General features: G+C 45.4%; 1 protein-coding gene and 1 pseudogene across 2 annotated transcripts; both read left to right on the top strand.

Moving 5' to 3' along the window:
* The first annotated feature begins 30,059 nt into the window (after window positions 1-30,059).
* LOC141571391 (U6 spliceosomal RNA) lies at window positions 30,060-30,158 on the top strand (annotated as a pseudogene).
* Window positions 30,159-59,347: 29,189 nt separating this feature from the next.
* Window positions 59,348-108,444, top strand: B4GALT1 (beta-1,4-galactosyltransferase 1). Of its 2 annotated transcripts, XM_019734236.3 has the most exons (6): window positions 59,384-59,969; window positions 84,976-85,211; window positions 100,001-100,188; window positions 102,944-103,066; window positions 105,194-105,298; window positions 105,510-108,444. In XM_019734236.3, the coding sequence occupies exons 1-6, from the start codon at window positions 59,558-59,560 to the stop codon at window positions 105,640-105,642; spliced, it is 1,197 nt and encodes a 398-aa protein (XP_019589795.2). In that variant the 5' UTR covers window positions 59,384-59,557; the 3' UTR covers window positions 105,643-108,444. The 2 variants fall into 2 exon arrangements, with proteins under 2 accessions (XP_074186744.1, XP_019589795.2); XM_074330643.2 differs by lacking the exon at window positions 102,944-103,066 and having other exon boundaries at window positions 59,348-59,969.
* The last annotated feature ends 13,452 nt before the right edge of the window (window positions 108,445-121,896 follow it).

The raw sequence follows: 121,896 nt of genomic DNA on the forward strand, positions 1-121,896 counted from the left end.
CACCCTGCCATTCAATGGAGCACCTACTCTTGGGCACCAGTCATTGCACCAGGTCCTGGCACCACAGAGATGAGTGAGAAACAGACCCCTAAGCTCCAGGAGCTTATAGCTCATAAGTGGCAGGGAAGTGGAATGGACACATGGACACTTAAGCAGGTTTTTATAAAATGCTGTGGTTAGAGCAGTGATAGAAACAGTGAGAGAGATATTCATGGGCCACTCACTCAATATGTCCAAAAGCCAACTTCCCATCTCCTCCCCACCCAGAGATGCCCTATCTCCCAGTGCTGCCCAGGTGCCCCAAGCAGACTTGGACATCACCCCACACTTCTCCCTTACCTCTACATTCAGGGAATCAGGTCTTTCTGATTTCACCTCCTCCGCATTGCCTCCTCTGCATTTCCTCAATCATTGCTCTCATTTGGCCTCCGTGACCTTTTGCCTTCATTACTCATTATCTCCCTGCCTAAGAACTCACCACCTCCAATTCATCCTCCACTCTGCTTCCAGAGCAATCTTTCTGAAATGCCAAAATGATCACATGATCCCTCTGCTTAATGTTATTCAGTTATTATTGGTGAATTCAATTAAAATTATTCAATCTCTATTGACTCAAGGATGAAAAACAAACTCCATGGCATGGTGTCATGCAGGGTGTCAGGCGGGGTCTCAGTTCCCGCTCCCCACATAAGAACGCGGGACATGGTGAGGCCAAAAAGGAACACCCACGGAACCATAGATACGGGAGTCATACCGCTATAGTCTCGCTGGCGGCTGCGTTGGAGACACAGGAGGCAGGAGCCACACTATCCGCAACCTGCCATCCGCTTCTCTGCCAACCAACCAACCCCACTTGCTCGCTGCAATCCACCCTGCTAACTGCAATCCACCGTGCTAACTGCAACCCATGCTTGCTAGCTCAGCCACCATCCTCTGGTAGCATAGCCATGGTAGTTATATTAGTGGCCAAAGGCTCACTGGTTACAGCTGACGGTCAACTAGCCACAGCTGATGGCCATCCAATCACAGTTGATGGCCATTTACTATCCAAGTGAGCACCTTTCCACGTGAGGCTGAGAGCCTGGAAACTGCACTTCTGACTCTGTCCCCACACATGGCATACACATTCCTCCATGACTGGGTCTTTGCTGGCCTCTCTAATTTCATCTCTGGACACGTAGCTGTCCATTCCATCAGACGGAACCACCCACTAGTCTTTTATGCCTCCCTGCCTTTGCCCACGCTGCACCCTCTGCCAGGCATGCCCCTCTACCACCTCCCTTGGGTGCTTTTCCTGGGACCTCAGCCCTTCCCAGTGTGGTCCCCTCATCTGTACAGACATTTATCCCAGCAGCACCTGCAATGTTCCACATCTTTTTCTTGCTTATGTGAATATCTTTCATATTTCCTTAGAGAGAGGAGTGAGAGGACATTTGATCCACCTCATATCCCCAGTGCCCTACACAGAGCCTGGCACATGTAACTATATGACTACATCTAGAACTGAATGCAACTTCAGGAGAGCAAGGAGCCCAACTCCAGATTCTCCGTCAGCTGGACGTGAGGGTGTCAGAGAGCTCTGAGGTCTAGGCTGGGCTTCAGTTGGCCCAGTAGGTCCAGCCACTGATTACCTTATGCTTTGTCCATATGGCAACAGAGGTGACACTCTATTCAAAGGACCACCTTTTTCTAGCTGGGCCCATCCGGCTGGGCCTCCAAGCATCCAGCATTTCCTCCAAGACCTAGGTATGGTACTTCCCTCCAAAAGCCATCCCAAGCCTCTCTACAGAGCTCACAGACAGCAGCTTCAGTACCTGACTTTTCTCTTGGTGCGTGGAATCTTGGTTTGATCACCAAGGGGAATTTTTAGGCTATTCGTCACCCTGTGAGTGACCTGGGGTCACAAGAGACCTGGTGTTCTGGAACCATGTACCATCCAAGCAGTTCCATTCACAGGCATAGCTCAGAGCTCCAGTCCTCTGAGCTTCCATATGAAAGAGCTTAACAAAGGCTCATGAGACCCTCTTTCTCCCCTCCCAGAGCTCTGGTGGTCTTTAGAAAGAAGACCATAGGTTATTGTGGTCAGGCTCAGTGTAACACCACCTCAGACCACTATTAATTCTGAGAGGGTCCATGGGTTGCAAACAACAAAAACAGAGTTTTGCCAGCTTAAGCAGACTAGGAATTTTCCAGAAGTGTATATAGTTGTCTTAGGTTGGATTCACTCAAGAGCAGACACTGAGATACTAAATCCCAAGTGATTTTCTGGGTAGTGATCCCAGGAAGCACTGGCAGGGGAATGAGGATAAGTGAGGCAGGGAAGGGAAAGGAACCAATAGGGTGCATCACTGAGGTTACCATTGTGGGAAACCAGGCGTCAGTCCCACTAGGAGTGGCGGGGACACTGTGTGGAACACACTTCAGCTATGCCCACTGAGGGGTGAGGGAGCTGGGATATATATCCTCCAACTCCCATCAGCCACTGACTGAGGGCTGCTGGAGGGTGGACCTTAACTCCCTGGCGCTACTGACCTGCTTTTCTCGTGTCCCTGGACACCCAGAGAAAGCCCTTAGTCAAAGGATCGCAGGAATGGCGGCTGGAAGTACAGGTAAGCCCAGGAATGGTGAGTGCCAAGGAGATGTGTGTGGGGCACTGACCATGCCTGCTACCAAAGCTGCACAGAAAATTAGATGGAAATCTGAACAGCTAGGCCCAAGAAAAAACTGGGGCCCCCAAACCTATCTGCAGTCATATGTCCACCTCCTGACCAGGGAAGGTGAGACAGTTTGTGCACAGTCCCACAAACATTGTATTCCATGGAGGACAATAGATCTCCAAAGCATACCTGGGATCCTGTTACCAGAAGAAGGGCGAATGTTGCTGGTCAGACAAAAGCCACAGATGTCACTAAACCCTCCCCGTATGCTAATCTTTCACCTGGAGGATGAATTCACCCACAGGAGACCAGGGTTTGTGAGGCTGAACCCATGAAGTTGCCTGGATCCAGGCACTACACAGAATAACAGTTCCGAGGCTCATGTGGGTTAGCTAGAGTGCTGAGTGCTGGTTCTCCTCTGGCCTGTGCAGTGCCTTAGGGGCGAGTGAGGAAGCAGCGGTGCCATCAGAGCCTGTTGTCTGGAGTCTGGAGGCTTTGCCTGTGCAACCTCTGTCATGTCCTTTCACCTCGGAGCCTCAGGTCCTCATATACGATCAGGGCTACCGTGTGTGGTTGTGTGGAATGTGCTCATCTCTGGGGGTGCCGTTCACATCATACATCATTGGTGCTGCAGTGTGCAGTGAATTGGAGTGGGGGCAAGTAAGGTATCCAACATCCTTAATGGCAACCTCCACAGGTCATGCAACATGCCCACAGGATCTCCCTGGTGCTGGGAGCACCAGGGCTTTGTTCCCAATCTCCCTCTCCCATGTGTCTCTTTGGAGGCTGCATTCAGTCCCAGATGTATTCGCATAGTCTCCTGCTGTTGGACAGGTTTATTCCTCTCAGTCAGATTGCAGAAGATTACTTCATCCCAACTTTGTGGACTAAAAATACTGAAGGGGCTTCTCTCTTCTCTCCATAACCTCCTTCAGTGCACCAAAACCCAAGAGAAGACTCTGATTGGACTGGATAAATCATGTGCTCATCTCTTGGACCAATCAATGTGGTCAGGGGATTGGGCCTTGATAATTGGCCAGGCTAGGGTCACATGCACCCTGTGGTTGCGGAAGCAGCAGGATAAAGTGATTAGTGATTGTTTGGTCTGGAAAAAGACAGGACCTAAGAGCCCCAAAGGCTAAAGTCCTCAGTGCTGGTCTTGGGAGTCCTGGAAATTTTCTCCTTCATGCGACCCTCCCCTCCGTGTTCAGTGTACCCATGGTGGTACACACCTTCTGGAGGCAGTGTTCTCACTTCCAGCCAGGAGCTGTCAGCAGCCCATGGGCATTGGTCCAGACAGGTAAGGGAGGGTCTGGTTCTCAGGCTCAAAGGCACTTGATTAATATTTACTATGCCTCAGTGTTGACAGGTGAGGCCTCAGACTTTGTCTGATCCTCCACGGTGATTGTCTCCTGCCAAGCTCTGCAAGCCACCAAAAGACCCCAGCTGTATGTCGGGTATGTGGTCTGGGCCAGTCCTGCCCACAGCCTCCTGCCCACCTCTTCCTTCCCAGTCTAGAGGAGGGGTCCTCAGACGCTCACCAGGATGTCCTCCTTGATGCAAAGCATCAAGTTTCCTCTTTGGAAACTCCTTTATGGAAACTTTCCTCTTTGGAAAAAGGAAGGCAAGTTTCCTCTTTTATAAAGGGAGATAACAATACCTATTTGACAGGATGAAGGGGATAATTTTGTTAAGCGCTGTAACCAAGCTTCTGGCACACAGAGCACTTCCTCATGGTCACTATCATGCTTTGTGGACCTGGTTTGGAGGAGGAGGGGAGCTGTAGGGAGTCTGATCTTCCACCAGACTCACTTCACACAAGTCACAAATCCTCCCCAGCAATGACACCTCCTGCAGAACCTGAGAAATGTCCCCAGGTGGCAGGAGCTTCTCACTTTCCATGCCAGAGGTTTCCACCATCAACGGAGGCCAAACCCCTGGACCATCAGATACTGAAACTGGAGGGCAACCTGCGCCACTCAGCCAATATACTGACACAGGAGTGGGGCTATAGGGTAAGTGTTTATTGTCAGAGCACCAATGGTCTGAGTAGGCAGCAGGTTAACACCTTCAAAAAACTGCCTTAACATTCTCATCTCGGCTTGGTGTATTTAAGGGAAAATCTGGGCGTTCCTCCTGCTACTAGTGATGGCTCCAGGGATGTGCCTGGAGCCTTCCCTCTAGCAACGCAGCTCTCCTGTGGCTGGCATCAGCAACCCAGGAATAATGATGGGAGTAGCCAGGAAAGAATGCTAGACCATAGAGATTGTGATCAGTAAGCCTAAGGGTATTAGTCTAAGTTTCTGGGTAATTTTTTAAAGCAGGGAACTGGGACAGTGGACATTCCAAGCTCAAGCCGCAGAGGGATGACCTATTGTTAGACTATAGGTCAAGGAAAGGTGAGGCCTGGAGGTTGCGAGGCCTCTACTAAAGGTCCATAGGGTCTCCAGGTTTACTGGGCTTTGTTCCCTGATTTTCCTCCCTTGCTGTCTTGTGAGTCTCCCAGACCTAGGAGCTTAGATATCTATTCAATCCTGCCCCCTTTTGGCCTCCTTGGACCAGGCATGGTATTATGGAGCAGACATTGCTAGCTTCCCACAGAGCCTTCTGGTTCCCTGAAGAGCTGGAACAGATGACTCTGAAGGCTTGTCACTCCACATCACTGGGGATTGGTATGGGAAAACTATGCAGTTTGACCACTTAGGCCAGAAGAAATGGTTGTCATATGTTGGCAGTTTATTACTATCTGCTCCAAGCTTGTGCTAAAAACTTTACATGTATTTTTTTTTTAACTTTTTTAAATTGGGGAATATTGGGGAACAGTGTGTTTTTTCCAGGATGGCAAGTCATTGCTTTTTTTCAATCTAGTTGTGAGGAACGCAGCTCAGCTCCAAATCAAGTCATTTTTTCAATCTAGTTATGGAGGGCGGAGTTCACTGGCCCATGTGAGAATCGAACCGGCAATGTTATTGTTAAAAGCTTGGGCTCTGCACTCTAACCAACTGAGCCATCCGGCCTCCCCAACTTTACATATATTAAAATAAAATAACATAAAATGAAACATTTACATGTATTATATAATCTTCACATACAAAAAAAATGGTAGGACTATCATTACATCCATTTTACAGATGAGAGTAAGGCTCAGGAAAATTAAATGGCATGTTCAAAATCTCAAGGCTTGTAAGCAGCAAAGCTGGCATTCAATTTTTTTGACTTTAATCTTATGATTAGACCAGATTTCTCCACCCACTTGAGATTCTGGTTTCAAATGTATACACCCAGCAGCCCATCTTTGGTCAAGTAACTGAAATGGCAGGGGCAGAAGGAAATGCACAATTTGAAGTGAGTCTTCTGGAAAATCCCTGTGGTCCAGTCTTGGCAAGAAGTCTCCAAAATCTCCAGGTATGGAGCACAGGTAGAGGGAACCTTCTTGCAGTTGGGCCTGGCTGAGGTCCAGAGGTCCCTGCAAATAGGGCTTCTCCAGAAGGTGATCAATCCAGGGGTCCAGGCAGGAGAAGGGAGGCACTGCCACACATGCTCTGCAGCACGGATAGGTTCAGTATTCATGACCCACGTGATCCCCATTGACGTCTTCCCAGACATGACCTCCTGCAGCACCTATGGCCAGGCTAAGGTTAGACACTGAGAACACAAAAGCCTGTCTCTCCCTGCCCCCTGCAAATTGCACACTCTCCCCAACATTTACCTGGCACCTGTATTGTATCAGGTACTGTTCTAAGCCCTTTCCATATATTAACTCATTTAATTTTTATGAAAACTCTATGAAATAAGTACAAGTATCCCCATTTTACAGATGAGGCAATTGCGGTACCGAGCAGTGTCTTGACCTTGGTCACACAGCTGGGACTGGGGGCAGGTAGCCTGTCTCCAGAGGGCAAGGAGCTGTAGAGGCCTTTGGGAGTTTGCCCAAGCAGAGGTGGAGAGATGAGTTGCTTCTAATGCTCTGAGCCATGGTGTAAGGACAGCTGAGGCCTCAGGGATGGTACCTCTCCCTCTCCAGTCAATTTCTCCTGCCTGGAACTGAAGGCCACCCCTTCCCTTGCTGCCCTCCCTCTGACTGAGTGTGATCAGGCCATGGAGTCTCTTGTCTCCCTCTTCCTTCCTGGCTTTGGAGAGTGGTCCTTGGACCCTTACCAGGAGCTTCTCCTCCTCATATGTCCAGCCCTAGGGTCTTCTGCCACCCTTTTCTCTCTGGGATGCTATGCCTGTCAAGGATCCAGCGTTGCTCCAAGGAGAGGAGGAACTGAGGGAAGGGTGAGTGTAACTTAGAGAAAGATCACTGATTTAGGAATAAGGCAGAACTGAGCTTGAATCCTGATTGGCCACTCACTAGCTATGGTAGGCAGAATAATGCCCCCCCCCCAAAGATATTCACCTCTGAATCCCCAAACTCTGTGAATATGTTACCTTGCATGGCAAAAGGGACTTTGGAGATATGATTAAGTTAGGATCTTGATATGGGGATGTTATCATATTATCGTGGATTGTTAGGGTGGGCCCAAAGTAATCACAAGTGTCCTTATAAGAGGGAGGCAGCAGAGCCAGAATCAGTGAAAGAGATGAGACAATGAAAGCAGAGGTCAGAGTGATGCAAGGCCACGAGCCAGGGAATGCAGGAAGCCCCTAGAACCTAGAAAAGGCGAGGAACAGACTCTCCACCTAGATAGAGCCTCCAGGAACAGAGCCCTGCTGACCCATTTCAGACTTCTGACCTCCAAAACTGTAAGATGATAATTGTATTGTTTTAAGCCTCTAAGTTTGTGGTCATTTGTCACAGCAGCTGTAGGAAACTAATCCACTAGTTATGTGACCTTGAGCAAGTTCCTCAGCCCCGGAAGCCCAAGCTTCCTCACCTGTGAAATGGAATAATAAAACCTACCTTACAGGATTGTTGTGAGTATGAGAAAAAGTAATTATTAAAAGCCTGTTTCATGATTAAACTTAATAAATGGTGCTGTTATGGAAAGGAGGAAGAGAGAGAAGAGAAGCAGACAGAGGAAGAGGAGAGGAGGGAAAGTGGATGGCAAAGGTACAGCAGACCCCCATTCTGGGCAGTCCCAGGTACACATGGTTCCCTGAAAACCTGCTTAGCTCTACCCTGGACCCATCATCCGGATTTCATTTGTTTTGTCTTCAGGATACTCTAATCTTCCTTAGAAGGGTCACGGGGCAAACTGCTAATATACCCTTCTGAAAGTTTTGCCTCTTGAATGAGTAACTAAGATGTCTTAGTCCATTCAGGCTGCTGTAACAAAAATACCATAGACTGGATAACAACAAACTTATTTCTTATAGTTTCAGAGGCTGGGAAGTCCAAGATAAAGGCACTGGCAGATTCAGTGTCTGGTGAGGGCCTACTTCCTAGCTCACAGATGACCGTCTTTTCTCTGTGCCCTCACATTCTAGAAGGGATAAGGGAGCTCTCTGGGGTCTCTTTTGTAAGGGCACTAATCCCATCCATGAGGGTTCTGCTCTCATGACCTAACCACTCCCCAAAGGCCCCAACACATTGGGGATTAGGTTTCAACGTATGAATTTGGGAGGGGACACAAACATTCAGTCTATAGCATGAAGTAAAGAAGTTACATATATTGGCCAGTGCCAATATATGTTTCTGGCCCCATCAGTGGTCCTACCGAACGGATGGAAAACATCCTGTTTGTCTTCTGACTTCTCAGTTTTCCGGGTTTGAACAACTGTGCAAATGTGAGACTGTGCACAACATACCGATGTGCTTGTGTGTCTGTGTGACAGCCGGCAGCCTCCAGGTTCTCCACGTCTCCCACATTTGGCTCTTAGCCTTGTAGTTAAAAGCTTCCCCCTGCAACCTGCACCTTGCCCCCACAATGAGTGTAAAATGATATCTCATTTTGGTTTTAATTTCCATCTTCCTAAAGACTAATTATGTTAGACACTTTTTCATGTGCATTTTGGCTATTTGCATACCTTCAAGTTTCTGTTTAAGTCTTTTTGCTCATTTACACAAATTTGGTTTTTCATCTTTCATCTTTTTATTATTGATATAAATTCACTGCTGGCAGATGTGTAGAATGATACAACTGCTTTGGAGAATTATTTTGGCAGTTTCTTAAAAAATAACAAACACATCTACTCTATGATCCAGCAATTCCACCCAAGATGAATAAAAACGTGTGTCCACACAAAGGCTTATACATAAATATTCATAGCAGTGTTATTTGTAATAGCCAAAAAGTGGAAACAACCCAAATGTCCATCAACTGGTGAATAGATAGATGAACTCTGAAACATCCATACATGCTGATTACTCAGCAATAAAAATGAATTATTGATATGTGCTACATGGATGAATCTCAAAAACATTGTGATTCTCAAAAGGAGGCAAACTCAAAAGAGTACATACTGTATAATTCCGTGTGTATGAAGTTGTACAGTAGGCAAAGTTTTTATTTGACAGAAACAAACCAGTGATTGCTTCTAAAGTAGGGTGTGGGGGACTTTCCTGGAAAGGGCAGGAGGGAACTTTCTGGAGTAATGGAAATGTTCCATATATTGTTTAGAGTGATGATTACACTGATTTATACAATTTTCAAAATTCATCAAATTAAACATTTAAGATCTGTATATTTCATAGCACGTAAATTATATCTCATTTTAAAAACTGAATTTAAAAACACTTCAATTTTAAATTGCTACCACCAGGTGGCAGTGGTACCTAATACCCAAGAGACTAAAGTTTGCAAAGTGTTCTTGAAAGCATGAGGCTTTGTTTTGTGGGCATGTATTTTTAATTTCAATCAATAATATTATGCTGGAGGTCTCTTTCTGTTCCTTACTCTTCCCCCACCCCTTTCAGCATTGTGTTTTAAAGACCTATTTACATTGCTCTGTGGATATCTAGTTCATTGCTCCTTACAGTAATAGAATATTCCAGTGATGAGTGCCTTATTGGGTCCAGTTCTCCAACCAGCACAAATAACTTTAGATAAAATACCTTCTTACATGTCTCTTTATGGACCTGTGTGAAAACTTCTCTAATTATATAACCAGGAGCGGGATCCTTCCCACCTTATTCATAATATTTACTTATACTTTTAAAATCCCCTTTTACTTAATAAATTTCTTCCAAATTCCTTGTGCTAAAACAGCTGCATCTAAGCAATATCTGAAACTTTTAAATTAAAGGAAATGCTTGCTGTGAGTCCTTTCACTTTCTGTCACCTTGCAAAACATGTAGTTATTTATAATGTGATTTAAATTTACAAAATAGTATTGTTGACTAAGATTTGGGCCTTCACATTGATAATCATGAATTTTATTCTACTTTATAAATTTCTCCCAATTCTTTGTGGTAAAACAGCTAAATGTAAGCAAAATCCTAACTTTTAAATTAAAGGTGATGTTTTAGAACACCTATTCAGGCAAACTTTCTCAACAGTGGCACTATTGGCATTGGGCTCCATTATAGGGGGCTGTCCTGTGCATTATTGGGTGTTAAACAGCAGCCGTGGCTATTCCACACTAGATGCCAGTGATATTCCTCCTCCTCAGCTGTGACAACCAAAAATGTCTCCAGATATTGTCAAATGTCCATTGAGGGGGACAAAATTGCCTCCAGCTGAGAACCCCTGTTTTTTTTTGTTGTTTTGTTTTTTTTAATTAAAGTTGATTGGGGTGACAATAGTTAGTAAAGTTACATAGATTTCAGGGTGTACAATTCTGTATTACATCATGTATAACTCACATTGTGTGTTCACCACCCAGAGTCAGTTCTCCTTCCATCACCACATATTTGAGAGAACCACTGTTTTAAGGTAAAGGAATTCTGGGATTCACTTGGGGTCTTTTACTGGACTCTTCCTCTCTTTGTCAGTTTATTTCAACCCTAATCTTAGCTACAGACTTGCATTTTGTGGTCCTTTTAAAAACATTCTCTCACCACCACCACCACCACCACCTCCTTTCCTGCTTCTGAGCTGGAATAAAGCTCTTCCTGGAGATACTTTCTGGAGATCCTTAGCCTTGTAGTGGACTGAGCACCAAGCCGCCATCCAGGTTTTCTTCTCTCTAGGTTTCCTGGCCTCCCTCTCTCAGCCCCTACAATGCATCAGAGGAGGAAGAGGGAGTCAAAATTCTCCTTGTGTCCCCCTCCCTGAGGTATCCAGAAGAGCTGGGAGAGCCCCATTGTAGCTGATAAGGTCTTAAAAGTCGCATGATTCAGTCTGCAAGGGGAATAGGAAAGGGATCTCTCTTTTAAGTTCATATCCTCTTTTCTCTCTTTTTAGTTCTCACAGCTCTTCTCCCTCTAGATCTCCTTTGTAACTTCATTTTTATTTACAATTCTTCGATGAACATCCAGAGTGATGGCTGCCCCTATATTCCTTAGCACACTAGCAGTGTAAGAACCTTCTCAGGAAAGTTCTTCGTAGGCAAATCAGTGAGGGCAATGCTGCCTACTGGATCCCTCTTTTGGACCCTGGCAATGACCATTATTTCTTAAAGCTTTTGAGAAGCTCTTCAGTCATTTATTTCCCAGATTAAGTGACTACAGAACCCTTTCTACCCCTCCCACCATCATTTAACAAATATCTATTAACATGCCCCAGAACTGGTGTCCCTGTAAGGAATAGAATATATGAAGGTCTGCCTGGGAACATTTGGGGATGTAAACTCTCACAGTGGCTGGGGTACGTGCTTGGCCTTGGAAGGATTGGCTACCCTCCCAAGGACCAAGAAAATATTTACAGGATGTGGAGCCTGGCCTTCACCTTGGCGCAGGTGAGCCGAGCTCCGATACATCTGATCTCGTACTAAGTACTGGCCCCGGCTCCTAGCCAGATCCGAGACCAGTTCCTTGTGTTGTTAACACGTATGCTTATTGGCTCCTTGCCGCTGTTGTTAGTGAAGTCCTCAAAACCCCAGAAAGCTGAGGCAGGCTCAGCAGTAGTTGTTGTTTCCTGGCCACCTAGGTTGCTGCTCAAGATATTCCGCCCGTGTTGATGACTTGACTGGGATTTTACCTACGCTGATGAAGGGCCGGTGCTGTGTCTGCGCATGATGTTTGGTCCTGCTGATGAAAGGTCGTGGGCCCTGGTGGTATGATGAATCGCTGCCTTGCTTGTTAGTGGTATAATGATATATCCCCCTAATCTCTGTCTTACTTTCACTTTGTAATAAAACTCTTTAACACCTTCATCCCGGCTTGTGGTGGTGTGTCTTGCGTATCGGGCCTTGAAATTAAGTCTGTGCACAGCAATCGATCATACTTATCGATACAAATTGGCGTCACGAACAGGATACGCACGACCACCGAAACAAGGCCCCTGTTTAAAAAGAAAAGTGAGGTGACTTGTGTACCTTGCGATGTTCCTGGAGGGAAGATCCTCAGTTTGCTTCGCTGGCTAAGGAACGGGCAATAGGGATGGTTTGAGTGAAAATTGGGACGGAAAATTACAGACTGCCGACACCCCTCGGTTGCTCCAAGTGTTGAGGACTGTTCCTATAGAAAAAGGGGGGGAATCGGTTTCTGTGGCAAGGCGAGGTGGATTCTGCTTACTGCTTATCGCCGCATGTGTCAACGTGTTAATACCTTAATTGAAGAAAAATGTAATCTGGAAAAAGAGAATACTGATTTACAAGGCATGATGGCCATGCTACAATGTCAAAACTATATTCTAGGTAATCAAGCCTGTGGCTATCAAACGGTAGCTGAGAAAGCTGCTATATGGTGTGCTCAATACAAATATAAAAAAAGGAGAGGTAGAGAGGTAAAGTGCATGCAGTAATTGCCTCGGCCAAGGCTGATTGGGAACCTGATAAATGGGACGGAGATATTTGGGATGATACTGATGATGAGGTAGATTGGGGAGACTTGGAGGAGGAAGCCAGGAAATATGATGAGGAAAAACATCCCCCAGCTTTACAGGTGAAGCCTCTGCAGCGTAGACAGGAGTGGATCTCCAATGAATGGACAAAGGGACTTTTTAGTAATTAATGAAGACTTCTCCCAACAAGAAATTAATGATATCTTATCCAAATTTTCCCAAAAATCAGGAGAGAAATTGCTTGACTGGATGATTAGAATTGCTGATACTGGGGCAGGCGGTATTAGTATAGATAGTGTGGATGCCCCCCGCTTTATTACTATCTCTACCAACCCCTTTGTTCAGACAACCATCCGTGATCACCAACACGTGGAAGGTGCAATGACCACTTTATTAGCGCTAGCGGCCCGCGGATGTACAGCCCAATATGCTACTGATACTTCCTGGCCAGTTGAAACACGGCCCTGGTACACCATAGGGATGGCATGCACCGTCTGAAGGGGGAGGCAATGAAAACTGCAATCATGCTAGGACAGGCCAATCACTATCTGACAGGCCCCATAACCGCCTACCATCCCAACCTAATTGTACGGACTGCCCCTCCTGCTTACAAGCACATAATGATGACTGCTATTAGCAGAAACTAGGCAACCAGTTGAGCAAATTTTAGAAAAGATGTCAGAAGTAGGAGATATGGGAGAATGGAATAACGAAAAGCAAAATGCCACTGACAATAGGGGAAAGTCCAATAATTTTGGTGGACCCAGTAACAGCAATCGGGTCCCCCAGAAAGAAATGTTTCAAGCCTTATTAAAGGCTGGAATGAGCCTGGACAAATTGGATGGCATTCCTACTAAAGATATGTGCCAGCTGTACAAGGACAAAGTAAAGCGACCCAACCGGGTAGAAGTCCAAAAGACTGAGACTGAACCCATTCCTCATATGGTTCCTTCCCCCTCTGTCCCACCTGCTGGAATCTATCCCTTTGAGGATTTATGCAAATTTGAATCAGATGGAGGCCAAGCTTCGGGTATCCCACAAATTAAGGAAATACACCGATGGGATCACCTGCATATACAAATAACACTACATTGGAAAAATGGGTCCACTACAGTGGCTAATGCACTTGTGGATACTGGAGCGGAAGCCTCTTTAATTTATGGGAACCCAGCCAAATTTAAAGGAACCCCGATTACTATTTCAGGTCTTGGTGGCCATGAAATTCCAGCTAAACAAATTAAGGTGATAATGAGCATTGGTGATTTGCCCCACCGAGAATATTCGGTGGTAATAGTCCCCATTCCTGAGTATATAATTGGCATTGATATTTTAAGGGGAATGTCCCTTAAACTACAAGATGGGACTTATCACTTTGCAATCAGAGCTTTGCAAATGTATTCTGCTATAGTAGACAAATTACTCGTTGACCCCATTCATCTCCCTGGGCCCACAAAGATTATCACGAGCAAACAATATCGTATCCCGGGTGGACATAATGAAATAACTCAAACTATTAAAGACTATGTTAATGCTGGTGTAATAATTCCAACTACTTCAGCTTGGAACAATCCAATCTGGCCAGTAAGGAAGTCAGATGGGTCTTGGAGAATGACAGTAGATTATAGGAAGCTGAACAAAGTCACGCCCCCACTGACTGTTGCCGTACCGGATACTATCACTTTAATTGAGCGTATTCAGTTTCATCCGGTACTTGGTATGCTGTTATTGATCTGGCTAATTCTTTCTTTACTATTCCCATTGATCCATCCCAATGGGAACAATTTGCCTTCAGCTGGCAGAGGCGTCAATTTACCTTTACTAGGTTGCCCGAAGGCTACAAACATAGCCCTACCATTTGCCAACTAGTTGCTGAACATTTGGATGAATGCGACATTCTCCACCCCTCAGTTTTAATTACTCATTATATAGATGATATCCTAATCCAAGCTTCCAACGAAGATTCTGTAAGATATTGTTTAGAACAAATTGTAGAACATTTGAAAAAGAAAGGTTGGGAAATTAACCCCAACAAAATCTAGGGGCCAGCCCAGGAAGTCAAGTTCTTAGGAATACGTTGGAATTTTGGGCATAGGACCGTCCTTCCAAAAGCCCGGCAGAAAATTTTAGACTTTGCAACACCCCAGAATAAGAAGGAGGCTCAAAAATTTATAGGCCTGTTTGCCTATTGGAGAAAGCATATTCCTCATTTAGGTCAGATTTTACAACCTCTGTATAGAGTTACTGGGGAAAAATATGAATTTGACTGGGGAGCTGAGCAGGATAAGGCATTTGAAGCAGCAAAAGCTGCAATCCAAGCAGCCTTAGATCTCTGGCCAATAAGAGAGGGACCCTTAGAATTAATGGTTACTGTGGATGCTGGGGATGCTAACTGGAGCTTATGGCAAAAGCAGGATGCCAAACAGGTCCCTCTAGGGTTTTGGGCCCGAAAATTACCAGAGGCTGGACAGAGTTATACTCCCTTTGAACAACAGTTACTCGCGGCTTACTGGGCACTAACTGAAACTGAACAGTTAACAGTGGGACATGAGGTGGCCTTACTACCCCGAATTCCTATCATGCAGTGGATTATGAATGACCCAGTGTCCCCTAAGATTGGACATGCCCAAGAGGCCAGTATTATTAAATGGAAATGGTGTATACAAAATAGAGCCAAAACAGGCCTAGCTGGAATATTATCTCTACATGAGTTAGTTATTGAAGCCCCAATTACCAATGATGATTTCCAACCAATAGCCATTGAAAGAACTGAATCTCCTGTAGTATATAACCATGGATGTAATTCCCTTTCTGCCGAACAAAAGAGACATGCCTGGTTTACTGATGGCTCTGCCAAATATATCGGCAATACTCGGTACTGGAAGGCTGTAGCCTATAATCCTGTCACCAAAATGGTGTTAGAGACTAGTGGAGAAGGGAAAAGTAGTCAATTTGCTGAGCTGCAAGCCACTTCTCAAGCTATGAACTTTGAAAAGGATGGACAGTGCCACATTTTCACTGACTCTTGGGCTGTTGCCAAAGGTCTGGGCACCTGGATGCTTAGATGGGAAAAGGACCATTGGAAAATCTATGACAAGGATTTATGGGGTACTGATATATGGAAAGAAATTTGGGAGATTGCAAAACCCACTAACCTCTCTGTGTTTCATATAGATGCACATGCTAAGAAAACCTCGGTGGAACGTGAGTATAACGCTGATGTAGATCGCCTCACAGCAATTGCTGAAATAAAGTGTTCCACCCCTATAAGTAAAGAAACTCTGGCACTTGCTCGATGGATCCACCAAAACACAGGACATGCTGGTTCCGCTGCTATGCACAGTTGGGCACAGGACAGAGGGATAAGTGTTCCTATGTCTGATTTAAAGAGCACTAAGGAACAATGCCCCACTTGCCAATTGGATAAAGAACGCCCCTTACCAAAAATAGTCACTGGAGAATTTTTGCGGGGGCAGGCTCCAGCTCAAATTTGGCAAATTAATTATATTGGGCCCTTGCCCGCCTCGAAAGGGTGTCATTATATTTGTACCTGTGTATACACTTATTCGGGAGTTCTAATCGCCTGTGCATACAAGCGTGCCACGCGGCTTAATACAATTAAGACTCTTGATATTCTTACCCTATATTATGGAACACCTCTACAAATTCAAAGTGATAATGGGTCCCATTTTAAAGGTAAAGAGATTACTGACTATTGTGAGAAAAACAACATTGAGTGGATCTATCATATTCCCTATTATCCACAAGCAGCTGGCTTAATAGAATGCATGAATAGGTTGTTAAAAGAAAAATTACGCAAAATGGGCTCCATTGCTGGGCTCCATTCGTATTACAAGTGGAAAGATCATCTTTTTACAGCCCTGCAACAACTCAATAATCGCGCTCTCAGTACAGGAGGTACTCCCTTATCTAGAATGATGACTCCCAATTTGCAAATACGAAGATCCATACTTTCCCAACACTGCACTGTTGGGCAGTCCACCCCAATACCCAAGCCCCATATATGGGCACTACTGCATCTGCAGGGCATGATTTACATAATGTTGAAGAAATCTGGCTAGATCCTAATGCTAGCCAAACAGTCCCCACTGGAATTGGAATTCAAATTCCTAAGGGTTACTATGGTCAGATCGCTGCCAGATCCAGACTGGCACAGAAGGGAATCCAAATCATAGCTGGAGTCACTGATGCAGACTATGTGGGAGAAATAAAGATTTTATTGCATAATGTCTCAAAAGAAACCTTACACTTTCTCCCAGGCACCAGGATCGCTCAAATATTAATCATTCCATGTGCCTCCACTGACTTTTGGGAGAAGTTAGATACTCCTCCTAATACCACCACATGATAGGGAGGCTTTGGCTCAACAGATTATGTGGCTGGTACTAAAGTTTGGGCCAGAAAACACACCACTGACCCTCTTAGGGCCGGAGAGGTCATAGCCCACGGAGACAACAATGTAGTAGTTGTCATGTTCCCTGGGCAAGATCAACCTGAAATGTATCCAACTATTACCCAATTGTTTTTACGAAATTAGCTCCTGATTTATGGCAGCCTAGTCTAGACCTGTTTCCTGGTTGAAGCTTGGACCCTGGTATACCTGTGCAGCTCCTCAGTCATACAAGCGCAATCACATTCTATTGGAGATGGCGGAATAAAACTATCCCGTGCACACAAGATAACTACACCTGCAAAGAAAACCAACAATGTATTATAGCTAATGGAACTGTAAGAGCCACAAACCTCACTGGATGGATAGGAGACCACAACCCATATTGTTTTGCTTTCTCTGGACCTCCACCCATTAATATAACTATTACTGCACATGTAAATATATCATGTTGGCAACAAAATTCCACCGATTTTTACAAAAAACCGGGATTAAATTGGAAACAACCCCACGGATGGGTTAATATGACAACAGGCCACCCGGCTGCCTATAACCATACTTTTTCTATACAGACTTCTCAATTTATCCTTTGTAGTAATGCAACCCCAATTGAAAATCAAACCATATGGGGAGATTTTCTCTGGCTTTCTGTTGCTTGGCCTCAAAATAACATTCCCCAACTTGTACATGTACCCCGTACTTGTAGTAATGTTTCTGTTGCCGCTAGAAAACACCTAATCCATTTTAACATTTCATTTCCTGAGTTACCTGATTGTAACCGGTGCCGCCGAGCCTGGTATGATATCCTTCTGGGTGGCCTCAGTTCTGGATTTGGTATTGCCAATTCAATTAACCTAGAAGCCTTGACTAGCCGTCTTCGGCAGACTGGCTCAGATACAGCTGAGGCAGTCACCCTAAATACACAATGGTTACCGACTACTATTATACCCCATCCTAATACCTTAAAATATCAACAACAAATGCTACAAATTTTCAATACTACTAATACAGATACTTACATGGTATCTATATAACATTAGCAAGTTATTTAATTGGACTAGATGCTCCTTACAAATGTTATATACCTTAATCCAAAAAGAAGCACAGCGCATACTAACACAAGGAGACTCCTACACGTGGAGATCTATATTCCCCAAAGTATACTTGGATAACAAAGGTCAAGTCCAATGTTATATACACCTCTAGATAGTGTAGTGGCACTGTAACTTATTATATACCCATAATAACTAACCTGCAATGCTTTTTTCATGTTCTGTCCATTATCAAGGGTAATTATTTTTTACAGCCACGCATTGAAGGCACCCATATAGATAATAGTAGTACTTATCAGTTTACAGATTGTTAATCTACACATAAAGGCTTTGCATGTAATGGTTTATTTCGAATGACGGAACCCTGTTTACTTTCTCACTCTGTTAATCTATGTACTCTAACGATTTTTCCCATAGCCAGTTTCTCTGTCCTATATGAAATAGAACCACAGCATATATGCCTTACTATCTCTAATACTGCCGAACTAGCCGCCATGGGATTGCGCTCCCCTTTCTTGGGATGTCTGCAGCATCTCGAGTTGTTCCAATGGAATGGTGATATATTCTACTTAACGCTCGATCTAGAGGCTGATATATCCCTTACTTGGATCCCCCAGCGGCTACAGCCTCCTGCTACCTATATACACTTGTCCTTGGCTCGGGTATTACAGAACTCTCAACTCTTGCAAACCCACCTAGATTATAATGCCCAGTCCCTCGCTGAACATCGGATTATGACTACCATTGTCAGTAATAAACTGAATGGCCTCTCACATATTATAACCCAAGACTCCAATCATCATTGGTATAATTTTCTATTCACCAGCACAACCGCGCTTAAGTATTTTAATGCAATATTTTCTCTCCTATTAGTCATTGTGAGCATTTTACTGTTATTATGTATATGCAACTGTTGGATGTACTGTCACATACAAAAAGTACACACTGCATTCATGTTTCAAAACTGCTATGTAAACTATGCTTATGCCCCCACGCAGCCCTAGGGCCGAATTGTAAGGAACAGAATATATGAAGGTCTGCCTGGGAACATTTGGGGATGTAAACTCTCACAGTGGCTGGGGTATGTGCTTGGCCTTAGAAGGATTGGCTACCCTCCCAAGGACCAAGAAAATATTTACAGGATGTGGAGCCTGGCCTTCACCTTGGCGCAGGTGGATCGAACTCTGATACATCTAATCTCGTACCAAGGACTGGCCCTGGCTCCTAGCCAGATCCCAGCCCAGTTCCTTGTGTTGTTAACATGTATGCTTATTGGCTCCTTGCCGCTGTTGTTAATGAAGTCCTCAAAACCCCAGAAAGCCGAGGCAGGCACAGCAGCAGTTGTTGTTCCCCTGGCTGCCTTGGCTGCTGCAAGATATTCTGCCCGTATTGATGACTTTACTTGACTGGGATTTCGCCCACACTGATGAAGGGCCGGTGCTGTTTCTACGACTCTAATTGACTGGGCCCTGGTGGTATGATGAATTGCCTCCTTGCTTGTTAGTGGTATGATGACATATTCCCCTAATCTCTGTCTTGTCTTACTTTCACTTTGTAATAAAACTCTTTAACCCCTTCATCCCGGCTTGTGGTGGTGTGTCTTGCGTATCGGGCCTTGAAATGAAGTCTGTGCACAGCAATCGGTAATACTTATCGATACAGTCCCAAGGAATACAGTTTAGGAAATGTTGTCTTAACTATTAACAACTTATATCTTTTGTAAATTGCCTTCAAAAGCCATTAATGTGTTCATTCATTTATTTAAAAAAAAAACAAAAAAACCTGGAGTATCCACCATGCTAGGTATTAGGGCTACAAAGATTATTTGTCCCAGAAGTCCCCAGACTAGCAGAGGGACAGCTGAGTCAGCATATATGCCAAGGTCTAAGCCAGGTGTTAAGGAAGCGATGGAACCCAGGGATTAGTTCTGACACTGGAGCTCTGATCGTCTTGACAGATCAGGCAATACCGCACCAAGCTTAGAATACAAGACTGGATCCCTTACATCATTTCACTATCAGGAGCTTGTTAGGAAGGCAGAATCTCAGGATTCACTTTAGAACTACCAAGTCAGAACCTGCACTTTAACAAGATCCCAAGGTGACCTTCAAGTGAATTACTATTTAAGAAGCACTACCTTAAAATGGGCATATTTTCTGACAAGAATGTAAACAGAACCAAAATGCATTCCTGTGTGGTGTCTTTGCCAAAGGCTGACCTGGTGTCCTCCAGGCCAGGCTAGGCAGAAAGAATAGGAAGGGAAGACTGGTAGAAGCAACAAGTGTCTTCTCTCCTCTTGCAGCCCTCACCTAGCAATGACTGATTCACCAGGTAAGGCTGCAGGTATGTCATCTAGGAGCAAGGACAGGTAATGAGGTCATACCTGTGATCCTTCCTGCCTAGATGTTTGCCTGGGCATAATGGGTATGACTGGGAAAAAGGGAATGAGCTGGGTTCAGAGGGGAAAGTGATACTTCCCGTTACTCTCCCAAAGACACCATCTCTGCTCTGGACTGGGCAACTGACCAGCCATAGGGCCACCGGGCCCCGGGCTCAGGGTTCTGTATAGAGAACTGTGAGCTTCTTCCTCTTGATCCTCAACAGTGGTTGACAGAGGAAGTACAGGGAGGGTTCACGGCAGCCTGACCCATCAGGAAGCAAAGACATTCAGGGTGAGTGTACCTAGAGGCTGAACAGATGGTCCAGTTTTGCAGTCTCTTCCCCTCCCAACAGGCCATGCCCTGGGCACTGGTGGGGTGAGCTCTGCAGGCTACAGCAAGACTGCAGACAGGCTGGGCCACAGCTAGGGGCCTTGGTGAGGACCCAGGGAAAGTCCCTTCCCACACACTTGGCTTGTGATGGGTGGAGGGTGACTAGCCCAGGTGTGGGGTAACTATGAGAAAGGAAACCGCAACCTCAATAACCACAGTGAAGGAACAGAACATGCCACTCCAAAATATGCCCCTTTGTTACACAGTAGTCCCCCTTATCCGCGGTTTCACCTCACCTGGTTTCAGTTACCCATGGTCAACTGCCATCTGAAAATACTAAATGGGGAATTCCAGAAATAAACAATTCATAAGTGTTACATTATGTGCCATTCTGCTCTGTCCTGCCAGGTTGTGACTCATCCCTTTGTACAGTGTCTCTGCTCCCTGCTCGTTAATGACTTAGTGCCATCTCAGTTACCAGATCGACTATTGAGGCATTGCAGTGCTTGTGTTCAAGTAACCTTTCTTTACTTAGTAATGGCCCCAAAGCACAAGAGTAGTGATGCTGGAAGTTCATGTATGCCAACGAGAAGCCTTAATGTGCTTCCTTTAAGTGAAAAGGTGAGTACAGTACAATAAGATATTTTGAGAGACACCATATTCACATAACTTTTATTATAGTATATTGTTATAATTATTCTACTTTATTAGTTATTATTGATACTTTCTTTTTTTTTTAACTTTTATTCATTGAAGTGTGTTTTTCCAGGACCCATCAGCTCCAAGTCAAGTAGTTCTTTCAATCTAGTTGTGGAGGGTGCAGCTCACAGTGGCCCATGTGGGGATCGAACCGGCTACCTTGTTGTTAAGAGCACCACGTTTTAACCAACTGAACTATCCGGCCACCCCTAACTCTTTAACAAAATTTATTTTTTATTAGTTTCAGGCGTACAAAACAATGCAGTAGTTAGACATTTCGCTCCTCACAAAGTATTGTTACTCTTTACTGTGCCTAGTTTATAAGTTAAACTTTATCATAGTATGTACGCATAGGGAAAAACAGTATATATAAGGTTTGGTACTATGCATGGTTTCAGGCATCCACTGTGGATCTTGGAACATATTCCCTGAAGATAAAAGAGACTACTGTACAGATTCTTTTGAGCTGAAGGCACTTGGAAAACAGCAAATGCAGGGAGAGGTTTTCTCTGAGCTCCCTTTATGTGCCTAAAGAGAGATCCTCCAAAAGGAACTCATTTGTCATAGATCCTCTTCCCAGAGGTATCATTAACCAGGGAGATTACCCCCTACCACAGGAGAGAAGACCAGAAGTCAACATCAACCCCAGAAGACAAACTTTGTCACAAACGATCATACAGCCCATCCATTCTTTTAAGGGCCCATTCATCTCTCCTAAAAAATCATTTCCTCTCATCTAAGAGGCCTACATCCCCCTCTGCTTTCCCTATTAAGATGGTATTTAATTCTGAATTCTAAGCCACCTCAGGGACTCACTTGTTTTCCCCTGGGTATTTCCCATGTATACATAAGTTATACATGTGAATAAATTTCTGTTTGTTTTTCTTTAATTAATCTGTCTTTTATAACAGGGATCTTATCTAAGAACTCAGAAGGGAAAAGAGAAAATCATTTTTCCACCCCCACAACAACAAACCAAAACATCGAAATACCAACACTGTCAGCATATTTCCCTGCCTGATTACTTGCGACGAACCCCCAGCAGGGGACGCCTTCCAAGCCCTCAAGAGGGCTGGAACAGCTGAGGTGAGCATCCAAAGCCTGAATCTACCAGGATGAGGACTTCTTGCTATTCTACCCAAATACTCCAAAGGTAGGTCAGCAGCAATCAGGTAGACAGAGACAGGATAAGGAAGAAGGCATTTCAAGTGGAAAGAAGGGCCCAAGCAAAGGCCCAATGGCAGGACCACACTTACCTGGGCGCGAACAGGGACATCAACTTATATGGCTCCATCCAGACCTGATTAAGCTGGCCCTATTGTGTCTTCCACTCTCTCCAAGGACACCATTTATACCCTGTGCATGTCACTGGTGGTGGAGTCCTATGTTTGTTCCCCACAGACAAGGCTAGTACTGACTCAACTTGTTTTCTAGCAGCCCGGTACAAGTGTCCCAACCTAACCCTGACTGGAAGACTAAGAACTCCAAATATCTCCGCAGCAGGTGCTCAGGACAATTGAAATCACTGTAGCAACCTCATTCCTACAGGCAGCCCTCATCATCTCCTACTCTTTTCTGAAGGAAGAGTGAAAACTTGGAGAGTTGTTTGCTGAGGTTCCTGACTAACCAGGGCAAAGCATACCTGGGGGTGGATTCCTTGGCCGTGACTTACCAGGGTCAGTCTGGTTTGCTCCCGATAACATGAGCAGAGCATGATGTATGTGTTCTCTTTAAAAAAAAGTTCTGGCTATGAAAATAATTTATGCTCATTGTAGAAAAATTGGGAAATAAAAATATATATAAAGAAAAAAATCCTATCACCTGAAGGCAACCTCTTTGTACATTTTGGTGAATTCCTCACAAGTTTTCTTTTTTTCTATGCATATATATGTACATATTTAACATAACTGAGATCAAAATAACTGTAAGTTTCATGCCTTACTTTTCTACTTGGCAGTTGAGGAATAAAGAAATAAAAGGGAGTCACTACTGTCAAGCTGCTAAATTACTGGTTGAAGCATGAGGAAATGATTCTATTCTTGTTTTAACTAGCCTAGGAACTAAAACTTCGGAAATTCCTAGCCCTGTATCAATGCCTGGATATATATCAAACCTCCAGATAAACCTCTGGTAACCCCCTGAAGGACTAGGGAAAGAATGTTTGTGTATCCAGACTGCTTGACATCCATTATCCAGACTACCAGTCATCTAGAGGATTACCAGTTTGCACCAATCCCGAGGCTAAGAATGCAGGACTTTTTACTATGAGAACTCTTGGCTTTTTTTTTTTTCTTTTTTTTTTTCTGTGGTACACGCTGGGTATTGCTTGGTTGTGTTTCTGATTTGCAAACCCTAAGGCCCTTGAATAAATCTTTATTATTTACTTCTATCCAAATCCTTCAGATTCTTTTTCAGTTCATTCGATAGAGGTACTAGCTAGCCAGGAAGAAGTAAAGAGAACACTAAAGAGTTATAAGAATAGCAGTTATGAGCTGCAGCCACCCCGCTAGAGCTGAGTTAGAACATCCAAGGTAGAGCCCCCCAACCCACACCCCAGGGCTGAGATCCAGAGCTTGTTGGAGAGGGCATAGCTGTGGTTTACTGTATGGTACAGAAATCTCTTTGATGCTGCACTTGTAGAACTTGCTGGAAATCCATCCTCTAGGGTGCTTGTTTCACTGAAATTACTCCTCTACAAAACCACCTGTAGGAAGAATGCCAGGGGAAGCTGCTGGCGTTTAGATGATGCTGGCCACCATATACTGTTGGAGCTGGATACTAAAGAAGCCATCTGTCCTGCAAGAACTTGATGCAAAAGAAGTCACTTCCATTGCAGGAAAAGTCATCCAAGCTGAAGGAGCCAGGTGCCACATGCTACAGAGACCTGATGAGTGGATGGAGCATACCAAAATCAGGAAGGAAAATTCTTCCTACAATGAATCTTCAGTGTCCTCTACTGACAAAGTTTAACATCTATCAGCTGGCAAAAGAAAAAATTTTAGATGGTCCATTACATTTCTGCAGAGCAAACAATGAAGGTTCAGTTTTGAGCTGAGCGGCAATAGACTAATGACTAGCACAATTCCACGTCCATATGCTCAGAGAAGTGATGATGATTGGTCCAGCTGCTGGTACCGCTGGTATGGTCAGTCACCTGTGCTAAGAATGAAACTGCATTAATAAAAAGGGAAGCAGTGAGCATGGAAAAGCAGGTGCAAGAAAGCCAACTGGTCGTCAAGCATCCTCCACTCTCCAGGGGAGAGAAAAAAGCATGTCAGTCACTATAGAAATAGTCTCTCTTATAGATCAGGGATTTTCATCAAGCCTCACCATGGTTTGAAAAAGTATTCCTCAAGGCTACCATTTTCTTTTATTCAAATATGCAGCTCACCAAGCAACTTTCTGATTTTCCTTCCCATCCACCACAATGCTAGCTGGAAGACAAGTCTTGAGCAGCATATACACATATTCTGCTGTTTGGAAAGGGGTGTCATCCACTGTGGTCTAATAAATTGGCTTTGATGGCTACATCAGGCTTCAATGGTGTTGATGAGAGTAAATCTGTCATCAAGAGTCTGCTCTTATCTAGTGCAGTAAAAGGAAGACAGATTTTGGGGTGGCTGGATGGCTCAGTTGGTTAGAGCCTGACCAACAGGGTTGCCGGTTCGATTCCCACATGGGCCAGTGAGCTGCCCCCTCCACAACTAGATTGAAGACAACAACCTAGAGCTGATGGACCCTGGAGAAACACACTGTTCCCCAATATTCCCCAATTAAAATTTTGAAAAAGCCAGATTCTGACCCTGAGACACTGAGAACCAGGTTTTGGACTCAATCTCCTGAAAGATCTACTGCCTGCATGCTTGACATCACTGCTAGTACATTCCCCAAGGAAGAACCCTGCAGAACATATAATTGGGCATGGATAAATAGTATTCTGCAAGTGTCTAACTATTATAACAACCGTTCTCTAGTAGTTGCTACCCTTCAGGCTGTTTCCAGTCTTTCACTATTATATATAACACAGGGATGAACATCTTTGTGATTAGTAGTCTTTTAGCTGTTGTTTGGTTTGTTTTTGTATTTCAAGTGATTTCAAGTGTATTTCCTTAGGACAGATGATCAAAACTGGGACTGAATTAATGTCAAATCACATCCTCCTCTTTTGGGGGGTGGAAAAGCATGAAAATTTTAAAGACACTTGAGGTCTACTGTTCAATGTTTTCAGAAATGTTGTACTAATTACAGTCCCACTAGAGACCATTTCAGGACATCCTGACTCATACAGAGTATTATATTTAAAATAAGAGGTCAGACAATTAAGTTCGCAAACTTGTTGCAATGATGTTACTAACCTTTTTTGATAGCAAAGGGATTATTCATTATGAATTTGTACCAACTGGACAAACAGTTAACCAAGTTTACTATTTGGAAGTGCTGAAAAGGCTGCATGAAAAAGTTAGATGACTGGAACTTTTCGCTAATAATTCATGGCTCTTGCATCATGATAATGCAGCAGCTCACACAGCACTGTGAGGGAGATTTTAGCCAGTAAACAAATAACTGTATTGGAACACCCTCCCTACTCATTTGATCTGGTCCCCAATGACTTCTTTCTTTACCTGTAGATAAAGGAAATATTGAAAGGAAGACATTTTGATGACATTCAAGACATGAAGGGTAATATGACAACTCTGATGGCCATTCCAGAAAAAGAATAGCTTTGAAGGTGGACTAGGCCCTGGCGTCAGTGCATAGTTTCCCAAGGGGAGTACTTCAAGGTGACCATAGTGATATTCAGCAATGAGGTATGTAGCACTTTTTCTAGGATGAGTTCGCGAACTTAATCGTTAGACCTCGTGTGTGTGTGTGTGTGTGTGTGTGTGTGTGTGTGTGTAGTTTAAAATGTGTGTGTGTGCATGCATACATGTGAAATCTTGCTTTCTTTAGTTACTATTAGGGATAGATATTCATGCCAACACTTGTTAATCTCTTGTCTTCTTTTGAGAGTCATCTGTTCAGGTCCTTCACTACAGAGAAGTATTTTATTTCAATCTCTGGGGAATTTTGTGTCCTAGATTCTTCATTCTTCCCTCTTTTGGATAGAAAGGGGTTCTTCTCCTAACTCCATATCCTTTGGAAACTCCCCTTTGAATTCAAGTTCCTCTGGCATAGGAGGACTGGGCTTGGGTCGCTAAGAGCTTCAGTGAGACTGGAAACAAGTGTATGGAAGTATGAAACATGCAAAACTAGTTGAGCTTTTATCCCAGGATGAAGAGTCTTCAAAAGGAAGGAATTGGTCGGTATGTAGTTTTCTTTTTACTCTCCATTTTTAAACACTCTAGAGGGGCCCTGGATGTTTTTTATTATTATTATTTAATTCAAATTTAGTCTCTAAATAAACCATGCTCCTCTTAGGAGCCTAAGACACACATTTAGAGGAAACGTGCCATTTAAAGTGTTTTGAAGTCACGAGATATCTCCTCACCACCCTCTGAGCTGTGTGCCTTCCTTGGCTCAGGAATACGAGAAAAACTTTCTCTTCTTCCTTCCTCACTACTTTTCCCTTCTAAGACACACAGAGAGCATAACTTGCCCTGTGAAACTTGCACACAAGTGGTTAGTAGGTGGCAAACATAAGACAGTGGTACACACTAAGTAAGTGTGGCATGCATGGGAGTGCAAGAGGTGACAGCAATTCGTTCATGTGGGGAGTGCAGCTTAGCAATGGTAATCAAGAGAGCTTTGGAGAGGAGGGGCCATTCGTGGTCACCTTAAATGATGGACAGGGCTTGGAAATATAATAAAAGAATCAACTAAGTTTCTATCAGTTTCTACTCTTGTCTCACTGGTAGCATCATGAATCCTGATTCTTTGTGTTTTTGCCAGAGACAGTCACCCACCCATCTATCCACCTATGTATGCATGCATTCATCTGACATTTCATTCATTCATTAGTTCATTCTTGCAATGATTCCTCCATCTTTCCTTCCATTCTTACACTATTCACCAAGGCCCTACTCTGTGAAGAATGCTGAATGCACAAATATTAATAAGACAAGATTCTAGCTTTCAAGGAGCATGCTGATGAGTGGTTAGCTAGGCAATTTGAAAAATAGATAGTAGGACAGAGACTCAGATATGGTGCCCACCTGATCTGCAAGCTAGGTAGGAGAGGGCTCAACAAAGAAATAATGGATTCTACCAGCACTTCTTTCTGGGAGAAAGATGCCCCTCCGTCCTCTCTCTGAAGTCAGACAATTCAGTTCCTCCCTGTATGTCCCTGGCATCTTTCGAGCTGCTGCCCCAGTGCTGGAACTCAAAGCAAGTGAGTCCATCAGCAAGTAAGTCTGTGTTCAGGCCCTTTAAGAAGAATACCTGGGACTCCAGTTACTCTCTGTTTCAGCCACATCTCTGCTGGTTTTCACAGCCAGAAGACTTCTCTTCCTGGCACTGGAACCCTGGGCTGGGGAGCCTGGTGTGGGGCTGGGACCCTTTGCTCCTTCAGGGGGTATCTCTGCAGCTGAGATAATCCTCCCGATTTTTAAGAGCTATACATCGGTGTGTGTGTGTGAGACTAGCACATTCCGCATCTCCGCCCCTCCTACCAATCTCAAGGTAGCTTCTTCTTTATGTCCTTAGAGGTAGGACTTTGGTTCAGCTACACTTCAGGCAATTCTCAGTGATGGTTGTTTTGTAGTTGAATTGTAATTTTGATGAGGTCATGAGAGGAGGCAAGCACAGCATTCACCTACTCCACCATCTTGCCTGGATGATGTGTAATATGTTTTTGTGCACCTGGGAAGGCTGGATTGCAGGGGAGATATAAACAACTCTGGCCATTAGTTTGACCCTGTGATTGATTAATGGATGCCAACTAGACAAACACAGAATCTAAGAACACAATTAGATCATTAAAGGAGTTTAAGAAGCTGTCAGTCCAGTCTCTCCATTTTACAAATGAGGAAATTGATATTTATAGATGTAATATCATTTGTCCAAAATCCAATGAAGCTTATTAGCAGTGCTGCATGAAATAGAATTCCCAGGCACTACTCCCAACTCTGTGACTTCTCTGCTACATTCTGTTGACTTATGCTAATATGCATATTTACTTATGCAATTCCCTTCACCATTGCTTGAGAATGTAAAGCAGGGATTGTCAAACTTGTTCTGTAAAGTATCAGGTAAATAAATACGGTAAGCGCATGGTGGAAAGCTCATGAACTTAATTGTCTGTCCTTATCTTAGTGTTGCAGATCATACAGTCTCTGTCACAGCTACCGAACTCTTCCATTGCAGCACTAAAGCTGCTATAGACAATATATAAGCAAATGGGTTCCAATACAACTGTGTCTGTGTTCCAATACAACTTTATTTATGGACACTGGAAAAAAACATTTTTTAACAGCTAATAATACAGTGCAATAAGTACATCCTATAGAAGTTTGTTTAAAATACACCTGTATAAATGTTCCTTTCCCCCCAAAGGCCTTACTTGACAGCCGATTCTGAAATTTCTTTTTACTATTCTTTTTCATAATTTCCTTTTTCTTTTCCTTTAGCGTATTTATCACAATTTATTATTGTATACCTCAGACACCTATGGATTTTAGCACCTAGACCAGAGAAATTATGTCTGAATTGGAGAATACTTCAAGAGAAGCTGATATTTTCAAGGAAGCCTGGAGCTGGCATTCAGGGAGAGAACTGTATACCCACATAAGCCTGGATTAGCCTGGCCTTGGGAAGGATCAGTACATAGCTCTGTGTGAGGGTCCCCAGCAGAGAATGGCCTGAGGTGAGAACCGAGATGTAGGCAGGGGTCTTGAACACCAAGTTTCAAACTGGGAGGTAACTCAGCATGCCATTTCCCCTCCCTACAGCTGTCTTGACTGGCCTGAGTCAGACTTCTGAGGGCTCAATTCTCGCCTGCCTTCCTTCTTCCTCTTTCCCCTCCTCCGTCTTCTCTCATCTCCTCTCTTCCCCTGAGAGTGAGACGCCCAGGTTCCCAGGCCAACCTCCACCCCCCGCCCCCCGCCCCCATCCTGGTTTACCCACTGACGTCAGCTTGGCTGGCGGGGTGTGTCTGGTTTGCAACTCTGAGCCAGATCTGGCCTGCCCTTTCCGGCTTTGGGGGAACTCCCAGGATGCTGACGTGCTCAGAGGGAGCCGAGTGGACTCGGGCACACCTACCGGGGGCTCACCGGGGGCTCACCGGGGGCTTCCAGGGCTCTAGAGAAAGTCCCTTCCTCCGAGACATCTTGCTGGGGGGGGCGGGGGGGAAGGGAGCGGCTGTGTCAGCGCTATGGTTTCTTAGTCACTCAGTGCCACCCCTCCCAGGGGAACTGTCTCTAGACTGCGCCCCTCCAACCACACCGCTGACTCATAGTCGGACTGGTCTCGGGGTCTTCAAGTCAGTTGTGCCTGCAGGTGACAGAGAGTGATAGCAGCCTTAATAACAAATAGTTGATACTATTTATCTAGCACTTAGTGTGCTGGCACTATGAGTCACCTACACCATATAGTTCTCCACTTTATGTAACCCAACGCCCCTTTCTTATAATAAATATTTTTCAACACCACTTTTAACATTTATAGATAATATGATCAACCTACATCACAATTTCATAATATTAAACTGTAAAGTGCCACAATGCAAAGGGGGAAATAAAATAAATTTACAATACAAGCACATATATTTGGTGCTCTCTTAGGCAGCACATATACTAAAATTGGAATGATACAGAGAAGATTAGCATGGCCCCAGCACAAAGATAATTCATAAAGCATTCTACATATATCTTAAAAGTACACATATTTCAAAATAGAAATGTTTGGATAGACCCCCACTAGAAGATATAATAAAGCAGTCACATACTGTGAATATGCAAGTAGGAATACAACCTGATACAGATGTTACATTATTGGCGCAAATACTGCCAGCACTTGCCATTTGGTTATGATTTTCTACAGTGGTGAACTCTCCTGCTAAAGTTCCAAATAAAACAAGAGTCCAGTCTTCCCTTGATTGACATAGTGAGCCACTATCTTTATTTTTTTTTTGACCCTCCAGGTCGATTCTACCCCCTCTCTACCTGGCTCTTGGCCCTGGAAGCCTGACCTACCAACCATACTCCTGCCCTCTGATTTTCTGTTGTGTTTGGCTAATGAGAACCCTGGGAGGAGACGGAATGAGGGAGGAAAGAGAGATTGGAATACTTATTTTTCTGCCTACCTCCCTGGCTATATCCCTCAACCTAAGGTACTGCTGCTTACAAGGTGGCTATAGTAGAGGCTTCCCTTTCATTCAGGCCCCTGTTGGCAGAGAATGCTGGCTTTCATCCTAATAGCCATATCCCCACCTTCCTTACTCTTGTATCGGGGGCAGCAGTGTGCCTGGCTGATAAAACCACATTTCTTTACCTTCCTTACAGGTGGGGATAGCTAATGAGAAGTCCGTGGAATTGATTGGGTAGGGTTTTAAGGAAGCTGTTGTGGGGACTAAAAAAACAATACTTTCCCTCTGACCTTCTAAGTTCTTCTAGCTGGCCTAGAGATAGAGTAACAGGAGAAAATAAAATTTTAATACATGCACATGGGGAATTCACATAAGCATGAAAATTCCCAAAACAGTGAGACAACATTGGGTATATATGACATTTTGGACAAAGGAGAAAAGGAGGGAACAAGGTCTTAGATTTCAGAAGTGAGAAAGAGAGATTTACAGGTAGCTGAGGAAGCAGGGAGAACATAAGGCTGGCAAATTTTTTGCTAGGCAACCCAGAAACAATGAGACACAAGAGGGTGGGGGAGGGTCTAGTAAACAGGCCTCTGCCTGAAGCCCTCCCATTTACCATACTTAATTCAAAATAGGCTAAGGCAGTATCCTAAGACCCCCTTCCCGGAGCAGGCTCTTCCATCTGAATTTCTTAGGCAGGAAGCGGAGGGTCGAAAGGTTCTTTCTAAGTCTTTTGTTTCTTAATAAACAGCTTAAAATCAATATCGCAAAAGACAGCTTCAGGGTGACAAAACTGTCCCTTTCACTGTTTAAAGGGGTTAACTTAGCTACCAAGCACCCCTCTGCTCTTTTCCTCTATTCTTCCATCTTCATTTCTGTGCCATGAACTGAATAGGTGGAGCTCTAGCAGTTATCTTTCATCCATGAGGTGACCTTAAGGATTGAAGTTACGTGCTGAGGATGGCAGAGTAAAAGACAGAAGAATTCCAGCTTCCGCTCCTTGTAGAGTCCCCATATCAGCCTGGTCTGCCTGAGACAGTTTATCATGTGAGAGGAAAATAAGCCCCTATCTTATTTTAGGTCACTGTTATTTGGCTCTCTCTTACTAGTGGCTGAACAAAATTCTTCATTGGTGTAACCCTAAAAACCCTCTCATAATTCAGTTTCTCTCCACTTAATAGTTCCCAAGTCATTCATTCAAATAATCATTCAGTCACTACTCACTCAAACACTCTCTGATTAAAAAGAACTATCCTGGGGCCGGCCCGGTGGCTCAGGCGGTTAGAACTCCATGCTCCTAACTCCGAAGGCTGCCGGTTCGATTCCCACATGGCCCAGTGGGCTCTCAACCACAAGGTTGCCAGTTCAATTCCTTAACTCCCACAAGGGATGGTGGGCAGCGCCCCCTGCAACTAGCAACGGCAACTGGACCTGGAGCTGAGCTGCGCCCTCCACAACTAAGATTGAAAGGACAACAACTTGACTTGGAAAAAAGTCCTGGAAGTACACACTGTTCCCCAATAAAGTCCTGTTCCCCTTCCCCAATAAAATCTTTAAAAAAAAAAAAAAAAGCACTATCCCATAGTCATGCTTGGCTCAATAATGAGCATACGTTATGAGAAATGCATTGCTAGGTGATTTCATCATTGTGAGAACATCATAAAGTGCACTTCCACAAACGTAGATGGTATAGCCTACGACTCACTAGCTTATTACTCCTACAATCCTTTATAGCATGTTACTGTACAAAACAACATGAGATTAAATCAAATAATGCAATCAAAAGACAGAGTAAACAGAAGTATCAGGCTATTGTCCCAAGTAACAGGGCAAACTGGTTTACAGCTAACTTTTTAAAATAGAGATAAAAAACATAGTATAGTAAATACATAAACTACTAACAAAGTTGTTTATTATCATTATCAATTATTATGTACTATATATAATTGTACGTGCTATACTTTTATACAACTGGCAGCATAGTAGGTTTACTTACCTCAGCATTACTAGAAACACATGAGTAGTGCATTGTACTTTACGACAGCTACATCGTTAGGCAATAGGAATTTTCAGCTCTATCATAATCTTATGGAACCACCTTCATATATGTGGTCTGTCATTGACTGAAACGTCATTATGCAGCGTATGACTATTCTAGTCAGATGAGATTGTATATAAAAGGATGTTGTAAACACCAATGCATTAAACCCACATTAGATTGTGTTATTATTAATTTTATTAATGTTATGATTTGTTGTTACTCAAGTGTCATAGTAAAGGAGTTTTTAGTATGCAGTATGCAATTTGCTGGGGGGAAACTCCAGTTAAGTGGTGTTAACCTAAAAATAAAAAGTCAAAATGAGAGGCAAAAAGCGTTTATTTGGGATGAAAGAATCTCAAGACTGGAAGCACAGATTCAGGAAGAAACCCATGTAATGTTCTGATTACAGGCTGAGGGCAAGGGGATTTTATGAGAAAATGGTGGGAATAATTACATGAATAGAAGAAATTCCTACTGGTGCTGACAAGCTGAGTTATTCTTTAGCTAAACATGGTAGGTTCCTGATTCAATCTTCAGAGTCCATACTCAGCAGTTCTTGTGGTCAGGATGCCTGCTTTCCTGTTAGCTTCACAAAGTTGTTTGGAAGACAATGTTGGAGTGGCTCAGTTCAAAGATTCAAGGAGCAAGACATGCAAGACAGTTCCTCTGGAATGGCTGTTCTGCCTCCATTTTAAAATGGTTCCACTTATGTCAATTTTCACAGTGGTGTGAATTATTGAAACCCAGTGGTATTTTATGTTGTAAATAAAAGAAATAAAGGGTGACCTAGTGTGAGTGCTTCTCAAACTTTAATATGCACAGAGAAAAATTTGGGGGTCTTATTAAAATGCAGATTCAGACTCAGAGGGCCTGGGGCAGGGCCTGATGGTGTCTATTTCTAGCACGTTCCTGGGTGATGGTGCTGGTGTTGGACCTTTGAATAACATGGGCCTATGAGATCTTTCCAGGTGCTGGGGAAAGAAATGATGAAAGAGGAGAAAGGTAAGTTGAGAGCAGAGAGGAGAGAATTTCTGAAAATGGGAAACGAAGTTATTTAGAGGCTCTATTTTCAAGCAGGTTAGTAACTTAATTAATAAAAGCCAGGAAATGTGCATATGTTATTTCATCGGATTTTTACAACTTTATATAAGGGGAATCACAATCCTTATTTTACAGCTGAGAAAGTAAGTGGAAGCTCAGAGAAGTTAAGGGATGTATCCAAAGTCACACAGCAGGTCAGGGGCAGGGATAGGATTGGGACCAGGTTTTTCAGAGGCCAGAGCCCGTATTATTTTCTAACTACCCTGCTAAAATTCCAGAGTGAAGCTTACTCCTTTTTCTAAAATCTTCTCCCTCACCCAGGAAATGCTAGCCAGGGGAGGGGGACAGGCTACCCTAGGAAACCAGGCGTACCAGTATTTGCATCTGTTTGGCTCAACTCTTATCTATCCTAAAGGCTTTCTCTGGCTGCTAAGCTTTGTTTTCAAACACTAGGGTCTGGGAGCTGGAAGTGGGAGGGTCCTGGCGGATGTTTACAAGTTTTGTTGGATAGTTTCCACTTTGTAAGCCCAGTCTCCTCTCTGGAGGTTGCCATATTCCACAGGAGCAGGAGTTTAGCCTAAGAAGTGGGAGTCACAGGGGTGAGAGCAAACCCTGCTCGGGCTGTGACCTGGGACACGGGCTTCTGATGCCTGTGGTCTTTGAGGGACTACTGAAACCTTACAGTTTGGTCCAGCAATCGGCAATCTGGCAAGTGCCAGGCCCCAGTCAGGACCCTCTCTTCCTCCCAAGACAGGAGACAAATGGGGACTGTGTGTCCCCACAACGGGTCAGAGGCTCTGCGACAGGTTCCCACTGCCGGTGCAGATCCCCAGGGCTCTGGCCTACATCTGAGCCATTTCCTTCTCCAGTTTCTCACATGGGACTAGCCTTTGTCTAATTTCACCACCGCAGGGAGCTGGGGAGGGTTCCCTGCACAATAAATCTTTGATTGGGAAGGTGGTTTTATCATTTGAAAGGGTCATGTTAAAGAGTGAGAAGATGTAAATGACTAATGTGTGCAGGTAATAATGAAAAGGAAGGCCTCAGGGATAAGCCTGCAGTGGCAGCGCAGGGGTGAGGAGGTGCAGGTGGAGAGAATCACGGAGGCACATCAGGAATGCCAGTCTGAGGCCTGATTGCAGAAAAGTGTGAAAGAACGTCCCAGCGAGAAGAGAAACCAGGACACATAGTGTGGCTCCTCTCTTCTCCAGTGGACAAGCTGTGGTCCACTTTGACGTTAGCTCCACAGATGTGCCAAGGCTATTGGATGCTTTGCTTTCAGGCCTGGGGTCCAGCTACAGCAGCAACCCCAGAGGTGGGGAGTGAGGGGGCAGTGCCCTGAGGTACCCTAGTGTGTAGTGTCTGCAGGAGAAAAGATGTAACAGCATCTACTCTTGCTCAGCCAAAATCATCCTCCAGCCTTCACTTCTTCACAGGTGTTTCCTGTTCCCAGGCTCCCATCTCCCGTTGTTTCTGAGACAGCGTCAGCATTTCCAGGGCAGTGAAGGCCAAAGCCACCAGATGAGCTGCAACACTGAATGTGTTAGATATTCCAGATCACTCTCACTCTGGCTGGTCTGGTCCTAGAAACAGAGGAGAGCCAGGAAAACCCTCCCTGGAGCACATGGCCTCCACTTGTTCCCGGGCACCACTGCTTCAGGGCCATGCTACTCCTAATGGTTGACAACACTTGCTGCCTCCTCTTTCTCAATTACCATTCTCCCATCACTCTCCCACTAACTTCTGCCCTACCCCACCCCACTGAAACTGCTCCCACCACTGGCACTAAGAGTCTGGAGCTAAATCCAGGGACCTGTCCTCAGATGTTACCTTTTCTCTGAGCCATTTGTCTGTTTATTATAATCATTTATTCTCAAAAATCTCCATTCTAGGGGTTCTTAATGAGGGATCCACGATTCTCTAGACCAGGGGTGTCCAAACTTTTTTCAACGTTTTTCACCAAGGGCCATATGCGGTAAAATACACAAACAGCCGGGCCACTCACTCGAGGTGAAGTACGTATTGCCTCACCTGGTTTATTTAAGTAAACTAAATATATTTTTGGAATTTGTTGCGGGCCAATTAAAAATGGATTGCAGGCCGCAGTTGGCTCGCGGGCCGCAGTTTGGACACCCCTGCTGTAGACTGTCATCAGGAAGAAACACCATGCAATCTCTGAAAACTGTTACACAGTGTTGCACAAACATGCATTTTTCTAGGGAGGCTGGTCCAGGGAATTCATTGGCTTCTCCAAGGGATCTGCCAAAATGTTAAGAACCAGTACTCTTGAAATCTGTATTGGTGTAGATAAGGTTCTGCTGGGAGTGATCCAAGATAACAATGGTTGATTTATCTTTCAGGGATACAGCAGTAAGTCATCAGAGCTGGAGTGGTGGCTCTGACCTATGAAGTCCTCAGGGACTCAGCTCTTTCTAGCTCTGCTCTGCCAACATCAGGGTGTAGCCCTCAACCTCTGGAGCATCTCATGCTCCAGGCAGCATGTTGGAGGGAGGGACAAAGAAGGATGTAAAGGACATGCTCCTGCTGCCTCTCAAAGATTCCTGGGAGCTGCCATGTGACATTTCTACATCTATATTACTGGCCCAAACTTAATCACATAGTCACATCTATCTGCAGAAGAGGCTGGGAAACATCTTATTCTGGACAGTCATATGACCAGCTAAAACTTCTATTACCATGGATGAAGGGGAGAATTGATATTGGGGGACATCTATCAAGACCTGTCAGAGCTTCCATGATACCACCAATGGTGGATACTGGGGACTGGCTCACACAACATCCCTTTCCATTTCTTTCTATGGTATGGCTGAGAAGCCACACTTTCTAGACTCCCTTGCAGCTGGCATTGCAAATGTGATTTAGGATTTGTCTGTTAAATGAACTTACATGAGACTTGAACATGGAACTAAGTTAAGTGGGGAAAGGCAACAAGTGAGGCATCAATTTTGCTGGCGTGGATCATGGCAGACTGTTTTCATCATGGTCACCAGTTTTCTGGTTCAGCAGCTTCTTGTAGTAATAGTGGTGGTGTCTTCTTTCCTGATCATGATGGCAGAGGCATGGTGATTCTGAGGGCTTACAGTGATCTCTGGAAGCTCCATTTTAAGTCCACTTCTCCAGCTCTTTCAGCAACGTTGTAAACCAGAGCTTCCCAAACTGTCATATTCATATGAATGGCCTGATGATCTAGCTAAAGAGTAGATTCTCATTCCATAGATATGGAGTGAGATCTCAGATTCTGCATTTCTAACAAGCTCCAGGATAATGTCTGATAGTAGGATGAATTTTTGAGTAGCTTGGTCCAAAGGTGTCCTCCGCTAAGCTATACCTCATCATAAATTCCTTTCTGCTTTAACTACCCGATGATGGTGTGGGAACAGAGACAGGAGAGAAGTTTCCAGGCTCTCGGCCTCACATGGAAAGGTGCTCACTCGGGTAGTAAATGGCCATCAACTGTGATTGGATGGCCATCAGCTGTGGCTAGTTGGCCGTCAGCTGTAACCAGTGAGCCATTGGCCACTAATATAACTGCTGTGGCTACGCTAGCAGGAAAATGGGGGCTGGCAAGAAGCTGGTGGCTGAGCTAGCAAGCACAGATTGCAGTTAGCACGGCGGTTTGCAGTTAGCAATTGGGGCTGGTTGGCAGAGAGAAGTGGACGGCGGGTTGCGGATAGTGTGGCTCCTGCTTCCTGTGTCTCCAACCCAGCCGCTAGCGAGAGTATGGTGGTTAGACTCCCGTATCTATGGCTCCGTGGGTGTTCCTTTTTGGCCTCACCATGTCCTGCATTCTTATGTGGGGAGTGGGAGCTGAGACCCCGCCTAACACCCTGCATGACAGATGGTTTCTGACTGTCCTAATTTACTGACTGTTTCTTCCTTGTCTCTTTTAACGAAACTTCTTCCTGTGTTTGTCCTTTAATATTGGCGTATGCCAGAAATCAAGCTTACGATCCTTCTACAGACTCTTCTTGGATGATTTCCTCCAGTCTCTAGACTTCCATCACTATATATTTCTCAAATCCCCCAACTGTGTAGTCCAACCAGCTGCTTCTCCCTCCATCTTGGATTGTTTCCCACCCTTTCTTGCCACACTTTCCTTTTACATCATTCTTGAGGCTTCCGGTTTGCACCTCCATGGCAAGTATCAGTATATAATCCTTGCCTCAGGCTCTGTTTTCTAGGGAACTTGGGTTAGTACAGCCTTCAACAAACTCTTCCGCTCTTCTTTCATGGAATGTTACTATCTTCTGGAACTCGGGTTCCTAGAACACGCTTTGGAAATGCTGTGTTTGTCACCTTTCCCTGTATATCACAGGCACCTGAGATTAAGCATGTCCAAGACTGAAATCAGTCTGTTTTCCTTTATATCTGTTCCTTTTCTGGTCTGATCTGTCTTAGTGACTGGGACCACATTTGCCCATCACCCATGTTACCTATGGGTCATTCTTGACTCCTTCTTTTCCTCTTTCATCCAATCTGTCACCCCGCGTCCCCCTTTCTTCTGACTACTTAACAATTAGTCATTCTTAAAGAGGCAGTGGAGGTACCATCTTCTTACCCCATTTCCTTGGTCTGAATAATGTACTCTGTTGAGCTCACACAGGCCCCTGATATTCTCTCTCATAGCACCATACTTTATGGTAATAATTTTTTTTTCTTTTCTTTCTTTTAATGAATCTGTCTCCCCCACCACTTTTGGTGTTTTGTTCAATTCTTAATCTCCAGCACCTATGATAGAGAACTGATTAATTGATAGATGAGTGTGAATGAGACAGGTGGGAAAGAGAAAACTCAAATTTGTAATTTCCTCCTGGGGTAGGAAAAATAATTTCCCCTCGACCCTTCTGAGTTTTGGCTGAGATCTTTGTAATAATACACAGCTTAGCAAGAGAAAAACAAACAGAAGTTTATCAACCTTTTATCCTTCATGTGTACATGGGAGATACGCAGGGGAAAACGAGTAATTCCCTGAGGTGGCTTAGAATTCAATGTTAAATACCATTTTAATAGAGAAAAGGGAGGGAGGTAGAGACCATTTAGGGGAGAATAAATGATTTTTTTGGAAAGATAAATGGGCCCTTAGAAAAATAGATAGGAGATACAATAGTTTGTGACAAAGTTTGTCTGGGTGTGATCTCCAGTCTCCTCTCCTGTGATAAAAGTCAGTCTTCCTTGGTTGAAAACTCCCTGGGAGGGGATTTCAGACAATTGAATTCCTTTTAGAGGATCTATCTTTAGGCAGATAAAGGCAGTTCAGAGAAAAACCCTCCCTGCATTTGCTATTTTTCAAGTGCCTTCAGCTCAAAAGAATCAATATACCAAAGTGGCATGTTTTGGGGTGGTGTATCCTGAACTCCTGCAGTCATGTTTTGGGGTGACATATCCTGCTACCCCTCTGCCTCCACCTTAAGTAAAGAGGAAGTATTATGAGATGGTGAGAAATATGGGTTTGCTGTGCCCTGGGTTAAAGTGGCTGGAAATTATACTTTATAATCAGCTCCAAAGCACCATTCAAAGATTTTAGATAAATGTTCAAGAAGGACTACTGCCACACACTCCAGCACAGCCACAGGTGCCTGGCTTTTAAGGAGGCACTCACTCCCAGGGTCAGCCCTTACAGGGACCTAAGAGTGAGTGCCTCCTAAAATTCTGGGCACCTTACATGCCTCGCCCCTGTCCTGGCTCTACAGGACGTAAGCTGGGATTCCCACTGACTCTTGTTAAAAATCAGAAATTCATACTTGATATAAAATGAAGTTCCATTTAGGGAGTGTATTGGTTTCCTCATTTGCCATAGCAACATATCACAAGCGAGGTGGCTAAAAACAACAGAATTTATTGTCTCTCAGTTCTGGAAGCTAGAAGTCTGAAATCAAGATGTTGGCTGGGTTGATTCCCTCTGAGGACTCTGAGGGAGAATCTGTTCCATGCCTCCCTCCTAGTTTCCCATGAGAGCTGGGAACTGTGACATTCCTTGGCTTATAGATGCATCACTTCAGTCTCTGCCTCTATCTTTAAATGGCATTCTCCTTGTCTTTCTGGCTTAACGTGGGGTTAGCCATGACTAAAGAGTGAATAACAGAGTTGAAAGATCAAGTGGAGAAATTCTCTTGTAATTAAGTTCAAAAGAACAGGGTGAGAAGTATAAAAGAAAAGTTAGGAAGCATAGAGGGGCCTCGCACCAGCCCCACTTTGGAGAAGCTGTCTTTATAGAGGGCAATCGTTCTTAGACTTCCTTTTTGGTTGCTATTTTGAGAATTGAATACTTGTTCTAGATCCTCTTCCTAGAAAAAAGCGGTTAGAAATGTATGAGGATGGAATAAAATTGCTTGGTATTTCCTTTATGCTCAACATTCTGCAATTTCATCATAAATACACTAGGCATACGTCTTTTTTTGTTGTTTTTTTTTGTTGTTTTTTTTGTCTTGGTTTATTCTTCTTGGTGGTCAGGGGGCCATCTCCGTGTGAAAGCTTATGCCTTTTTACACCTGTAGGAAATATGCTATTACAATTGACCCTTGAACAACACATTGGATTGGAACTGCACGTGCCCACTTATAGGCGATTTTATTTTTCAATGAATATACTGTTGACCGTCCATATCCCCTGGTTTTGCATCTTCAGATTTAACCAACCGCGGTTCGAAAACAGTATTTTTTTATCTGAGGTTGGGAATCCACAGGTGCAGAGAGCCAACCGTATGCATTGCTTTACATACTATTTTATGTAAGGGACTTGAGCACCCTCGGATTTTGGTATTCGAGGGGGGTCCTGGAACCAGTTACCTGCGGATACTAAGAGACAAATAAGCTTTTGGGGAGTCAGTTATAGGCGGATTTTCAACTGTGTGGGGGGGTCAGCGTTCCTAACGCCCCACATTATTCAAGGTCAACTGCATTTTTTTATTTCACCCCCTCTAATCCCTCTGTTCTCTTATTCTGGATTCCTTTTAAATAAAACGGTAACACATGTGGATCCATCCTCTATGCTTCCTAACTTTTCTTTTATACTTCTCACCCTGTTATTTTGAACTTAATTACAAGAGAATTTCTCCACTTGATCTTTCAACTCTGTTATTCACTCTTTAGTCATATCTCTTTTGTGACTCAGCCCATTGAATTTTTATTTGGAAAACTAAGTTCTTAAATTTCCAAAATCTCCAGTTGATTATTTTTAATAGATGAAATATCCTTTCACATTTCTTGTGAAGATATTAATTACACTCAATCTAAAGTCTTCTTCTTTAGTACTTATTAATTCTGTTTCCTGGATGTCAGTTTTTTCTGATGGTGGATTTCAATGGCTCTGTTTCATAGTCCTGACTTTACTCAAATGTTTAGTTCTAGATATTTGTTCAACTTTTAATTGTGCCTTCTTGCTCTTCTCTGTTTTGTCAACTGGTCCTGTGTGTAGTAACTTTGTGGCATGAGTGGAATGTACTGGTTGGGTATAGATATGAGGGTGTATGTAAGGAAGAACACAGCCTGTCTTATCTTTTGGGTACAGCAATTCTCTTCCCTTCCTGGGCATTAGTTGTCGTCAGGGGAAAGCTTTGCCTCTGGCCCAAGAGCCCACACTCACTGGATTGGCCTGAGACAAATCCCTCCTACAGCTGGCTGCTTAGTATAAATGTGAGGAGAAGAAAGGGGATAACTTCATCAGATACTCCAAATGCAGTTTCCCAATTAAGCACCCCAAGGCATGGCCCAGGGGTCTCTTTTCCTCATATCCATTAACTCTGAAATTGGAGTTCTTTTTTAAACATTTCTGCTTTTGTCCCAGTCTTCTTGTGCATATATATTTTTTTATAAGTGTCAATCTTTTCTTTATTGTACGCCTTTGGTGTTAAACTTAGAATGGTCTTCCCTACTCCCCTCCATCCCAAAATTATGGTCATCTACTTTCTTCTTTTACTATTTTTATGATTTCATGTTTTACATTCAGATCTTTCAGCCATCTGGAATTTGTTCTAATGTCAGCCATGACTTAGAGCTTTAATTTAATTTTTTTCCTAATTTAATTTTTTTCTAATGGTGAGCCAGTTGTACCTACTATGCTTTCCATGTATGGGCTTTTAAAAGGCAGCTTAGGGGCGGATGGATGGCTCAGTTGGTTAGAGCGTGAGCTCTCAACAACAAGGTTGTCGGTTCAATTCCTGCATGGGATGGTGGGCTGTGCCCCCTGCAACTAAAGACTGAAAATGGCGGCTGGACTTGGAGCTGAGCTGCGCTCTCCACAACTAGATAGAAGGACAATAACTTGGAGCTGATGGGCCCTGGAGAAACACACTGTCCCCCAATACTCCCCAATTTAAAAAAAAGTGTGTTTTAAAAAATAAATAAATAAAATAAAATAAAAGGCAGCTTAGCCCTGTAGAGCTCCATAAAAGCCTATGAGTTAAGAATAGAAAAGCTAGGGCTATAACTCACTCAGATGCTCATCTCTGCTCCATTACTGCTTACTCTGCGACTCTGGCAGAGCTCAGTTCTCCTTAGGGAAAAAGTTCCAGCCAATGATGTAAGGCTGCGAGGGCTGAGGCAGTGAGGATTTGCAGAGAACGCCCTAGAGGAGGTTAATAGTTGCTGTGTCCCTGCCACTGTGTGTAACCGCTTCATGGGAAATAGTTGCTCAGCCTTGCAAGAAACTCCAGGGGCCCCAAGCTATACCCCTTAACTGTACTTTCTTTCTTTAACCCCCATGACCTTTCCCTACCACTCACCCAAAGTCCAGCTCATGCTGCTCCAGTGTGAAGCCTTCCTAATACACCCAGGTTGGCTTAGGTGCCCCTCCCCCTGGCCCCCAATGCATTTTGCACTGACCTCCAGTACAATCTTTGTAATTGTTTACTGTCATGTCTGTTGTGGATGAATAAATTAATTAAAAAATAAACTGAGTTATCAGTTATCTGCCAGGTACAGGGGGAAAAAAAAACAACTACCAATGGACGTGCAGTTGCTGCTGCCCCCGTAGACACGTTCATCTGCGATATTTTTTGAGACACAGGTGTTCATGGCCCCGTGGTTGGCAACATAGAATGGCTGTGACTTTGATCAGGCTGCCCGAAGCTGAGGAGTCTATTCTCTTTTGACCAAGTGTTAGGTCCCGGAGGTACCAGGAAAAGTCGACTTTTGTCTCTTTCCTCAGGGAGCTAACAACGTGGTGCATAAGTGTGTAGAGAGAATCTTGGAAGAAACTTGAGGAAAGGAAGAATCAGGGACATCAAGACGTTCAAAGAGAACAAGGAATGTAGATGAGTTGGAGAATGCTCCCCCGTCTATAAAATATGTGCACTAACAGCAAACCAGTATTTCCTGTATGCTGAATGTATGTGTGTCTCGAATCTCTTAACACACTTTATCTCATTTGATCCTCATGAAAACCAGGTGACATTATCAGTTCCATTTTGTAGTAGAGGAAACTGATGCTCAGGTTGGTGAAGCGATTTACCTACTGTCACAATTAGAAAGCCACAGTCAGAAGCCCAGGTAAGGAAGGAGTTACAGTAACTACAGAAAAGAGAAGGACCTAATCATTGGCCGTCTGTACTTCCCACCCCTTTCCCTCTACTTGGAACTACCAGCTGGAGTTAAACAGAATTTTCAGTTTTGTTCTTTGGGCCGTTTCTGTAGCAGTTTCCTCTGCCTGCACTGCCCTTCACAGCTCGTCACGTCTGATGAAATCTTGGCTTTCCTTTAAAACCCATCTCTAATGTCCTGGCCTTGGTAGGGCCTCTTCCTCCTCTTCTTCCCCTTCCTGTAGCCCTTTAGACAAGGGTCCAGCTGACACTTGATTCACACTCTGATGTACATATCTCCTCAAGGCCTGCCTTCCTCCAAGGCTGTTTGTCCTGAGGAGGGAGACACACTTGACCCTTTTGGTCTCTCCAGGGCCTAATACACGGCCTGGCACACGTGCTTGTTGAATGATGGCAGGAAGAAAACCAACATTTTTTGATCAAAGTCATTGTGTCAGTCTTGGAGCTTGTACTGTTCAGAATTTATCCCTCTGAATTCTCACCTGAAGATTATGTGAGACATAGCCAAGAATCATAAAAATGCTCATTCCTTTGACTTATCTTTTGCACTATATCCTTCGAAATTATCATTTTTTAAAAAACAAGTTATTTACAGGGGGGGTGGGACAAAAAAACACAAAACATAAGTTATTTACACTTTGAGAATTGACAGAGAACTTCTTAAAATACACATAATGCAAAATTTATCATCTCAACCATTTTCAAGTGTACAGCTCAGTAGTGTTTAGTATATTCATGTTGTTTGTGCAATAGGCAACATTTTCATCTTGCATTACCAAAAATTCTATACCCATTAAACAACAACTCCCATTTCCCACTTCTCCCAGTCCCTAGAAATAATAATTCCACTTTCTGTCTCTATTAAACTGACTATCTAGGTACCTCATATAAGTGAAATCATATGGTATTTGTCTTTTTGTAACTGGCTTATTTCACTTAGCATAATATTTTCATTGAAGTTTATTCACTTGTAGCATGTACCAGAATTTCTTGCCTTTTTAAGCCTGACTAATATTCCACTCAGCTGTCATTTTTTTTGGTTTTGTTTGCTTAATTTTCTACCTTTTTATTGCTTGTCAGTTTCTGATTTTGCTATTAATTCCTAGTTTAAATACATGGTAATTAGAGAATGTTATCTGTACTCATGCTACTTTTTGAAATGTATTGAGCTTTTGTTTGTTTTTGTGGTCTTGACAAATGTGGTCATTTGTTAATGATCCATGGGCACTTACAAAGAGTATATCCTAGGTTCTCAAGACAGATGGAGTTTGATGTCTTTTGATTTGATCTACCTTACTAATTTAACAAATCAATTCCTCTATATCCTTAGTTATTGTATGGTTTATTGATCAGTCATGGGCTAAGAGAGGTAAATTAAAATTTTCTACTATTACTGTCTTTCTGTCCATTTCGCCATATATTTCTTACTGTCTTTGCTTTATGAATTCTGGTGCTATATTATTTTGTGCATAAATATTTATGACAGATCTTTATTGTGGCTCTCGGCTCTTAACATTGTAACATTTTCTCCTGTGTTTTGCTTTCTGATTTTCTGTAAATTCAAGCATGTCTGATATTAATACTATAATGCTTGTTTTCATGTTGTTTGAATGCATATGTATTGCATTTGTTTTTGCTTTCTATTTTTTTCCTATTCTTTTACTTTCAGTCTTTCTGAGGAATATAATTTTAGATGTATCTCTTGCACATGGCACTAGTTGGGTTTTGTCTTGCACATGGCACTAGTTGAGTTTTATTTTGTGACTCCAGGAGCTGTTTCTAAAGAGTGAGATTACCAGGTCAAAGCTAGAGAAAGCTTTTATAGCTCTTGTATTTTACTGGTTGGACAACTTTATCCTGTCACCAGCCATTTAGAAGCAAACTATCTCCCCACCATTGCCAGATGGCTGTTACACTGCTGCTTTAATTTTTAATAAGTAAATATGGGACCTCACTGTTCATTTGCTTTACTTGGCTTTATCAAATTCTATGTTAAGTAAATAAAGGTGGAAGAAAGAAGAAGTCAAAATGAAACATTCCTTTTCAGATATCTCCGTGAGATTAAGATGGGTGGTGGCATTTCTTATTCCAGATTCACATGACATTGGACCAATCACCTACCACAGATTTCTCAGCTCAGCCCTTGGATCTTCCCAGGGGAAATTATCTAGGCTCCTTCCTCACAACCCTATACCTCGCTTTCTTTCCTACTGTAGTGAATAGGCAACATTACATAATAGGAAGATATAGGCTCTGGAGCTAGAATGAATGTATTTAAATTCCAGATCCATCTTTGCCATTTACTAGCTGTGTGATTTATGGCAATTACTTACCCTCTCTGTGCCTTAGTTTCCCCAAGGTTAATAATGATTTTAGAAGAGTAACACCTATTGGAGTTGCTGAGGGAAATAGTTAATTTATGCAAAGGACTCAGAAAAATTATTGCAGGTTCTACCTCTGGGAACTACTCGTTTTCCACTCCAACTATGAGGTTTTGGTGGAAGCTTTTTCCTTCTTACGTGACCCTGCTTCTTTAGCCACTGCATTTAGTCTTAGGCCAGAGGCAGGCTTCTGACACAAGCAGAGTCAATCAGAGTCCTTTCCTAGGATCTCTGAAATTGAACATGAGAAACGAAGCCTGCAGTATTTCTCTGGTAGGGACGCTCCCAAATGTGAGACCCAGGCTACTGGCAACCACGTTTCCAGCCTGTGGAGAGAAGCGGACATTAGAGAGGGAAAGAGTCTGACATTGTTGGAATCCTTGGTTCTGGCTGTCCTCTAATGCACCTTATGAGCCAGTAAATATCCCATTTTCCCTAAGCTCTCTTGCAACCAAAAAGGAGTTTTAATGCACCTCCTAAGTCAACTTAGGACAATATAGATCGTGAGGTTTCCTATCTGTCCACTTCTCTCTAAAAAAGCCAAGATCTCTTGTAAGCCCCTCCTAAGACACACACACACACACACACACACACACACACACACACACACACACACACACAGAGTCAGGGCAATTTCCAGCTTCTTGTGGTTCCTTCCCTGCCCATGCTGCCTCTACTTTTCCACACATACCAAAAGACAGCTGCATTGATGCCCAGTCCTAAGGAACTGTACTTGCTAAACAGGATGTTATCCCAGAAAGCTGTGGCCTTCTCTGTACACTCCTTGTCCTTTTTTTCACTGCCCTATTCAGTAACTTCACAAATATATAATGAGCACCTGCCAAGTACCATGTCAGGCCTGGGGCCCCAGAGAGGCAGCAAACAGTTTCTGCTGTCAAGGAACCCGCAGCTTGTGGGGCCATCGGGCTGTCAAAAGACAACTCCAAGAGAGACAGTGGGATGAGTGTTGAACAGATGTTATTACCAAGTGCTGCAGGAGCTCAGAGGAGGCTCCGTCACTGGTTGCCGGGGACAGCCGTCTGGCGGGCCTACCCGCCTCCAGTTTCTCTCCACCCAGGCCCCCCCCCCCCCCCACTGCTGCCAGAATGCCTTCCTTAACACAGCTCAGCTGCTCCACTGCCTCTGCCTCCGCAGGCTTCAGCCCACATTCCTTAGCCTGGCAAGATCCTAATCCAGATATTGCCTCAACCTACTTTCTCAACCACATTGTCCACTCTTCCCCATTCACAGGCCTTCCTCACACGTCTAACCAGCCCACTCCCTTCTGTCATACGCCTTCAGCATCTTCCAGTCTCTGTGCTTCTCACCGGGTTCCTCCTGTCTGCCATCCCTGCAACAGGTGTAGCAAAAATGCATTTCATCTCACACGTGCCTGCCCTCGTCGTCTGGCTGTGTTGCTGTGTAGAGAAGGATTCTGTGGACATACCTGGGCTCAGTAAAAGAGTAAAGGGATTAGGTAGCAAAACCTGCCATAGACACCAAATTGGGTATATGTTGGCTGGAAGGGGACAACACACTTGGGAGGCATTTGCAGACTTAGTTCCAGGTCCAGGTCTAATGTCACCCCTGCCCCCTATTGCCATGGAGATTTACTTGCACCTCCAAGTGAAATTAACCTTTCTTTTCTGAACTTTTATAACTTTCTCTCCATGCCTCTGTTAGAGCATAAATTGCTCCTACCTTTTTACGGGTACATCTTTTCTACTTGAGGAGACATATACCATCCAAAGGAGTATGGTACAAAACATGTTAACTTAATGGGTGGAACCATGTAGAACACCATTGCCATCCAGCAGGAAGGGTGTACAGCTACTGAAGAGCCTCAAGGGGCCTGTCCTGAGTTGCTATAGGCCTCTGCCCAGTGCAGACGTAGAGGATGGTATTATGGCCGTGTTCTCACTCCTGAATCCATTTCCTGTGTTGTTACTTCTGTCAGACCAGTGATTTGCTATCTTCTTGTGAGTCTGTGACCACTGAGGTGTGAGCTGCCTGCCTTTTGCATTCATTCTTTTACTCAGTAAACCATTACTGATGCCTCTTCCGTGGCCAATTCTGCGTTCACTGTTAGGGGCACAGGGATGATGTCCTACCTTCAATCCAATCACTGACTTGGGGAGAGTGAGATACCGGTGGAGGAAAGTCTGAGGCCTGAGTAATAGAAGACAAGAAGTGACATGGGCCCTACGAGAAAAGCAGGGTAAGTGCTGAGGGAGAACAGCAGAAGGCTTCTTGGGTGGGAGGTGGGGGAGTGGAGGTTATTGGCACACCCACAGTCACCATATTGCTTCTCCCTCTATACTCCTCAGCACATCATAATGCGACCTCATAAGCAGGTTGTCTGATTGCCACGGCTGCAAGCTCTGTCCTCCACAGTCCCAGGACTTATATAGATGGTGTCAGGAAACATTTAAACAGCCTCAGTACATTTTACCACCCAGACCCCACTCCACAAAAGCATGCAAACCTCAAGAGCCCAGCACTAATTATCCTCCAGACCTGGGACCCTCAGGCCACCCACTGCACTCCCTTGAATCTCCTTTGCTGCAGTTAGCACCTGGAACTCTGGGTCCAGGTAACCACCCAGGCTCCTGAGCTCCATGGGGCCCTAGTTTTCCTGTCCCCAGGTCTGGGCGACCACCGTGGGCATCTGTGATATGCCAAAATTACTATAGAGGCTCCAGAACTATTGGCAGATTCGCTAAGGCTGCTCCACTCCTGTGGGTTTCTGGTCCCACCACAGGCACTTCCCCCCTCTGCCCCTCCCCCGCTCCCACCCTCCCATCCCCCTCCCGCTCCCCACCCCACAAACAAGTTTAGGCTGCAGGCCCAGCTGCAGAGCTGTATAGCCCTGTTGGCAGGAGACGGGCTGGCTCCAGAGAGCTGGCTGAGGGGAATGCAGCAGATCACATTTCTTCAGCTCGTGCCAAATATTATTCAGATGTAGCTTTTCAGACAGACACAAATTGCTTATCCAATAAACACAGAAGAGCTAATCCCAGGACATTTATCAGAGTGGGGAAAGACAAGAGAAAGGGACAGTCACAGGAGGCCTTTAAGAGCTGGCCTGGTGTGGCTGGCCTAAGCGGAGGTGGTGAGATCTCTGTGCACTCCTGGGGTTTTCTCCTTAGAGGGCCTGAAACCCAGCACCGTGGCTTTGGGATTTGTTTTCATCGTGACACACAAAGCCTGTGTTGGTACATATACTTCCTGTAGTGAACAGCAAGGAAGAAATCTACATGGGCCAGGGAGCCTTTGTGGGCAGACACAGCTCACCTCCAGTTGTCAGTGGTCAGGGGAGAGCTGGCTGCAGGGACTTCGTAGCTTCTGTCACCATGCACACACAAATTCTCCTCAAGGAGTTCTATATTTGTTTGCAGAGTTCTCAGGAGACATCCCTCCAGGACTGGAATCTCTCACTTCTGGCTGACAGGTGTGAGAGCATGGCTGCTGAGAAAGCAGGTCGAGGCTGACCACATGGCAGAAGGCCAGAGACACGGGTTCTCTACCCACACCAGAGGTCTGGCTAAGCCACTGAGGTCTTTTGCCAGCCCTTTTCTTCTAGGCTCTTCTAATGGGCCCCATGAATTTTCCCTTTCAGGGACTCAGCCCAGAAATGAGAGAAAGCAGGCCTTGCTCTGAGGCACAGCCTTGGAGCCCAGGGAGAAGAGGGCCAAGTGAAGCCTCTGGAGACAGCCCGGGTCCTCCCATGGCCCTATGCCAGGCTCTGCCATGCCACTGGGACTCTGAAGTGTGCCCAGGGGGGAGGACGCCCTGTTGGCAGAGGCAGTGACTGGATCAGGGTAAGGGCATGAAAATAATTGCCAACCTTTACATGGTCAGGCACTATTCTCACAACAGCACGATAAGGTAGGTATACTATTATTGGCTCTACTTTTTGAGTGAGGTACTGAGAGGTTAGGTAACTCATCCAGGGTCACCCAATCAGTGAAAGGGAGGCTTCAGAATCTGTGCTCTTAATTTGACTCTGCCATACTTGCCTACAGGCCTGCGAGAGATGCCTTGGTTTCAGAAATTCCAGTTGTGTGGGAATCCTTAGGAGGGTTTGGAGGTGTGGAGGAACAGTGCTAAGGCAGGCATCATTGAGGCCCTGGAGGCCCTATAATTAGGACGACTAACTTTCCCAGTGTTTTTTCCAGAACTGAGAGGGTTTGTGGCCCATGGGACTTCCGTTTCAAAACTGGAACAGTCCTGGGCTAACAGGGATAAGTTGATCATCCGATCTGTAACCAAAAGGCTGCCAAGGACTTTAGGACCCACCTGCAGGCCCACCTCCTCACACCTCCCAGGATGGGGACTCCCGCAGGGGCAAGTGGCCTGCTGATTAGGAAGATGGGAACAATAACAATCAGCTGGCAGCAGCTCTTCCCAGACTCCTGGGAGAGGCAGACAGTAAAGTTAGGTGGCAATAGAGCAGGGACGCTGTGGCCCCTGAGCTTACTGGGAACAAGGTACCTTCTGGTGTGGCCAATCCTAACACAATCGGGAAGACTGAGGGAATTCTCAGGTGAGGACTGGCAGGCAGGTAGCAGCAGGAACCAGGTGGCCTCAAAGGAAGCCAGAGGGAGGGCCCAGCCTACTCTGATGGCAGGAAGGAAGTTTCTTTTCTGGTTCCTAAGACTTCATTCCTGTCAGGAATGGCATCTCCTCTACCCACCTGAAACCCAGACCCACACTGACCTACATTATTGGGCCCAGCAGCCCTTACCCTTCTCCCTCTCTGACTCTCCCCTACTTGTGTCTATTTGTCGGTTTCTTTCATTGTGAAGATCTGAAACACAGAGAAGCAACACCTGGAAGATTTCAGTATCAGGAGATTGGGTGTTGAGGCACAGATTCCAAGAAATACTGTATGCCTCAAGAGGGACAGAAAAGGGGGTAAGAAGCCCCAGGAACACAGGAAGTGCTCTGTCTTCATTTCTAGGTCTCCATCTCTGTGGTCTGTTCCATTCTCTCAGCGTATTGGCTTCTCTGTATATTGGCAGAAGGTGGAATGTTTATATAATTTCATTTCCAGCCACACCCAGGGACTGACTGACTGTCTTGAACCTCAAATCCAAACTCTCAGGAGAGACCATCTGATTGGGCCAGCTTGGGTCAGATGCTCATCCTTGGTCCAAATAGCTGGGGCTGATGGGTGGGGTCAAGCAGTACAAAAGTGGCTACAGATGACCCATCCCAGGGGGGCCAATTTTTTAGAAAAATGAGTCACCATGAACTGGCTAGGCACTGTCATTCTCTGTCACATAGATTTCCTGGAATTGACAGTTCCTGAACTGTGCCTTCTCTTCCCAGAGTTTATAAAATTTCTTTTGTGAATCCCTCAGTGCTCTCACACTGGAATACTGTAAAAATCAATTTGGGTAACTGTGGTCTGCTATTTAAAAGCCAGTTCTTAAGCCCCATGACCCATCACCTCTAAAAGACAGCACCCTGTCTTTTCTCCTCTGCATTAGGGTTTAGGGCCTGGTTACTTAAATTGATATCCACAGGTCACCACCATTGCTAGAACTGCAGATTTCCCCTGTCCCACCTATTCCAGCAGCACCTGCATTTTAACATCTCCCCAGGTGATTTTACCTTCAGTTTGGTAAGCACTGGACAGGGTTCTTAGATCTCTGACTAGATCGAAAATTCTGAGGGCAAGTACTCTATTTAGCAGTAATGGGGGGACTTAAAGCTCAGGATAGTGATTGAAGAGGATAAATTAATAACCTGGTATCTGAGCTTTGCTTTGAAATAATCCTGTAGGAGGTGGGGGGAAGTTGGGGGTATAGATGAAGCAAATGTGGGGTGATGGAAACATGGGGGTTCATTATACTATTCTCTATACTTTTGTGCATTTTTGAAGTTTTCCACAATAAAATAAAAAGAAAGGAATAATGGCGGAAGACATCATAAGAGATCATCTAGCTGCTCAAAATAAATTTGTTTCCTGGCCAAATGAAATAAATCCAAGGCACTAAAAGAACTTCCAAGTGAGATTGCTCAATCCCTGCCAGAGACTTTTGGAGGACATGTACAGAAGGAAGAAGCTTGAAACACTGGTCATATTTACTATTTAAATGGGCCTAATTAGTTTAAAATTTATCTTGTATAAGGAGAGTGAGAACAAATTTTTGAGGTATGCCAGGGGCCTGTTGGAATAACCCAAAGCCATTTCCAGGTTAAGAAAAAAATCTCCTTTTAAAACTTGAATCCTGGGAAGTTTGTCAAACACACTTGACGAAAAAAGATCATATATCTTTATGAAATAATATTAAATTATTCATTTATCCAAAGTGATGACAAAAGATATCAAAGACAAATATAGGTTACCTATGGTTAGCAAAACTAGTTCTTAGGATTGAGAAGATTGTTTTCTTAAGTAATCAAGGACCTGATAATATAAAACACAGAACTATTTTTTAAAAAACTTAGAGTCTTTGTTTTCTAGACAGAAAACTTTTCATAATAACTTATCTGGAGTAAAACAATAAATACAGGAAAAATTTTTACCTTTTTAAGAATGAAAAAGAGCCAAAGTCTAACTCTTTTGATATTTAAATTCAGGGTGACTGGTTAGCTCAGTTGGTTAGAGCGTGGTGCTGATAACACCAAGGTTTCTGGTTGAATCCCTGCTTGGGCCACTGTGAGCTATGCCCTCCTTAAAAAAAAAAAAAAAAGAAAGAAAAGGAAAAAGATATTTAAATTCATTTACTTAAATTTATTCCAATCTTATTCAGCTTAACCACATATAAAATTTCCTTTCTAATTATTCCTTTTCCACACAACTTCTACAGCTTTCTTCATCCCTCTTAGTTTGCCACCAGCATTAGGACAAACCACTTTCTTTTAATTCTCTTAAAAATGTACCTCCATATCTTATACCTTCTATTACCAAAAACACAATTTGTTTCCACCTTAATTAGAATTCTTAACCCTTAGAAACCTTAATTTCTAGTGACAACTGAAAAGTAAATAATCAGCATTCTTTAGATTGGCAAATTTATGAATACATTTCACAACATTTAGAAACATTTGCCTCTTTCATTGGCAAATATATTCACAATTTTTTTTTTTAGAAACATGCATTTTTAATAAAGTATAAGACATACTCATTAACAGATCAAATTTATCTTTTAGTTTCTCTGTACTAAGAAGCCCAAAGTAGGTAAACTTAGATTAGTCTAACAATTAATGTTTTAGAATTTCATGTTATTTGAGATATCAAGATACTCAATCATTTTTATCATTTAACTTAGTAAAACTAAAGTTTCAAGTTACAAAAGAATTTGGGAAACTGTGTTTAAGCATATATATATATATATATATATGTCATATAATGTTTAATTATTGAAAAAATTTATCTAAAAACTGATTTATTTATATCTATTTTTTAGTTCTTAAATCTATGAGATTTTAAAATCAATTATTACCCAAGCTATTTTCTTAACAAATTTTTTACAGAGATAACATGAACTTATTTTTGTAAACCCAGGTAAAACAAAAATATATTTAATGTTAATAACTCTTAAAGACATGTCTATTTAAACAAAACTTAACCAAGCTTTATGAATGGTAACCTGTTAAATGACTAGAGTGGTTTTTCTAGGCTTTGAGAAAGTAGCACTCGAAGCAAAGAACTTATCCCAACAGATTGTGGGCATATCTTATCCCGGGTATAGATGTTGCTAGAAACGGATGGCCAAGGTCACTGTGTAGGACCTAGACCCAGAGTTAGAGGCATTTTGTGAGGATGAGGGTAAAGAGGTAAGGAGGAAGCCAACCACTCTTTAGGTCAGGGGAGGAAGTCCAGCTGGGCATTCAGAACAGCGTTGATGGGGGTAGCATTCTGACAGGATTTATTTGTGTTGTGATAGATCAAAATTGGCCACATACTCTTTACCACATCTCTCATGAATAGATTAAGTCGATTTCCCCTCCTCTCGAACCTGGGCTGGCTCTGTGACTTGTTCTGACCAACAGACTCTAGCAAATGTGTCATTGGATAACTTCAAAGCCTTGATCTTAAGAATCTTCCACTAGTCACCCCAATAAATTTAATAAAATTAAAAAAAAAAAGAGAGAGAAAAAAAAAAAGAGAATCTTCCACTCCCTCCTACCTCTGCAATACTCCTTGGAATCCAGCTGCCATGCTGTAAGGGAGCCCAAGCAGCCACGTGGAAAGGCCCACATGGAGGAGAACTGAGACCTTTAGCTAACAATTTTAGCTAAGCTCCCAGCCAGCAACCAGTGACAAATTTCTACCATGTGAGCAAGACCATTTTTACCTTCCAGACATTCTATTACCCCAGCCAACACTACATGAAACAGAAAAACATCTGGTTCATGCACAGAATTTTAAGAAATAATTTGTTGTTTTAAGAAACTCATTTTGGGGTAGTTTTTTGAATACCAGGGGTTGGCAAACTTTTTTTGTAAAGATCAGATAGTTGTGGATGAAAAAAAACGGGGGGTTTCTATGAAAAGTAAACTCACAGGCTGATCTGATCATAAATTCCTAACTGGGCAGGTCATGGTGGCTAGTCATGCCCCAGGCATATAACTTTTTAGTAAAACATTTATCTTTGCCTTAAGCAAGCCCTGTCCATTGTTTCTGTGTATCTTGGTTCACACTTTTGAAATAAGCTATAACCACCTTCAAGAAAGCACATAATCTTAACTATCCTGTAATTCAATTACCCTCCTTGCTTTTTCCCATCTTTATGTAATCTTCCTTACATTCCCTCCTTAATTACAAATGCATAAAAGAAGCTGCAAAACTTATTCTCTGGAGCATTTGAGATCTTGTTCCCCAGCATACGTCATCAGTTTGGCTCTAATAAACTCATAAAAATTCTCTACAGGTTTGGACATTTCTTATGTCGACACAGTAAATATTTTTAGGTTTTGCAGGCAAGATGGTTTTGGTTGCACTACTCAATTCTGCCATGGTAGCGTGAAAACAAACACAGGTAACAAGTAAACCTATGAGTATGGCTAAGTTGTAATAAAAATTTCTTTACAAAAACAGATGGTGGGCTGGATTTGGCCCATGGAACCTATTTGCCAACCCCTGCAATAGGTAACTGAAACAGAAATTGGCACCTGGAAGTGGGGTGCTTTCATAACAAAAATCTAAACCATATAGCATTGACTTTGGAACCAGAAAGCTTGCAGAGTCCTGAAGAGTAGTAAGGAGATCCCAAATGCAGTAAGGAAATTAGAGGTTATTAGAGACCTAAATTGTATCCTGGCAACATGCAGTAACATGGATAGACAAAATGTATCCAATGAACTTGTGGTCTTGCTATGGAGATTTTCAGGCAGTATCTTCAAAGTTCCAAGTGACTCACTTTAGCTAAATTTAGAGGAACTACAGAGAGCCCAGGATAGTCTCTACAGCCAGCGAAAAATTAGTCAAAATAAATCAAAACCTAGAGGGAAAGATTAATTCCAGGATATTCCCGATAAAATATGGCCGAATACCCAATACCTTATGGATGCCCTCTTTAATCTGTTTGGGCTCCTCCTATGCCCTGTACTGAGCTGCTACCCTCCCCATCCTTCACCCCACCCCGTCCTCCTCATTTGGTTGAACTTTTACACACTGTCTATGTTGTTTGGACTCCTACCTTGCTCATCCCTACCTAGTAGTTTTTGGACTGAATTGTCCAGAAAAAGGAAGAGGAAGAAAGGAACTTGTTTTAGGGTTCATAGTTCCCTGAACCTGAGGAACCATACCTAGTCCTGATTCAGATGATGAGACCGATTCTGGACCTGGAGCCTGAGCCTGAAGTCGTAATGGGATGAGCCTTTGGGGGAATCTTTGGAGGAGATTAATGCATTTTACATGTGGGAGGATTATAGATTACTTGTGGCCACTGGGCAAACTACTGTAGATTAGAAAAGATGGCTACCAATTCTTTACTCCTTCCATCAAAAGGTGGGGTTTATTTCTACTCCCCTTGAAGCTGGACATCCCTGTAACTGTTTTAACTAAAATGCCCACACAAGTGATGTTTAAGGCTGGGCCTTAAGCAATCTACATCTTCCTGTTCTTGAAATGCTCTTTCTTGGAACACACCCTGCAGGTTGTGAGGAAACTCAAGCAGCCATGTAAGGGGCCTTTGTGGAGAGGTCCACGTGAAGAACGGCCAAGGCCACCGACCCACAACCCATTCTGACCCAGCCTCCAGCCAGCAGCAACTGCCAGTCATATGACTGAAGCCATTCTGGAACTTCCAACTGTGACAGTGCCCCACCTGACACCATGTGAAGCAGAAAAGCCCAGGCAACCTACACAATTGTCAAAAAAAATTGTTAGTTTTAAGACACTAAGTTTGGGGGTGGTGTGTTATGCAGCAATAGCTAATTCAAGTAACTGTACCATGTGCCAGGCAGTAGTCTGTGCCCTTTTGATCTACTAGGGTGAAACGTAAACTGACAGGAACAGATGAAGGCACTGTGAAAAGGCAGAGGAAATGCCACTAACCAGTTGAAGGCAGCCTGAGGGAGCAGCAGAGATCTGGGTGATTCTGGACAGACCAGCATGGTATGGGCCAACTACCAAATCTGGATCCCAACTTTTGGCCAGTCAGCATGGCAGGTTCCTCCTCCAACTATCTCTCATGATGAGGTTAATGTTTCACCTGACAAAGGCGAGCAGAAACAGCTGGAGAAAGTTGCCTTGGGTCTATCTCTCAAACACCAGTTCATGCTGACAGTTGGACACTGTTGTCCTGAAGGTTTCTCACCATCTGGACCTTTCTGAAGCAAGAAATTGACTGATTCTACGTATGTCTGGATGGGGTCTGGGGAGGCTGGTGTTCTTGACTCAGTGGACTCTGCATATTCCTGAGGAATAGAGCAGGAGGTTCCTTTTTCTCACTTCCTGGCCACAGGAAGGGTCCTGGGACAGGTCTATCACCCTTAACCTCCCCTCAATCTTTGTCTCCTGGCCATTATCTAGACATATGGAGGACACATCTCCATTTTTCCCTCCCTTCGTTTTTCAGATGGGGGGCTAATTTGACCCATCCTCACTCATTGGCTAAGCATTTTCCGCTAGGTATAGGCTGTTAGGGTCAGTTTTATCCTCACCAACTCCCTGGGGAACAACTCTTAACTTTGGTGTTCTAAAATAACTTAGCAACAGTTCTTTCCTTCTTCTCTTCCCACATTATCAATATGACCAAAAATATTCATTTAACAGATATTTTAACAAATATTTATTCAGTGCCATCGATGTGCCAGGTTCAGTTCTGGGAACTGAGGATACAGTAGTAAACAAGAAAGTTCCCCACTCATGGAGCTGATCTTCTAATGAGGGAGACAGACAACAGTAAATAAAGATCTAATGTTCGGTAGTGGTATCTGCTCTGAAAAAAATCAAGCAGCTTAAGCAGATTTGGGTGGGGAACTATTCTACATAGAGTGGTTTAAGAAGACCTCTTTCATAGGGTGCCATTTGAGTGATCTGAATGAAATATGGGGGAAGTGTATTTCAGAGTAAGTGACCAGCAAGTACAAAGGCCTTGAGGCAGAAAGATGTAGGGCAAGTTTAAGGAATAGCAAATCAGTTAGTGCGGCTAAAGCAGGTAGAGAGTGACAGATAAGGGTGGGGAAGAGGTAAGAACAAGATCAGACAGGGCTTCTACAGATTTGGATTTTGTTCTGAATGAAATAGCATGGTCTGATTTATACTGATAAACACTTCTGGATGCTGTTTGGAGAATAGACTGGGTGGGGACATGGAGGAGGTAGAAGCAGGGTGACCAATTAGGAGGCTACCATATAACGTAGGTCAAGATGATGGAGGCTTGGTCCAGAACGGTTACAGCAGAATTAGTGAGTGATGAATTCTGATGATTTGAAGGTAGCACTGATAAGACTTGCTGAGGGCCTGGAAATGTCATTTGGGAGTAAGGGAAGCACACTGAGCATACCTTTTAGGTTTTGGGCCTGGGGAACTGGATGAACAATGATGCCATTCTCTGAGGTAGGTAAGGGTGGGAGTGGAATGTAGGGAGTAGGTTGTTGAGGGCAGGATGTGTTTAGTTTGAGATGCCAGTACCATAGGCAGTTGAATATTAGTCTGGAGGTCTGGGCTGGAGACAGAAATGTTGTCATCAGCATATAGATATAAATCAACCCTAAGGAGTGAGTATCGGCAGCAAAAAGCATCATGGACCCTGGCATGGAGCCTACAACAACTGGGGAAGAGGTGGAGAAACCCACCAAAGAGACAGGAGTGGCCAGTGAAGTGAGGAAGATCAGGAAAGCCTGGAGTCCAGGAAGCAAAGGGAAGAAAGTGGATTCTGTGTGATCACAAGCAAGGATCAGTCAACTCCTGAGCCTGTTTTTTCATCTGAGTAGTGGGAGACAGTAACAAGTGCCTATTTCACAGCATTGCTGCGATTAAATGAGATAGAACAGGCATGCCTCTGACTGGCATACAATAAACTCTCAATCTGTTATCCTTCTCCCGGACCCCACTGCCGAGTGAGTTGCCAGAGCCCTTAGCTTCTCCATCCACGTAAATGACAGCACCTCCATGAATCCTTCTCAGGGGTGAATGCCCCTACTCACTCAGGCAGCAGGTGGGGCCTGAGGAGTGGCCGCTGGGTCAAATTTGAACCAAGGGACTTCAGTGCCCTAGTCTCTCATCCACACAGCCTCCACCCCTTACTTGTGAATCAACAAGGAGTACACACGTGGTAAATAAAAGTTTTGGAGCCAGAATTCTGCCTGTCTCTTAACAGCTGTGGGATCTTGCGCAAACTTAACCTTCCTGAGTTTTGAACTTTTTATCTGTAAAATGGGGACAATTCCTACTTCATAGGATTGTGTCTAGGCCCATGCAGACGAAATAAAGTCGGCGGCTTCCCTCTTGCATGCTGGCCTGGGAGTTATTGAGGCTTCTTGCCACCGTCCCACTTAAAGCGTGTATTCTCACTGGGGTGGGATGCACCAGAAGAGGCACCGCCGGCAACACACACACCCAAAATCAAGCTGGGTGGGCCTCTGAGATTACAAGGCTTGGGCTATCTGAGAGAAGCGGAGACTCATCCACTTTTTTCCCCCGCAGGGCGGCAGGTGAGCCCCCTACATCGGTAGAGGGGCCTAGCCTGGCTAATGGAGCGGCTTCCGGACGTCCCAGTGAATCCCTCCACAGCTGTCCCACCTCCCGCCGGGCATCGAAGCCCGTTTCCTGGACAACCTTTCTCCATCCCTCTTCCTGACCCCCCAGGACTACTGAGGCCTACCGGCTAGAACGCCGCCACGGCCCCCAACCCAAGCCAGCGATCCGCTTGCTCTCTTCTCCGCCCTCTTTGCCGTGGCATCGCAGGCCCAGGCCCAGACCCCAGCCCTTGAACATCCCAGGAAGTGGCGGCGCCTCTCGAGGGCGGCTCGGAGGAGGAGGAGGCGCGGCTTGCTCCGACTGAAGCCCGACGACGAAGTCTCGGGAGGACCGCGGTTCGCGGCTGACTATCGGAGTCAGAGTCCCAACCAGGGGCAGCATCGCTGACGCGCCCCAGGGCTCAGCACTGTGCGGTGCCGGTTCCAGCTGCCCTCTGCAGACGGCTCCGCCCCCTTCAGCCCAGCCGGTGTCTCCCCCCCACTCAGCTCGACCCCGCCCCTCCATCCCGCGTCCCAGAGGCCCCGCCCTCACGCTCTCAGCTGAAAACCCCTCTCCCGGCCCCGCCCCTACCGGCGGCCCCGCCCCCGCCCCCGCCCGCGCCCGCGCCCGGGGCGCACTTCTCCTGGCTCCGCGGCAGGGCCCGCGCGAGTCTCCGCGCTCCGTCGCCCCTTCGGCCCCTCCCCCCATTGCCGTGGTCTGGCAGCGTCTGGCCGGCGGCCCGCGGGCGGGCCGCCCTACCCGTTGTAGCCCACCCCCCTCTTAAAGCGGCGGCGGGAAGATGAGGTTCCGGGAGCCGCTCTTGGGCGGCAGCGCCGCGATGCCCGGCGCATCCCTGCAGCGGGCCTGCCGCTTGCTCGTGGCCGTCTGCGCGCTGCACCTTGGCGTCACTCTTGTCTACTACCTGGCCGGCCGCGACCTGAGCCGCCTGCCCTACCTGGTCGGAGTCCCCACACCACTGCAGGGCGGCTCGAACGGCGCCCCCGCCATCAAGCAGCCCTCCGGGGAGCTCGGGCCGCGAGTGGCAGCCCAGCCGCCGCGGTCTTTGGACGCCTCCGAGCCGCGTCCGGGTGGCGATTCCAGCCCAGACGCGGACTCTCGCCCCGGCCCCGCGAGCAACTTGACGTCGGCCCCACTGTCCCCCAGCACAACACTGTCGCTGCCCGCTTGCCCTGAGGAGTCCCCGCTGCTCGGTAAGGACTCGGGTCAGCGCCAGTCCAAGGACTGGGACTCGACCGGGTTTCCCAGATGGGGCCCTCGGACGTTCGCCCACGGCTTCTCCCACGTCAGCCAGCCTACCTATTCCGGATTAGAGTCCCGAATCCCAAACACCGGGACTCTAATGGGGGTGAGATGGGTGGTTCCGGGATGGGTGGGGGTGAGAGATTGGGAGGTGAGTCCCTTTGGATTCATGTTGGAAGCTGGGGCAGGGGCGGTGTGGGGAAGCCGCAGGCCCCTGGTCCCAGAACCCGAGAAGGCCTTGGAGACTTCCCAAACCTCAAGAAGTTTTGGAGTTTGAGTCTGCCTAGGGCTTGGAGCGGGCTTTGCCCTGCTAATTCTGGTGGGGATCACAGGACAGCCGGGGTAACCCACTCCATTTTGGTGGACGGATGATGAGGCCTCCGGTGGGGAAGGGAACTGATCTCCCAGTTCGCATCTGTCTCCCGTAGAACCACTCTCACCTGAGTGAATGTACGTTAACCTTTTTTCTTGAGCTTTTGGGCAGGTGACTTAAACAAGTGTTTACATCACTGAGGGTAAACCCTCAGTAAACTGTCACCGTTGTGTTCAGTTCCTCCGCAGTATAGCTCCCTGCCCTGGAGCCCTCCTCCCCTGCTTCCTGCCTTTGTAGGTTCCCAAAACCTCAGTGAGCTGGGCCCTCCCAGGAGCCTTAGGTGTTTGTGGGAATATAAAACGTATACTCTGGGGACTGGAGGGCTGAAATATAACAGGTTAACACACCGGAGTTGTCCCTTTCCGGAGTTGTCCCTTTCCTGGAGTCTCAATGATCTTATTCAGAGGATGTGAACCATAACTTTCAGCCTCTGTTTCAGCATGGGCTGGAGCTTGGGTGAGTGGGTCAGGAGGAGGCTGAACCTGCTCCCAGACCTTTCCTTGACCTTTTATGCACAGGCAGTCAGGCCCAAGGCAGCCACAGGTTGCTCCCAAGATTATCAGACAGGTGGCTGCTCATTTCTAAGGCCAGGGTTTAGAGAATGTTGTTCTGAGTGAGGGGCCCTGAAAGGCAGGCAGGCAGGCAGGCATTCTGCCAACAGGAACGCTTACACTTTTCTGCAGAACCCTGGCAGAGTAGGCCTCCTACATGCTCTTGCTCAATTTCTCCAATAATTACTTCAATATTTTTATATCCAGTTTGGGAGGAAGCTCTAGCAATTGGTCAGACATGAACTGTGGTAATAGGAGGGGGCTTTTTTTTTAAAGCAGAAAATTGAATTCCTTTGGACTTGATTGCGAAGTAGATTAGTTCTATACAATGAAGTCAGATCTTTGCTCTGTTGCTCGGTGCGTGATGTAGAGTTTCTCAGCGTCTCTTCCTCGTGTAAAACAGAGTTGTCTATGCTTAACTCACAGGGTTACTTTTAGGACTAAATGATATTGTGTATGTTACGTATGTTGCAAATAGGACAACTTAAAGTTTCATTTCTCAGACTCCCATGGAGAGTCTGAGAAAAGGAAGAGAGAGTGAGTCCTCTTATCCCAGGGGCCAGGTTTTGTCCTTTTGTTTTTAATTGTTGCCTGGACTTTATGCAGAAGGAAAGAGAAATTAATTAGCAAATTACAGTACCCCAAAGTTCATTAGATTGGTGTTTGAGGTGTAGGGTCTTTTCAATGAAGCCTGAGAGACTGGTTACTCACTTCTGCTTTGTTTTGTAATGGTGTTGCTAGTGATTAGTGACCAGTTACTGGTGTTTCTGAGTTGACTCTGAGTTGCCGTTCAAAGGGACTTCCTGAGAGATAATGTTTTGGAGGGTGAGGAGAAAGGCCCTGGGCCTTCTCTAGCTTGGCTGCCTTTGTGTGACAGAGACAGGACCATGCTGTTTAGGTGGCTTGCTAAGGCAGCCCCAGAAAGTAAAGGCAGAGGGTTTTTTTTTTTTTTCATTTTAACTGAGCCCTTAATTTTGAGTGGTTGGGTGCAGCTCTCAGAGGAGAAGTTCCTGGCTGGGAGAAGGTCTTCAGAAAGCTGAAAGTCTCTCTGGGGTGTGTGTGTGTTGGGGGGAGAGGGGGTGGTTGAGCCCATCTGTTCAGCTGGGCAGGTGTCTACCAAAGCCCTTGCGGGGTGGTTTTGAGGTTGGTGGGAGAAAGCGTCCGTGGGGTTTAGAGCTGTGGCCTTTTCACTACTTGCAGTTCCTTTCCACAACTTGGCTCCACTTTCTGGTGTCCAGGGGTCTGGGCCAGATTCTTCGATCCCTCCTGTCCTGTAGGTGGTGGCTAATGGGCATGACTTTTCGTTCAGGAGCCAGGCACCAGACTAAGCTGTTGACGGGTCACTGTTTGAATTGTTGTGGTTTATCAGAGCCTTGGAATTGACTTCAGATAGTCTTGGGTTTGAATCCTGTCTCTGTCTACACTATGTGTGTGACATAGAGCAGGGCAAAGTGTTTAGAGCCATAGTAGGCCCTGCCCCGGGCGCACCCATGGGCTCTTGTGAGGCCGCCCAACTGAGTGCTGCAGGGGGGAGGTGGGCCATTCCTGAGGATTCCTACAAGTTCCCCAGGGATCAGGCCTTTAGGGGTTGTCCTCTCAGCCTTCAGGGGGCTGTGCAGCATCTACTCCACTGAACTCCGTGATAAGGCTCCTTTTCCTGGGTATTTGCCTGCGACATAGTCAGCTTGGGAGGAGCAGTGTCCTTGCATTGCGTTTCTTTTCCCGGAATGTTATCTCTGCCTAGATTTGGCTGCAGCTCAATGTGACTTGACTGGTGCTGGCACTGCCAGCCCAGAGAGGGGCTGGGTGGAGGGTGGGCAGTGCCTCAGGTTGAACTGGTTAGGGGCAGCAGGACTGACCTGAGGGCTTGGTACGGTTGGTACAGTCCCCTCAAGGGTGCATGGGGGCAGGGGACTGTGGTGAGTATAGGACCGCTTTACTGGCAGAGGCAGGCACCTCTTGCCCAGCTATGCTATGAGGAGGTCCTCTTCATTTGTTCAAAAGAAGACTCTGACCTAGAGGTGGGCACCAGAGATTCGTGGGCACATAGCAGCCCCAGGTAGCCAGGGCTCTGGGGGCCACTTGTCCATGAGCCAGTTTCCGTGGCTTTTGTGGGGGCTGTCAGCTGAGCCCCTGCCTCTGTTTGTGCCCTTGGGAGGACAAAGCACTTGCTGGGTCTCTGCAGGGCTCTCGGCTTTCAGGTGTTTCTCCACCAGCATGCTGTTCCCCTCCCCCCTTTCCCTCATATGCACACATGTGGACACAAGCCCAGGACAATGTGTACTTTATGGACATCTGTCCAGGTCTCTGCTTGGGGAAGGGCTCTCTCTCCCTTTTGGGGATGAGTCTTGGAGCTTTCCAGTTTGGGATGGAGGCTCATCTTTGGGGTTGGGGGAGGAGGTGCAAGGAGCCTCCCCTGTGTCCAGATCTTTAAGCTTTGGGAGGTTAGGTAACTCGTCCTTTAAACTAGTTTGCCCTGTTGCTTTTCCGGGGGAAAATATTTACTGACCTACACACAGACATGCCTTTCCTTCCAACAGGCTGAAATTGAGAAATATCCTGCATGGCTGTCTGGCTTTCTGATAGTGGCAGAAGTGATTCCTGCCTATTGTAATTCTTCCTAGACTCAGAGCAAGTGTGGGGGTCTTCTGATGAACCGGGTGGAAGCTCCTTAGGGCACAGAGAGCAAGACCCAAATGTGGGATTGGACTCATATTGCAGCGTCTTGGAACCATAGCATCCCAGGAGGTACTATCCAGTCCCCTGGCCCCCATCCCTCACTGTGCTAGAGGGGAAGGTTCCTGCCTCAGGGCACGCAGCCTAAGAGTGGCTGGCGAGGGCTGGATCCCAGGTCTCTCCCCAGCCCCGTGCTCTTTCTTGAGGTTATTGCCTAGTAGGCACCTCGTGCAGAGGCTCAGGGTAGCCTGATGTGGCCTAGAGATTGGGAAGATCCCTGCTAGGTGTGTTTGTGGGCCCATCTGTATGGTGGCAACATGCCTGGATGTCCTTGATGGCCAAGGCATCTGGTAACCTCATTCATTCAATCCATACAACGTGCCGATCCGGTGGTGGGCCTTTGAGCTACAAAGAGAAGGAGGAGGAAATGCCTCCTCTTTGGGAACTCACAATTTAGGTGGAGAAGGCATAAACTATGCTGATGTCATTTAGGGAAACCGTGTGTGTGTGTGTGTGTGTGTGTGTGTGTGTGTGTGTGTGTGTGTGTGTGTTTATTTAGTCGTCCCTCTACCTCACCATCCTCCTTTCCTTCATTTCTTCTTTCTTTCTTTTATTCAGAAACCCAGAGTTGATATCATAGTTCTCCACTCCTTCCAATCCTTGTGAAAATGTTCCTCTAATTTCTGAAGCCTCACGTTAGCTCTGCTGGGTAATCTTTAACTTGCTGCTTTATAAAGACTATAATGAGACATCAGCAGCCGTATGGCTGGGTATTATGGTCTTTGGGTAGTAGCAGGGTAGGGATTCCCAGGCTGGGACTTGGCTAATTTAGGGGTTGGGAATGATGGAACCTTTGACGCCAAGGCAGTCCCAGCCCTTCCACAGATTCTGTCCTAGGGGCCTTCCAGACTTTGCGGGCTCAGCTGGTCTCTGGTTGTGTGGGAAAGGGGCTCAGGCATCCTGTGGTCAAGTCAAACTGGTGATTTCTCCACTGCCACTTACCCATTGCTCCCTACTCAGTGTCCCCTCTCTGTTTCTGACAAGAAGCAGAGATTGGAATTCTGCTTGAATCCACATCCACCTGGAAATTTCCATTTTTTCTCATCCAGTTAAGGAGCAAACCAGTTGTCTTAAGACAAATGGTCCGCTCTTTCTTCTTAAATCCCTTGAGGGCCTGGCACTGAGGTCATTTTACATTTGGCTCTGGCACTGCTCCATGTGGTCCTTGGGCAGTGAGGTCACAGACAGACCCTGTAAAGGTCACAGACAGACCCTGACTACTATGGGATTTACCAAGGCATGGGATTGGATTCCGTGACCTCCACAGGACCCTTGCTGTCCCTTAACTTGGTGAGGGGTCTTGGGAGCCAGACTGTGGCTGTGCTTGTAAAAGGCTTCAGTTGTGAGGGCCTCTGTGTTTACCTGGGCCCATGCAGGTCACTACCTTGGGGAGAGATCTGGAATCCTGTTCTAAAGGTCAGAGACCTTCAGTCAGGTTGGACGGCTGTGGTGACTTGGTAGGGGATGGGTCTGGCAGGAAGCTGGTTCTGGGTGAACGTGGCCGAAAGGCAGAAAGAAGGGCTGACTCACTCGCTTTGCTCTTTGTTTCAGGTTCTACTTTCCAGCCTGGCCTCAGCCCGCCCCTTCCCTACAAACATGAAGGCCAGGGGCTATATAATTGGCTGAATTACTTGGCAGTGATTTTAATGTCTGACCTGGGTGTGTTCCTTGCTGCTTCTCTGTCACCCTGCTGCCTCTCCAAACCCCTCAGGAAGCCCTGAGAGAGTGGAGGAGTCGCCCTAGGGATGCAAGAGACTAGGGCTGTGGTTTTTTGCTTTTGCCTGTTTCTTTGAGGAACTGGTAATCTCTTCCTCCTTTTTAAAAAAAAAATGGAGGCTTATTGAAAATAAGTTGAAAAAAGGTGAAAAAGCACCCCTGTATTCCCGTCACCCAGACAAAATGTGTTGGCATGTTTCCTGCTAGTGTTTTTTCTTACACATGTTTAAGAATACAGCTGATTATCTTCATAGATGGACAGATAGATTGATATAGATATAGAAAGCCTGGTGTCTAGCATTTTTCACTGAAGACTGTTACAAGCTTGGTCCTACACTTTTAAAAGCCACAAAGGCTATATTCTGTCAGCTGAATATGCCATCATTTTTATCATCCAGCAGTTGAACACACACACACACACACACACACACACACACACACACACAGAGTTTTGGGTTTTTTTTAGTGGTTTGGTGAAGCTTGTACATAAAGCTTCATGTGCTTTTGAATTGTTTTCATAATAGAGTTTTCTAAAAAAGAAAAGAAAGGGGCGAGTGCTTTTTGAGAAGGCCTAAGTTTTTAAACCAGTTTTACTACATGTTAGATCCATTGAAAATTACATGTTTGCTTGTTGCTGGCAGATGGGTATCGTTTATTGCTGAATGAAGGATGTTTCTAGAATTCTGATTAAAAAGGAAACGAGGTGCAGGAAGTGCCTGGGGCAGGGCTGGGGGCAGGCTCTTGGGATGAGGCTGAGCTGTCAACAGAATCAGTGGGGGTGATGCCCCAGGAGTCAGCTTTCTCAGTAACTTCTACATTTGTCTCCGAGTCGCTGGGCTGGGCTTACGCGGACTGTGGCACTGGGGCCACTGGGGCGTGTTGCTGGATGAACAACCAGCTAGCTCACCCAGCTGACATAACTGACTTGACTATTTCCACAGAAGGTGTGGGAACAAGCTCGCAAATCAGACGCTGAAATAGATAGCATAGCTCTCCTACTTCCCGGGGGTCCTGACATGTGAGGAGGGTTCATGAAGTGAAAAACCCAGAGGTTTCCAGGAATTCCTTTCAGGAGAAGCCTCAGAGACCAGGAGAGTCTGGCACTCAGTAGGGGCTTGTTCAGGTGGGTTAGAGCAATTCAGCCTTCAGGCCAGCACACCAAGCTCTTCCCAAGGTGTCTATTTTGAAGTTATTCCCCTTTGAGTGTCTTTACTGGAACTAAATTCTCCTCTTTGAGAGCCGCTTTGGGTTTGGTAATCTGCCAGGGGTCATTTGGCACACAGCCTGGGGATTGGGGAGGCTACACTGAAGGAAGGGGCAGGGTTATGTCAGACCAGCGGGACCAGTATGGTATGAGATCACGGGACCAGTATGGTGTGAGATCATGCTCCTTCCTGCCCCACCACAGGGGTCTGGAGGTCATAGGGAGGGGCCCTGGCAGGGGGTTCAATCACTGCCTGGCCTTATGACAGGGTGCATTCTAAAAATGACTTTAAAAATTCTTTAAAAGTTTCTTCCTGTTTTGCATAATGTCCTTTTGCCTTTGACATCCTGAAACAGCAGAGCTGTTGTTGGTGTTTCAGAATACCATCAGCTGAAAAAAAACCAAGAGGAAAGGACTCTGAGATAGGCTGGACCTAGGGAAACTGATACTTGCATTGTAGGAGGTATTAGGTAGTTCCTGGAATTAAGATGAGCCCCCAGACAACCTGGGCAGGGTCTCTGCCTGGTCTGTAGACTTGAATCTTGAGGCCCCAAGGAAGAAAATGAATGGGGACTCATTTGCTCATTCAACAAACTTACTGGTAACTATCCCATATGAAACGTGGGAGTTAGACATGAACAAGGGCTGGTCCCTGTTATCAGAGAGCCCCTCACTGGTAGAGACTGTGGCATTGCTATGTGGTCAGAGAGGGGAAGGGTGGGTGCTCCCAGGGCCAGGCAAAATGGAGGGCCTCTCTTCCAAACACCGACTAGAGCATCTGGATCTCAGTCTGTTTGAATAGTCTCCCTGGTTGGGAAGGGCAGGGGTCTACAGCTGAACACGGGTTATAATTACCTCTAGTTGCTGTCACATGGGCAGGACATCATAACTGAGGGCCAGCTGTTGCGAACAGTCACCAGCAGGGCAGGAGAGGACAGGAAGTAAAGGCAGAGTGAACAGAAGATGATAGAAGAGAGAAGCTGGTGTAGTTGGGACCATGTTGGATGGGAAGGCTGAGGATAGCTAGACTGAGGGCCCCAAGAGAGGTGAAGGGAGAGAGAGATATAGAAAGAGAGCTTTCATGGTCTGCAGAGGGTAGGGACAAGTCTTGAAGGCCACTGGAGTGAGGATTCCTAAGTCATTACCGTATTTTGGGCAAGTTACTGGCTCTGTTGGTCCCCCTCCCCCTCTCTGAAGTTTGAGTGGGCTGGACCTTTTGGTCTTTGGTGCCCTCCTTCTCTTCCTCCTAGAGTCTAGGTTGGTATGGGGAGAAATTCCGGTTATCTCTGCAGCATGAAAGGCCTCTGAAATTCCCTGGGAAGCTCACTGCCCACTACCCATTTCAAGTGCTCTTGTAGTGAGGCTTCTGCTGAGGATTTTATCATCTCTGACTAAGCAGGCATAAAGATTTTTGTTGATGGATGATCTTTGAAATGGCATAGGGAATGGAATGTTTCTATCACTGGTTAGCCGTGTGATATGGGAAAAGTGTTATTATCCTCTCTTGCCTCAGTGTTCTCACCTGTAGAATGGGGATAATAGTATCTACCTCACAGATGTGAAGTTTAGGTCGTAGGCATAAAAGGGCCTAAAACAGTGCCTAACAGAATAAGCTCTGACTATATGTTATCTATTATTGGTAGTACTTATAGTTCTTATTTGTGAAGATTTTGGCTTTTGCTTTGTAGGATTTCTTCCTTTTTTTTTTTAGTTGAAAATATCATCAAATTAAATGTTTAAAAAACATAATTCTCCTATCTACCATTGTAACAAAACACAGAGCCTACCACTGTAGCAGAACTTGCATTTACTTTCCAAATGCATACATATTATACTTTGTTGCAATCACAGTGTGAAACTATTTTGTACCTGCTATTTTCATTCAACATACTAAACCATTATATTAATAATTATCCTAATTGTCTTTTGTAGTTGCTCTCTAAAATTCTTATGGATGTTCCCGTAGCATTCAACATTCCAGGTTTCACCATTATAGATAATCTTGAACATTTTTTCTGTGTGTAGTTCTTTGCTTACTTGAATTGTTTCCTTGGGATAAAGTGCTGGAGAGAAATTTCTAGGCCAGAGGAGATCTTTACGACACTGTTTCACATTGGCACTTTGTTTTCTAGGAGTATTGGAAGAATCCACAGGCCCTAAATTGTGAATTCCTGGGCCAGGGATATGGGCTTTTAAAGAGTGGATTCCCAAGGAGAGTCAGGTCTGTCTGGAGTCTCACACTCCCAACCCTTGGGCCTTGTACGTGTGTTAAGGTCCCTCTGTAGAGCCTGGGGCCACTCTGGACTTGGAAGCCTTTGTCTCTGGGCAGTTACTGCTGAGGATACAAAGGTGGCTCTTTTGACACTTTTGCCAAAGAGTTGATTTACACAAGATGAGAATCTTTCCTTTTTCCTTTATTTATGGAGCCAAACCTATAGAATGGAAGCAGACTCTTTGGCTTTAAAAGCTGCAGAAACTGTGGTAGGTTCTGACAGTCTAGTCTGGGCTTCTGCTGAGGATTTTTATCATCTCTGACTAAGCAGGCATAACGATTTTAGTTGACGGAATGTCTCTGAAATGGCATGGGGAGTGTTTTTATCACTTTGGCTAACCCGTGTGATATGGGAAAAATAGTATCCTCTCTGTGCCTCAGTGTTTTCACCTGTAAAATGGGGATAATGATAGTATTTACCTGGCCATTTAACCCATGTGAGTGAACTCTGATCTGACAGCCCTGGTTCATTAGATCCAGAAAGGGGGTCCAGACAAGGAAAGGCTTTTAAATTATATTGGGTAAAAATAAGTTAATTAGTAGTAGCCCAAGGTCTGAACAGAATTGCCAGTTCTGTCCCTATAGCTACTCCTCCCCTGCCACCATACACGCACCCCTTTTGTACTTGAACAGGAGCCTGCTGACTTGCATAAATGGTAGAATGACTTATGAGCTAGTGATGTCAGTGACCAAAGGTTTACAAATTTAGAAGATGGGGAGTATTCAACTTGAGACAGCTGCTCCCTTTATCCTATAGCCACTCCCTATATCCTGTCTTCTGAATTCCACAGCAATCAGCTCTGACTTAACAGGGTCCATTTGGAATCAGGCCAGAGCTACTGTCCAGCATATTGTTCCTAGAGGAAGACTTTCTTCCTGTGCAAAATGGGGAGATAATGTTTACCTCAGAGGGTTGGTAAGAGGATTGAATGAGATGAGGTTTGTGGAACTATCAGTACTCTGTCTTTTGATCAATGCCCAACCTAGTCCCTTTGGCACAGAAGGCATACAGTCAAAGTAGTAGGCTGCAGCATATAATTCCCTCCAAAGGCAGTTTTTTTCTTCTACCGTGGGGCAGAGTTAGGAGGAAGGAAAGGTGTGAGGCTGTAACCTCAGCTCAGGGACAGGGTTTAGCCTGGAACCAAGTTTAGTGGAGACTGGCCTGACATATATGAACACACCTACCCCAGGCCACAAGGAGAAGACCTCCACCTTGTTGAATTCCCAACCTTGGGAACTTGGAATGTGTGTTGCCATGTGTCAGGGGTACCAGGATTCTGTGGTGATCCATAGCCTTCCCTTCTCCAGGTGGACGTTGTTTGCCCGTGTCTTGGCGAGATGCATCATAGACTACAAGTAGCTGAGTGGTCTGGTGGAGGAGCTGGGGGGGCATTGGATGTTTGGTGAAGTCTCAGGAGGTGAGAAGGGATGTGGTAAAAAACGGGCTGGACATAGGTGGGTGCTAGAGACCTGTGCCTGGTGTGTTGTTAGAAAAACTTAGGCACAGGCCTGTCTTTACCCAGGGGCTGGTGTTGGAAGCCAGGATGCCAAGCCCTTTAGTCCAGCTCTGGTGCCAACCTACTGAATAATCTGAGAGAAGTCATATCCTCCCACTGGGCCTCAGTTTACCCATCAATGAAATGAGGTGAGGGGTTGGCTTGGATGCTCTCTGGAATCTCTTCCTGCCTGGGATTCTGATATAGCAGTGCACTCCTGCTCGGTATGTCTAAATGGCTTCCCTGCAGGACAGCTGAGTGCTGTCCCCACTAGGGCCAGCCATGTAGAGCCAGGGTGACTCTCATTGGGCCCTGTGAGCCAGGATTGAGTCTTACTGGATGAATCCACAACCACCTGATCCTTTTAGCAATTCCAGTTTCTAGGGACAAAAATCGAAAGTTGGAATGAGTTAAGATGTCAGTTTGAAAACCCAGTCGGCGGGAGCCAATTGTGAGTAGGGTCCTGGGCTCCAGCAACAACGAATCAGCCTCTCTCACAACAGATAATGCTTATTCCACTTATCAAGCATTGGAAAAATACTTCATATGTGTTATTTTCATTAACTCTCACAGCAGCTCTTTTTCTTGCCTAATTGCCCAGGTTAGAACGTTTAGTACAATATTGAATAGATAGGATAAGAGAGGACATCTTTGTCTTGTTCCTGATCTTAGAGGGAAAACCGTCAGACTTTCACTGTTAACTGTAATGTTAACAGCAGGATTTTTGTAGATGGTCTTTATCAGGTGAGGAAAGTTCCTAGTTTGTGGAGTGTTTTTATCATAAATAGGTGACGTATTTTGTCAAATGGTTTTATGTGTCTGTTGAAGTACATCTTGTGGTTTTTGTTGTTTATTCTACTGATATGGTGTATTATGCATTTTTTTGTTTGTTTCTTCGTGTGAGTTTTTTTAGATATAAATCAATCTTGAATTCCTGGGATAAATCCTACTTGGTCATGGTGTATTCCTTTTTTTGGGGGGGAGGGGAATAGGACTTTATTGGGGAACAGTGTGTACTTCCAGGCCTTTTTTCCAAGTCAAGTTGTTGTCCTTTCAATCTTAGTTGTGGAGGGTGCCGTTCAGCTTGAAGTTGTCCTTTCAGTCTTAGTTGTGGAGGGTGCAGCTCATCTCCAGGTCCAGTTCCCGTTTCTAGTTGCAGGGGGCACAGCCCACCATCCCTTGCGGGAGTCGAACCGGCAACCTTGTGGTTGAGAGGGTGCGCTCCAACCAACTGAGCCATCTGGGAGCTCAGCAGCAGCTCAGCTCAAGGTGCCGTGTTCAATTTTTGTTGCAGGGGGCGCTGCCCACCATCTCTTGCGGGACTTGAGGAATTGAACTGGCAACCTTGTGGTTGAGAGGATGCGCTCCAACCAACTGAGCCATCCGGGAGGCAGCTCAGCTCAAGGTGCCGTGTTCAATCTTAGTTGCAGGGGGCGGAGCCCACCATCCCTTGTGGGACTTGAGGGATTGAACTGGCAACCTTGTGGTTGAGAGCCCATTGGCCCATGTGGGAATCGAACAGGCAGCCTTCAGAGTTAGGAGCATGGAGCTCTAACCGCCTGAGCCACCGGGCTGGCCCTTAAAATTCTTTTTAATATCTATTAGGTTGGTAGGGATGTTCCCTCTTTCCTTCCTGATTTTGGTAATTTGAATCTTTTTTTTTCAAACTAAAACTCTTATGGGTGACAATGGTTAGTAAAATTACATAGGTTTCAAGTGTACAGTCTCTGAAATGCGGCATCTATATATCATGTGTGTTCACCACCCAGAATCAGTTCTCCTTCCATCACCATATATTCACCTCTGGTCATTACCTCTGGTCAGTCTAGTCAAAAGTATGCCATTTTTGTTGAACCTACTTTTGGTTCATTGATTTTATTTTTCTCTCTATTGTTTCTCTGTTCTCATTTTCATCAATTCCTGCTCTAATCTTTATTATTTTCTTCCTTCTGCTTGCTTTAGGCTTGGTTTGCTCTTCTTTTTCCAGTGTCTTAAGGTGGAAGTTTAGGTTATTGATTTGAGATCTGTAGATCATACACTTTTAACATTTTGATAGATGCTGTCAAATTGTCCTCCAATTTATACTCATCAGCTGTGTATGAGAAGTGCCTGTTTCCCGTATCCATGCCAGCACTGGATGTTAGCAGTCTTTTTACATTTGCCAATGTGATGGTCACATGTGGTATCTTGTTTTGTTTTCTGATTACTGATGATGTTGAGCAAAATGTTATGTGTTTGTTGACTATTTGTAGTTCTGTAAGGTACTTGTTCATATTTTTACTCTTCTATTTTTAAAATATATCTGTAGGATCTTTTAATAGTATGGATATTACTCCTTTATCATATTTTGTTTGCAGATATGGTCTCTGTCACCTGTCTTTTAACTTTATCTCTAGTAGCTTTCACTATACAGAAATTTTGAATTTTTACGTATTTAAATCTGTCTTTTCCTATATCACTTCAGATTGTTTTTTTCACTTAGGAAGGTCTTCATCATTCCAAGATTATAAATTTTTTCTTCTGTATTTTCTTCTAAGCTGGTTCTTTAACATTTTGGTACTCATCCCTGACAGTAAAAGATGAACTGAATCGCTGTTCAAACCTCGTGTTGCAGGAAGACTTATACCCAAAGGACCCTTTGAGATCCCAGGCTTTTTTTCCAAATCGACCACTGTTGCTGGTGGATCAGAGTAAAAAAGTGAATTTTAACCACTTGTGATTGTAGAGCTGCAATGATTATTACAGGCTGTGAAGTTCTAGGGAGTCAGTGAGAAGGCAAAGTAATATTTATTGAATATCTATTAGTGTCAAGCACTGTAATAAGGATGTATATGTGTTATCTCATTTACCACCTGAAAAGAACACTTTATACCCACTCCTTGGAGAAGGAAATTGGAGCTGGCTGCATTTAAAGTAGTCCTGACACCAGAGAGGTAATGCCAGGAGTGCATGGCCAGCAAACTGCCCAGATGGTCCATAGGGAAGCAGGCTCTCCGCACCCCCAAGTCTGGTTCTAGATGGAGAGAGAAGAATGTATTTGTAACCAGCATTACTGGACCAGAAATTTAGTCAAGCTCCAGAACATATCAAAGGGGCAGCTAACTGACTCAGTTATAAATCTCCCAGGAGAATTATTTACATGCTGGAATTTCTGATTTCCAGGAAGATTAAAAGTTTTTTTGGGGGGACTGGGGGGAAGGGGAACAGGACTTTATTGGGGAACAGTGTGCACTTCCAGAACTTTTTTCCAAGTCAAGTTGTTGTCCTTTCCATCTTAGTTGTGGAGGGCGCAGCTCAGCTCCAGATCCAGTTACTGTGGTTAGTTGCAGGGGGGCGCCACCAACCCTTGCGGGAGTGGAAACCAGCAACCTTGTGGTTGAGAGCCCGCGCTCCGACCAACTGAGCCATCCGGGAGCTCAGCGGCACAAGGTGCTATGTTCAATCTTAGTTGCAGGGTCAGAGCCCACCATCCCTTGCGGGAGTCGAGGAATTGAACTGGCAACCTTGTGGTTGAGAGCCCACTGGCCCATGTGGGAATTGAACCGGCAGCCTTCAGAGTTGGGAGCACGGAGCTCCAACCGCTGGAGCCACCAGGCCGGCCCTGTACATATATTTTTAACTTACGTAAATAGTATTATTTTATAGCTCATTTTTATTCTAATTTTTTTTTTTTACCTAGCTCTTTTTATTTTTTTAAAGTTTGACATAACTTCAAACTTACAGAAAAGTTGCTAGAATTATACAAAGAATTTCTGGATATTCTCTGGATTCCCCTAAGTTCCTCAAATGTTAACATTTTGCTATATTTGCTTTTTCTTTTCTCTTTCTCTTCTTTCCTTCTCCGTCTGCGCGTGCGTGCGCATGCAAGAAAGAGAGAGAGAGAGAGAGAGCGAGAGAGAGAGAGAGAGAGAGGTATTCTGAACCATGCCCCTTTATTTCTAAATATTCAGTATGTCCTAAAAATAAGAATTTTTTATATAATATAGTGTATTTTTTACATTATATAGTGTAATGATCAAAATCAGGAAATCACCATTGAAAAATTCCTGTCTCATTACAGATCTTAAGATTTTTGTCCGTTGTCCCAAAAATGTCCTTGTGAATGACAATGCATTACATTCAGTTGTCATGTCTCTCTAGTCTCTTAATCTGGAACAGTGCCTGAGTGTTTTTTTATATTATATGACACTACATTGTTGAAGAGTACAGGCCAGTTATTTTGCAGAAGGCCCCTCAATTTGGGCCCATCTGGTATTTCCTTGTGATGAGGTTCAGGTTATGCATTTTGACAAGAATACCACATGAGTGATGCTGAGTTCTCAGTGCATCATATCTGGAGGCACATGCATCAATTCGGGCCTTACTGGCCATGTGAACTTTGATAATTTCATTATGGTAGTATCTGCCATTTCTCCATTATCCAGTTGTGATGATACCCTTTTTAACTGAAAAGTATCTTATGGGCATTTACTTTGAGATTATATAAATACCCTGTTATTCCGCAAACTTTCATCCACTGTTTTTTAGCATCTATTGATGATTCTTGCCAGAATCAGTTATTATGGTAGTTGGTGATCTCATTCCATCATTCCTTCTACATTTATTAGTTGGCATTTTCCTGTAAGGAAGCACTTTTGCTTCTCCCCTATTAATTCAGTGCAGACTTATGGATTCTTACTTTATTTGATAGCTCATACTCTTTTACTAGAATTATTTATTTTGGTGCTCAGAATTATTTATTTTGATTGGCCAATGCAATCCCCTTCAGGCTGGTTCCTACGCCCTTTTGAAATATTCCATCATTCTTTGAGCACTTCCTTTTAGGCACAGCAAGATGTTCTGGGCTCCTTTTGCTCATTCCCTGACTCAGCCCTGGAATCAGCCACTTTTCCGACAAGCCCTATTTCTTTTTAGTAGAGAATGATGTTTAGAAACCAAGAACTGTTTTTAAGGTCCATTCACATTGCTATGTATACATCTAGTATCCATTCAGTGTTTTTTCTCCCTTTCTTAATGGTAGACGCCAACGCGGTCTTCGAAAATACTGCTGTAAGGAACAGTCTTCTACTCATCCTTTATGGACCTGTGTGTGTGTATTTATGTAGATTTCGGGAGTGACAGATACCACTCCAGAATGGCTGCCCCCATTCACCTTTGTACCAGAAGAGCATGAGCGGCTCTTGCCACCACAAATATTTGGCATTGACCAGCTTCCTAACTTTTGCCAAATGAATAAATGTGCTGAGAGAGCTCTTGTTTTGACTTGCTTTTCTCTGATTACAAATAAACTTGAGTATCTCTTCATATGCTTGATGGCTGTTGAGATTCTTCTCTGGCAAATTGCTTCTTCATAATAATCCTTTAGCTTTTTTTCCACTGAGGTGCTTGTATTTTTCTTGTTGATATACAGGATTTTAAAATACATCCTGGATACTAATCCCTTGCTGTTTTCAGACATTGCAGGTCTCTTTGAGTCTGTCATCTATCTGTTCATATTGCCCATGCTATCTTTTGTTTGAACATGACCCTTTTTCCTTTGTTTTGTGCAGTCTCTCACCAACACTCTTCTTTCTTCTGTCACTATGTTAATAACCTTAGTTCCTCTACGTTTTGGGTATGCTGGTATAGCTGAACTCAGCTAATTGTCCTCAGTAAACAGTCAATCTTTATGACCCCTCAGATTCTATGAATTCTATTGAGAATGACTTTTCCTCTTAGAGTATAAGGCCCGCAAGTAAGTATTATGGATATATTTATTCAGCAAATACGTATATGTTGTAGGCCTATGGTGTGGTATATGCACTGTGCTGTCACTGACAAGGTTCAGAGGTAACGAAACATGCCTGTGGCGGGCCCTGGGTTACCTGTTGGTGACTGTCTGCTGGCCGAGAGTGGAGGCCGCAGAGGAGGCAGGGTACTGTCCAGCCTGGAGGGGAAAGTCTTACAATAAAATACCAGGCATTTGTCATTCTAATCCTTTCTGAGAAGTTCAAACCATTCCTCCCAGAAGTGCTATAGTTCTAAGAGGAGAGAGATGCAGCAAGATCTTCCTTGGGCTGACATAGAGTTTCCAGGCAAGTTGGCCTTCTGAGCTTTTCCTGGTAGTGATAACTAATAACTGTGGGCAGGCTTTCCTGGTAGTGCTAACTGATAATAACTATGGTCAGGCAGTTTCCACAAATTCCAGCAGAGGGAGGGAGGAAGAGTCGGAGGGAGGGAGGGAGGGAGAGAGAGAGAAGGGCTGGGTGAGGAGGAAATCTGTTTTTGGGCCAGGACCAAACAAAGCAGAAATCCCTCCTGGGACAATTTTCCCCAGTGGACAAACACTGAGAAGCCTGTTCAGTGGGCTTGAAAAGCCTGTAATCCCTGGCACTGGTTCTTGACCTCAGGGCCTTCCTTGCATCTCTGTGGTTTTACTGTTGGTGAAAACCTTTTTTGTGTCACCCCAGGACATAAGCGTACTGTCACACCCCCAGTTCTGGGATCTCCCAGAGGTTTCCCAGTATTCTCTCCTTGCTTCTCCTGCCCCTGAATTTGGGAGCCATGACCATGTATAGTATGGAAATGGACTTGAGAAGGGTTTAGGTCAGTGATGTCAAATAAGATTCTTTTTTATACCACCTGGGATCAGTTGGTAGCTCCCTGGGTCCTAGGCTGAGAAGGATTCTGAGACAGAATTCCCACAGGCACAGTGAAGGGAGAGTAGAGAGGCATGTGTGCTGCGATTTGCTGTCCACTGTGTGGATGCATCCATGAACATCAGAACCTTAAGGGAGTAGTAATAAGGGAGGCTTTTGTGGCAATCCAAGAATGTCCTTGAGGAAGTCTGTCTCTCTGGCCTTCAGTTTCAAACCCTTGTGTATAAGGCCCGCAAGCAAGTGTAACCGTCGGCCTGAAACATAATTCTCAAGGTCCCTCCAGCTCTGGTCTGCCAGGTTCTTCTGGGTTCTGGTTCAAAGAGGATCCGGACCCATCAAGGTGATGAAATCCAACCATGTTTTGCTCCCTTAGGTTTACGCCTTGGTACCCTCGGTGACAGGACCCTGGACTGAATGACCACCCAAAGCATTTCTGGTGATCTCACAACCTGCATCAGACTTTGAGCTTTGGGGATATTTTGTCAAACAAATGGTATTTGGTGAAGCACCTGTCTGATGCGGCAGTGTGAGGTTTAGATGAGGAAATGAAACATTTTCACGAGGAGGTTAGGCTGTCCACTGCCAAAAAGTTTCAAATTGTAGGCCTCAAACCTGGAGGAAATGTATTTTCAAATTGAGGATGGGATATGCCCATCCATCACAAATCAGGTGCCTGGAAACCAAAGGCATCTTTAGAGTACAGAAAGGAGAGTGTTTTTGCCTTTGTTTGCCTTGGTTGTCGATGTCTATTAGGATAACAATCTAGATTCTCAAATATTGAAGGCAAGATGGTTTCCTGCTCTGTTAGCTCAGCTTCTGAACTCGTAGTTGATCAAGTGCTGTGTGGGTCGACACACATTTGTGGATGCTCCTCTGCCAGAAACTGTCACAAGTACAAAAATGAATGGGACACAACCCTTGCCCTCAAGGAGAGGAGAGTATACTGGAAGAAGCTGGTACCCTCATCCTGAAGGGCTCAAATGTTGTATAAAGGGTATTTTGGGCACGTGGAGCCGGGTCTGATTGGCCCAAGGGGCTTGGGGAAAGTTTTGAAGAGATGATATTTGGTTTGAACTTGGAAGGATTGTTACCTCACCACTTTCACAAAGGTTTTTGAGGTAGCTTTTGAGATTACACACCATAAAAAGGACCAATATAAATAAAGTCAGATATAGAGAAAATGTAACTTAAAAACTTAAGACCGAGGGAGAATTAAAATGTAGACATTCAGACCATGTGGCCCAACATAATAGTTAAGACATCCGTCCCTTTACAAAAACCAAAAGTGAAACATATTCTGTTACATAACATACGTTGTCAGAAAGAAGAAATACACAGTAGTTCCTGAACGTCAGTTGTTTTCCTTGGTACCTCACTCTTAGAGAGCTTTGTGGGGTGGAAGGGAGGTGGTGGTTAATGAGTGAACCTGTAAACCAGCACTTCTCAAAATGTACTCCAGGGACCCACATTAAAGTTACCTAGAGTGCTTGTTAAAATGCGGAGTCCTGGGCCCCAGCCTCAGACTTACCATATCAGAAGCTCTGGTTAGTAGGACCCAGGAATCTGCAGTTTTATATGCTTCCCCCGATGATGATTCTTCTACACCCCAGCTTGAGAACCTCTGTAGTGGATGGAAAGCTCACCAGCATTTTGAAAGCAAATACAGTAGCAAATGAGAATGCTTGGCTCAAGGTTGGGTGGGAATTGATAATGGAGGAGAGAGCAGGGCACAAGAAAGGCCACTTTCACTGAGGTAGGTGGTCCACTGCTGGCCCACTTACTTTCAGGTCATATTTTGGAAGACCTACAAAGTGTGGCAGTTTAGGCAGATGGCAGGGCTGCTCCTCAGCAGCGATGGATGAAGGAGCAACTAGCCCCACTATACCTGATTTGTCCAGCTTCCTCTTGGCCACCTGGGCTCTGCCAGAGGAGATCTGCCGAGCAAATACTTTGTTTTTCTCTATGCCCCCAATGCAGGGTTCTGAGACCACAAATGTGCTCTGCTTCCTGTTGAAACAGCGTTTCTTTCCCCAGGGTATCACAGGGGCTTGGATGGTGAAATGGCAGAAAGAACAGTGGTTGTTGAAATTGTGTTCTGTGTGCAGTGTGCCTGAGACATATCAAGTCAGCATTAGGGATAGATTATTCCTGTTTTCTGGTCACTGAGTAGTACGTTTTGAAATCTATTTCAGAATACACTTCCTTATTGGGAAAGAGTTGAAGGATGGGGTCACATTTCTTGTTCTTGGGTTATATTTGAAAATATTTATTGTTCAATTTTAAAGATATACCCAAAGGTAAAAAGAAAAATACCATGAACATCTGGTTTAAGAACTAAATTTCCAGTACTTTTGAAGTTTTTATGAATTAGATTTTAAAAGTCAATGAGAGTGAGGGGTGTAAATGTCTCATCATTATGTTGTTTTGTACACCTGAAACTAATATAATATATATGAAAAAGTAAAGAACCAGGGCGGCTGGTTAGCTCAGTTGGTTAGAGCGCGATGTTTGTAACACCAAGGTTGCCGGTTCGATCCCCACATGGGCCAGCGTGAGCTGCACCCTCCACAACTAGATTGAAACAACTACTTGACTTGGAGCTGATGGGTCCTGGAAAAACGCACTTAAAATAAATAAAAGTTAAAAAAAAAATTGAAAAAAAAATTAAAGAACCAAGTTTTATAGTTGGAGGTTTCATAGTGCACGTAGTAGGCACTCAGTAAATAAGGGTTGAATGCATTAAAAAAAACACAATGAGAAATTGTTAAATGAGACTTGAGAAGTCCCTTCTGGTGGCTCTCTGTCCTATGCTCGTCCATCAAGTTTCCTCAAGATTTATCGAAATCCTCTTTGTTGCTTATTACATCAGTGGCAGGGAAACAGGGAGAATAGCTGTGTGCCATCCACTCATCTAAGATTTGTTGGTGGACTCCGGGTCCATGGCAGCCAAATGGACACTCATGATTCTGTGTGATAAATTCCTAGGGGTGGGGAGAGCTGAGGGACAGTTCAGGCAGCTGCTTCTGGGCAAAGCTTTCCTTGATTCTCTTCCCTGGCCTGGAATTGACTCCCCTTCCTTTGGCCATGTCAGCTGTTTTCACCACTGTCACCCTCACCATTGTTGTCTGCTTTGTTGGTCTCCCCCCTACCCGCTGCCAAGGGCAAAGACCTCCTCCTAACCCAGCTCCATCACTGCATGCTTGGCACCAGCTGGCACGTGTTTCATGCTAACTGGATACATGTTTGGATGTGCTACTGTGAGTACTTGAGGTGGAGGAAGAATAAGAACCAATCTTGAGTGGTCTGAGAAGGCTTCCTAGGGGTGGTGATGTTTGAGCTAAGGCCAGGCAGCTGTTGAATTGGTGATAACAAAGTCCTTGGAGAACTTCAGCGAGCTTCTCTTCTCTGAAGGACTGGAGAGGTTTGAGATGCGCCTCGTGCGCTTCTCATTTCTAGTGTAAGGGACCACAAGTGCACCATGAGTTTGTGGGACCACTGCAAACAGCTGTCATTCCCATGCCTGGTGATTTGGTAACGCCTGGCTGTGCTTCCAGGGTGTATCTGGCTTTGGAGAGATTGGCTCAGAGAAAAATGGCCCACCCACGATGCCTGTGGAACAACACCAGTTGGGGAGGAGATAGCTCAGAGAGGGGCTGTACCCAGTACTGTCAGGACTGGCCAAGGAAACGGTCCAGTGTCCCAACTTTCAGAACCACACAGCTCTTCACACTTGCCTCATTCCACAGTTCCCAAATGTTTGAATTTCATGGCCCAGGAAAATTTCAGAAGAAACTGAGGGGCGACCCATGGATGCTAAGTAAGGATTTTTAGAAAATAAAAAAAAATAAAAATCAAGCTTTAAAATCCACCGTGATCATTTCATAAAAGAAAGGACATCTTAACGTTTGCTGTGCTGGGCAAGGGAGCAGTGGAATTTGTCTGAGTTGAGCTCACACATTGAAGTTATTGAGCGACTTACACGCAAGGCCGTGACCTGGACTCCCAGCCGAGAGGCCCACGTGGCGAGGCTTTAGCTGGGGGAGCCGAGGACAGGCTCACATCTGCTCATCTGCTTACGTAACCCTGCTTCCCAGCTCCCAGAGCCAAGAAAACACACAAGCCAGCCCAGCGGGACCGAGGGCCTGTGGTAGCACACGCCATGCGCCTCACAGCAAGGGAGTGTTGGCTCAGCCTGAGGATTGTCATAAAGCCCTCAGCCCTCTGCTTCCTCCCCTCACCCCTCCCTGAGACCCTGAGCAGTGGCACTGAGACCTGGTAGCAGGTTTGCGAGGTTCTGGGCAGAGCTGGTCACTGCCCTCCTGGAGTCTGAGCTCAGTGGATTTTCTCATTGGGACAGAGCCAGGTGTGCAGCGGAGGATGGCTCCAGCAGTGTGGTAGGTGTGCAGGGCATTCTGGGAGGCCTCCGGGCTGGCCTTGGACCCAGGAAGGCATTCAGCTCCAGGTCTGGAGTTGCCACTGACTGCCAAGTGCTGTCCACTCTCAGAGGTGTGAGCCACAGAATTCTCAGAGCTATGGAGGCTTCACAAAGAGAAGGTGGGGAAAGAGTTGCCAGATTGGTCAGGGAGGGCAGGTTCCGGGGGTCAGGGTGCTCTCAATGTGTTGGCAACATGATGGCGGCTGTGAGAGGGGTGCAGAGAGGAGCAGGAGAGTGAGAGGAGGCTGTTCAGTCATAAAGCTGTATGTGGAGCCCTTGGGGGAGCCCATGGGGGTGGTGGTGGGTAAGAGTTTGTGCGGGGCAGGTTGAGTTCCAATCCCTGTAATTTACAAGTGGAAACCCAGTATCCTGAGAGCGGATGGTACGTGCCTAAAGGTCATCCAGCTAGTCACTGGTGGAGCCGAACCAGGGCCCAGACATCCTCTTTCCTGTCCAAGAAACTACCCTGGGACCACTGTTCTGGAACTCCTGAAGGGGCAAAACTAATGCTTTCCAGCCTGCAGGTGTCTGCTCCAAGAGGCTAGGCAGACAAAACATGAATTCCTGTATTCTGGGCTGGTTTCAAAAGGTATGAGCAGGTTGGTAGAATGACAGTCCAGATGCCTCTTGGGTTCCCGAAAATGGGGTTATGTTTAGCAGTACCTTGAAAACCAAAGGAGGGGTGGGGCTGGGGGTTTGCAGATGTCTTGGGGCCCTCTGAAGTGAGACGAGCCCAGTGAAAGATCTTAAGTGTTTTTCACAAGTACACTTTGCAGCAGGGCTTCCCAGAAGGCTTTGCACGGGGCTGGGGAGTTGAGCAGCCCAGGCCTAGCGGGCCTTGTGGGGAAGGGCTGCTGCCTCCATGAGGTGTGAGTTGTAGGAGACTCTGAGGACCCTCATCGCCTGAGAGCCACAACACTTGTGAAGATGGGAGGTTCAGCTCCCCATTGCCCAACTTGCCCAAACAGAATCTCGTAGGCTTCTGTTAATTACTATCCACTTAGGTCCTTCCCAAGATCTGCCAAGTCAGGCTCTCTAGGGGAGGGGCTTGAGATTCTACATTTTTACAGATTGCCTCAGGCAAGAATGCTGGTAAGTTTGGGAAAAACTGGTCCAGGGCGACCCCTTACTTAGTTCTAGAATGGAAAACCTGCTCACCTGAGAGCACCCTGGCAGGTTGGAGCTGAGTAAGCAGCAGTCTTGTGAGGGACTGATCTGTGAGGGCCCTGTCCCTGCAGAGAGGGCAGTGAATGGCCAGGGAGGGACCAGGGCTTCTGGAGCTCTGAGGATCCCCTTCCTGCCCCAGGGGATCTGCTGTCTGAACTCTGGTAATGGAGAAAGGAAAAGGAAGAGGCCAGTTTGTTGCTTTGCTTTTAAGATTCTGGCCCATCTTTCAATGCCAAAGTTTGCTGTTAGAGGAAAGAGGGAAGGGCATTTCTAGCAAAGGGAAAAGTGTGGATGTAGGCATGGTTCATAAGAATGGGGAGGGAGGGAGAGCTGAGACTGAAGGGCCTTGTTACTAAGCTAAGAGGTTGGCATTACTTTGTCCAAGGCTACACAGCCCTAGAGCCGTTGGAGGCTTTTAGCAGGAAAGGAATGATCAGAGCTGTATCTCAGAATGAAATAAATGGGAACAGGTCCCATGATGATGGAACTGGGTCAGCGTGGGAGGTAGGGAAGGTGTGCGGAGTACTGGCAGGGACGGGGGAGGGAGCGGAGGAGACGGTGAGTCTGCACCTGCGGACAGGCTCGCTTTTCTCTTTTCTCGGGCTGTCTTGTTTCAGAAGGTGAGTGATCTCTGGGGACAGGGCTGCTTGGAGAGCCACGTATTGATAAACAAATAGGGTGACTGACTGGGCCTTGGGTGGTTCTCACCAGCATGTTTCAGGTGAACTTGTTCTGCATTTGTGGTCAGTGTTCTCACCTCTGTTCTGTAGGTTCCTTGCTTTGCTTTCGGGGCTAATTTGCTTCATAGGTGAAGCTGGTTACTCTAGAGTTAACAATTGCCAAAGTGTGTCCACTGATAAAATGGTTCTATGGCCAAGTTAAGTTTGGGGAATGGTGGGTTGAGTACAGAGAAAGGGGTTTCTTGACTGCACTTCTCAGAGCCTTTGGTGTATGGCATAACTTTCCAGAAACAGGATTTAGCAGACAAGTTTCCCACCATTATTTGACCAGGGGACACATTCTTCCACTGAGCATCTTGCTGGGATTAGTGTTCCCTGGAACCCATTTGGAGAAAATCTGTCCTACAGCGAATACTGGGGGCCTGGGTTCGAGTCATGACTTTGTCCCCAATTCCCTGTGTGTCCCTGGGCCATTCATCTTTCTGCCCTCACCATGTGTGCTGCATGAGGAGCAGTCCCAGCCTCAAGGAGTGCGGCCCTCTCTTAGCTCCACCTGTTTCTACTTAGGAGACAAGGATTTCCATGCCTGTATCTGGATCTTGACCTTTGCTTTTCCTTCTGCTCCTGACTTGCCACTAAATCAAAATCCATGTCTCATCAGTTTTTCTTCTAAGCCAAAAAGCTCTCTTACTAATTTATTTCTCTCATCTGGAGCCATGCTCTTCCAGGCCAGAAACTTTGCAGTCATCCCTGACTTTTCCTACCTTCTTCATCCCCTTTGTTGTTTCTTCATCCCTTCTGCTAAGCATTCTTCTTTGATGTTCTTTCCAACTGTATTTTTTTTCTCTTATTTCCCCCTGAGTCTCCTCTGGGGGTCTCATTTCCTCCAGTCCCTCCCCATCGAGTTTGTTTCATCTGTGCATCAACACATGAGACATGGATTATTACCCAGGCAACTTTTTGCTACTTTCTGATGTTCCTGACACTGAAACACACACACACACACTCTCTCTCTCTCTCACACACACACACCCCTTTCCCCAACCTGGCTAGATTCAGAGAGAACCTATCCAAAGGGGTGTGGTGGCAACCTCAGGATTTCTGAGAAAGTGCTTTCTCTTTAAAAACTTTTTTTTCCCCACATCATATATATATATTTTTCAGTTACAGTTGACATCCAATATTATTTTATATTAGTTTCAGGTGTATAGCGTAGTGGTTAGACATTTATATAACTTATGAAGTAACCCCCCGATAAGTCTAGTACCCACTGGGCACCATACATCGTTTTTACAATATTATTGACTACATTCCCTAGGCTGTGTACTTTACATCCCCGTGACTATTTTGTAACTACCAGTTGAGAAAGTGCTTTCTCATCCATGCTCTCTGATGCTCACGACAGCCTGTCAGGAAGTCATAGCAGGAATTACCCCATTTCCATTTTACAGTTGAGAAACACAGTCTGAGGGGGGTGGCGTCTTGGATAGGTCAGTGCTTCCTAGGCTTGCATGGTACTGACGAGTGTCCTGGGATGGTTGGTCACACTAATGCTGGGTGTGAGTGCCTTTTTCCACGGACACATTGCCTCTTAGGAGGAGCTGTCTCCTGCGGTCTGGCCATCTGACACCACCTGTAAAGCCACGAGTCCTGTGGCCTGCTAACTTCTCCTTCCCTCCACCTCTCTAGTCGGCCCCATGCTGATCGAGTTTAACGTGCCTGTGGACTTGACACTTCTGGCGAAACAGAACCCGGAGGTGAAGGTGGGAGGTCGCCACGCCCCCAAGGACTGCATCTCTCCTCACAAGGTGGCCATCATTATTCCATTCCGAAACCGGCAGGAACACCTAAAGTACTGGCTGTATTACTTGCACCCAATCCTGCAACGTCAGCAGTTGGACTACGGCATCTATGTTATCAACCAGGTGATGTCTGGGAAGATGGAGTGAGGGAGGGAATGTGTGTGTATGCCAATGTGTGAGCAATGAGGGGGGCGAAGGAAAGGAAGGGGTTTCCTAGACATCTGGCATTTTACAACCCCATGACTGCCATCCTCCTCATCTTAAACAGTGTAGGTGAGCTAAAGGCCATATAATGTGCCTGCTTGTTGCTATTAATTCTCTTGGGCAAGGGAAATCGGTGAGGTGTTTTGTTTGTTTGTTTGTTTTGTTCTTTGGAAGCAGCCTTCCAACAAAATTGAGAGAAAAATGACAACCCTAATTCTTCCCAAAATAAAGCACTGATTTTCCTGTCTTTGGGTAGCTGTGTATTTTCCTTTTAAAAAATAAAAACACCCATTTAGATGTCAGACCGTTAGGCAACTTCAAAGTTATCTGGTCTGATGGCGTCTTCTGGGGTACCCACAGGAGACAACACCCTTAGTTCAGGCCTGGATGCCAGGCTCCAGCTAAATGTCTGGGGAAGTGTGATTTGTGGGCGGCTGAGCATCCCGTGACTGGGCCGAGTCTGAGGGAAGAGAGCTCATTGTCTGAGCCACATGTGTGTTGGGCTTAGCGCTGCTTAAGAAACCAATGAAGACACGTCAGCCTCCAGCACCATGACCTGGACAATCTGATTCCCCTAAGAGGCAGCACTGCTGAAACAACTTTGCTTATTTCCAGTCTGAGGAGCATTCTTATTGTTCCAAGAGTATAACTTTGATATTTCAAGTTTATTCTGAATACTTAAGTTCATATCTTTAGACTGTAACCTCCCCGGTACAATAACACATCAAACTTATCTATATACCAAATTTCATTGAAATTCATCAGAAGAGACAGAGTATGCCCATTTCTAAAAGGCCCAATGTCCCTTTCATTTCAAGATAAACTTTGGATCTGCTTGAGGCAGAAAAATTGTAGGTAGTTGACAGCTTCCATCAAAGTGAGGGACTTTGCGTGCCTTCCCTCGGACCGTAAGCGAAGCTGGTATCCGCAGCGGTGTGTCCATCACGCATTTCTGAGGACTGCCGTGCATAGTGCTGTACCATCTGCTGCGGGGAGATGTTAAAAAGGTGTAAGGTCCCAGTTCTACTTGCCCCGAAGCCTCCCTCCCCACTCATAGCAAGTGGAGCCCTTCCAGGGAATAGTTTGTTAACAATCCCAAATAGCGTATGACTGGATGGTGGCTGCCAGATGATCTGGAAGCTCAGAAAGGAGAGAATGAGGACCTGGAAGACCTAGGATACAAACTAGGTTCTAAAGGCTGGAGGGCGACGTGGGCATCTCAGCTGGGGCCAGTGAACAGGAACTGAAAGGCAGACATGAGCCTTGCACGTTCCTGGAGATCTAGATAACCTTTGAGTATAAAAATAGCAGAAGTTAAAGGGCAGGGCCAGGTGTGGGAGCTGAGTCTGTCAGGCAGGAAAGAGCAGAACAGCGCCGTTAAGGGGGAACTGAGCCCAAGGTTGGAAGGGCAGCTGGCGGGCAAACCCCTTGGGGCTGTTTGAGTCCAAGCTTGGCCAAGTGAAGCAGGGACATAAAATCTATGAGCAAGACAGTTGTGGGTCACCTTCTAAGAATATTGGAGAATGTAAGAGAGAACAGGTAAATGCCCAGGCCACTTCAATCCAACAAGTATTTGTTTAAGAAAAGCCCTGTTATCAAAGAACACTTGTCTGATGCCGATGAGCATATACTGATCATGGCCAGAGTCAGGAGCCCGTTATTAAAGCAATGACAGTGAGTGCCTGGGAGCGGGAGACAGCATCACCGGGAGCCAGTAGGGATTACTAAGAACAATCCTTGCCCCAGCGGCATCTCCTTTCGCTCTTTAACAGTTACGGCACCAGTAGATGAGTGATACATTTAGTAACAATGTTGTCAGATCTCATTCATCAAGACATCTGATGGTCTCCCACAAATCTTCCTGAGCAGAAGATAGATATTTGTGGTCTGGACGGCATCTAAGTCTACACTGATATGTCTACTTGGGTAAAGAAGGCAAAAGAGAGTTAGTGATGATGCAGAACTTTTAAATTTAGGTGACTACCTATGGTCAAAGAAGACTAGAGGGGAACATGCTAATGTGTGTGTGTGTGTGTGTGTGTGTGTGTGTGTACACAGAGGGTGCCAAAGAAATGCATACACATTTTAAGAAAGAAAACTATTAAAATTGTAATATATATGCTGATGACAAAAGATGAATACAAGTCTAGTGTCTACATTTTTTTGGCACCCCACATGTATAGTATATTTTAGGTGAATGTAAGACTTCTCTGTTCGATTGTAAAGTCAAAACAAATATTGGACCAGTAAAATTCAGCCACCATCTTAAATTCCTATGACATAATTTATATAGATAATCCTCAGGTTTCAAACAATGGATTTCCAAATGTCTTACACCAGCTATATACTCCTGCCTGCCCCAGTCCAAGCTGGCTGAAAAGCTAAGCAAGCCCGCATGGACCAGTGGCACCGCCGAGCTGGCTAATACTAGACTCTGCCTAAACCGGGGCTTCTCTCCAAAGTGTGCTTTCCAAAATGAAGATGAGGCCAAATGCATTTGAGGAATGCTGGCTTGAACAATGGGAAGCAGGTCCCATTCCTGCAGAGCCTTCAGGTACCAGTGTACGTGACAGTCTCCAGAAGTGCCCAGCACACGGTGTTTCCTGGGCCTGTTTGACTGGAGAACTGTTTTCCAAGAACCATCTCAAGTAATGAATGTTTTTTGGATCACGTTTTGGGGAAAGCAGGCAGTCCCCCCACCTCCTCACTTTCTCTAGGATACTGAGACTTCCCCATTCTCCCTCCCTCCTGTCTTTCCTACTTGCTGCTTAGCATTGGAAATATTTTATTTCTAGTTTTTCAAACATATTTATGTCTTTTTTCCCCCTCTAGCTTTGTCGGTATCATCTCCTCCCTCCCTCATCCATGTCTTTTTGTCTCTTCATCTTTTCCTTCTCTTGCAAGGGTTAGCTTTTCACCTTAGGAGAATGTTTCCTCTTCATCTCCCTGTCGTCCAGCTAATTTTATTTCTTCTGCTCCAACTCTACTTTGGTTATTTGTCTGGGAAAATACAGGCCGACGTCCAGATAACCATTTCTAAGAAGGAACTTGAATTCTGCCCTAGTTTATCTGTAAAGAATATTACCTGTGTCATAGCTATAAAGAACATGTAATAAAGTGATGATAGGAAACCGAAATCTTTTAAAAAAGAGGCCAAAGGAGAAACATCTGCTTTATTCCCCCATTTACAACTTAGAAACCTCCAGTGTCCTCTGTTTTATAGTAATTTTAGAGGCAGAAAGGGAGTTAGTTAGTAGTATCTGGCTTTGACCTTTGTACTGCTGAGAGAAGAGGTTTGTTAGAGTCTCTCAGTGCCTCCCTGTCGCGGGCACCCTGCTGTCATTTTGCTTCTTCAGTCACCCACCCCATTTAAGATTAGAGAGAAAGAATCCTTAAAATAGGGGGGGCCTCTGAGACATCTAGTCCAGGGGTTTTCAAACAGGTTTTTAAGAACAGAACCTCTTTTTGCCCCATTAAAATGCTACACAACCCTCCATCTACAGTGGGTCACAATGGTGCTGTTTTGCTTGAAGAGGGGCCATGTCGCCATCTCTATCCTTTAACTTCCCCTTCGGTCTTTGCTGGGATTTGCCTGGACCCCTGAGGCCAGATAATGTGACAACATCTGCACTGTTTCACAAGTGAAGAAACTGAGGCTCAGAGAGGGGAAGTAGAAAGTCACATACGTTAAGAGTAGAGCTGCAGCTCAAACCCCTGTTCCTGACTCCAGAGCCCTCTCACTGCATGGGCAGTAGCTCTCCTTCCCCTGAAGTGTTTCTCAGAGCCGGTATCCGGCGATTGGAGTGAGCTCCAGCTCAGACTGCCTGGGTTCTGACTCTGCCACTTTCCAGCTACTGACCTTAGGCTTGAGTTCTTCACTTTAAATTCAGTTGAGTTCCTCAGTTTCCTCATTGGTGGGAGGACAAGGTTTTAGCACCTACGGCACGGCGCTGTGAAGCATCTGGCACATGATGAATCCTCAGTAAACATGAGCTGTTACTGCTGTGATTTGAGTTTCTTCTCACTGACATACCCCACCGCCATTCTTCCTGCCTGTTCCCTCTGCCCAGTACTATGGTGATGAATCCTGACTGCTCTCCCCGCCTCTTGCTTCATCCTCACTCAGTGACTCAGTACCAGCATGGAGAATCTCCCTCTTGTGTGTGTGGCCTCCCTGGGGTCACAGGATAGGGGATAATGACATGAAAGAGAGAACCATCAGGGGACAGAATCTCAGGAGATGTAGGGGCCATGTCAAGCCAACAAGCTCCTTCAGAGTACGGTGGTGTCTAAAGCTCCCCCCCACACACACACACACATGGGTGAGCTTTCACGGGCTTTTGTGGCTCCTACCTCTGTCCACATGAAGCTCTTAACCCTGCCATTTTGGTTTAGGCCCCTCCAATCACCATAACAACTTATATCTCATGTTAGTGGGGTTGGGCGGTGGTTTCTGGTTGAGATGGAGAACAAGCATGGCTGTTTGTCCTCAGGTCCTAGCCCTCCAGTCTTGGAGAATCCTGCTAGGGTTTTGACACATCCAGCCTCTTGGAACCAAGGGTGCTGCTCTGAAGCACCATGTCCTATGTGAGGTCCAGCACTGGGACCTTCATGCAGAGGTCAACATCAAGATAACATCGCAGATGGGAGGGTGCATATGGCATTTCCTTGTACTTTAATCATGAAAGGAAGAAGCTCTTAAAACCACCCAAGGTAACCGGAAGCTAGATTGCCATTTAACAGCACTAGCCCTGGTTAAGAAATACAGGATGTTTATTGAATTAACGATCATAAAAGTTACCACACAGGTGAGGAATACAGGCCCACCTGGCCAGGTGGGTTTGTAATCTTTGTCTTGGAGCCGGCACCTAGGACTGTTCTCTCCAATTTTGTTTATATATCCTCTGGCACCTCTGATCTGCCAAGATCTTTCTAGTTCCACCCATGTTACGCCTTCTCGTTAAACCCTTCAATATGTCCCCACTGCCCACAGGCAAGGGTCGGAAGCGCCTGAAGCATTGAGCTCAGCACCCAGGACCCTCTGCAGTCCAGCCCTGACCTACCTCCACCCATTTCCTTCTCAGGCCTCCGTCACACCCTTTGTGTCACAGCCATGCTGGCATTGCCATCTTTACCCAGACATTCTCTGTGTTCCTGCCTGGTGCCTTTGCTTATGCTGTCCCCTCTGCCCTGCGTGCCTGCCTTCCCCTCCCATTTGCTGTCCATTTAAGGCCCCCCAACCTCATTAGCTCTGTGAAGCCCTGTGTGGAGCTGACTTTTCGCTCCTTGATACTCCCAGGCCACTTAGCGCTTCCTAGACAGGGATGAGTGGCGCTTGCCTGTGTGTGTGCTCACCCCTGCTGGTGGCCCCTGGACTCCCAGTCCCCCAGGTCTGACTGCGTTTGTGTCCCTGACCACACAGCTCCATGCATATTCTAGTGCTCATTTAGAGGTTGGGGCACAGCGCTGTTCCCTGTAACCCCTGCCTATGTACTGACACCTACTCTCAGGACCCCTTGCTCCCTGCTCTCTGACAAGAGCTGTGCCTCTTGGCAGTGACGCCTCCTTTCCCAGTCAGGCCAGGTCAGAACCTGCCCGGCCCTTTCCCGGTTTCCTGCTCCTTGATCACCAGAGCAGGCTGCCTGGGACACAGCCCTTGGGCTGGCCTCCCTTTTCAGGAAGAATGCAGAGAACCTCCTTTAACTCTGTGGTTATTGATAGTCATGAAGCTTCTTTATGGTTCTGGTCCTTTGGACTGAACATCATTCATGGTCTCACTTTGAAGTTTGACCCTAAGAACCCTCCAGGGAGGCAAATGGTCATTCTCATGGTTCCTGCCGAGGGAAGGCTCATGAAGGTAAGTAAGTAGCTTGTGTGGGTCCCATGATGACTGGGCGCAGGAGCTGGGATTGGACAGAGAGCACCTGAAGCCTAAGGCGATGCCTCACCTTCCCATGTTTATTCTCTGAGCATTCAGTTCCCTTACTGGGTTACAAACAGCTCCACAGCCACTTGGCAATGCTTGAGTCCCACTGGGTCACAGGGTGCGGAGGGGGGTAGCTTTGGAGTAACAGCCTCAGAACCCTCTGGGAGGGTTCATAATTGCCCAATTATGCTAACGGCTAAACCCTGGCCTGAAGGGCTGGGGTGTGGGGGCAGCAGAGGGGGCACCTGGTTTTGTCTGGCTTTGGAATTTTGTCCCTCTTCCTTTTCATCTCTGCACTGTTGTGAGGTGGTTCCAGGCTGCTTGTCTGGGACCAAGTGTGGGCAGGTTTGGAGGGAACCCTTTGGAGCCTCGTGAGTAAGAGCATCTGTCACCAGACCTCAGCAGTTTATCTCTGTCGCTGGGCCAGGCAGCTGGTTCCTAAATGAGGCCCAGATGAATTGGGGTGAAGCCGACTCCTGAGTCCATCCCATTACTGAGGACAGCTGCCTGGGCCTGTGGCCCCCATGGGTTTGGTTTCTATCTTGACCGTTCATCTCTGTTTACCATCCTCCACCCCTGCCTTCCATTTCTTCTCTGAGCTGTCAGCATCCAGATTGCTGTGTGCAGGAATGGGGCTCGGGATGGGCAGGCTGACCCTGTCCTGCAGCACCCTCTCGGCAGAGCACGGGGACCTTTTGGAGCCTGGGGCGCCAGAGGGTTGTGGGAGGGCTGAGAGTGTCAGTGTCCCACTACTGTTTCTGCGCTGCCCCAGTGATCGGATGTCTCCTTTGCTTTGTGTTTCCCCCTCTCTGTCCATGACTTGCTCCGTTCTCCTGGGGAACATGTCAAAGCACTTAGAGGTACTCACCGCGCTGGTGAATCACCTCCCCGGACATTCTTCTGGGAAATGCCATTTTCTCTGGTCACCCTTGACTTTGGGACGGAATAACCGCTTATTAGGAATTTGCCTTTGCCCTGGAACAAGGGTGGTCAAAATGGGCCCTTTGTGCTCTGCAGCCGTGACAGTTGCCTCTTTCCTTATCTCTCTCCCTTGCATCCATCCTTCTCTCTTTTTTCTTTTTTTTCCTTCCTGGGGTGGCCTTTTGCCTTTACTTGTTAATTCTGTTTGTAGCAAAGCCAGCTGAAGGAGGAGCTTCTCTCTGTGGTCTGCTTCTTATTCTCCACCTACCTCCTCGTCTATACCCTCCACCTCCTAGAGAGAAAGAGAGAGAGAGAAAGAGATAAAGGAGTGTTGACCTAACTACTGCTGTGACTGCTGCTACTGCTGCCACCACCACTGCTGCCACCCTGGTAATGTCCACATGCCCCCAAATCAAACCCAGAGCCCAGGCCCTGCTGGTCAGGGGAAGCTGTGTAATAATCCTGCCAGTGTGCCATGCCCGGGTCCCGAGGTCTCCCAAGCAAGACCATGAGCTCTGTGGGCTTGCTTAGAAATGCCCGCCCACTGTGTAGAGGTCTAAGAGACTTTGCCTTCTTAAAATCAAGCCACAGGTGAGCTCATACTGTATGTAGATAGACTTTTATATCCTGCTTCTTTCTTAAATTCTGTATCATCAGCATCTTCCCATGTTGTTTCATAGTCTTCATAATCGTCACTTTCCATGCCTTCATAGTAACTCAGCATGCAGTTCTACTGTAATTAACTTAGCCTTTCCTCTGCAGCAGGCCTGTAGGTCATTTCCGCTTTCTCACCAGTGTCAATAATGCCAAGATGAACATCTTTGAGTGTGAAGCTTATTCTGTGTTTGCATCTTCCACATTTACGTTTCCCCAGGCTAGGTTTTTCGATACAGGATTACGGGTTTGGAAATGGTTTAAACATTTTTATAGTTCTTAAGATAAACAGCCAAATTGCTTTCTGAAAGAGAAGGCTTTATTTTCTAAAGTGTTTTTGTGCAGAAAGTCAGTGCCTCAGGAACAGGCAGAGAGGCAGACATCCCGCTATGGCTCCTCTGTGTTCACCTCACCCAGAATCCCCGCGGACTGTTCTTTTAGGCCAGTTCTCTCTGAAGGCAATTTACAGCCTCTGACCTATGTTCTAGTCTGTCGTGGGCCAAGGATGTACTCACTCTTGTGAGGAATTACTTTGTCAAGCAGAGAACCAACCTGTCAGCTTCCTGATCCTGGAGGGCCCATTCGAAAGTCACGGAGTGAAAAACGTAAGTCTCAGATCCAGGTTTTGCTGAAGGCCTGGCCAAGCTCCGGGCTACCGTATTATTATGGTTAAAAGCTAGAGGTCCAACTGCTGTGAACTCATGGGTGAGTTGCTATTAGCCCTCCACACACTCAGCATTTGTATAATCCCAGGCCCTTCCCAGCAGTCTCTGGGGATCACCTCCCAGCCAGCCTGTCTACCATCCCCAGGTCCCACTGCAGGACTGCCCAGCCAGAGCTTCCTCTGCTTTCCTATCGCCCATTTTGTCCAGGCCTTTCCTCGGTGTCTCAGTGGGCACAGAAAAGCACGCGGAGGGTGTTTCGGCAAACATTTCCACTGACTGCAGACCTGCTTCAGGATTGATGGGGTGAGAGCCTTGGGACAGAGGGGAGTGGCATTGTGATGGGCAAGAGCCTATGCTCAGAAGTGACATTGTCTCTCCCATCACAGAAATTCTGATTCCTCGAGTGTCTTGGCTTGGGGTTGATGTTTCCAACCTCACTGCTGCTGTGTCTTTTGCTGGAGAGGGGACCAGGCATGGTCAGTCCCCGAGCCATCATGGTCTGGGGACATGTCTGCTGCTGAGCATATGTGTGCCTGACATCCAGGGAAAGCAGGGTGGTTTGACAGATCTTCTAGAGACTATTAGAACTTGGACAAGCAGGAGCCATGGCTTTTCCTACTTGGTTATCTGTCCCCTGTTGGAATCAGGGGAAAGTTGCACTTGGCTTAACTACAGTCAGAATTTGCCTAGGGATTGGACCAGACTTGGGTATCTGTCCCAAAAGCCCCACAAAGGCTGCTTGCAAGTGCAGTGCTCATGTCCATGGAGCAGGGGCGGCATGAAGTGGGGAAGTGGAGGCCCTGCCTTAGCCCCAGGGCATGCCTTCTCCACTTGCCCACCATTACTGCCTGGTCTCGGGGTCTCACATGAATCAAGTAGCAGCTTCCAAACCAGTCTCCCTGCCTTCAATTGGGGGGTGGGGCACAAGCCCTACTTGACATGCAAAACATAATCCTTGTTTAAAACCTTCAAAGGCTCCCTGTGGCCTAAATCAAAGATAAAGCCTGAGTATTTTAGCAGAGTACCCAGCCTCCTCCTCCATTCTATGATTTGGCCCACCTCTCCCTTCAAGTCTTATTCTGGCTTCCACATTCTGTCTTTCTTGTAGTTCCTTGAATGTTCCCTTTTCCTTACAGCCTTTACAAATGCTGCTCTCTCCTAGGGAATACTCTTACCAGACCTCCCCACTAAACTTGGCTAACTTTTCTGAAGCCTTCTCCGATCCCCTAGGACTAGGTTAGTGTCTCCAGCTCCACCTTTCCCATTTGCACTTGGCTCAGTACCTTTGCTCCCCTCCCCTCCCCTCTCCTCCCCTCCCTTCCCCTCCCAGCTGTCCACCATAAAGCATTAATCATCTATTACAATTGCTTATTTAACTTGAAAACACCTAAGAAGTGGGCCTGTGTCTTTTCCTTTTCTATATCCCTACTGATAAGCATGAGGTAGACACTCAATAAATATATGAGAGAAGGAGAAACAGGATCCTCTGGTCCTCTTCTGTCTCTGGGGCTGGCTTGCTCTTTTCTTTTTTTTTGGTAACTGCTTTATTGAGATATAATCACACATCATGCAATTCACCTATTTTGAGTATTTAACTCAGTGGCTTTTCGTATATTCAGAGTTATGCATCCATCACCACAAGACCAATTTTAGAGCATTGTCATTATGCCATAAAGCTACCTCACGCCGCTGAACTCCCAATCCCTCTGTTTTCCCCCAGCCATGGGCAACCACTAATCTCTCTGCTTGTGGATTTGCCTGTTCTGGACATTAATTTAAATGGAGTCCTAACAAATATGTGATCCTTTGGACTGACTTTCACCTAGCATAATGTTTTCAAGGTGCATCCAAGTTGTAGAATGTGTTTGTACTTCATTCCTTTTTATTGCTGAATAATATTCCATTATATGGATATATATCACATTTTGTTTATCCATTCATATGTTGATGGACATGTGTGCTGTTTCCACTTTTTAGCTATTGTGAATAATGCTGCTGTGAACACTGTATAAAAGCTTTTATGTGGACATATGTTTTTATTTCTCTCGGGTATGTACTTAATTTCTGGGTCATATGGTAACTATCTATCTGAGGAACTGCCACACTGCTTTCCAAGATGGCTGCACCGTTTTACATTCCCATCAGTAGTGTAGGAGGATTCCATTTGCAGTGGACATACTGTTTGCTCTTTCTGGTCTTTACTGTAAATGAGGGCTCCAGAAGAAGGTTTTAATAGATCTTGAGAGCCATCTGTTACTTGTTAAAGACACGCCTCTCTGCCACCCAGATCAGCCAGAAGGGCACTGGTTTGCTGCATATGTCTGAAGGTGGCCTCTTTCTTCTGTTCTCTCCTCTGAGGAGCTTGGCCTTCAGGCCTGTGTCAGGCCTCCCACCTCAAGTCCCCTCATTCTACACCAGGCCAGCATGCCTGACTAAGCCCACACTTCTGTCTTCTCTGTACTGGCCATTATTGGTTCTGCTGGACCAACTCATACACCCGCTGTGAGGATTGTATGCCCAGTCATAAAAGACTTCTCTGTGAGCTTTGGTCAGTGCGACAGCTGCCCTGTCCAGTTGTAGGAATGCCATGTCATTTTTGCCTTTCTTCTTTCCTTTTGTGCTCTCCCTCTGTTAAGAGGAGCCAGTTGTCTTAGAAGGAAGGGATAAGTATAACTCTTATCTACTAACATAAAATAAAGCCTATGCTTTAAAAAGCTCAGTCTTTCATAGGGTCACCATCATCTTCCAGTGCACTAGATCCCATTCACCAAGTGTGACTTCCCAAGCATTTCACATCTCTAAAGGTCTGTTTCCTCTGCTAGTATGTTTAGAGACTCTAATGTGAGCCATAGCCTAACTCACTGGAGCCTTGATCCTTTTAAGAAATCCCCCTCCTTCTGAGAAGCAGGATTTGGGAGGAATCTTGAAATTGAATGGGAAGGACACACACAAATATGAGAGGAGGAGGAATCTCCAGGTTGGATCTCTGGGAGAAATTTGAAAGTTCTGAGTATTCAAAATGGATGGGAAAACCTGTGCTGTCATGATGATAGCTGACGTTGTTGCCAGGCAGTGTGCTAAGGCCTCTCCATGCATGTCTCTTTAATACAACCTACCTGTTGTCGCCCCATGACCAAATGAGGAAATTGAATTGAGGCCTAGAGGTATGATTTGCCCAAAAGTCACATAGCTAATGAATAAAAAAGCTGGCATTCCTGGGATAAAAATGCGTGTGTCTGTCATAACATTTTAGCTTGGCCAACAGTAGGTGCTTGATAAATGTTTACTTGAGTGAATGAAGTAGCAGGTGCACTGGATGAATGTGCCGGTGAGGAGGGGCAGGAATGATGGCTGGGCATCTTCCTAGCCCTTGAGAGGAATGGCACCTGCTGTTGGCGGTGGTTGGTGGACTTGCCAGGGCCTTTCTTGTCAAGAAAGTTACCAAGGTGTTACAGCATTCCACCCAAAGAAGCCTAGAGCTGATGTTGGTTATCCCAGGGAAGGAAGATGAAGATGTATTCTTTCCTTATCTATCGCTCTGCTGATCTGGTGTTCCCTAGGGGCTAACACCTACAAAAATGTACATTGCCATTCTCCGCTCCCAGGATCACACAGGTGAGGCCAGTCTGGGAGGAAGGATGGGAGGAGGGACGTGTAGTTCAGGTTCTAAGTGTGGGCCAGACACTGGAGAGCCTTATTGAGTCGCAGGAACTGTTGTATCACACATGGGAACAGGCAGAACCAGGTCTGCTCCTTGGTTTCCTCCTCTAGGCTGCCATTGTTTTAGGAGCCTGGCTCCAGAGGTGCCCATTTATGGCTCCAAATTTCCAGTTCCTGGGAAAGAAAAAATGCTTCGTTAAAAGTCTCAGTCAGGCAACAGTTGTGGCCAGGAGACCAGGTCCTGTGGGTAAGAGCCCCCTGCCTCTGTTATTGGGGAGTGTGCTAAGAGAAGGGAGTGTTGGGCAGCCACCCTCGGGGTTCTGCTACACAGGTGTGGAGAGGCTATGTTTAGACACTGCCCTTTCACTCGTTGGAAAAGTGTTCAGTGGGTCTGAATTGTGTTTAAAAATGTTCAGAGAAAGCTAACTCTTTTCGGGTCTTCATGGGGCTGGAGGAGCAAAATGGAAATTACCAGGTGCAGGCCTTTCCCCATCACTGAAAGGTCGAAAGGTGTGGGAGGAATGAAGTAGATCTGGGTTGGGGTGAATGTTGTCACAAGGTTGTTGAAGATGATTAATGACACGTCATGCATGTAAAACACTTATCCTGTGCCTGGTATATCATATCCCCCAGTGAATATTAGCAATGCATTGTTGCAATAATAATAATAATAATAATAATAATAATAATAATAATAATTACAACTTCATAGTTTTCACATGCAGGCCCTAAACTTTGAACTTTTTGCCTCATGACTTACACAGAATTGGCTGAAGGCAGAATTCTAGATAACTGGTGGGACAGCCAAAGAATACAGTGTGTGCCATTGGTCAGTGTTCTCTTTTCACCGTATATGGTTAGAAATCCTTGTCAAGGGCTGAACAAGGGGCTCTTGTGTAAGAGGTTTCCTTAATTCATTCAGTATTCTCTGGGCTGCTTGTCTGGCTTCCTGGTACTTGTTTTCCTTAAGTGGTTCATTTCCCTGAGTCACCCACCTGAGGCGGGGTGGTTGTGGTGCTGTCCTCCCGCTCTGTATTCACACAGGGAGCCTTGTGAAGCACCAGTTTGCAAGTCCTCTCAGGAGTCTGGAGAGAGGACTTTGGGCATCCCCCTTTTGAAACTGTGTAGCCACTGCAGGCCCTGGTGGGACATGTTTTTCCCCATGGGGGCCCTGATCTTGTTGATCCCAAGAGATACTGGGAAAGAGCATAAAGTGAGGATTCCGGAGTGTTGGTGTGGGGACAGAGTCCCAGAGAGTGGTTTCCAGGTTTGGCCTCACGTGGAAAGGTGATGGGTAGGGTGGTGGATGGTCGTCAGCTGTGACTGGGTGGCCATCAGCTGTTACCAGTTAGTCATTGACCACTGATATAACTGCCGTGGCTAAACTAGCAAACGCGGATTATGGGTTGCGGATTACAGAGGCCAACTGCAGTTAGCACGGCAGATTGCAGTTAGCAAATGAGGTTGGTGGGCAGAGAAGCGGACGGCGGGTTGTAGGTCATATGGCTCCTGCTTCCTGTGTCTCCAACCTAGCCGCCAGTGAGACAATAGTGGTATGACTCCTCTATCTATGGCTCCGTGGGTGTTCCTTTTTGGCCTCACCACGTCCTGCATTCTTATGTGGGGAGCGGGACCAGAGACCCCGCATGACACCCTGCATGACAGTTGGGTTCTAGTCCCAGCTGTGTCCAATATGTGGCCTTAGTTTCCTCCTGGCGTTGTTACGAGGATTCCGGTCAGGATGAGAGCACGTGTGTGGGAGGGCTTATGAACTGGTAAGTGTAAGGATGGCAGTGTTGATGCTATTAGTGTCCTTACTAACTTAGGGCCATGGGACTTGGTAAGATCAGAGATCCATGCTGGTGACCCTTAGGGGACTGTTTGGTTGGAGCTTCACAGGAAGGATTGCTCTCAGCCATTGCATGTTGAAACTCATTCATCAGTCTGTCGTCCATCCATCCACCCATCCATCCATCCATCCATCCATCCATCCATCCATCCATCCATCCAGTCATCTATCCATCCAGCAGTTATTTATTGAGCTCTTATTTTATACCAGGCAGTGTTCGAGGTAGTAGGTGAATAAATAGTAAAAAATTCCAGCCTTCATTGAGCATACATTCTAGTGGGAAAGACTGAAAATAAACAAGTAAATAAAATAAGAAATACCTTTGCATGAATCGACTTGGGACCCAGTGGTCGGCATTCTGAAGCAGGCTTTGTCCTCTCTCATACACCCTGTTTCTATTGTGGTGTGTGTGCCACACTGCTTCCCACCATACTCTGTGAGCACCGTAGGGGAAGAGGTTGAATTGGATTCGTCACACTTCTCTGGTGCCGAGTTAGTGACAGGTACCTGATAGGCACAACCATTTAAACAGGAGAGAAGTGAAAAGTCCCATAGGCACTGGTTTCCTGAGTCTCTTTCCTAGAATTAGTCTACATACAGTACATAAATAAATGACACATGTTTAAATGCCTTTTCACCTAACAGTACTATTTTGAAGATCATTTCCTTTTAGAGCTTCCATATTTTTTTTAAATAGCTCTATTCCATTACACGAACGTGCCATGATTTATTTAACCAGTTCCCTCATGATGCTTATGTCATTGTTTGCAATCTTTCGTTATGATGAACACCCCCATTGGGAACAACATTGTTCATATATCATTCGCACATTTGTAAGTCCTGCAGGATAATTCCGAGAAGTGGGGGATTGCTGACGCAGGGCATACCATTTGGTATTAATTTGTAAATGAGGGCAGAAAAATGAGGCCTGAGAGTGGACTAATGACCATGTGTAGTGGCCGACTTACCAGTCCCTGTGTTCTGCTCAAAGGCCTTCTGGCATCTGATCGCCCTTCTTTTGTTTCTGCACTAGGCTGGAGACTCCATGTTCAATCGCGCGAAGCTCCTCAACATTGGCTTTCGCGAGGCCTTGAAGGACTATGACTACACCTGCTTCGTGTTCAGTGACGTGGACCTCATTCCCATGGACGACCGGAACACCTACAGGTGTTTCTCACAGCCACGGCACATTTCCGTAGCAATGGATAAGTTTGGATTTAGGTAAGCGCTGTTCACCAGAGTCCACAGAACACACGTTTCTCTATGATACGACAACTGGGAAATGCAGTTCCTCCGGCCCAGGAATGTCTCTTTAGGCTCTGGAGAAGAATGCCTCCGCTGAGAAATGGGTGCTTTGTAAGCCCAAAGTCGGTTATTACTTGAGGAGCAAAATGGAGTCCAGAAACGCCTGTAATCTCTGCACATCCAAACAAGAAGAGTGTTTCATGTTTGGGATGGCTCTCGTCTTTAGGCTCCAGATAGATGCTATGTTTCCTTGCTTCTCTCCCCTTCCATTCCCACAGTTTGGGAAGCAAACTGGAATCATTTTCCCCCAGTAAATGCTTGGACTTGGATACCTCAGCAAATGTTCCTTGGTACTTTAAGAAGGAACATGATGCTGTTTCTCAGCAACGCACAGGCTTTTGCTTAAACCTGGGGCCCAAATGTTTCTACCAAAATGCCCCTAGTGAGGAAGTCAGCTGATGCCTGCTCCCGGGACACTGGTATAATCCAAAGCATATTGTCGTAGGTGGAAAATTACCTTGTAGTACATTGTTTTATCTTAAAAAAAAAAGTGTATTTTGTTCCATAATTTACCCATATTTGTATTAACATAAAAATGGTTTAAAAATCACCTATCAGTTGCATAACCTGACCTTTCCATCCATGCTGTAAGAAGCTTCAGGAAGCGGTGCTGCAGGTGCCATGTGTATAGACTCCCTTTCTCGGGCCAATTACCACAGTGTGGCTGGCCTGGGCCGGCCTGTAGTCCTTTGGTTTAGATACAAATGCCTTCTTTCGTACTCATTTTATTCTCATAATCCTTTCTGTCCTCCCTTGCAGAGGGCATGAGGTCTTTGAGATGAATATGGGGATGTTATGAAGTCGTTCCTCCAGATCAAAGGCCCTAAACTTGCTGTCTTAAAGGGGGAAAAATTGACTATAAACGTCACTCTCTGCCCTGGTATCTTCCCTCCCTCCCTGTTTGTGTATCTTCTTCTCTTTGAGATACACAGGCTCATACCCTGGCTCTTAATTCCTCTCTTGAAGTATGATGGTGATCACTTAATTCTTTACCACAACACCATGTCTGTTTTCCCCAGAACCTCTTAGCCTTGGGGGATGGGGCAGGAGGAGGTAAGAGAAAGCAGCACAGACAGCAAAAACAGATCTTGTCAACTTAGCTTGTACTTCCTCTTGAAGTGGCTGAGTCCATTTCTGTAAAAACGGATTATCAAAAAACTTCATTGGCTGGGCCACCTCTGGTTCAAACAGTCCCATGACAAGTGCAGACTGTACTGTGAGGTAAGCCGAAAGGTGGATGACTTGGCACCTCTGTGATGGTGACACCTTATTACAAATAGATCACCTTAGATCCATTAAAGCAGACCCTCAGGGATCTTTGCCTGTGGTTACTTACAGTCAGAATTCCTACATATATTTGAAAATTATAATGGCTTTTTTTTTTTTTTTTTTCATGTGTTCTCTATGGCTTGGCTGACTTCTCCCTCCCTCTCTCCAAGTCTGAGTTAGAGTTTTCCATAATGGGTAATAGGTTTTGGTCTCTTTGGATTCCAGTAAGAGCCTGAGTGTGGTTGGAATTGCACACACAAGGGTCGTCACAAAACCACAGCCATTAAAGGACCCATGCTCTTTGTACGTCCTGATTCTTAACATTTCTCATCGGTGTTTCTTCCTCTGTATCCCTCAGGAGGCCATGGTGCTTAACCATTGAAATATTGAAACACAAAAAGCCTTGCACAGATGAGAGCCCAGACATCCTGTTGCTTAAACATTTTGCTATGTTTGGATATGGTAGAAACGTCTCAGAAAATTTTATATTAGAAAATCTTCAGAAATGCTATCTTGGCTGTTGGAGTCAGTGTTCAAGCCACTATACCTTTGGAATACTAGACTGGTAGGTGGGATAGGGCATAACAGGCTGGGCACAGGTAGGCTCTAAATCACTCTCAGATTCTAGGACCTCCTCGATAAGGTTTTCCTGCCCAGGAGCAGGACACTTGGGAAGCAGTTTCCTGAGTGGTGCCGAAAAACTGGGCTTGTGTTCGCGTCAGTCACTGACTAATTTTCCTAGATCACCACAGAAGCAACATGGTATTCTTAGAGGAAGACTCTACTTTTTTTCTTTTTTAATTTTTTATTGGGGAATATTGGGGAATAGTGTGTTTTCCAGGGCCCATCAGCTCCAAGTCTTTGTCCTTCAATCTAGTTGTGGAGGGTGCAGCTCAGCTCCAAGTCCAGTCGCTATTTTCAATCTTTAGTTGCAGGGGGCGCAGGCCACCATCCCATGTGGGGATTGAACTGGCAACCTTGCTATTGAGAGCTTGTGCTCTAACCAACTGAGCCATCTGACTGCCCTTCTGGAAGCTCAGCGGCAGCTCGTTGTCTTCAATCTAGTTGTGGAGGGTGCAGCTGACAGTGGCCCATGTGGGAATCGAACCGGCAACCTTGCTATTGAGAGCTCGCGCTCTAACCAACTGAGCCATCCTGGCCGCCCCAGGAAGACTCTACTTTTTGCTATCTGGATCGTCTCTAAAATAATCTGCATCTGCTTAAAAAAACAACAACAAAAAAACAGAAAAAAACAAAACAAAGAAAACCCTCATAAATCCCCAATTAAAAAATTTCAGAGAATAAAAATAACTGTAGAAGTGTTTCTGTTTTGAGCAAGCTTTGTTTTGAGAACGTCAAAGCTTATTAACCATTGATCCCCTGTGTGTGTTTTTTCCCCCAGCCTGCCGTATGTTCAGTATTTTGGAGGTGTCTCTGCTCTAAGTAAACAACAGTTTCTCACCATCAATGGATTTCCTAATAATTATTGGGGCTGGGGAGGTGAAGATGATGATATTTTTAACAGGTAATGGTCACAACTTAGATCTCCTTGTTCCCTGTCTCCCTTCAGTTCCAGTTTTTCTTTCAGTGCTTGGTTATTCTGCAAGGCTTGGCCCTCAGGAGGGATGCAGTCCCCACTCAGCCCAGATTTACACGTGCCCTGTGATAGCAAGGTGCTGAAGGTGTTGTTAGGAAAATGAGCTTCTGTGATATTTGCATTAGCCTTGGGAAATGTAAAATGAGAACCTAATAAAGGGGTGATCTTAATGTGACGTATGCCCCATGCCATTTTGTACTGAAGGGGTAAACGTGCCCTCTGCAAAAATTCAGCAGCTCAGTGTGGTCCAGCGTGAGTGTGAAACAAGTTCCTTTGGGCAGGATCCCAAGTTCTTCACAGAATCTTTGTACCATTTTTTTTTATTTTGGACTATTTTTAACATACACAAAAGAGGACAGAGTAGTGTGATGAAACTCTGTGGATCCACCCAGGCCCAACAACCATCATTCCGTGGCCAGCCCACCCCATCCATACCCTGGGGCTCTTTGGAAGCTGGTAAAACCTTTATCATGTGGGGTTTCATTGCAGATGGTAAAAACCCATCTGTCAGTAGCATTTGAAACCAACCACATTCTGCCCAGTCCTCCCTGGCAATGGAAGCTTCAATCCTGACAGCCTTAGGGAAGAAGAACCTACTTTCTATGAGCCAGTCTGAACTTGTCACTGAGTTTGATGTCAGAACACACCCTCGTGCCTTCCTGAATCGGAGTACACTCATTTGATCAGTTAACAGAAGGTGTCTGTCAGAGTAGCACCCAAGTCAGTCAAGGTTAACTTTGTGTGAGAACTTGGCAGAGACCCAAGTCTTTAATACAGGCCTTGAAGAAAACTTGTGTTTTCGATTATGCAGATGGGTCATGAAGCATGCATGTATCGGGTATGTGCTGCATGCAGAGCACTGTGTCGGGTAGGCCCGATGGGGAGGGAGGGCACTGAAGACCTGAGCTTGGGGTCCACACAAACAAACTCGCTTCCACAGTCCCACACCCGGGCAATCACTGGGCCCGTGTGATGCTATACAGGGCCGATGTGACACCACAGACCTTAGTGGTTGGAAAGGTTGGGGGGTAGGGAACACTAAGGACGGACACCCTAGAGGGGAGGGACTGGAAGGACGGGCGATTTGTGGAGCAGCTTTCTTGAAAAATAAAAGACCTAACTCTTAAATTATGCACCTACTTCATTGTGTGCCAGGTACTAGGTCAGCACTGGGTGGTGGTGGTGGTGGTGGTGGTGGTGGTGGTGGTGGTGGTGGTGGTGAGGAGTGAGGCCAGAAATCTCACAGTTATTCAGGAGCAGCCAGTCCTGCCTTTTAACAACTTTTATATTTCTGATGTTAAGGTGTTGGTGTTGGTCCTCATTCCTTTCCCCCAAACCTGCACAGAACCTTCCACCCTGTTCTGGCTGCCTCTCTTCTTAGTCCCCGCTCTCCATTCTTATATTCCTTACCAGAGAGATGCCTCCTCAGCCCAAAACCTTTGGGAAACACTGCATATTACATCCCTTTGGACGCTCACAGCTCTGAAAAGGCCTCCATGATTTAGCCTTTGCCCTACTTTCCAGCCTCGTCTTCAGCTGCTCCCTACTCCCTACTGCAGACCCTTTCACTCACTAGTCGGTGGAAGCTTGTGTTGCTCCCTGAGGGCACTGTGCTCCCCGCCTTTTCCTGTGCTGTCTGAAATGCTCTGGCAGACACTCATTCATTTTTCACAACTTGGCTCTGCCTAGTCTTGCTCAAGGTAGAGTTAGTTGCTTCTCTGTGCCCCACAACCCCACCTTCCCCTCTTCACCTTCATCCTGGCACTGATAGCCCTATGTTCTAAGCATCCACACTAAGTTTCAAGAGGGCAGACACATAATAGTCTAGAGCCTGGCACATAATAGTCACCAACACAAACTGTGGAACCCGTGGTAAAAAGACATGGGGAAAAAGGGTTGTGAGTTTTAACCAGTGCCGTGCTGGGTTGGGGTATAGGCCAAGTGAGAAAGTAAGGCGGATGGTGGATGGGGCAGGTCTTGGCAGCTGGGGCTATTGGACCCCAGCCTTATGGCAGCTCTATGATAATGATTTGTCTGTCCCTTTACTCCTTACAGGTTAGTTTTTAAAGGCATGTCTATATCTCGCCCAAATGCTGTAGTTGGGAAGTGTCGGATGATTCGCCACTCCAGAGACAAGAAGAATGAACCCAATCCTCAGAGGTATGTTCTGTGTTCATTTATATTCCTTTTGCCCCCTTTAGGATGGGGAGGCTGCAGGAATGAGACTCTGGAGAGAGCTCCATGCCTCGAGGAAAAAGGGAAGGTTCAGTCTATGGGGTGGGTGGGGGACAACGGAGTACAAACTTTTAATGGTTTTGTTCTTAAGATTTTTGTTTTGACTCTAACCACTTTTCCCTTTTTTTCCTTGTAGGTTTGACCGAATTGCACACACGAAGGAGACAATGCTCTCTGATGGTTTGAACTCACTCACCTACAAGGTGTTGGACATAGAGAGAAACCCGTTATATACCAAAATAACAGTGGACGTCGGGACACCAAGCTAGCATTTTGGTGCACTGATAAGAGACCTAAAAATGGCCAGGGACCTCTGCTGTGTCTCTGCCAATGTGCTGGGCTGGTCCCTCTCATTCTCACCAACCAGAGTGATAGCCCCCTCTGCCCATCACTCACGTGCCTCTCCAGGTGACCAGAACGAGTGGGATATTTTGCCCCCAACTTGGCTAGGCATATGATTCCTTAGCTCTATGAGGTGTTTGTAAGTGTAGCAACTGTCAGCCTTTGGGGGGTTCTCAGCATGTTCACAGTGTCACCCCAAAGAATCTGAGCTGTATACAGCCCCAAATTTGCTGACTGTGGGACTTGTTCCCAGCGATAAACTGCTAATTTGTTGTGAACTAGGTAAGAATTTTGCTTTAAATTGTGTATTGTTATTTTCTGAAAAATTGGAGAGTGCTGCTGAAATTGGCTTGGTATGATGTTTTTTGGTTGTCATAGTTTCACGGAAAAGAACAGGTTAACCATTCTCGTTTTACCTCCTCCCCCACCTTCTTCTAGTGGTATACAACTATTACAATCACGGTGTGTGTGTCTTTTCTTAGCAAAAACATTTTAAAACTTGAGCCCTGGACCTTTTGCCCTGCTAACGTGTGAATTCCAAGGTAACGTTAGCCACCAGAGCAAAAAGCCTTGGGCATTCTCACATTTAGTGGCCTTTCTCCAGATTGTCTGATTTCTGAATGTAAAACTTTTTAAACCTAGCAGTTTGTAGTATTTTAAAGACCAAATGGGATTCTGATTCTGATCTAGCTTGATTTTGTGTTGATCCAGATTTGCATAGCTGTTGAGTGTTAAATCATGGCAATTTATTTTTCTGAACATGCTATGTGAACTTGAATTTCCTATGTATTTTTATTGTGGTGTTTTAAATGTGGGGAGGGAACTGAGCATTTTTTTTTTAGGGAAAAAAAATTATGCTGTAGTGGCCACGACTAGGTCTCTGATTTAGCTGGCAGGCTAGGTTTTGCCAAGAGCAAAATCACCATTGGGCCCTTTGATGAGGACAACGCCTCCTGGTCAGTGTTACCTGTCTCCTGTCGGACCTCTGCACCTCTGCAGGGAGGCAGAAACCGGGGCCTGCCAGTTAGAGCTCCCTGCCTCCTCCCCCTCTGTCCCCATCCTCGCCCTCCCCAGGCTGGCCAGGTGGAGATAACATCACCTCCTTGGTCTGACCCCTCCCGCCCCCCACCTCCCATTAGGGCCCTAGTCTGTGGAGTTGTGAATGATAGCAATCAGGTTGTTCATTGGCCCTTAGCCTTGGGAGGTGGAAGGAACCTCAGTTCTGGCCCCCATGGAGTCTCGGGTCTGCTTCCCTAGTAGGTTCTGCCCTACACTGCCTGGCCCACCTTGTAGGATCAGTTCTCCTTCCACCTCCTTTTTCCCTCTTGCTTTTTGTTCCTTTGCCTCTTGCCTGTTCCCTAAAACTTGCCTGTGGCACTCAGGGTCAAACAGACTATTCATTCTCCAGCATGAATGTGCCTTTTAATTAGAGATCTAGAAAGAAGTTCAGCTGAACCCACCCACACTCCCCAACAACCACTCTGGTGCCTAAAACCTCCCCTTTGCCCTCAGGTTTTTAGCAGGTACCTTCCGCTCCAGGGAGGCTGACCCCAGGGGCTGTCTTCCCCAAACCCACCTCTGCTGGGAGAGGCTTAGCCTGTCTGGGGTGAGATGCATGAGGCAGTTTCTAAATACCACTGGGTGCCCTTGCTGGGTCCAGCCTGGGCTAAGAGCATGAGATGCAGCTGTCTAATCCCAGAGTGGACCTTTTAGCTGGTGGCAGCTTGGACCCCCATCACTGACCTCCTGGGAAACAGCCCTCAGCGTGGAGGTTGCATCTGGCCCCAGTCTTATCTGTGCCTTTATTGCTTTGAGCATCTCATATGCTAACTTGGTTCTTTTTCTGAAGCCTTTGTATTAAAATTTATTTTTCACTGCAGAAGCAGTTGGGCTATGCAAAGAGTATTCCTTCTGTCAGCTCCTCGCTCCTTAATAGTAATGTTCATAAAACTAAGAACAACTGTACTGAGAGAGAGTTTTGGGAAATGCAAAGAATTCTGTCCCCAAGCCTCTCTTTCTGATCCCAGATCCTGACTTTTCCAAAGTGCCTTAAAAGAAAGGAGACAAATTCCCTGGGTGGTAATTTCTTTGTTACCTTACTCAAAACAAAAATTCAGATTTTTTTTTTCTGTGTTGTTTTCCTGTTATATTTTCCTTCATGTTGCATTGGAATAGTCAAATATGTGGTTCATTCTGAGAACCAAGGGAAATCCTGTGTCACCTGTTCCTCATTTGCTGACCTTCTGGTGCTCCCAATGTTACGCCTGGACGCTTGCCTGGTTTGAGATGCTGTGGGTCCCTCAGGGCTGAGGGTTCAGGGAGCATTTCCTTTACCTGGAAGTTGTCACCATGGAGTTGTCATGTGCTGTGCCTTTCTCTGTTTCACTCCTTCTTGTTGCTGGTGACCCTGTAAAGTGGCCTTTGGCAAAGATCAGAGAGCAGAGGCGACACAGGAGGGTAAAGGAAATTCTGGTGCTGGCTCTCAGCCTGGGCAGGGTCTCTGCTGACCTCAGGGCTGGCCAAGGGGTGCCCCACACAGCCAGGACAGCAACTTTCCTGCCCTAGAGACCTGTTGTGCTGTGTATTTTGATTCCCTGTGTGTGCAAATGTATGTATTTACTATTGTAAGTGGGAGGGGGGAATGTCTGACTTTGGTGTTCGAAACAGAACTGTATTTTTGCCTTTAAAATCCAGTAATATAACGTGAATAAATGATCCTATCTTTGTAACTGCAGGTGGTTTCTCTTCTGATTTAAGGGCTTTGGGCTCTCCCAGAGCTGGAGGGCAGGGACTGGGGCTGCCTGCTGGGAGGATCTGAGGAAAGCAGAGGTCTGCCGCCTGTGCCTCCCTGGCTCAGGGGTGTCCTGGCTGGGGCATTGGGTAGCAGGAGGTGGTGGTAGATCCACATGCCACCCAGGAATCACACAGCTGGATACACACACTTCCCTGGAACCACCTGATAAGAAAAATATTGAGATGTTCTAAGTTAAATTACAGCAGCCTGAGAGTGAGAGAAAGAGATCTGTTACTCTTTCATGGCTGTATGCCAGCTAACAAGACTTCTCACGTTCCTATTTAACCTGTTGGAATTTCAGATTAATTTCCAGGTGGCTGTTTCACAGCTTATTTTAGCCAGGCACCATTCCAACTCTAGGAGCCTCCGCTTGTTGACAGGTGGGCTTTTCAGAGCCACTCCACAGGAGCGGTCATTTCTTTGTTCAGACTCTGCTATCCCAGAGTTGGTCCCACTTCACCTTCTCCCAGCCCTTTGCCTATAACTTATGTAAATTCTTTCAGACTACCTCTTTCTTCCCCCTACTTGATGTATAAAAATGCTTGCAGAACTTGGGGATGACGGACATGGCTGGCTAGCCATGCTGCTGGTAGTTTAGACTTCATGCCCTAAGACCGGTCTTTTGGCTAACATTGTTGGCTCAATAAAGCCCTATTTACAAAAAGACTTCAGGGGCAGCCGGTTAGCCCAGTTGGTTAGAGTGCAGTGCTCTTAACAACAAGGTTGCTGGTTTGATCCCCACATGGGCCACTGTGAGCTGCACCCTCCACAGCTAGATTGAAACAACTACTTGGAGCTGATGGGTCCTGGAAAAACACACTTAAAATAAATAAAAGTTAAAAAAAAAAATAGGTAGTTGCATTAGAAAAAAAAAGACTTCAGTCATGGAAGTTAAAGATTTTTAAGTTTAACAGCCATTTCTGCATTGGAACCTCATTTTCTACTCTGTATAATGGGAATAATAACACAGAGATTTTTTTTGAGGCTTAAAAGGAATGATGTATCTAAAACAATAACTGACACCTCACTACATAGCAGCTAGTGCCACTTCAAAACAGAATTTTCCCTAGCAGTTCTCTGGCCACATTTCTGCTGTTTTCAACAAATGCCAGGATAGTTCTGAGATAATTCTTATATACAAGGTGTCCACGGTGTCACTTAATTGCTGTTATCCAAAACAAGATTACTTGTCAGCGCAGAAAATTTAACCAGATGTTCTAAAGGGTCTTAGTCATGACCCAAGGCAGTGAGACAGTACCCCGGGTGCTTCCTCCTTAGTGCCCCTGGGTCAGGCACCAGCATGCTGCTTGGATTGAATTGGCATCTGGAAGAAATGGGCCAGAGGGAACCAGTGTGCTGGAGAGGTTGCCCCTGCTGTCCAGGCTGGTGGAGCTGCAGGCCCTGCTAGGATGGAGCTGCAGAGGTGGGACAACTTGGGAAACAGGAGCAGGAAGGGCAGCCCCTAGTAGCCTCCCTCCTCCCCAGGCTATCTGGCTGTCTCTGCCCATCCTTGTGACTCCTGGAAGGAACCCTAGTGGCCCCAGGCCTGGGCAGAGGTGGCCTGGGGCTCAGATCTGACCTTTGAACAGGAGACACTGGTCCTTTGGACAAAGTGTTGCCTTACAAGGCTTTGTAAGCTGTAAGGTCTGGGTTAAGTGGAGCACCCTTCCCTCCCCAAAGATGCACATACCCACACAGATGCATGTATCCAAATATGCATAACACACCTGACATGTGCCTATGAGAGGTCAGAAATCCTGGTTTTAATTCTTGCTGTTGCCTCTTGCTAGTTCTATAACCTTGAGCAAATGACTTAACCTCTCTGTGCCTCAGTTTGTTCATCTGTGTAATGGGGATAACCACCTGTTTCATAGGGTAGTTATGAAGGTCAAGTGAGTTAATACTTTCAAAGCACTTATACCATGCGTGGCTCATAATAGGCATTGTATGTGTTACAAATGTTAAATTTTTTTAAACACGTGGGCACATGTGCTGACATACATACAGACTGTTGTATACACATTACCAACATACATACACGCCAGATACAGTGGAGAGCTTCCTTTTTCCTTTGATAGGGCACATGTCTGGGGCTTAACCATGTGGCAGTTGGGCAGGTAAACTTCAGGGTAAGTGACACCCAGGTGTTTCCCCACCCCTTTCCGACCTCACCTGAGCAAATGTGTTTGGAATGACAGCCTTGGGGAGGAAGGGGGCCAAGGACAGCTTCCCAGAGTGCTCTGTCTCTAGTTTCCCACTTCACATGTGACCCAGACCAAGTGTGGCCAGGCAGAGCCCAGTAGTCATGAATGTGGGTTTGGTGGGTGCCAGATCCCTCTCTCCCCCATATAATAATTCTTTTCCACGGGAGAATGTGACCTGGATGCCAAGCCACTGACCCATAGATGTCCTTTGGAGACAGGGCTGTGGTGCCCAGCTAGGTGGGTGCCCGTGGAGGTATGTGAGTGGACCCTCCCCAGGCAGGAGTGTTTGCTGCTGGTGACAGAAGCTGTGTGTGGGGAGAATGGGGGAGACAGAGGTCAAAGAAATGAGAAGATGACCAAGTTCTAGGTGTTACCAAGTTTCCACCACACTCCCAGTCTCCTCATGTTTCCTCCAGGAGGTGGGAGTTCGGACATTCCTAGGCGCCAGTTTCTTAGAACTGGAACTTCTTACCCCTTTAGAAGGGAAATGAGGTTTGTCTGGCTGAACCAGTCATACCAGACAAACCTCATTTCCTTCTGGCAGAGTCCCCAGACAGGGAATGTGGCTGCTGCTTTTGTCTGGGTTCTGGGACCTGTACCCAGGCTGGGAGGCAGAGGAACCTGCAGGGCACAGTTGTCACGGGGAGTGATAGTGTCAGTAGACCAGCAGCCAGAGGAACATGGCACTTGTAAGGACATTGGCACTGGAGCAAGATGTATACCAGGTAACCAGGCCCCAGGGGTTCTGGAAAAAGCCATACAATGATCGTTACCTCTGGCTCTCTGCCTTCCCACTCACTGTGTAACTCTGGGCAAGTTGATTCCTCTTTCTGAGCCTCAGTTTGCTCTTCTGTTTTATGAGTTGCTCTCAGAATCCATACCTAGTCTCTCCATAGTTCTGTCCAGCAGGAAGTGCCCTGGTCTTGGGGAAAAATAGCAGGATCACCCTGGCCTGCCCTCTTCCCTCTGAGGGCTGCTTGAGCATGGAGGGATAAAACTGTTAAAGCTTTAGCTGGTGGGGAGGGTGGGGGTGTTGTTTGGATGTTATCTCCCTCTTTTGCCTGAGGCCCCTGTAGGTGCGGGGCAGACCCCTCTCACCTGCGTCCCCTAAGTTTTCAAAACCCAGGCTTCCTGATCATCCCAGGGGACCTGAGGGAGAAGCACAGGCGTGGAGGCAGGACGGCTGAGCCTCTCTGCTCAGCTCCTGGGAGAAGAAAATGGGATTAAAGCTGGTATGGGAGCCTACTTCTTACCCAGTCTCCTTTCAGGTGGACCATCTTACCTGTAAAACGGACTTGGAATATCCTGACTTTAAGAAGGTTCCCTGTGGAAATGCAATTCAAAACCACACTGAGATACCACTTCATTATGATGGCAAAATAACAAGTGTTGCTGAGGATGGAGAAAAATTGGAACCCCTGTGCACTGCTTGTGGGAAAGTGAAATGGTTCAGCCCCTGTGGAAAATGGTGAAAAATTAAATACAGACTTACCATATGATCCAACAATTCTATTTCTGGGTACATATCCAAAAGAAATGAAAGCAGGGACTTGAACAGATATTTGTATACCCATATTAATAGCAGCATTATTCACAATAGCCAAAAGGTAGAAATGACCCAAGTATCTATTTTTTAAATAAATTTTTTTATTGGGGAATGTTGGGGAACAGTGTGTTTCTCCAGGGTCCATCAGCTCCAAGCTGTTGCCCCTCAATCTAGCTGTAGAGGGCGCAGCTCAGCTCCAAGTCCAGTAGCCGTTTTCAATCTTTAGTTGCAGGGGGCGCAGCCCCCCATCCCATGTGGGAATTGAACTGGCAACCTTGTTGTTGAGAGCCTGCACTCTAAACCAACTGAGCCATCCGGCCACCCCTCTGGCAGCTCAGGGCAACTTGCTGTCTTCAATCCAATTGTCTTCAATCTAGTTGTGGATGGCCCAGCTCACTGGCCCATGTGGGAACCGACCGGCAACCCTGTTCAGAGCTCACATTCTAACCAACTGATCTATCCAGCCACGCCCCCCCCCAAGTGTCTAGTGATGAATAAATGGATAAATAAAATGTGGTATATACTTATAATAGAATACTATTCAGCTTTAAAAAGGAAGGAAATTCTGACACAAACTACAATGTGGATAAGGATGAAACTTGAAAACATACTAAGTGAAATAAGCCAGTTACAAAATGACAGATATTGTATGATTCTATTTACAGGGGTTACCTAAAGTAGTAAACTCGTAGAGAAAGAAAATAGAGTAATGGTTGCCAGGGGCTGTAGGGGAGACTGGAGTAGAGGGAATAATGGAGAGTTAGTGTTTAATGAGTACAGAGTTTTAGTTGAAGAAGATAAGAAAGTTCTGGAGATGGATGGTGGTGATGGTTACACAGTATGCCTGTACTAAATGTACTTTAAAAATGGTTAAAATGATAAATTTTATGTTACATATATACTATAGACTGCATGTGTTCCCCCAAAATTCGTATGTTGAAACCTAATTCCCAATGTGATGGTATTTGGAGGTGGGGCCTTTGGGAGGTAATTAGGTCATGAGGGCAGAGCCCTCATGAATGGATTAGTGCCCTTATAAAAGAGACCCCAGAGAGCTTCTTCACCCCTTCTTTCATGTAAGGTTCTAAAGAGAAGGTGCTGTCTATCAACCCCTCACCAGACACCAAATCTTCCAGCACCTTGATCTTGGACTTCCCAGCCTCCAGAACTGTGAGAAATAAATGTCTGCTGTTGGTAAGTCATCCAATCTGTGGTACTTTTGTTACAGCAGCCTGAAAAGACTAAGATAGTATATTCTACTATTTTTAAAAAAGGAGGGTCCCTGTGGCCAAGCTGGACCTTGTCCTACCACGGAGGTGTCCGAGTACGGTGGTATGATTCACCTGGTGATTTAAAGAATGAGATGGGGGAGCTGTGTGGGGTGTGATCGTGGGCACTCAGCTTGGCTGCTGAATCCAGCTTGGTGCTCTGCCCCAGATGACGGGCTTCTCAGTTGCTACCTTTTCCTAAGACACACATCCTTCCCTAATGAAGTTTGATATGGTAAAGATATGACATTGGTACAACTATCCCTTAGCGAGGGTTGGGGTTTGGGGGGAGGCTTGGGTGGAGAAGATGAAGCCTGGACTCAGGCAGGATCTCAGAACTGGGGGGCAAGGAGGTGCTTATTCCCAGAGTGCCCACTTGGGTATTTACTATTGGTATAAACTAGGGATTGAGCTAGAAAGCAATGACAAGGTGGGGCCAGATTACACCTGGGGATGAAAACAGTCACCTAGGCAGTTTCTGTCTAGATGGGGAGGAAGGCCCCCAGGTGTCAGCAGGGAGAGCCTGAGTTCTGGAGCTTGGAGGGCAGGAGGGACGTGGTATTGGTGACAATGGGGGAACTTCCACCTCCATTTTGCTACATTGGAACAGTCTTTCTGGGAGTGGACTGTAGATAAATAAATCTTTTAAATGGACCTACCCCTTGACCTCGCAATTCAGCTTTTAGGGATTTATCAAAAGAAAATAATCAAATCCATGCACCAAGATATGCCGCTGTATTTGCCCTGCCACGGCTTGTAACACTGAACACTTAGAAGCCACCGTCAATGGGGGCTGTGCTAAGTAAAATGGGGGGCATCCAGTTAAATACTCTGTTACCGTTGAGAATGATGAAGTGAATTTATATTTATTGACTGGAAAGAGGTCTAAGGGAAAAAAGCAAACTACAGAATGGTATTTCCATATATGGCAGGGAACTGTATGAATAATTTAGTGCAGATATTACTCTGTAATTGTTTGTAGAAGCAGATGCATTAGCAATAAAATGAAGAGATGATCTTCCCTTCTCTGCACTGCCTGTGCAGCCAGGCTCCCGTTTGGGCATAACAACGTTTATATCCAGGGCTGCCTGAGGGCCAACGCCTTTCACAGTGCTGGCCCCTTGAGAGGGGATGGTGGGGGCCTGTTCTGGGACACGGCATGCTGTGGGGATGCCTGGAGGCTGGACAGGGTCAGGATGGGAAGCTTCTAGTGATTCCCTCTGATTTAGAAAAATTCAGATTGGACATTTCTTGCCACTCCTGAGTGCAATTGAACGTTCATGCCTGTTATACATGGATAATAAAAATGTTAAGGAACAGAAAGAATGGTGGTGGAGGGCACTGTGCCCAGCCCCTGGAGGGGCGAGATTGGCCTAAGGCACCTGATCATGGCTCTGTGGGAAGCATGAACCCAGGAGGTAGTGAGGGGAACCCCATTTCCCCCTGGATCTTTGGCCCCAGATTCCAGAAGCCTGCTGCTGAGGAAGGCCCTGACATCTGGATTTTGACACCAACCCCAGCCTGGAGCTATTGTAGACTTATTTCTGGGCCAGATGTGAGTGTTGGACAATTAGCCTGAGCTCCTGGACCCGGTCCTTGCCTGGGAGGCATGTGCCAGGGCAGGGTGGGCACCAGACCGTGACCAGGAAGAGTGCGTGCCTCTATCTTTGAATCTCTATCTGGTGGGGTGCCAAGAGTTGTGTGCCCTGCCCTACCCTGGCCAGCTGGAGCTTCCTGCATTGATAGCCTTGGACACAGCCAGACACTTGGGCCATTGGTGGGGCCTTCTGAGTGCTCCCTTTCTGCAAAAATGTCCTATTGCTATGGCTGCAGTGACTTTGGTCTCCCCTGATGACAGCAGCACAGGAAACAGGCCAGCTCCAATGCCCCAGCTCTGTAGTTCCCAGCTTCACCAAAGGCATGTCTGTGGTGAGAGCAGGAGCGAGTGAGGGTACAGGCAGACTCGGTGCAGTGCTGCCTACCTGTAATCCGTCACATGTTCTCTCCTGATGCTCACACCAGCGCTTTCCCACCTGCTCTGTTTTGTTCATTATTACAATCCCCATCATGGAAACATAGGCTTAGGGAGGTCATGTGACTTGCACAAGGTCACACAGAGTTAATGGCTGACTTAGGTCTCCTGAATAGCAGTCCAGGGCTCTGGCCACTTATCCAGCCACAGCAGCAATCCCTTCACAAAACAGCATGGGAGTTGGAGGCTGGAGGCTGAGCCATGCCCTGGCCCACTCAGGAAGACATGGCCCTCACTTTGAGCCTGGCCTTAGCAGAAATGCCAAGGAAGTGAAGTACAGACTAAGGGCTGGACCCAAGAGCATGGTTTTTGTTTTTTGTTTTGTTTTCCCTTTATGGTTTTAGAGGACTTGGAAATTGGCACACTTCATGGTAGCAGCTTCCTATACCAGGGAACGTCAGTACAGCCTCCATCTGGGAGAAACACAGGAGTGCTTCACACTGAAATCATCCATGAGGATGCAGGAAGCCTGTGTCGTGGGGTACAGGGAGGAGGGAGGACCCACGTGGACCTGAAGAAGAAGTGGATTGCTTTCTGCCTCTGGAACAATTGCTCTGGGCAACAAGCTGACACCTGGTGTCCAGGGAGGCTCAGCAGTCTTGTCCCAAAGCTGTGGGGACACGTGGGGAAGGGTGGAGACCAGGCTCCGCTGAGGCCTGGACTCAACTCAACTCTCTTTTCCTTCTTGGCAGCTCTTCTCCCCCACTGTATGCCTTCTCCCCAAAGGAGGACAGCTGCTACACCATTCCCAATCCTCCTGAATGTTCTCCGCTGAGTGCCTTTTCCTAAATGAAGCCAGGGATTGTGGTTTGGTCTGATGAGTCATGATTTTAGACAGGCCGAACCAAGAGCTCTAAAAGACAGGTCGTGGAGTTTAACTTCATCAGACTCCAGACCTTAGTGACTTATGTTTCATGTGGTTTGCTCTGGATAGAAGCTGACCTAGCCACAATGAAACTGGAATGAGGAGAGAAGAGTTGCTGCTGAGGACAGAAGAAATCTCTACCGTGGCCAATTTGTCAGGCAATACATCTCAGACACCAGCCCGGGCCCTGCCAGCCAGTGGTGAATGCTCTGCCTTTGACTCAGGTGCCGGGGCTCAAGTTTGTCTCTCACAGGCCCTGGCTGTGGTGACTAGTGGGTCTGGCTGATGAGCTTGGTTCTGCTGGCTCCCCAGGACCTGTGGGTACTCTCTCCATCTTGGGCAGGCCCTATCTTCCAGGCTCACTGACCACACTCTCCAGAAGACTGTTCCAGGGCTTTCTTTCTGGGAAACAAGGCCTGGCAGGCCCTGCCCTAGCTCCCTAACAACCCAGAAGTAAGCACACATCCTAGCATACTGCTTTGGGGGATGCAGGCAATTTTGGGAGCTGCGGAAACCCTGAACTGGGAGACCAGTGTTGACTTGCTGGGTGATCTAGGCCAGATCATGTCTGGTCTCCATCCAGGAACTGGGAAGAAAGGCTGTGAGGGCCCTTCAGGGCTGCCAGCTTGTGGTTCTAGGAAAACTCTTTATTCCTCCAGCCCCCTCTGCCTTTTTGAGGTTGCTGCTAGGATGCTTAAGACAGGACTCAAGGCCAGAAACAAAGGTTCTTTTTGTCAATCCAGGAAACTAGAGAGGGTAAAGGTAAGGGAGAGGCAGCCCCTGGCAGTCCTCAGGCAGCCCCAAGTACACGCTCCAGCGTCCAAAGGGAACTAGGCCTTTGCTGCCAGACTTCCTGGGAAGCACTATGGCTTTTCCTTCTTCAGTCTGTCTCACCATCTGGATAGAAGCTGCAAAAACACAAAGTTCAGTTCACAAAGTGAAACGCAAAATTTGTCCCAAGGGTCTCTGGGGCCTAGCTCCTGCTCCCTCCCAAACACTGGGGGAGGCAGACCTTAGCGGAACATCAGAGCACTGGCCTGTCACTGGGCTCTGGGAGTGTTCCAGTCCCGAGCATCTGTGCTGGAATGTCAGCCTCCTGCTCAACATCTCGTGCTGCTAGCCAACCAGAGGGCCACTCTTTTCAAGGGGTCTTGGTGCTCAGGTGTCAGAGAGGAGAGAGACCTCCCAGGGGCTTTGGGGCGATCGGACAAGGCCACTCTTACTTAAAAGTTTTGGTTTTGGTCCTCCCTATCATATTTTATTTCCATTTCATTAATTTCTGATCTCATTTTTAAGATTTCCTTCCTTCCACTTTATTTGAGTTTAATTTGGTTTTCTTCTAATGCTTTGAGATTGACGCTTAGCTCTTAATATATATTTAAATATATTCATTGAAAGCTATACATTTCCTTCTAAGTACATATTTAATGGCATTCTGCAATTTTATGTGTCATGTTTATTACTATTTTTAATTTGAAATTTTTCTAATTTCAATTGTGATTTTTTTTCTTTCATCCTATGGTAACATAGAAATATGTATTTTAAACGTCCTATCATGTGGATTTTCAAATGATTGGGTTTTTTGTTGTTATTGTTGTTAGCTTTCTAGCTCAGTTGTACTGTAAGCAGAAAACATCCTCACTGTGATGTCAATCCTTTGAACTTTGTTAAGACTTGCTTTGTGGCCCAGCATATGGTCAACTTTTGCAAGTGTTCTTGTATGTAGGAAAAGACAATGTAGTCAGAATTTGAGGGGACAGGATTTTGTGTAGTCCCATTAGTTCAAATTTGATAATTGTATTGTTCAAATCTTTCCCAACCTTAATTAGTTTTTAAAACAAATCTTTTATACCTTTTACTTGTTAAAAATCTTTCAACATGATTGTATCTTTTTTTGGTTACTTTTGTAGTTTTATTGATTCTTTCCTCTTATGTTTTGAGGCTATGTTACTTCAAATTTAGAATTGTTGTATGTTCTTAGCGTAAAGCTTTTGCCTTAAATTCACTTTCTCTAGGCATTAGAGTGGTGATTGTTGCATAATCTTGTGAATATACTAAAAAATATCATTGAATTGTACACTTTACAAGGATGAGAAGATCTACTTTCTCTGATATTAATATAGCTAAATCAGCTTTTTTTGGTTAGAGCCTTCCCACTCTGTATTTTCCCATCCTTTTACTTTTAATTTTTATGTACCCTTATGTTTTATCTGTGTCTCTTGTAAAGAGCACATAGTTGTTTGTTTTTTTAAATTCCAATAGTCTTTGTATTTTAACTGGAGAATTTTATCCATTTACATTCAAAGTAATTATTGATGTATTTCAGTCTAAATCTATCATTTTGTTAAGTGCTTTCTATTTGTCCTATATGCTCTATATCCCTTTTTCTCTCCTTTCTTGCATTATTTTTGAATTGATTATGTATTTTTAGCTTTTCTACTTTTCCCCAATATTGGCTTAGAAAATTAAGCATTCTTTTACTATTCTTTTAGTTTTCATTGCAGGGATTACCATTTCCATCCTTGATTTATTAAAATCTAATGGGAATTGACCTTTTTCTGGGACAATGCAAGAACCTTAGAACACTTTGACTCCATTTAGTCCTTCTTGACTTCTGTGTTATTGTTGTCATGAATTTTAATTTCACATATATTTGAAACCTCACAAGAGATAATTATTATTGTTTTACATGGTCAGTATCAGTTTGAGTTTATCTATGTATTTGTCATTTTCACTGCTCTTCATTGTTTTCTGCATTTTCAACCTTCCATCTGGAATCATTTTCCTTTTGACTGAGCAACATTTTTAGTGTGGCTCACCTGGTGACAGATTTTCTCATTTTCTGTTTGTCTGAAAATGTCTTTATTTGATCTTCATTCTTTTTGGATAAAATTCTTAGAATGGAAAATTTCAAACAAATGCAAAAGTGGAAACACTTGTATAATGAATCTCTGTATCCATCATTGAACTTCAAAATTATCAGCACCTACTCAACTTGTTTCACTTCACCCATCTCCATGCAGTCTCAGATTATTTCTAAACAAATAATTAACATTATAATATCTCATCTGTAAATATTTCAGTGTCTATCACTAAAAGATAAATACTCTTTTTAAAACACAAAAACAATTAAAAAGAACAATTACTTCATATCAAATATTCAATCAATGTTCAAATTCCTCCAATTGTTTCATATGTTTATATGTTTTTTGAATCAGAATCCTACATTTTTCTTGAAGGATATTTTCACTAGACATAGAACTGAATTTGGCAGTTATTTTCTTTCAGTGCTTTTAAAATATAATTCCAATTCCAATATCTACTGGTTTCTTAACAGAAGTCATGTATTAGTTTAATTGTTGCTTTTTATGTTTTAAGGTAATTTGTCTTTTTTTACTCTGGATGCTTTTAAGATTTTCTCTTTGTCACTGGTTTTGAGCATCCTTGCTATGATGTGGCTAGGTGTGGATTTTTTTTTTATTTTTCATATTTGAATTTCCAGGACTTCTTTAATCTCTGGTTTGATGTTTTTCTTACATTTTGGAAAGTTTTCAGCCATTAACCCTTCAAGGTTTGCTTCTATCCCATTCTCTGTCTCTTCTGTCTTTCTGGAATTTGAGTTACTCATGTGTTAGATCTTTTCATCACACCTGTTATGAATTGTTCCTCTCTTCTGTGTTTTCCATACTTTTGTCTCTCTGCACTTATAGCTGTCTTATTTATTTATTTTTTATGATTTATTTTCCAATTCCTGAATTCTCTTTTTAGCTTGTCAAATGGACTGGTAAACCTAGCCATGATTTCTTTTTATTATTGTATTTTCAGTTATTCAATCTTCATTTAGTTCTTTTTTTATTCAACAGTCTTCTGTTGAAATTCTCAATATTGCCTTTGAACATGGTAAACAGTTCCTTTAAAGTTTGTGTCTTACAACTTTAATATTTGGAGCCCCTTTATTTCTATCATCTGCTGTTTTTGCTGGTTTTCATTTATGTTCTATTGTCTATACATGGGCCATTGTATTTGAAAACTTAATTCAAAAACTTATTTCTAGCAACAATTTAAGGCCTAAGATGTCTTCCTCCAGTAAGGATTTAAGTTGGCTTCTGACAGGCTCTTGAGCGTCACTGGCATTTCAGAATTACTTTATTTCAATGTTAAGGATTGAGATGATTTGAATCTGATCTCTATGAGGGCCTGTCTACTTCTAATTCACTCATACTTCTAAGATTCAGCCTTTCAGTATCTTAATACAAGGGAGGTTCATCAGGACACCTCACTTTGGCCATTCCTAAACTCTAATCCTTGCCCTTCTGTTCAAAAAAGCCATCTGCCTCTTGGTCACCCATTCTGGCATTGACAAATATTCCCCAGGGAAAAAAATCCCCAAAACCAATTTATTATCTTTTCTGGCCCTTCTAGCAGATTTGTTTTACCTTCTATAGTTGTCTTCAGTAGGAGGGCTGGGCCAAATGGCAAGAAGTGAAATTCTGTTACATCTTCTGAACCTCAGTTTTCTCAAGGTGACCTAGATGGCCCCTGCTGGATTTGGCAGCATGGAAGTCCTCAGTGACCTTGACATGAGCAGGCTTTGTGGAGTGGTAGAGATGAAAGTCAGGTTAGAATAGCTTAGAAGTGAATGGGGTGAGGGGGTAGAAAAAGCGTTTGGGACATGACTCTAGGAATTCGGTTGTGAAGGAAAGCTGCAAAATGAAGTGAGTAGTGAAGAGGGATGATATGGGTCAAATAAGAATTTTGAGGGGGAGAGATAGCAGAGCGTGTTTGTATGCTGATGGGAATGCTTACGATCATGTATATATCTACCATCCTCACGACAGGTATATTTCATATCCATGTGACAGGTAAATTAACCAGTGGGATTTCTATGTCTTCCTCACAGTGCTGTTTTAATTAGCATGAGTCAAAGGGCCCTGCCACTGCTGATGTCAGCTATAGCTAGCCTGTCTTATCACATCCATAGTCAATTCCATTTCTTCCTTTACTCACTCTTACATTATCCTTGGCCCTAGACTAAGCCCCCATGTACTTCTACCTGATCTGATGCTCCTGACTGGGGTTCCTACCATTAGGGTCACCAGTTTCCAGCCCTTTCTATAGGAAGCCACCAGAGCCATTCATATTTATTGTGTGCCAGGCACTATTCTAGGTATTGGGAGCTCAAAAGTGCAAATGTAAACATCGGTCTCCACTTACTAATACCTCTTGGCTCCCCATTTTCTTCTAACTGAAGCCTTAATTCCTATCTGTCTCTCTAGCCTCACCCTGTTCCCTTTCTCCAGCAGGCTGCTATGTGGCATATGGCTGGCCTATCTGGGAAAGACATGCTTGGGTTGGGGAAGGTGAGGGCACTGAGTGTCAGAGCGTGTCTTCCCAGCCTGGGCCAGCTGTTCCAGGGCTACTCTGTGCCTCCGGAGGCTGTTTTCCTTGGATGGGAGCCCCTAGGGCAGCATT

This window comes from Rhinolophus sinicus, chromosome 16 (genome assembly GCF_057876585.1).
Source record: "Rhinolophus sinicus isolate RSI-liver-muscle chromosome 16, RSI-T2T, whole genome shotgun sequence".
NCBI lineage: Eukaryota > Metazoa > Chordata > Mammalia > Chiroptera > Rhinolophidae > Rhinolophus > Rhinolophus sinicus.

What these genes read in the sequence shown, in the direction of transcription:
- B4GALT1 (XM_019734236.3), top strand. Translation starts at nt 59,558, where the DNA reads ATGAGGTTCCGGGAGCCGCTCTTGGGCGGCAGCGCCGCGATGCCCGGC. An exon ending in TGAGGAGTCCCCGCTGCTCG is followed by an intron (nt 59,970 to 84,975) that starts GTAAGGACTCGG and finishes CCACCTCTCTAG; the next exon opens with TCGGCCCCATGCTGATCGAG. An exon ending in AATGAACCCAATCCTCAGAG is followed by an intron (nt 105,299 to 105,509) that starts GTATGTTCTGTG and finishes TTTTCCTTGTAG; the next exon opens with GTTTGACCGAATTGCACACA.